Here is a 122,983-nt window from a genome sequence, read left to right on the forward strand (position 1 = left end):
ATAATGGGTATATCATTATTTTGCCACTTAAACTCTTTTTTGCCCTATTTTGCCACTTAAACTCTTCTGTATAAAACGTTTTGTGCTAAAGAAGAACCAGTGTCAGAAGTCTTTTGTCGCTGCTCAGAAAGATATAATATTCTTTGTGTTTTGTTGCTATAGTAAAGTCAGGTAAGGAGAGTTTTTAGAGAGTAGTGTTGGCTTTAAAAAAAATTCTAAGTGATTTTCAGTTTGATACTTACTGAAACAAGTATTTACTATGATGAAAATAGTCTAAAGCAAAACATTGATGGTTCCTTTTGCAAATGAAAATAAGAGGGATTTTACTTCCTTCTGTCAGTATACATAAACAAAGAGGGCTCACTTCAGCAGCACGTAGACTAAAATTGGAACGATACAAAGATTAGCATATAGAAACAAAGAGACGTTCAGGTTATAAGACTATTTCATAATGTTATTAAAACCTTATATTCACACGTTTCAGACAGGATGGGTGCTTAACTCGAAATCTTTTTAAAAAATTTTAACTCAGCGAGTTTATGACCCTTTGCAAAATTCTCGGTTTATAAATACCCACCTTCTGACTTAATGATAGATCAGCGTAGAATGCGTGGCAGGCTTCTTGTTTCGGCATGCCTGAAATAAAACTAAGAAAAAGAAGAGTGCCTGCATTTTGGTGGGCTAAATTTGTATCTTGGCTTTTGGTTCAACTGACTGCCTTGTTTTGGCCTTCGTTCTCACTTAGGCCAAAAGTAACTCCCTAGAGTGGGGTCTTCACCAGTAGTTCCCAGTTTTTTCAAATCCGAAAATTGTGTTTAAAGCCAAAAATGTTGGCTGACCTCCACGTAATAGTACTTGTACTTTTCAAGTGTTTGAGCACTGCATAATGACAACAACAAAAAACTTCAGGTGGAATCGTTACAGCAGAAACATTTAAAGAATACTAGTGCACATATGAGCAAAATATTCTTTATTCAGTCTATAGACAATTCTTGGTCTGCATATGGGTTTAATAACCCCTTAAAAAATTTTTTTACATTCATTTATTTTTGAGAGACAGAGAGAGAGAGAGAGAGAGTGAGCACAAGTGGGGGAGGGGCAGAGAGACAGAAGGAGACACAGAATCTAAAGCAGGCTCCAGGCTCTGAGCTGTCAGCACAGATCCTGACATGGGGCTCGAACCCACAAACCGTGAGATCATGACCTGAGCCGAGGTCAGACACCCAACCAACTGAGCCACCCAGGTACCTCAATAACCCCTTTTAATTGTAGGGCCCTACTTCCCATAGAATCACAATCATTCTTGGATCTACCCAATGCAAAGTGAAGCTCAGAGACTTAGATATTTTGGTCATTTGAACCCTGCTTCTAGCTTGCCCTCTCCTTCCCTAAGAGATTGGACAATATAGACTGCAGTGTCTGCTTAATTCCCGAGGATTATATAAGCAAGTAACATCTCTTGAGTTATCTGAATATTTGTCTGTTTTGTGATTCAGTAAGATTGTGGAGACCTGGCCAAATATTCCAGTAAGAAAGGGATAAAACAGAAAAATCATGGCATTGTCTTAAATTATAGTCAGGATTAAAAGATGGATCTGTACTTACCTCTTGCTTGGTTAACCTTTTCCTATTTTCCCATTGGATAAATCAAGTCATTGAAAGGGTAAGACAATAGGCCAGATTTAAGAGGAGTATCTACATTAGAGCAAAGACCAGAATGTGTTCTTTTTTAAAAAAAAATTTTTTTTACATTTATTTATTTTTGAGAGACAGAGTGAGACAAAGTGAGGGTGGGGGAGGGACAGAGAGGCAGGGAGACACAGAATCCGAAGCAGGCTCCAGGCTGTCAGCACAGAGCCCACGCGGGGCTTGAACCCACAAACCGTGAGATCATGACCTGAGCCGGAGTCAGACCCTCAACCGACTGAGCCACGCAGGCACCCCCAGAATGTGTTATTTCTATAGCCATCTTAGATATGTCCTTTGGGCCAAAGTTATATAGTCTGTCAGGAGAAGACCAAGCATAAATATTCCAATGCAAGTCTGTAACCACTGAATGGTCAGCTTTATATTAAGATGAAGGGTTCTATTCCTTCTGACTTTAGCTAAGGGATGTCACCTCATCATTCCTTTTCTGTTGCACCCTCCCAAGTAGGGAGGATAATAATGACATAAACACATCCCTCTGGCCTCCAATTAAGCATACCCAAACTCATGGATAAATCTCACTTGGATAACTTGGAAGAGTTCATAAAAATACGTTCACTGGCATGGGCCTGGCTGGCTCAATTGGAGGAGCATGTGACTCTTGATCTTGGGGTCATAGGTTCAAGCCATATATATATATATATATATATATATATATATATATATATATGAATGTATATTCATTCAATATATATATTCATTCAATATATATTGTGCATATATGTATATATTGTACTGAATATATATTGTGTATATATATTGTACTCAGTATATATATATTGTGTGTGTGTGTGTGTGTATATATATATATATATATATATAGAAGCAGAGTCACACTCTATGCAAATTAGGGTTCCTGTCAACTTCTCAAAAAAGGTTGAGTGAATGGATAAGAAAGTTAAGTGTTAAATCTGATGACATATGCACAGCTAGTGGTTTGGGATTCTTAATTAAAATTAAGCTAGTGTTCAGAGGAATTTTGCCACCCATCAGCTATTATATGCAAATAGTGGATTTTAACCATTATCCTTTTTTTTTTTTTAAACAAAAGGAGGAAGAATTCCTTTGCGTGGAAAATGACACTTTTAAGTATCAAACCCATTGCTTGGGCATATGCTATGATAACATTAGGGACTGAAATGCTAAATTCTGTCTTCAGTTTCTACTATGTGAAGCTGTTTTTACATCTGTACAAGATTTCAGAAGTGGCTTTTTACCAAGCCCAGGTGAGATGGAGCCCTTATTATCTGTTCACCTAGGACAGTTTCTCTTTCCCCATAGTTATATGTTATTGTAATTTCCCAAAGAGCTAATTCTTCACACAGCTGGAAGAGTTTTTAAGAAAAGGTTATCCATGTCCAAGATCCTCTGCTTGAGGGCAAAGAAATTATTAAAAGATTGCCACTTAAAACCTTAAAGCTTTAGAATTTAAAGGGTAAGCTTTGGTTATTTGGAAAATTCACTTATACGGGACAATTAGAATTATTATTAAGACACTCTATCTTGAAAAGGTCCATGGTAATCACAAATTATGTTGTAACTCATTACCAATTATGTGGTCAGGGTGGATAAAGTTAATGCCCTTAAAAACCTTTATATTTTATAATTTTACTCCTTTATTACTTAATTAGTGTTTTTGGCATTTTGCAATGGTAAACATTGGTATTTTAACTTTTCCTAATGAAATTATGTAAAACTATGCCATGGTATATATACGGGCCATCATTCCCTGCAGAGGCATGGCCCTGAGTGCCTTGTGGGGAAGCAGTCTAACGTAATGATTGAAAGCACAGATTCTGGGGTCATCTGCCTTGGCTCAGCCCCTGGCTCTGTCATTTATCAGGTAAGCAAATTGATTAACTTCTCTGGCCATCAGTTTCTTCATTGTAAAGTAGGGATAATAATAACAGTAACTGCTTCATAGGATTATTTTAAGGATTTAATGAATTAATTCATGAAAGTATTTGTACAATGCCTAAATACAAAGTGAATGCACATTGGCTTTTGGAGTAGCATGAGCTGTTATTATTATTGATACTATAGGATATATGCCCCCTGCTGGTCCTGAAAGCAGTGAGGGTTTTGAGTGTGTGTGGTGGTGGTTTTTGTTTTTGTTTTTGTTTGTTTTGTTTTGTTTTTTGTTTTCTGTTTTTTATGGATAGTTTTGGTTACTTTACATTAAATAAAAATTCAGGAGTCATTTTCATCAGGATAAACCACACTAAAATAATCCCTGTGTTTGTTTGTTTTTTCTCCTAGATGATTTTAATGATCTAGAATGCTCTTAATGACCTGACTGGGTATTTTCACAACTCTCAGGCTGACTGCTGTTCCGGTCGTCATAGTTCTGTGTTGTATGGTGCCCCTTTGTATTCGATAGCCTTCCTGCTTCCTTGGTTCCCTTGGAAATACTATCACGAAGGTGACTGGCTGAGTGGACTTCATCTGGTGGTATCGCTATGTGCTTTTGATAGCACGCTTACCTTCGTTCAGCAAGCCCAGTATATGCTGTTTGCAGAGATTTTCACTAGACATGAAAGCCGGCTTCAGCTTATTAAAATTAACCAAGTGGCATCACTAGTAGGATCCACCAGCATCCTCTTTGGTGGCCTCATCTCTGATAACATGGAAATTTTCTTCAATTTTCAGGCCTTCGCTGTGCTCATTGCCATTCTTGCCACTGCCAGCCTTTACACTGGCATGTACCGCATGAGTCACTTTGGACCGAAAAGAAGCCCCGAGGAAAACCTCTTCTCCGAAAGTGAACAGGATCTCCCCTGGACCTCCATCGTCTCATTGATGAGACAGCTCTTGACCCAGAAAAACTTTTGCCTTTTTCTGATAATGAGTTTCTTCCAAGTCTTCCATTTAACTTTCTTCAAAAACTTCATGATGATCTTTGCAGATAATCTCATTCCTGAGGAGGTTCTTCCTTCTTTCCTAAGGAGCATCATGTATGGGGTAGGCTTTATTTGCCCACAAGTATGTGATGATTCTTCCTTTATCTTCCTACGGGGATTAGAGGTCTAACTCTCACCTGGCTGAGGAAATTAAAAGCCTGATTATGTCAGTAGTTTGACAAAATGATGCACATAAGAGACCCAAAGAGAATATAGTCAATGATACTGCAATAATGTATGGTGGCAGATGGTAGCTACTCTGGCACTGAGCATAGTATAACATACAGACTTGTCCAATCACCTGTAACTAGTGTAACATTGTGTGTCAAACGTACTTCAATAAAAAAGAGACCCAAAGATTCAGAGCCCCAGATATTATGTTTCAGTAGAAACATAATGGAAATAAGAAGTGAAAGGGAAAAAGAAAAGTGAACCCAATGAGAGCTGAGTGACATGATAATTGAAACATCTTAGCTTTTGAATTTTGTTCTTCTGAACTTTCTCACTTAAACCTTAGCAGAGATATGGAGGGAAATAAATGGCAGTTTTGCTTTACCGGGGCAGTTAATGTTCCTGTAACCATTATAAGGAAGAAAGTTACTTGATCAAGAATTCTTGGGGCTCCTGGGTGGCTCAGTTGGTTCAGTGTCCGACTTTTGATTTTGGCTCTGGTCATAATCCCAGGATCATGGGATCAAGCCCCACGTGGAGCCCTGCGTTGGGCTCCGCGCTTTGCATGGAGTCTGCTTGCCATTCTCTCTCTCTCCCTCTGTCCCACCCACTCTCCAGCTCACACTGTCTCTCTCCCTCTCTAAAATATTTTTTTTTTTTATTTAAAAGAGAATTCTTGAAGCCAGGTTTCAAAACACTTGGCTAAAAGACTGAGTCCTAGAATTCCAAAGCATTATTAAAATTCCATGCTCATGACCATTACTGGAAAAGGTATGTCCTCCTTCAAAAAATAAACCAGCATGCTCTTTGTTTTTTTTACAGCATTTAGAGAGTTGATGAATCATATTGCTTTCTTTCACCTAAATATGTCACCCCAAAATATGACTTAATGTAGCCTATGATTCCTATTTTCATAATTAAATAAGTAAAATTCATTATTTAGAGAATAAGTCATTCTAGATAGATGAGTTTTTACTGTTTACACGTTTATCTGGCTTCAAAAATATTTAAACCATGTTAGATAGAAATAGTTCTAAAATATTTTAAGTGTTGACATGCTTCCTTATGCAGACTTTACAGAATGCAATTTGTCTTTTCCACCATTAGCTCCAGGCCTTTGTCATAGTTTGGTTACTGTATACATCATAATAATGGAAAGTCACATTGGGTGCTTACCATGTGCCATGAACTATGCCAAGCACCTTGTATACATTACCTCACCTAATCCTCACAACCCCTTTAAAGGAAAGACTCTTCTTATCCTTACAGATGAGAAAAGGGATGTTCAGAGGCATCTGCTTTTAGAGTTGTGCACGTTTAGATTCTCTCTCTAAAATGTACTGTATTTACATGGTTTACTTAGCAGAGTATACCAAATAGAGTATCATTTTTGGCTTATCAGAATAGTCCCTGATACTGGGTATGTATATTGAAATGATGCTATTCCTTCAGGACAGTCTGACGTTTGTCCAACTGTTTGCTCCTATGTTCAATAACCTAGGATGGGGAGCTGTTTGGGTTCCTATCTCTGCTTTATCAGATTCTAAAATACATAAAATATTATATATATATATATATATATATATATATATATATATATATATCTATCTATCTTCCCACTTTTAATCATGTATTTGCCTATAGTATCTCCTCAAAGTAGAAAAAAGTTTGTTAAACTCTTATGTTAAAAATAAAAAGAGTTGGGGTACCTGGGTGGCTCAGCCGGTTAAATGTCCGACTTTAGCTCAGGTCACGATCTCACGGTGCATGAGTTCGAGCCCCTCATCTGGCTCTGTGCTGCCTGACAGCTCAGAGCCTGGAGCCTGCTTCAGATTCTGTGTCTCCCTCTCTCTCTCTGTCCTTCCTCTGCTCGTGCTCTGCCTCTCTCTCTCAAAAATGAATAAATGTTAAAAAAATTTTTTTAATAAAAAAATAAAAAGAGTAGAGAGGCGCCTGGGTGGCTCAGCTGGTTAAGCGTCCCACTTTGGCTCAGGTCATGATCTCACAGCTTGTAGGTTCGAGCCCCAAGTCATGCTCTGTGCTGACAGATAGGAGCCTGGAGCCTACTTCAGATTCTGTCTACCCCCTCTCTCTCTGCCCCTCCCCAGCTTGTGCTCTGTCTTTCTGTCTCAAAAATAAATAAACATTAAAAAACAGAAAACAAACAAATAAAGAGTAGATATGGGGTGCCTGGGTGGCTCAGTTGGTTGAGCATCTTACTCTTGATTTCAGCTCAAGTCATGATTCCCAGGTCATGGGATCAAGCCCGGTGTCAGGCTCTGTGCTGAGTGGAGTCTGCTTAAGATTTGTTCTCTCACTCTGCTCCTCTTCCCATCTGATGCTCTCTCTCTCTCTCTCTCTCTCTCTCTCTCTCTCTCTCTCTCTCTCCCTATCTCTCAAAATAAAAATAGGAGCACCTGAGCGGCTCAGTCACTTGAGTGTCCAGCTCTCGATTTAAGCTAAGGTCATGATCCCAGGGTCATGGGATTGAGCCCCGCATTGGGCTCTGCACTGAAGCCTGCTTTGGATTCTTTCTCTCTCTCTCTCTCCCCCTCTCCCTCTCCCTCTCTCTCGCCCTCTGTCCCCTCCCCTCTTTCTAAAATTAAAAAAAAAAAAGTTTAAAGATTGTTTTGACTATTCTGGGTACCTTGCAAATCCATATGAATTTTATTACTTTTTTTTCTAATTTTTATTTAAATTATGGTTAGTTAACATGTAGTGTAATATTGTTTTCAGGAGTAGAATTTAGTGATTTATCACTGATATATTAATATCCAGTGTTCACACAAGTGCCCTCCTTAATATCCATCACTCATTTAGCCTACCCCCCACCCTCCTCCCTCCATCAATTCTCAGTTTGTTCTCTATCATAGTCTCTTACAGTTTCTCTTTCTTTTCTTTTTTCTCTTTTCCCCCTTCCCCTGTGTTCATTTGTTTTGTTTCTTAAATTCCACATATGAGTGAAATTATGATAGTTGTCTTCCTCTGCCTTAGTTCACTTAGCATAATACACTCTGGCTCCATCCATGTCGTTGCAAATGGCAAGATTTCATTCCGTTTAATGGCTGACTAACATTCAATTACATATATATACACACACACACACACACACACACACACACACACATACATACACACCACATCTTCTTTATCCATTCATCAGTCAATGGGCATTTAGGCTCTTTCCATAGTTTGGCTATTGTTGGTAAATGCTGCTGTAAACATTGGGGTAGATGTACCCCTCTGAATCTGTATTTTTGTATCCTTTGGGTAAATACTGAGTAGTGCAATTGCTGAGTCATAGGGTAGTTCTATCTTTAACTTTTTGAGGAATCTCCATACTGTTTTCCAGAGTGGCTGCAACGGTTTGCATTCCCACCAACAGTGTAAGAGGATTTTCTTTTCTCCACACTCTCACCAACACTTGTTGTTGCCTGAGTTGTTAATTTTAGCCATTCTGACAGGCGTGAGGTGGTATCTCATGAGGTTTTGATTTGTATTTCCCTGATGATGAGTGATGCTGAACATCTTTTCATGTGTCTGTTAGCTATCTGGATGTCTTCTTTAGAAAAGTGTCTCTTTATGTTCTGCCCATTTCCTTAACAGGGTTGTTTTTTGGGTGTTGAATTTCATAAATTCCTTATATATTTTGGATAAATTATATATTTATCAGATATGTCATTTGCAAATATCTCCTCCTGTTCCACAGGCTGCCTTTTAGCTTTTGTTTGTTTGTTTGTTTCCTTCACTGTGCAGAAGCTTTTATCTTGATGAAGTCCCAATAGTTCATTTTTGCTTTTGTTTCCCTTGCCTCTGGTGACATGTCTAGTAAGAAGTTTCTCCAGCTGAGGTCAAAGAGGTTGCTGCCTGTTTTATCCTCTAGGATTTTGATGGTTTCTTGTCTCACATTTAGGTCTTTCATCCATTTTGAATTTATTTTTGTGTGTGGTATAAGAAAGTGGTAGAGTTTCATTCTGCATGTGCTGTCCAGTTTTCCCAACACCATTTGTTGAAGAGACTGTCTTTTTTCCATTGGATATTCTTTTCTGCTTTGTGAAAGATTAGTTGATCATATAGTTGTGGGCCCTTATCTGGGTTCCATTGACCTATGTGTCTGTTTTTGTGCCAGTACCATACTTTCTTGATGACTACAGCTTTGTAATACAGCTTGGAGTCCTGAATCATGATGCCTCCAGCTTTCCTTTTCTCTTCAGGACTGCTTTGGCTATTCAGGGTCTTTTGGAGTCCATGTGAATGTTAGAATCAGCCTGTCAGTTTCTACAAAGAAGACAGATTGGATGCTGATAGAGATTGCACTGAATCTGTAGATCAGTTTGGGTAGTATTGCTATCTTAGCAATGTTAAATCTTCTGACACATAGAGTATTTTCCATCTATTTCAATCTTTTAAAATTTCTTTCAACAATGTTTTGTAGCTTTCAGAGGATGAATTTTCCCCTTCCTTGTTAAATTTATTCCTAAATATTTAGATAGATTTTTAGTGAAGACTTGAGGGGCTCTTTCAGAACAAAGTACATGAGCTTTATTAAGTGCATGGATTTAGTGGCTTTATTCTGGTGATTCCCATAAATGTTTTTTGTTTCCTTTTAGCTCATAGACATGTTCTGGGTAGAGATTGCCAGATGGTTGAATTCTGATGGAATGAAGGGCTACTGTGCTTCTGAGAAAACCATAACAACTTTTTTCTTTATTTTTTTTAACAAAAGTAATACATATTTGCTGTAAAGATTCATACACTATTGAAACATCCATGAATTTTTTGTATACTGCTTTTTAAATTTAATAAGTTATGCAAATTTCCATGTCACATATAAATCTACTTTTTTTTTTTTTTCAACGTTTATTTATTTTTTGGGACAGAGAGAGACAGAGCATGAACGGGGGAGGGGCAGAGAGAGAGAGAAACACAGAATCGGAAACAGGCTCCAGGCTCCGAGCCATCAGCCCAGAGCCTGACGCGGGGCTCGAACTCACGGACTGCAAGATCGTGACCTGGCTGAAGTCGGACGCTTAACCGACTGCGCCACCCAGGCGCCCCTAAATCTACTTTTTAAAAATAGCTGTGTTGGGGTAAATTACATCAGTGTTCTGTAATTGAACCACCAGATCACGACCTGAGCCAAAGTTGGACGCTCAACCAACTAAGCCATCCAGGTGCCCCGTGTGTTTTAACTTTTAAAAACACTGCTAAAATAGGGGCTCCTGGGTGGCTCAGTCAGTTAAGCATCTGACTCTTGATCTAAGCTCAGGTCTTGATCTCAGGGTTGTGAGTTCAAGCCCTACATTGGGCTCTGCACTGGGCGTGAAGCCTGCCTTAAAAAATAATAATAATAAAATAAAAACACTGGGGTGCCTGGCTGGCTCAGTTAGAAGAGTGTGGGACTCTTTTTTTTTTTTTTTTTCAACGTTTATTTATTTTTGGGACAGAGAGAGACAGAGCATGAACGGGGGAGGGGCAGAGAGAGAGGGAGACACAGAATCGGAAACAGGCTCCAGGCTCTGAGCCATCAGCCCAGAGCACGACGCGGGGCTCGAACTCACGGACCGCGAGATCGTGACCTGGCTGAAGTCGGACGCTTAACCGACTGCGCCACCCAGGCGCCCCAAGAAGAGTGTGGGACTCTTGATCTCCACTTAAGTTTGAGCCCCATATTGGGTGTAGAGATCACTTAAATAAAACTTAAAAAAACTTTCCAGAAAAAAAATGTTTAAAAAACACAAAAACACTGCTGAAGTGTTTTCCAGATTACATTCCCACCAGTAGTGTAAAAGTGTTCCAGTTGTTCAACATTCTTGCCAATGTTTATGATCAGTCTTTTTAGTTTTAGTCATACTAGTATGTGTGTAATAGTATTTTATTATGGTTTTGATTTACATTTTCCTAATGACTACTAATGATGTTATTAGTGCATCTTTTCATGTGCCATCCATTTGGCTTTTTGGTGAATTCAGGTGGTTCAGATCTTTTCCCTATTTAAAAAATTTTTTTCAATGTTTATTTCTGAGAGAGAGAGAGAAAGACAACTCAGGTGAGGGGCAGAGAGAGAGGGAGACAGAGCATCCAAAACAGGCTCCGCACTGACAGCAGCGAGCCCGACGCAGGGCTTCAACTCAGGAACAGTGAAATCATGGCTTGAGCTGAAGTCGGACGCTTAACTGACTGGAGCCACCCAGGCACCCCTGCCTATGTTTTAATCAAGCTGTTTGTTATCATATTACTGAATTATATGAGTTCTTTATATACTCTAGATACAAGTCTTTTGTTGGATGTATGTTCAGCAAGTATTTTCTCCTAGTCTCTCTTGGCTATAAAAGTTTAAACTATTTATTGAAGTATAGCTGACACACTGTTACATTGGTTTCAGGTGTACAACGTAGTGATTGGGCAAGTCTATTCCATATGTTATGCTCTGCTCACCGCAAGTGTGGCTTACCATCTGCCACCATACAAATGCTATCACAGTACCATTGACTATATTCTCTATGCTGCACCTTTTATACCCATGACTTCTTCATCTTGGCTATTACATTTTAAGAGAACATGGTCAAAAGATTTCCACAATCTTTTTTCTCAAACCCTCAACACTAACATGAATTTCTGTTGATCTTAACAAAAAAAAAAAAATCATTATAAAGTGGAAGCCCAAAATTGCTTCAAGTGTATTCCTAATATCCAGACAAGTGACACTCACATAAATTATTGGAATAAAAAGAAAAAAAAATGATAGCTTATTTGTTATTTTTGGCTAAGTCACTTTAACTGTTGGGTATAGTCATGAAGGATAAGCACCATGTTTTCATTTTCTCAGGCTGTCTTTTCAGAGGCCTCCTTTTGGAGGAGTTGTGTAAGTGAAAGGAGAAAAGCATGAACAAGTGCTCATTCTAACAACTGGTTTTTTTTTTAATATAAAATTTATTGTCAAATTGGTTTCCATACAACACCCAGCCATCATCCCAACAGGTGCCCTCCTCAATACCCCTCACCCACCCTCCCCTCCCTCCCACCCCCCATCAACCCTAAGTTTATTCTCAGTTTTTAAGAGTCTCTTCTGGTTTGACTCTCTCCCTCTCTCTTTTTTTTTCCCTTCCTCTCCCCCATGGTCTTCAGTTAAGTTTCTCACGATACACATAAGAGTGAAAATATATGGTATCTGTCTTTCTCTGTATGACTTATTTCACTTAGCATAACACTCTCCAGTTCCATCTACGTTGCTACAAAAGGCCGTATTTCATTCTTTCTCATTGCCAAGTAGTATTCCATTCTAATAACTGTTTTAATAGGTCTGTGACAGGGTGTCTGGGTGGCTCAGTCAGTTGAGTGTTCGACTCGATTTTGGCTCAGGTCAGATTTCAGGGCCATGGGATTGAGCCCTGAGTCAGGCTCCATGCTGAGCGTGGATCCTGCTTAAGATTCTTTCTCTCTCTCCCTCTGCCCCTCTCCCCTGCTCGTGCTCTCTCTCTCTCTAAAATAGTAATTGTAATAATTATTATATTTATTATTAATAAATAATAACTATAATTATATTTATCATCACCATTACTATTATAACAACAGCAACAACAACAGGTCTGAGATCTTCCACATCCCACTCCTATCAGAGAGGCAGGATAGTAAATGGGTTAAGTGCATAGAGTCTGCCACAGGGGAGTCTCTTGCTGGGTGAGCCTGGGCAAGTTACTCAACAGTTCTGTGTCTCAGTTTCCTCATCTGTAAAATTAGAATAAAAATAGTGCCTAACTGGGGCGCCTGGGTGGCGCAGTCAGTTAAGCGTCCGACTTCAGCCAGGTCACCATCTCACGGTCCGTGAGTTCGAGCCCCGCGTCAGGCTCTGGGCTGATGGCTCAGAGCCTGGAGCCTGTTTCTGATTCTGTGTCTCCCTCTCTCTCTGCCCCTCCCCCGTTCATGCTCTGTCTCTCTCTGTCCCAAAATAAATAAACGTTGAAAAAAAAAATTAAAAAAATATAGTGCCTAACTAATAGAATAATTATGAGGATTAAATGAATCAAAATACACAAAGTACTTAAAATGGTTCCTGGCACAAACTAAACACTCTAGAAATGTTAGCTCTTATTATTAAGACTCCATGCAGCAAATATTTATTCAGTTTTCACCGCAAGCACACACTGACCTTATCTGTTTTGATTTGGGCTTCTTTGGCACAGGTTGCCAACATTCATGCTGAGATTCACTATTCACAAACTCCTACTCAATAAACATGAATGGAGAGCCAAAATCCTCAGTTTGTGAACACTTTATTTTAATAAATGAAAAAGTGGTATCTTTCATCATTTTTATCATTTATATCATTGGCTCATATCTTTTTATATATCGGACATCATCATAATAACTAACAATTGAGTACCTTATATGTTGAGTGTGTGCTATAGAAGAGAGAGTCAGAGACAGAACGAGAGACAGTGGGAGGTAGAAACACACAGAGAGAGTGTTAGTTGGATGAAATGCTCCTTAGGTAAAGTACCTTGTCCTTGGCCACACAACTGGCACAGTGGCACAGCTGGAATTCAAACCGAGGGACATCTGATTTCAAAATCTTGCACTTTCTACTCTGCCACATATTCCTTACGTTATCATTAATTTCTTGTATTTTATGTTTATGTGTTAGAGGGTGAGAACAAGAAGCTTCATTTCAATATGTAGAAATATTGAATATTATTCAATATTGTTTATTGAAATTATCGAAATATTATCGAAATATTGAAATTATTGAATATTGTCATTATGTGGAGGAATATAATGATATTATACTGCTGGGGTGTTCTATGTACTCACTCTTACAGAACTCTAAGAAATGCCATGGATCACATCAGTCCCTGAGCCATTGTTTTTAATATCCAGAAAAGGAGTTCTTGTTCCTTGAAAGTAGAGAAGTAAGCCAAAATGTTAGGGGAAAGAACCCTTTTGTTTATTATAGCACATTTGCATTCTACTTGCATCACTCAGAATTCTCTTGTAATTGTAATGTATGTACATTTGGTTAATGAAAACTTTTCAGGGCTAAACAATGTACTTTTTAATTGAAGACAAAGAGTATCTTCTAATCTTTGTTAATGTAATATGTATATTTAGCAAAAACTTTTCACTCTAGAACAATGAACTTCTTCACTGATAGCATGAAATGCACAGAAAAAATGTAAGCCTGAGCCCTCAACATGAATCTATTAGAATTATAAAATTTGTAAGATAAGACAGGAAACAAAACCCAAAGAAATGTGGATAGAATCATAAACTTGATTTTCGTATAAAAAGTACATTTCAGGGGCGCCTGGGTGGCGCAGTCGGTTAAGCGTCCGACTTCAGCCAGGTCACGATCTCGCGGTCCGTGAGTTCGAGCCCCGCGTCAGGCTCTGGGCTGATGGCTCGGAGCCTGGAGCCTGTTTCCGATTCTGTGTCTCCCTCTCTCTCTGCCCCTCCCCCGTTCATGCTCTGTCTCTCTCTGTCCCAAAAATAAATAAACGTTGGAAAAAAAAAAAAATTTAAAAAAAAAAAAAGTACATTTCAGATAGATTACAGTAAGAATAGTGAAATGTATAGTCACTTATTCAATAAATATTTGTTTTACCTACTGTGTGCTAGGTGAATTCTGGGCTTTAACCCCAAATTTTGTTTTAATTAATTAATTAATTTAATGTTTATTTAGTTTTGAGAGAGAGACAGAGACAGAGAGTGAACAGGGGAGGGGCAGAGAGAGAAGGAGACACAGAATCTGAAGCAGGCTCCAGGCTCTGAGCTGTTAGCACAGAGCCCAAAATGGGGCTTGAACTCGTGAACTATGAGATCATGACGTGAGCTGAAGTTGGGCACTTAACCGACGGAGTCACCCAGGTGCCCCAACCCCAAATTGTAAAATCTGGATTTATAGTAGATTTTAGTTGCACCTTTCACATCACCATAAAGCAATGCTGACTGTTTCTAAGCAATGGATTCTTTCATATGGTTGGTTTTGGTAAAATTTCTTCATAACAGTGTGAAAATAAAAATGTAGGAAACCATTTCCTGGTTTGTTCATTTTAAAGGAAATAATAGCTGTTTCTTTGTTATTATGGAATATTACTATCCTTAGTCAATTTTCAACGGATATACATGGGTCACAACATTTCTAGACACAATAGACAGTATTACTTGTGTGTTTCAGCTGCTATTATAGTTCAGAAGCAAATGTGTTTTCTGCTGAGCACATTTATTTTGTCACCAGCAAGAGCAAGCATAATTAATGGTGGTCCATCTTAATACGATGTCTCTTTGTTTCCTTTTCAGTGCCTTGTACTTATCAGTCAGTCCTGGCTGAAGAAGTTTGGTTACTATAAAATTATCTTAATTTCTTTCTACCTAGAAGGAACAGCCTCCATTGTCATGTCACTTCTTGGACAGCAATACTATTACCTTTTGGCTCTTTATCTCACTATTATCATGTAAGTAAATCCAAATGCCAGTCCCAAAATTACACTAGGTCTTGCCATTTACACTTTCAAGCAGTGCAACATTTTTTATCTGAACTGTATTGAATATTCATTTCTAGGCAATCATTGTACCTTTCTGGCAAACTGAATGTTCACGGTTTCTTTTTTGGAGAGATTTCATACATTAGATTTTGTAGTAAAGTTATGTTCCTCTTTTTAACCTATTAAAGTGCATCATTTAGTAAATGTTGCTGCCAAATAAAGATTTGACCCCATGGGGCGCCTGGGTGGCTCAGTTGGTTAAGTGTCTAACTCCTGATTTTGGCTCAGGTCATGATCTCTTGGTTGTGAGATTGAGCCTGCATTGGGCTCCTCAATGGGTATGGAGCCTGCTTAGGATTCACTCTCCCTCTCCCTCTGCTCCTTCCCCGCTTGCTCTCTCTCTCTTTGCCTGTTGTTCTTTGCCTTTGTCCCCCATCTTGGAAAACAGCTCTACCATCTGTCTAGATGTCCAAGTCAGAGACTTTGTCTTTGTCTTCTCTTTCTTCTCTGTCACCTGTGTCCAATAGGCTACCAGTTATTAGTCCTGATATGTCCTGAATCCATCCCTTCTCTGCTTCCATTAGCTCAGGTCCTCATCATCTCTCACATGGAGTAGTATCTGGCCTCCCATATGGTTCCCTTGTCTCTAGTCTCCAGTCCTCCCAACACCTTCGTCCACATTGTTCCTACAGTAACATGTCATTCCTTAATGATCTTAAGTAGCTTCTTACTGCTTTTAAGATTTATATCATAAAATGATGACATATGAGGTCTTTTGTTATATAGTCTCTGTTTACTTCTTCATCCTCATATCACTCTTCTAGTTCTTTTGTACTCCACACCAAACAGGAATACTTTGTAGTATAGGCACCTCATATCTAACATGTAGCATTCTGTGTCTGGAAAGCTCTTCACCATTTCTTGCCTGGCTCTTTCCTGGTGTTTCTTTTCTTTTTTTGTTTAAATGTATTTATTTTGAGAGAGAGAGAGAGAGAGAGAGAGAGAGAGAGAGAGAGAGAATGAATGAACGAACAGGGGAGGGTCAGAGAGAGGCAGAGAGAAAATCCCAAATCCCAAGCAGGCTCTGCGATGTCAACATGGATATCAATGCGGGGCTCAGTTTCACGAACCGTGAAATCATGACCTGAGCCGAAATCAATAGTTGATCACTTAATCAACTAAGCCACCCACGTGCCCCATGATGATTTTCTTATTAACACTTTCTTTTCTCTAGCTTACTTTATATAATACATAGAATATACAAAATATGTGTTAATCAACTGTTTATGCTATCAGTAAAGCTTCTGGTCAACAGTAGGCTATTAGTAGTTAAATTTGAGGGGAGGCATAAGGTATATGTGAATTTCCCACTGCCTGGGGGTCAGCACCCCGAACCTCTGTGTTAATCAAGAGTCAACTGTACATTATTTCATTTTTCCTTCTTATAAACAAAATTTCAACTTTCATTTGATGTTTGGTTTTTTAAAAGAAAATCTGTGCCTCCTAGTTATATGTGTATTTTATACATATATTTTAAAATCGTTTCTAGGGTAATTGTGCAAGCTTCTTTCTGTTTGTTTAACCTGCCACTAGCTGACATGGTGGATGCAGATTTACTGAAGTTCAATCGGCAGTAAGTACATTTATTCAAATATCAGCCATAACAATATCACATGGAGGCAGGACCTGTAAGAGTCTGCCTTTTATAGTTCCACTACAAATCATCTATCTAAGAGATGATCATAAGAGCATCACTGGGAATTAGAGAGCAGAACATAATAGGATATTCATAATTGTTTGCCCTGGGCAACTTTTCCCTGTTTCTGAAAGGGCATCATAATTTTTTATACGGCAGGTTCACACAGCCAATGCTATGACAGGATTAGATCTCCAAAACCAAAGTGAAATCTCAGATAGCTTTATGTTCTACGTATTGCAGTACGCCTTATTACACTGGATGTTGAAGGCAAAATGACCTTTTCTCTGTGACATTGCAAGAATTAAAATTAATGATTAAAAATCTTATCTTTTTTTTTACTTGAAAAAATATAAGGGGCTGCTGATGAGAGGTTTTGTTCTTTGGTGTGGTTATAAGCTTTTTACATCAGCTATAAAATTCACTTGATTGGTAAATGTTTTCTTATCTGTGCCCTGTTTTACAGATTAGAGAGGAATACCCGTGTTATTTTAACACAGGTATATCCTTTTTTAAAATATTTATTTTGAGAGAGAGAGAGAGAGAGCGAGAGAGAGAGAGAGCATGTATGTGCATGTGTGCATATGTGCAAACGTGGGAGAGGTAGAGAAAGAGGGAGAGAGAGAATCCCAAGTAGGCTTCAGGCTCATTGCAGATCCCAATGCGGGGCTTGATCTCACAACCAAGAGATCACGACCTGAGCTGATCTCAAGAGTCTGATGCTTAACCAACTGAGCCACCCAGGTGCCCCACAGGTACATTCTTTATTAGCTCTGTAGAAACACTTAGACTACATGGCCTCTGTTTTTTGTTTTTGTTTTTTTTTTAATGAAATCTATACTGCGAAAAGCCTTGCCAGTCAAACTGCTTGATGTCTTCTTTATATAATTCCTCTTCTGTTTCAGGGTTTTGTTGCTAAGTTATGTTTGAAGGATAAGCAAGATGGTGAGCTCCTTACAGTGCAGGACCGTTCTCCTTGTGTGTCTCTAGTGTCTAGAAAAGTGACGGGCTCAAACCACTCTTTTTAATTGAGTAATTTAAGGGGTGCCTGGGTGGCTCAGTTGGTTAAGTGTCTAACTTCGGTTCAGGTCACGATCTCACGGTTTGAATTTGAGCCCCCAGTTGGGCTCTGTGCTGACAGCTCAGAGTTTGTTGCCTGGAGCCTCCTTTGGATTCTGTCTTCCTCTCTCTCTGCCCCTCCCCGACTCATGCTCTGTCTCTGTCTCTGTCTCTCTCTCAAAAATAAACATTAAAAAAATGAATGAGTAATTTAAAAAGAAGAGGGGTGCCTGGCTGGCTCACTTGGTTGGGCATCTGACTTTGGCTCAGGTCATGATCTCACAGCTTATGAGTTTGAGCCCCGCGTCAGGCTCTGTGATGACAGCTCAGAGCCTGGAGCCTGCCTCGGATTCTGTGTCTCCCTCTCTCTCTCTCCCCCTCCTCCGCTCATGCTCTTTCTCTCTGTCTAAACATTTAAAAAAAAAATTTTTTTTAAAGAAGAAACCTCAGTAAACATCTTATAACTCTCAAATTCTTTTTGAATGAAACTGGATACAAGTAAATAAAATGTCTCAAATAGAAAGGAAAAGGCACTAACATTTACCACATTCCAAGGTGTGCAAAATTATATGGCTTTTGCTCGTGCAGGTCTCACACCAGCCTTGTGTGGTAGATACTACTCACTCCATAAATATGTGTTGCTGCCTGCTAATGTGTCAGGCACTGTGGTACATACTGGAGATACGATATAGGAGGCCTTGTAACAGAGTCCCTCTGAAACATACTTTTCTCTGTTTTTTTTATTATTTTTAATTTTTTAAGTAATCTCTATACCCAACGTGGGGCTCAGACTCACAACCCTGAGGTCAAGAGTCACATGTTCCACAGACTGAGCCTGCCAGGCTCTCCTAAAACATACTCTCTTATGCATATGGCATGCTGTATGCTCCTGTCCAGTGGCTACCCTGGGGGATACCTGTGCTTCTCTGCTGGCATAAGTTGTATCCTTACCAGGAGTTAGTACTTTTTATTTCAGATCTGTTAATGTCAGCTGCAATGGTTATTTTAATGACAACATTTACAGGGCACCTGGGTGGCTCAGTTGGGCTCTGCACTGGCATGGAGCCCGGTCGGGATTCTGTCTCTCTCTCTATCCCTCCCCAACTCAAGCTGTCTCTGTCTCTCTCTAAATAAATAAACAAACTTAAAAAAAGTACTTAGGAACCGTAAGGGTGAGATGAAAGTTGTTTCTGTGAAAACTAAGTTGAATGCTTTATAAAGATCTGACAAAGGCAAGGTATAAAAAAATATTATCAGATCTGATGCAATGAGAACTATAAATGTTTTGGGGGAAATTCATAAAAGCCTAAAGCTATTGTGTACTCAGATTGCCTTATAAATAACTGTAGTTCTCTCTATAACTGACAATAGAAACTGTAGATCATGTAATATGGATACTGTCCTCGCGAGAATGATGGCATAGCACTTCCACCCGTGGGCCCATACTCAAAGGAAAAGCCCAAAGGAAAGATTGATGAACGAGTACATTTCACTTAAAACAGAATGGTTAATGTCTCTTCTAAAAAGGATTGTTTTGGGGGCACCTGGGTGGCTCAGTCAGTTGAGCACCTGACTCTTTTTTTTTTTTATTTTTTTTATTTTTTTTTATTTTTTTTAATTTATTTTTGGGACAGAGAGAGACGGAGCATGAACGGGGGAGGGGCAGAGAGAGAGGGAGACACAGAATCGGAAACAGGCTCCAGGCTCCGAGCCATCAGCCCAGAGCCCGACGCGGGGCTCGAACTCACGGACAGCGAGATCGTGACCTGGCTGAAGTCGGATGCTTAACCGACTGCGCCACCCAGGCGCCCCAAGCACCTGACTCTTGATTTTGGCTCAGGTTATGGTCCCAGGGTCATGGTATCAAACCCCACATCGGGCTCCACACTGAGTGTGGAGTCTGCTTGGGATTCTCACTCTCCCTCTGCCCCTCTCCACCACGCACACGTGCTGTCTCTCTCTAAAAAAAAAATAATAATAAAAAATAAATAAAAAGGATTGTTCTGCTCTAGCCAACTGTCCTCCGGATCATGTCAGATAAGAACTTAATACAATGAGCCAAAATAGATGTAGCCTTTACCCTTTGTGGCAGTGACAGCCTAGTGGGGGAGACAGACAGCAATTGTATTATAGTATTATATCATACAATCAGAAGTACCCTCATTTTCAGGAAACTAAGACTCTTGAGGGGTCAGCTTGCCCAAGGTAATAAAACCAGCAGATTAAAGAACTAGAAGTGAAACCCAAGTTCTTCCTGTCAAATCAGACTTCCTCCAGTTCTCTGGCCTCATCTTTCTTCCATGTCTTTTTTTCTTTCTCCTCCTCTCCATTTTCTTGCTTTTTCTTCTCTTTCTCCTCCTTGGAGAGGTTTCCACCGATAGTTGAAATATGACAAGATTTCACTGTATTCAGTCAATGCACTGGATTTTTAGGTTTATTTTATATGACATAACTTAGTTATCAAAAATGATATGGCAGGATTCTCACTTAGAGCTCATTTGAGTAATCCTTAATGAAATCTGGGCTGAGAAACTTAGGTGTGAATCCCAGTTCTACCACTTACTAGCTGTGTGACTGTGGACAAGTTAATCTACTCTCCCATCTCTAAAACAGGAGTGACAATGTCTTTCTCATAGGATTGTTGTGGAGTTTACAGGTTTGCATTTTTTTTAAGTAGGCGCCATGCCCAATGTGGGGCTTAAACTCAGGACTCTGAGCTCAAGAGTCACATGCTCTACCAACAGAGCCAGCCAGGTGCCGCTATGGTGAGATTTAAATGACTTACCACAGGGGCGCCTGGGTGTCTCAGTCAGTTAAATGTCCAACTCTTGATTCCAAATCAGGTCACGTCTCATGGTTCACAGGTTCAAACCCTGTGTCGGGCTCTGCACTGTCATGACAGTGCAGAGCCTGCTTGGGATTCTTTCTCTCTCCCTCTTTCTCTGCCCTCCCCAACTCGAGCTCTCTCTCTCTCTCTTTCAAAATAAATAAATAAACTTTAAAAATTAAGAAAAAATGACTTAACAGCACAGGGCACATATACCTCTCATTATTGAGCATGTAAGAGTCTAGCTGTGTCTCCTCTTTGATCCATTTCTTCACTGAAAGAGTTTGGTTCTTTTAAGTTTATAACCACTATGACTAAGAGGTTAATATTCTATAACTACTATGTATTTCTATTGTCTAGTTACAGTCAAGGAGGACTTAACTGACAAAAAGTTCCTTGATTTCTGTGTGATACAGACCCATGCTATCTTTGTCTGTTTCAGGTCACCCCTTTCCTCAATGGTTTTTGGCATCAGTGCTTTGTTTACCAAACCTGCTCAGTCTTTAGCTCCCATGATGATACTCTCTAAGCTAAAACAGTATGGATATGGAAACGCAGATAAAAGGTAGAGTAAAAATGCCTTTGAAATAATGTAAAGGAAATATTAAAGCAAACTCAGCCTTTTATATTGATTACTAGGCAATTATCTTGGACTTTGGATATTATTAGTTATTAATTCACAGATTTTGAGTAAGCTATAGTAGAGAGGATTAATATCAAAGGAATTTTCATAGGAGTATCTTTAAGGGTGTTCTTTAAATTATACTACAAATATCTATATAATCCACACTAAGCTACATATTGATTGCTTTTATCTAAGTCATTCATTCATTTATTATTTCATTGCACAAATGTTTCTGAGGGCCTGCCAGGCTTAAAGGTGCTGGGGTCTGGGCATCTTAGTGGCTCAGTCAGTTGAGTGTCCAACTCTTGATTTCTGCTCAGGTCATAATCCCATGGTTGTGGGATCGAGCCCTGCATTGGGCTCTGTGCTGAGCTTGGATCCTGCTTAAGATTCTCCCCTCCCCTCTCCTCTCCTCTCCATTCCTCTCCTCTCCTCTCCTCCTCTCCCCTCCCCACCCCTTGCCTGTCCCCCCCCCATAAACTACAAAAAAAAAAAAAAAACCAGGGTGCTGCAGATACAAGATGAATAAGGAGCCTCTAAGGAGCCCCACAGATTGTAAAACACTGTGATAAGGGCTCTACTGGAAGCATAAAATGGGGCACTGTGGTAATACAGATAAGAAATTCCTACTTTGTTTGGTCTGCCTGGGGCAGGGGGCACCTCAGAGAAAAGGGGGTTCCTGAGCTGAGTTTTGGATGCTAAGTTGGATTTCTCCTCCTGAACATTAAAGAACATCATTCCAGGCAGGTAAAACAGCATGGCAAATATCTGGAAGCATGAGAGCACTCTTAATAAGCTATTCATTTATTCACTCAACAAACGTCGTTGAGAGTCTACCATGTTCTAGGTTCTGTGATAGGGCAGCAAACAGCAGGGAACAAAACAACAGAAATCTCTTCCCTCCTAGAACTTAAGTTCTAAGTGGGATGCAGGTAGACAAAAAATTAAATAAAATACATATTATGTTAGTTGGCAATAAGTTCTTTGGTGAAAAATGAAAGAAGGGGAATGAGAAGAGTTGGGGAAAGCTGCATTTTTAATTAGTGTGATGGGCAAGGCCCCAGGAGGTGACATTTGAATAAATGCAGGGAGGTGGGAGGGCACCATGGCAGCTCTCTGGGGCAAGAGTGGTCCTGGCAGAAAACACAGCAAGTGCAAAAGAATGGAGAGGTACCATGCCTGGCTTTCTAGATCTCACAAGGAAGCTGGTGTGGCTGGAGCAGAGTAAGTGAGAGGAGGTCAGGTCTAGTAGGTCCTTAGAGCCCTGCTTTGTTACTTTGGTTTCACTATGACATTTCTGGTGGTGGTGAGGCAGTGGAGGATTGATTTATTTTTTATTTATTTGCTTTATTTTTTAAAGAAGTTTTAGGATCACAAGAAAATTGAACAGGAAGTACAGAGTTCCTGTATATTCTCTGCCCTCCACTAGGTACAGCCTTCCCTATATCAACAGAGTGTTACACTGGTTATAATCAACGAACCTACATAGATACATCATTATCACCCAAAGTCCATAATTTACATTAGGGTTTGCTCTTGGTGTTGTACATTCTGTGGGTTTGGATGAACATGTAATGACATGTATCCACCATTACAGTATCATAAAGAATAGATTTGCTGCCCTAAAAATCCTCTGTGCTCTACCTTTTCATCCTACTCTCTCCCCTAACCCCAACAACCTGTGATCTTTTTACTGTCTCCATGATTTGCCTTTCTCAGAATGTCAGATAGTTGGAATCATATAGTATGTAGCCTTTTCAGATAGATTAAATTTTAGTAATATGCATTTAGGTTTCCTCCATGTTTTTTCATGGCTTAGCACGGATTCCATTGTCTGGATGTACACCTCATTTATCTATTCACTTACTGAAAGACATATTGGTTGCTTCCAAGTTTTGGCAATTATGAATAGAGCTTTTATAAACACCCATATGCAGCTTTTTGTGTGCATATAAGCTTTCAATTCCTTTGGGTAAATACCAAGGAGCACAATTGCTGAATTGTGTGATAAGAGTATGTTTAGTGTTGTAAGAAACAGCCAAACTGTTTTTGAAAGAGGCTGTACCATTTTGAATTCCCATCAGCAAAGAAATAAAGAGTTCTTGTTGCTCCACATCCTTATCAGCATTTGGTATTGTCAGTGTTTTGGACTTTAGCCTTTTTAACAGGTGTGTACCTCATTTTAATTTGCAGTTTCCTAATGACTTATGATGTGGAACATGTTTTCATATCCTCATTTGCCATTTGCATGTCTTTGGTGAGGTGTCTGTTCAGGTCTTTTGCCCATTTTTTAATCAGGCTGTTCATTTTCTTATTATTGAGTTTTAGGATTTTTTTTTTTTTTACATTTATTTATTTTTGAGAGATACAGAGCACAAGTAGGGGAGGAGCAGAGAGAGAGAGAAAGAGACACAGAATCCGAAGCAGGCTCCAGGCTCCAAGCTGTCAGCACAGAGCCCGACATGGGGCTCAAACTCACGAACCGTGAGAGCATGACCTAGCTGAAGTTGGATGCTTAACCGACGGAACCACCCAGGCGCCTCTAGTTTTAGTATTTCTTTGCATATTATGGATAACAATCCTTTATCAGATATGCCTTTTGCAAATATTTCCTCTCAGTCTGTGGCCTCCCTTCTCATTCTCTTGACAATGTCTTTGGCAGAGCAGAAGTTTTTAATTTTAATGAAGTCCAATTTATCAATTACTTCTTTCATAAGTTTTGCCTTTCATGTTGTATCTGAAAAGTCATCACTATACCCAAATCACCCAGATTTTCTCCTGTGTTATCTTCTAGGAATTGTATAGTTCTGCACTTTACATTTAGGTCTATGATCTGTTGTGAGTTAATTTTTATAAAGGTGCAAGGTCTAGATTCATTTTACACAGGTAGATATCCAGTTGTTCCAGCCATTTGTTGAAAAGACTACCTTTTTCTGTATTGCATTACCTTTGCACCTTTGTCAAAGATCAGTTGATTATATTTATGTGGATCTATTTCTGGCCTCTCTGTTGCATTGCATTTATCTATTTGTTATTTTGCCAATACTATACTATCTTGATTGTTGTAGCTTTATAGGAAGTCTTAATGTCAGGTTATGTAGGCCCACTGACTTATATGGAAAGGCTATTGCCTTTCCATATAAATTTTGGAATCGGTTTGTTGATAACCACAAAATAACCGTCTGGGATTTTGATTGGCATTGAGTTAAATCTATAGATCAAGTTAGGAAAAACTGATATTTTGACAATATTGAGTCTTCTTATCCATGAACATGGAATATTTTCCCATTTCTTTAGTTAATTTTCTATTTTTCATCAGATTTTTGTAGTTTTCTTCATAGAGATCTTTTACATATTTTGTTATATTTATACTTAAATTCTTCATTTTTTATTGTTTGTTTATTTCAGAGAGAGAGAGCACGCGTGTGAGTGTGAGCAGGGGAGAGGCAGAAGGAGAGAGGGAGAGAATCTTTTTATTTTTTTAAATGTTTTTATTTATTTTTGAGACAGAAAGAGACAGAGTATGAGCAGGGGAGGGGCAGAGAGAGAGGGAGACACAGAATCCGAAGCAGGCTCCAGGCTCTGAGCTGTCAGCACAGAGTCCGATGTGGGGCTCGAACTCACAGACCGCGAGATCGTGACCTGAGCTGAAGTCGGACGCCCAACCGACTGAGCCACCCAGGAGCCCCAAGGGGGAGAGAATCTTAAGCAGGCTTCATGTCTAGTATGGAGCCCGACGTGAGGCTTGATCTCACGAACTGTGAGATTATAACCTAAGCTGAAATCAAGAGTCATGCACTTAACTGAACGACTCAGAGCCCCTAAAGTCTTTAATTTTTAGGATGCTAATGTAAATAGTGTTATGTTTTTATTTCCAATTTCCACTTGTTTATCAAGGAAACAGTTGACTTTTGGGAAAGCAATTGACTTTTGTATATTAACCTTATATCCTGCAACCTGGCTATAATTGCTTATTAGTTCTAGGAAGTTTTTGTTGTTGTTGATTCTTTTGGATTTTCTACTCTACATAGCCAAGTATTTTATTTTACTTTATTTTGAAACATTTTTTATTTTTTTATTAAAATCTTTTTAATGTTTACTTATTATTTGAGAGAGAGAGAGAGAGCGCGCCCGCACGCGCACAAGTCAGGGAGGGGATGAGAGAAGGAAACATAGAATCTGAAGCAGGCTTCAGGCTTCAAGCTGTTAGCACAGAGCCCAACGTGGGGCTCCAACTCACAAACTGTGAGATCATGACCTGAGCCAAATTTGGAGGCTTAACTGACTGAGCCCCAAAACATATTTTTTAAAGTTTATTTATTTATTTTGAGAGAGAGAGACTGTGTGCACATGTGTGCATGTGTGCAAGTGAGGGAGGGGCAGACAGAGAGAGATAAAATCCCAAGCAGACTTCGTGCTGTCAGTGCAGAGCCTGATGCGGGGCTCGATCCCATCACCGCTAGATCATGTGTGACCTGAGCCCAAATCAACAGTTGGATGCTCAACTGACAGAGCCACCCAGGGACCCCCAAGGATTTTTTTTTAATGTTTACTTATTTTTTTGAGAGAGAGAGAGAGAGAGAGAGAGAGAGAGCAAGCCAAGGAGGGTCAGAGAGAGAAGGGGAGAGAAACCCAAAGCAGGCTCCGCACTGTCAGTGCACAGCCCAAGGTGGAGCTGAAAGTCACGAACTGTGAGATCATGACCTGAACCAAAACCAAGAGTCAGATGCTTAACTGACTGAGCCACCCAGGCATCCATAGGATTTATTTTTTAAAGTTTTTCTTATAGGGGCGTCTGGGTGCCTCAGTCAGTTGAATGTCCGACTTTGGCTCAGGACATGATCTCACGGTTCATGAGTTTAAACCCCACATTGGGCTCTGTGCTGACAGCTTGGAGCCTGGAGCCTGCTTCAGATTCTGTGTCTCCTTCTCTCTCTGTCCCTCCCCCACTCATGCTCTGCCTGTCTGTCTCTGTCTCTCTCAAAAATAAATAAACATTAAAAAAAAGTATTAAAGGGGCGCCTGGGTGGCGCAGTCGGTTAAGCGTCCGACTTCAGCCAGGTCACGATCTCGCGGTCCGTGAGTTCGAGCCCCGCGTCGGGCTCTGGGCTGATGCCTCGGAGCCTGGAGCCTGTTTCCGATTCTGTGTCTCCCTCTCTCTCTCTGCCCCTCCCCCGTTCATGCTCTGTCTCTCTCCGTCCCAAAAATAAATAAAAACATTGAAAAAAAAATTAAAAAAAAAAAGTATTAAAGTTTTTCTTACACCCCCCCCATTTTATTATGAACACTTTAATTTTCAAATATACAAAAGAAGTTGAAAAAGATGTATAGGGAAGATTCATATATTCACCAGCTAGATTCACTATTTATTTGTACCTATATTTGTTTTATCACGTATATTTTTTAAAAGTTTTATTTATTTATTTTGAGAGAGAGAGAGCAAGGGAGGGGCAGAGAGAGAGGGAGAGAGAATCCCAAGCAAGGCTTTGTGCTGCCAGCACAGAGCCTAACATGGGGCTCAGTCCCCTGAACCATGAGATCCTGACCTAAGCTGAAATCAAGAGTCGGCCACTCAACCGACTGAGCCACTCAGGTGCCCCCTCACAACTTTTTATTATGAAAAATCTCAAACGCACAAAAAAGTTAAAAAAAAAAAAACATACAGAGAAAATCCATACACCCACTCCTTAGATTCAACAGTTGTTAACATTTTGTCGTATCCGCTTTATCTGTATCTATGTGCATGTGTGTGTTTTGTTCTCTATTTTAAGGTTAAGTTGCAGATAGTGGCACTTCGTACATCTTATAATTTATATATCTCTTCTAGTTTAGTATATATCTCTTAGAAATAAAAGCATTCTGACTGGAGAGGTTTGATCTGAGTAACGACCTAAACAGCATCCCTCTGGCTACTGTGTTGAAAATAGGCTGGATGGGGGAAAGGAGAAAGACATGGAAACCTGTATTCCGTAACATATGGTATGTCACGCTGATGGCAGCTGGAGGGAGGTGAGGCTGGAAAGGAAATCAGGGGCTGACTAAAGGATCTGTATGCTAGATTTAGATGTTCTTAATCTTATACATCTGGGTTTCCCAAATATGATGACTTTTTTGTCTTTTGTTGTATGATTACTCTCTGTACTATTATTTGCTAAATATTTTTTCTTTAATTATGAACATAAAAAAATCTTACATGCCTTAAACAAGTTAGACACAAAATAATTCATTTCATGGGTTTCATTCTTTGCTAACACAAAACACTTAACCATTAGAATAAAAAGAACAATTGTGTAACATCTGAAAATTGTCATATGTACTACCAGGAATACAGATGCTGTCCTTTGAGAAAGACTGCTATAGATAAAGGAAATCATTGGAAGTTTTTAAGCTGGGACAGACATAATCTGAATTTTGTTGAGAACATTCTGGCAGTTGTATAAAACAAGGATTCGAGAGGGACAAAAATGATAACTTTGTTACTTGTTGCCTATTGTGTACCAAGTGCTTTGGATACAAAAGTAAATGAAACAGGTTGCTGCCACTAAGGAGCCTACAATCTAGTCAGGGAGACATGAGGATAATTTCAGCACAGAGTGGTAGTTACTATAGTTAGAAGTATATACAAGATATAATGGTGACTAAAAGGTGTGTATGATCGACACTGCCTTGGAAACCAAGTCCAGGAAGGTAGCACAGAGGAAAAGCTGCTTCAGCTGGGTTTCAATGGAGGTGTTAATAGTGTAAACAGAGATTGGAGGTAGCGAGGGAAGAGTAATGGTACGTGCAAAGCACGGACATGTAAAATGACAGCGTATTCATTCAACAAACATTTACCAAACACTATAAATCAGGTTATATATAAGCCCTAAAGCACAAAAAGACGAAAGATGAAGCCCCCTCCCTGAATAAGCTCAACGTCGATTACAGTGAAAATCACAAGGCTACGTGTTAGGTATTATTGATTGATGTAAGTATGCTGTGTGAGTACACCTAGCTAAGCATGCAATTCAGACTGGGTAGCAAAGAAGCGATCTCTCAGATGAATTTTGACAATGTAAAAGGAGTCTGCAAGTACAGAGAGGCATGAGATCATGTGACATGGCTGGAGGAACCGCAAAGAGTTTAGAAAGGCTTGAGAAGTGTGGATTTGATCTTAAAAGGAATGGAATATTATTATTATTATTAAGCCAAGGAGTCATAATATCAGATTTGCTTTTGAAAACATCACCCTGAAGTGTACATGGTTCGAAGGGAGGTTAGCAGAATTGCAAAGAACAGTTTGAAGGCCAATGAACTGCTTTTATATGAGAAATGCTGGTGTGGGCCTGGACTAAAGCAATGTAACATGGAAGGCAAGGAAGTGATTGACATGAAAGGGATTGAGGAATTAGAATCAACAGCACTTGGTGACACTTGTTATAGAGGCATGACTCACAACTGGGTGATTGTGTGTTGAGAAATGAGTTGAGTATACACAGGAATTGAATGTGGACTGTTCTGGATGGCATTTCTTCTATAGAATTTGAAGGAACTCTCTCTTAATCTCAGCTTCTACATCTACTAAGTGAATGTTTTCCACCTGCACTGGGGAAGTTGCTTGAAATCCAGGTTAACATCAAAAATCTCAAGCAATGTTGTGGAAGAAAACCATGGTGGTTGAAAGGGAAGAGGAACAGAATCTGGGGTACAAAGAACTCAAAGTTCATTTGTTGATAGATGTAAGAGCAATGCAGGAAGAAGGGGTGCATTTAACCTGTCTCTAAATTTTCCTTGAGAATAGAGGCCCTAAAGTAATGTTCCTCAACCTTGTTGAACATTAGAATCACTTCGGGCTTGAAAAAGTTCTGATGTCCAGGCCATACCCTAGACCTGTTAAATCGGAATCTCTGGGGGTGAGGTCCAGGCATCAGTATTATTTATTTATTTATTTATTTATTTATTTATTTATTTATTTATTAAATTTAACAAAATGTTTATTTTTGAGAGACAGAGAGACAGAGTGCAAGTGGGGGAGGGACAGAGAGAGAGGGAGACACAGAATCTGAAGCAGGCTGCAGGCTCTGAGCTGTTAGCACAGAGCCCGAAATGGGGCTTGAACTCACCATCCATGAGATCGTGACCTGAGCCGAAGTGGGACACTTAACTGACTGAGCCACCCAGGTGCCCCCATCAGTATTTTTTAAAGGTCACTAGCTTATTCTATTGGGCAGCCAATGTGGAGAACCTAGAGATTTACTTCCTTGGAAACAGAGGCTCTAGAGACTAATTCTTGTCGATTTGGGCATAGATACATTGACAATCAGACACGCTGGCAAACTAGTCTCATGGTCCAGTAAGCATTTTTAGAGGTATAAACTTATTTAGGGCACTTAAAGATCATTTATCTTTGTGTGATAACGTAACATTTGGCATCTGGTGGCCTTACGCAGCTAATGCTAATCTGAAAGTGTCTGACTGAAGTCCAGAGGCCAACTGCACACTGAACAGGATATGGTTAGGTGATCAGAGAGTGCTTGGAGATTCACGTAGGATGAAATTTAGCAAATGTCTATTTGAAATAAATTTCATGCTTGTAAGGGAGTCTTCTAATACCTGACTAATATTTTACTGTCACAGTATGCAGAACTGTATGGTTCAAGGGTATTATTCTTGCCCCTGACATTTTTGAAAGATGGTCTGTGATTTCTTGATATAGTTAGAGAAATGTTGGTTCTAAGGCGCATGTTATTTCATCAAGTTTGATAGATCTATTTTCTTCTTATTGACCTATGGATATACTACTCAGTAGCCTGTAAGTATAATGATCAGTTTATTGTTAATGGAGATTCATAAATGGGGTACTTGGGCAAAAAAACCAATGTGTAATATCTCCTAATTATAGGGTATAAGGTACTTCATGTGATAATATTAGAAACTGATTCTCTTATTTTATGCATGTAGCTTCTATTAAAAGTGCAACAAAGTCCACACTTTTCACAAAAAAGTGACAATGAAATTATAGTATATTATAGAAAACAACGGCTATTCCTTCTATTTGGACAGTTAAGCATGCTTTGCATTCTTTTGTCTGCAAACATTTGTGGAGTATCTACCAGGTGTTAGCACTGAGCTGGGACCTGAGATACAGAGTTGTAAGGCATGATGCTTTCTGCCCTTGGGAACTCACATGGCATTAGTGCAGGAGGCAGACCAGAAGGTGTGGTACAACGAGATAAGTCCAAGGTTGAGATAAGCCCAGAGTGCGAGAGGAACACCAGCTGGGCACTCGGCTGCTTATTACAGGACACAGAGCACAGCACTGACTCCGTGTGGTAGCACTGTCTTACAGCCCTGGCCCAATTCTTGCTGCTTGAGAAGACATTCTGGAATGGAAAGATGCATTTCCCCAGTAGTCCAAATCTGCCAGTTTATTTGTTGAGTTACACTGTCATCTGTGGATACTCTGCCAGAAACCAAAACAAAATCCATTACTTAAAAAATAGTCTTCTAGATCACTCTGCTACATAGCCATATGTTGAAAAATTGTTTTAAATTTATGTTTATTTGTTTTTGAGAGAGAGAGAGAGAGAGAGTGCAAGTGGGGAAGGGGCAGAGACAGAGAGGGAGACACAGAACCTGAAGCAGGCTCCAGGTTGCTGACAGCACAGAACCAGACGCAGGGCTTGAACTCAGGACCACGAGATCATGACCTGAGCTGCAGTCCGATGCCTAAATGACTGAGCCACCCAGGTGCCCCTAACCAAGTATGTTTTTAAATACTGTAAGTGCAGCTTTCCCTTTGCTTCTCTTTTGTCTGAAGGCCTCATAATACTTCAAAAATTACACTTACAATAAAAGTTTAGAAAGTGGTTTTTCTCTCAATGACATAGTAAACAATACTGTCTTAAACTCCAGCAAAGGAGCAGATCGGAAAATGAATTGCTTCAGAGTGAATAAAAAGTAACCTCAAGGCTTTGTCTTTTAAACAATGAAAATATTCTTAGTGTTTAATTTTATGTAGCTAATCATTAAAATCAGTTTTAAAGCTGTTTTTGGAAAACAAGTGCTTTCTGTAGTGATTTACTACAGCAACAGCCTGGAAATTTCCAGGCAAGGACTCTCTTCTGCTTGTTTAATGAATTCTGTTTCACATTAGGACAAAATTGGTGGGTTTATTCAGTATTAAATATTAGGTTACCTAGACTAGAAATGAGCTAGTCTTATGTATTATACTTGGTGCTGGTGGATTTTGTTCTTTCAAGCTGTCAATTCAATAAGCATGCTGTTGATTCTGAAATACTTATTGTAAATTCCTTGATTAACGTCTTTTTCTAAAGTTTTATTTATTTATTCTGAGCGAGGGGAGGGGCAGAGAGAGAGGGAGAGAGACAGAATCCCAAGCAGGCCCTGCACTGTGAGTGTAGAGCCCGATGAGGGGCTTGAACTCATAAACCTTGAGATTATGACCTGAGCCAAAGTTGGACGCTTAACTGACTGAGCCACCGAGGCGCCCCTTTTTGATTAATGTTTTTACATATTCTTGACCTAGTAAGCCATTGAAGCATAGTGCCTTGAATAGGAAACACAAACAACCATTTCTCTGAAAAGTGCATATAGCTTTCTATAACGATCCCTGGAAGAGCAAGAAACAGTAGTTAGGACACTCCATGTATTCAGAGCCTCAAACTGTAAGATAGGACTTCCCCTCCCACATCACTGGGAAGATAAGATTAAAAACGTATAGGGGCACCTAGGTGGCTCAGTCGGTTGAGCATCTGACTTCGGCTCAGGTCATGGTCTCACGGCTTGTGAGGTCAAGCCCCACGACAGGCTCTGTGCTGACAGCTCGGAGCCTGGAGCCTGCTTCTGCTTCTGCTTCTGTGTCTCCCTCCCTCTCTGCTCCTCCCCTGCTCACATGCTCTCTCTCAAAAATAAATAAAGATTAAAAACAAAATTTTTTTTTAATGTATACAAAATAGGGGTGCCTGGGTGGCTCAGTCGGTTAAGTGTCCAACTTCGGCTCAGGTTGTGATCTCATGGTTTGTGGGTTTGAGCCCCACGTCACGCTCTGTGCTGACAGCTCGGAGTCTGGAACCTGCTTCGATTCTGTGTCTCCCTCTCTCTCTGCCCCTTCCCCTGCTCACTCTCCATCTCTCTCTCTCCAAAAATAAACATTAAAAATTTTTTAAATGTATATAAAATATTATAGCTGCAAAGAAGTGTGTACATATAAGCATATACATTTGTTGAGATTGCTAGAATTTGGGATAATCACTTTTTAACAATGTTCCATGCTAAGTCCATTTGCCAAGTATCATGAACATGAGCACTTGTAACATTCTAAATGAAGAGCATTTGGCCCAAAAGATTATGATTTTAGCTAAATCAGTTTCCTAATGATGTGTCCGAAATGGGGCTGTGATGGGAGATTTTGTTGAGGAAACTCTATAGACAAGTTCACAGGACCATGATAATATATAGCCTGTGTTTTACCACCACAGAATTATCAACGATTTTGATTTCTTTCCCATTGCCTGCTTCTTTTCCTCTGTATATGAGTTATAATGTTGCCATTTGCAACAATATGGGTGGAACTAGAATGTATTATGCTAAGGGACATAAGTCTGTCAGAGAAAGACAAATATCATACGATTTCATTCATATGTGGAATTTAAAACACAAAGCAGATGAACATAGGGGAAGGGAATGAAAAATAAAATAAGATAAAAACAGAGAAGGATGCAAAACATAAAAGCCTTAAATATCGTGAACAACCTGAGGGTTGCTGTACGAGAAGTGGGGGGATGGGCTAAATGGGTGATGGGTATTAAGGCACTTGTGATGAGCACTGGGTTTTATATGTAAGTGATGAATCACTGGATTCTAGTCCTGAAATAACACTACACTGTATGTTAACTAACTTGAATTTAAGTTAAAAAAAAAAAAAAGTTATGTTCCATTGCAAAGGGACCACCTGAGGACAAGATTATGTCCAAAAGAGGAGATCATCAACTTCAGGGTTTTTTTGTTTGTTTGCTTGTTTGCTTGTTTTTTGTTTCTTGTTTTTTTCCAATAAATATTATACTGCTGCTTTTTCCTAGTCTTTTTTTTTAATGTTTATTTATTTTTGAGAAAGAGAGAGGGTGGGGGCATGCATGCAAGCAGGGGGAGAAGCAGAGAGAGGGACAGAGGATCTGAAGTGGGCTCTGCACTGACAGCACTGAGCCCGAAGTGGGGCTCAAACTCATGAACTGTGAGATCATGATGTGAGCCGAAGTCAGATGCTCAACCAACTGAGCCACCCAGGTGCCCCTCTAGTTAGTCTTTATAGGTGGAAACATTAACAATAACCCCCGGTGCCTGGGGGCTCAGTCGGTTAAGCATCTGGCTCTTGGTTTCAGCTCAGGTCATGATCTCATGGTTCTTGAGTTCAAGCCCCATGTTGGGCTCTATGCTGACAGTGGAGAGCCTGCTTGGGATTCTCTATCTCTTCCTCTGTCCCTGCCCCTCCCTCTCTCTCTCAAAATAAAAAATAAACTTAAAAATAAAAACCCAGGGGCGCCTGGGTGGCGCAGTCGGTTGAGCGTCCGACTTCAGCCAGGTCATGATCTCGCGGTCCGTGAGTTCGAGCCCCGCGTCGGGCTCTGGGCTGATGGCTCAGAGCCTGGAGCCTGTTTCCGATTCTGTGTCTCCCTCTCTCTCTGCCCCTCCCCCGTTCATGCCCTGTCTCTCTCTGTCCCAAAAATAAATAAACGTTGAAAAAAAAAAATTTATAAAATAAAAAAAATAAAATAAAAACCCAAAAAACAATAGCCCCAACCTCTGGCAAAGAAGTGTAGAGATTTAGACCCTTACCATTCCACATTGGCAATGTGATCGTATTAAGGTGTTAGTGTTCTTGACATTTGTTATAGGCCATTGCCTTTCATTCAGACCTTATGAATTCATTTCCACAGAAAGTGTATGACTTTATTCTTTAAAAATGTTTTTTTCTTCTAAACTCATATTATAAATTCCATTTTCTCCTGGAGAGATTTTTAGTTCAGATTGAGATAAGAAGCCCAGCTCCAAGCTGTGGAACTTTGGGAAATTTTGTTTTTAATTTTTTAAAGTTTATTTATTTATTTTGAGAAAGAGAGTGAGCAGGGGAGGTGCAGAGAGAGAGAATTCCAAGCAAGCTCCATGCTGATAGCACGGAGCCCGATGAGGGCTTGAATTCATGAACCGTGGGATCATGACCTGAGCTGAAAGCAAGAGTTGGGTGCTTAATTGGCTGAGCCACCCAGGCACCCCGAACTTTGGGCAATTTAATTAACCTAGGTAAGCCTTAGTATTTTCAGGGTTATTGTGAAAATTTGTAGCAGTGACAAAAAAGTGTCAAACAGGACCAGGCACATATAAGCCTGCAATACATGAGATGCCATCATTATTCTTACAAGGGTCTCATCAGGCTGACCCTAGAAAGGAGAAGTTCCCTTTCTAGAGGTAGCAAAGAGGGACTCAAAATTTGAGGGACTCAAATTTTCCCATCCCTAATTCAAAAGTATCTGTACTGGCACAAAACAATATTATTGTTTAGCAGGTGTAAGCTAAGACAAGAAAATGAAGAAAAAGATACCAAACAGCAATATTTTAGAATGTTATAACCCGCAGGTGGGTACTTCTTTTGAAAGCAGAACATTATGAGAGCATAGGAGGTGCAAAAATGTTTCCATAAGAGGTGCAATTGCTGTTATTATAAAGTAACATTAAAGATATTTTTTGCCTCCACTATAATATATATACATTTTGTTGATGGTAAGGATCGGTGTTGATTTACTCTATAGGGCAAGCACCTCAAACAGTAAGTGTGCAATAAATATTTATTAAGTGAACAAAACTATAAGCAAGGCTTAGGAATTATTTTTCTACCAGAGATTCATTAAAAAATGTAAAGGTTGGAATTGACATTCTGAAAGCATAAAAGCCTGCCTGGTCAATAGATCCAATCATATCCAGGTAGAGTGAACATAATGTGAAAGAGGAAAAGAAATTCTCTAAATCCTGGGCATCTTTTCCAGATTAGAATGACATTTTAAGAGAAAGAGAAGAAATCTTAAGAAAGGAGCAGAAAGACCAGAGAGACTTTTGAAGAGCATCAAATAATTCAATCAAGTGGTAGGGAAATGACCTTTGCTCTGGCCGCTGGAAACATTAACATGGTTGCAGCTTCAGTAATAACAATGTTCTTGCCTGCAAGAACTCGGTCTTAAACCACAACATGGTAGTTCTCAGCTTGCTTTACGCATCCTGTTCATCCCCCTGCCTTTCCTTGAACTTTCAGCCTAAGGCTCTCTCTCTGCAGTATTGTTGGCGTGCTCACAATTTGCCTCTGCAGATTACCACAGGTGTTCCCCATGCCCTCACTCACTGTGAAAAAAAGAGAAAAAGACAGTTCTGTCCTGGAGAGTGAATATCTCCCAGAGGGAACCCTTGGAAGCTGGAATCCAATTTCTTGATGTTTCCGAAACTGGAATCTGTTATAACTAGAAAATGTCGGAGGATAATAGGCTCCTGCTGCTAACCAAACACTCAGATAAGACGCACAGAAGAGCCTCGGCCAAGCAGAAACCAGTCTTTTCATAAAACACTGGGCTTCTGAGCACACATTGTACTAATTCCGTGACTAGCAGCTCACCGTCATGGCTCTGTGGTTCTTTTCCCCTTTAAAGGTCTTGATTAGGCCAATTCCTTTCTTCTTTGTGTTTGAGAAATGTGTGATTGAGGCTGCTTCACACTGGAACTTGGGTTTCCATTACCTCTTTGGCATCTCGTACACATTGTCGGTCCAGTTCTCTCATCTGGTCTTGTGGTTCCAATCAGTGAACCAAGGCGGTGAGAGAAGCATCATGCTTGTGTGCACCTACGTCTTGTTCAAAAGTACCAACCATGACCTTGTCTTCCCATTCTTGAAATCTGTGCTCAGCTGTTTCAAACTTGTCCTTGTTAGTAATGGCCAATTAGAAATCACTGAATCTTTCCCGATAATGGTTAGAGGTTGCCAATTTATGGTAATTCGGACATACGTGCCAATGGGAAAGGTACATTATTCAAGTCACTTTGGCTGTAAGTGACAGAAACCGAGTGCAGGCTAGCTTACATTAAAAAAAAAAACTTGCCAGCTCCTGTAATGAAGTCAGGCAGAGGTGGATCTGGGTAGCTGAACAGGTGATGATAGGAACCTGTTTCTCTGACTTTCCTTCTGTATTGAGTCCAGTCTTTTACCACATGGCTGCAAGATAACTCCAAGCTTACTTGGGCCCAACAACCCAAGATCCTAAAGGAAACACTTAACGTTTGTCCCATTAGCCCAGCAGAAGTCCCCCAGTGGACCTTGAAAAGCTTTATGAGTCACATGCCCATCCCTGAGTCAGTAGTTGTAGCCTGAGGTTGGAGTTCTCAGACTAGGTCTGGGCATGTACTTGATCTTGGGGTTGGGAGTTGGGCAGTCAGATAGGAAAGGAAGAGCAGAGAGGATTTTTCTTAAAGGAAAGAATGCAGGGAAGATACAACACCACATGCCCCCAAATGAGTTTTTTCCATAGATAGTTTGTGTGGAGCAGAAGTGACATCATGTATCAGTGGCACCCTTGGTGCCTCTGTTACTTCCAGAGGCTATAGTAGATATGTGTTGATGGCCCAGCCTGTGACCCAAGCCTCTGTGTTTGTCTCAGAGCCCAGAAACTAGCAGCACAAGAGCAATGGGTTGGGTAGGTCATTACCAATCACTTCTTGGACCAAGCAGGACCTGAGGTGAAGGGTGGTCTTGTGGAGCACTGATCAGAAGGTGTGGCCATTCCTAACAAATGCAGTCCAGTCCAGAGCACCAAGGACATTCCCAGCTATGGCTTTTGGAGGAGGAGGTAGTGATAGTTGGAGGTTTTGCACATGATTCTAGGTGCAGGCCTTCTAGCTAATGCCTACTTACCCTTCAGATCTCAGCTCAAATACTGCCTCCCCAGGGGAGCCTCCTCTGGACTCCACTTGCCAAGAGTAGGCCAGCCCCTCTGGCTATGTGCTGCCATCTAATACCTTGTGTTTTTCCATCACAGCACTTAATGGAGTGATCTTTTAAATAATTTTTTTAATATTTATTCTTGAGAGAGAGAGAGAGAAAGAGAGAGAGAGGTGAAGCATGAGAGGGGAAGGGGCAGAGAGAGAAGGAGACACAGAATCCAAAGCAGGCTCCAGGCTCTGAGCTGTCAGCACAGAGCCCGACGCGGGGCTCGAACTCACGGACCTCGAGATCATGACCTGAGCCGAAGTCGGACACTTAGCCGACCGAGCCACCCAGGTGCCCCCTTAATGCAGTGATCCTAGTCACCATATGTAAATCACTCTTATCTGTGATTGCTTGATTAAGATCTGCCTTCTGCACCAAGAGGTGAGCTCCTTGAGGGTGGGAACTCTGTCAGTTTTGCCTGCCATTGAATACCCAGTACTTGGTCCAGTGCCAACACATTTAATAATCACACAGTGCCTTTTTTTTTTTTTTTTAAGATGAATGAATGATACCTAGTTTCTGGGAATAGCAGCTAATTTTAGTATGAAAATGTAATAAACTGCCTCTTCTTCTTCCTAAACTATCAGATATTTTTGATCTTTTCCGTTAGTTCCTCACTTGGCTGAGGGGATGAGGTGATATTTTAGATAGCCTAGGTGACCAGAAAGAAGCTGAAGCCTGGATAATCAGTCCCCAAATAATCAGGAGCCCTCTTTTAATGTATGTGATTTAAATGAAGGAAAAAAAAAAAGATCTACCAGGAGCATAATGAAGAACCACAGGGACCTGGGAGCTTAGTGTAAGTTCTTGGCAGAAAACCAGGACCTGCTACTCCTGAATATAACTATTAACTGTAGTTTCTTTTTGTAACCTCTAGTTGTGTTGAATGGAAGTAAGTTTAGTGATAAAAATGAATGCCAAATTCCCACCACTTTGTTTAAAACACGTTGGAGGGTAATTTCAAGACCGAAGCATCATGAGCGTGTACGTGTGCCTCACCTCCACCCTCTGTCTTCCCATGTACTGTGAATGATCCTTCAGGATAAGCTGTATGACTTCCCATCAGGCATTAGCATCACCCATTTACATGTCAGCCTCCTCTGGTATGGGCAACTGGAAGGTAGGGATTATTCAATTATTTGGGACAAAAATCCAGATTATTTGATAAAATTTCTATTACTTTTTGAAAGCAAAACTTTTCTGAAGCCTTTTGTTATATATCTTTGAATTAAGAAGAGATATCGCTAGAGAAGCTAATTATGTTTTAAATCTTTTTTTTTCCCTAGTACAATTTTCGATCTTCATGATGCTATGTTTAATTTGATTTGCCTGGTCCCCCTGGGCATTGCAGTAATTCACATTCTGGTTTGGAGTCCATTCTCAATGAGGAACAAGACAGACTACACAGGGGCTCTTTAAGGCCAATGCTTGGCTAGCATGGGATTCAAACAAATCTTCAGTTGTTTATTCTTACAGAGATTACATTCTACCAGAAGGCAAAACTGTATTTTATAACCCCTAATTTGTTTAGAAAACAAAACAGATGAAACAAATACAACATGTTTTAGGGCGTTTTGACTACCGTAATAAACTAATAAGAAAGTTAAATATGAGTTCAGGCCTCTCTGTTGGCTGTTTCCAAGTGGTCTTGTGGCCTGGTCGCAACTGTTCTTCTTCACCCCTGAACTGCTATGTGATTTCCTTCAGTTTCCAGAGTCCGCCTGATTGTGCATGCCACTTTCCTTCATTTTTATTTTATTATTATTTTTTTAAGTAGGCATCATGTCCAGCGTGGAGCCCAAGGTGGGGACTTTACCTCATGACCCTGAGATCAAGATCTGAGCTGAGATCAAGAGTTAGATGCTTAACTGACTGGGCCGCCCAGTCTCCCCCTACTTCCTTTTATTTTAAGCCTCATACTGATGCTTCAACAGATTATATCAGTGAAGACATCTTTTTTTTTTTTTTTTTCCTTTTCGTTAAGTAATGCTGCATCACCATCATCTGTAGATTACCCTGTGACTGATAGTGGTCACATTTGGTAGATTCCAGGGCCAATATAAGAGAACCCATATAACCCAGATTTATGTGGCTGGCTTGGTCATAGAACTTTTGGTTATGAAGGAATAGGAATTCAACTTCAGCTGTCTTAAATAAAGAGAGGTTCCTTGTAAGGATACAGTAGGGAAATTCACAGGCATCGCGGACAGGGAATAAAATAGAGTTGAATCATACAAGGACTGGAGTGAGAAAGGCAGGGCCTGAGGTAGCTTTCTCTGCCTCTGACATCTTTATTTCATGGTTCTCTCTCTCTCAAACACACATACTCTCAACTGAGCACCAGACCTTTCAGATCAGTTGCTCATCTTCATCTAACTGACTCAGACTCTGTGTGCCTATTATATTCTCTCTCTCTTTTATTTATTATTTTTAATGTTTATTTGTGACAGAGAAAGAGAGACAGAGCATGAGCAGGGAAGGGGCAGAGAGACAGGGAGACACAGGATCCGAAGCAGGCTCCAAGCCCCGAGCTGTCAGTGCACAGCCCGACACGGAGCTTGAACCCATGAACTGTGAGATCATGACCTGAGCCGAAGTTGGATGCTTAACCAACTGAGCCACCTAGGTGCCTCCCTCTCTCTCTCTTTTTAAAGTTTTATTTATTTATTTATTTATTTATTTATTTATTTATTTATTTATAAGTAATTTCTATATCCAATGTGGGGCTCAAACTCACAACACTGAGATCAAGAGTTGCATACTCTTCTGACTGAGCCAGCCTGTTAGATTCTCCTACCCAAGAAGGGTCATTGCTCAGCATGACACATTGTTTACACTGGTGAACTGAAAATACTTAACAACTGGCTCTCTGAAAAAAAAATGTATGCATATATATATGCATATATAACTTTATTATATATTTTACTGATAAAAAGGATGTATAGCATATGACTTAAAAATAATAATAATACCTACTCTTTATTGTAAATTTCATACACCTATAATGTCAGTGTGACTTGTTATTTCTTAAAAATTCCACTCATAAGGTTTTATAATTCATAGCAATAATCATGAAATCAAGACTACGAATAAATGCTTGATTAGTATTCAATTCAACAAAGAAGTCACTTATGTCATAGGCCAAGGAGTATAGTTACAATCTAAATGTTATTTTATATTTTTGTTTATAATAACCAGTAAGAAACAATAAAGACATACTTCAGAACTTTACTCAGTCATTAATGATGTGAGTAACTTCTCTGAATAACTGAATGATAATTTTCAATACTGGAAAGAATATGTCCTCAATTCCCTGTGTTTTCACAGTGTCACAGATATAGAGATGACAGTTTGGAGTTTCAGCTGCATGGTTAACATTTTCTTTATTACTTTCTTAAGTCTAGACCAGAGGTTGGCACACCTCTTTTGGCCTATGAACCAAATCCAACATGTGGTGTCTTTTTATACTGTCTGAGATCTAAGAATAATTTTTGTATTTTGAAAGACTTGTCAAACAAATAATTGTTGTGTGACAGGAACTGTATGTGACTCAGAAGACAAAAATATTATCTGGCTCTTTATAGAAAAAGTTTGCCAACCCCTGGTCTAGACAATCAACAAAACAAAACAATACTATATACTGATTTCCATGGCATAAATACATCCACTATAGCTAATTTCAGGCTGTAAATGTGATATTACTGAACACAGATTTAGGGGGAGAGATGATCAGTATCATGCCATTATAAAATTAAAAAACAAAACACATAATCGTAACACCATATGCACATATTGTATCACCATACAGATATGGCAGGTATTAATAACATTAAAAGCATAAATAACAGTAAAATGTAGCAACTAGAAAGTAATGTTTTGAGTACTTATCACTTTTGTTTTTAATATCATTTAATCATAAACTTAAGTATATTAATTTTTAACAATTTCTGTGTTTAAATTTTTTTCAGTGTGTATTTATTTTTGAGAGAGAGACAGAGTGTGAGTAGGGGAGGGGCAGAGAGAGAGGGAGACACAGAATCCGAAGCAGGCTCAGGCTCTGACCTGTCAGCACAGAGCCCAACGCGGGGCTCAAACCAAGAACTGTGAGATCATGACCTGAGCCAAAGTCGGACACTTAACTGACTGAGCCACCAAAGCACCCCCCCCCCCGCTTTTTATTTACTTTATTTTTTTAACAATTGCTGTGTTTAAAACCCAGCCTGAGAAATTCCTGAAAAGTTGATAATGGCTTTTTTTTTTTTTAATTTTTTTTTCAACGTTTTTTATTTATTTTTGGGACAGAGAGAGACAGAGCATGAACGGGGGAGGGGCAGAGAGAGAGGGAGACACAGAATCGGAAACAGGCTCCAGGCTCCGAGCCATCAGCCCAGAGCCCGACGCGGGGCTCGAACTCACGGACCGTGAGATCATGACCTGGCTGAAGTCGGACGCTTAACCGACTGCGCCACCCAGGCGCCCCGATAATGGCTTTTACCAGCCAGGATGAGCAGGCTCCAGCCTACCACGGGGTGTACATCATAATAGTACTCAATGGGTTGCCACTTGGTCTGTTGGTGGGTATGTTCAGTAAGAATTGGAAGCAGTGTAGGTAGAGTAGACCTGATTCATATTCTGAGTTCTCTGATCCAAGCCAGGGTGTTGCAGTAAGAGAATACAAAATGGTGTATTTCCTGCATTTTTTTCATTTCGCTTTTCCTGAAATCAGCAAAGTTCTTTCCAAGCCTGGAGATAAGGACAACTAGGGATGGGGATATGACTGTATTATCTTTCAGAATGGTCTATTAATCATAAATCCACACTCAATCCTGAAGGGAGAGCTAAAGGTGGTGAAGAAGTTTGAACTTGCGCAAACTTTAATGTTTATTTTTGAGAGAGAGAGAGAGACACACACACAGAGCACAAGTGGGGGAGGGACAGAGAGAGACACACACACACACACACAGAATCCAAAGCAGGTTCCAGGCTCTGAGCTGACAACACAGAGCCCAATGTGGGGCTTGAACCCATGAACCATGAGATCATGATCTGAGCTGAAGTCAAACACTCAACCGGCTGAGCCACCCAGGCACCCTAAACTTGTGCAAACTTTAATATGCAGAGTGTCCCATGAGGAAAGAGTCAGTGAACTTGAAGATATGTCAGTAGAAATTACTCAAGCTGAAACACAAAGAGAGTGAGAATCAAAAAGAATAGAGCACCCAAGAGACTTGAGACAATATATAATAGTCAAATGTACATTTTAATGGAATTCTTCCCACTCCAAAAGAGAACAGAACAGGTTAGAAAAAATATTTGAAAAGACGATAGCCAAGAATTTTCAAAAAAATAATGAAAGACATCAAACCCAGAAGTTCAAGATCCAAGTAGCTCAGAGAACCAGGAAAATACCACGATAAATATTGAAAACCCCATCAAACATACAAAACAAAAACACCTAGACACATCATATTCAAACTGATGAGAGCCAAAGATAAAGATAAACCACTGAAGGTAGCCCAAGATATAAGATACATTACATAGAGAGGAACAAAAATAAGATGAGCAGCACACTCTTCACCATAAATAATGGAAGACAGAAGGCAATGTAATGACATCTTTAAAATATGAAAGAAAAAAACTGTCAACCTAAATTTTTATACACAAGGCAAATATCTTTAAAAATTAAGTGAGGGTTGCCTGGGTGACTCAGTCAGTTAGGCTTCTGCCTCGGTTTTGGCTCAGGTCATGATCTCACGGTTCGTGGGAGCCTGCATCAGGCTCTGCGTGGACAGCATGGAGCCTGCTTGGGATTCTGTCTCTCCTCTCTGCCCCCCAAAATAAATAACTAACATTTTAAAAAGTAAGTGAAATAAAGACTTTCAGACAAACAAAAGGCTGAAAGTTTCATTACCAGCAGATGTGCATTACATGAAGTGTTCAGGAAGTTACCAGATAGAAACTTGGGTCTAAACCAAGGAATAAAGATCTCTAGAAATGGTTAAAATGGAGGTAAATACAAAAGACTTCTTTTTTCTTATTTTATAATCATTTAAAAATTTTTATTTATTTTTTTATTTTCAGAGAGAGAGAAAGAGAGTGTGAGAGAGGGGTGGAGGGAGAGAGAATCTCAAGCAGCCTCCATGCTCAACACAGAGCCTGATGTACAGCTCAATCCCACAACCCAGGGATCACAACCTGAGCCAAAATCAAGAGTTGGACACTCAACTGACTGAGCCACCCAGGTGCCCCTTATTTTTAATCACTTTATTTTTATTAAATTTTTAAAAATGTTTTATTTATTTTTGAGAGAGAGAGAGAGAGCATAAGTGGGGAGGGGCAGAGAAAGAGGGAGACACAGAATCTGAAGCAGACTCCAGGCTCTGAACTGTCAGCACAGAATCCAATGTGGGGCTCAAAGCCAAGAAGCCTGCGATCATGACCTGAGCCCAAGTCAGACCCTTAACTGACTGAGCCACCCAGGCTAAACCACTTTAAAAGGTGACTAAGGATCACTCATACATTGCTGGTGAAAATGTCAAGTGGTACAGCCACTCTATAAGACATTTGGCAGTTTCTTATAAAACTAAACATATAATTATAATGCAACATAGCAATTGCACTTTGGAGCATTTATCCCAGAGAAATGAAAACTTACATTTACACAATTCCTTCAACAGATTAATGGTTAAACAAACTGTGATACATAGAAACCATGGAATACTACTTAGCAATAAAAGTTAAACTATTGACACACACATCAACTTGGATGATTTTCCAGGGAATTATACTGAATGAAAAAACCCAATCACAGAAGGTTACATACCATATGATTCCATTTATGTAACATTTGTTGAAATGAAAACATTTTAGAAATGGAGAGCAGATTAATGGTAGCCAGAGGTTTAAGATGGGAATGGGAAGTGATAAGGATGATCATAGTTATAAAAGGGCAACACATGGGGCGCCTGGGTAGCTCAGTCAGTTAAGCATTTAACTCTTGATTTTGGCTTAGGTCATGATCTCACAGTTCGTGAGGTCAAGCCCTGTGTTGGGCTCTGTGCGGACAGTGGGGAGCCTGTTTGGGATTCTCTCTCCCTCTCTGTCTGCCTGTCCCCTGCTCATGCCCTCTCTCTCTCAAACTAAATAAACGTTTAAAAAAATAAAAAATAAATAAAAGGGCAACACAAGCAATCCTTGTGGCAATGAAATTGTTCCGTATCTTGACTATGGTGGTGGACAGACGAACGTACATGTGATAAAATTGTATGGAACTAAACACACACACACACACGTAAAACTATCTAAAAGATTAATGGAATGTTAACAGTGTCAAAATCCTCGTTGTGATATGTGCTATCTAATTTGTAAGATGTTACCTTTAGGATAAACTGGGTAAAGATTACATGGGATGATTCTGCACTATTTCTTACTACAGCATGTGAATCCACAATTATCTCAATAAAATTTTCAATAAAAGATAATTGACTATCTAAAGTAAAAATAGCAGCAGTGTATTTGGGAATTACAGTACATGCAAAAATAAAATATAGGACAACAATAATCTAAAAGATTAGAGGGAAGAATTTGTCATCTATTGTTAAAAGGTTCTTACACCATATGGAAGAAGTATATTATTATTTTAAGGTAGGATGTGATTAATTTTAGATGTATATTATAAACTTTAGACCAACCATTACATATATATATTAAAAATTTTTTTTAATGTTTATTTACTTTTGAGAGAGAGAGAGACAGAGTACGAGTAGGGGAGGGGCAGAGAGAGAGGAAGACACAGAATCTGAAGCTCCAGGCTCTGAGCTGTCAGAACAGAGCCCAAGATGGGGCTTGAACTCACAGACTGCAAGATCATGACCTGAGCTGAAGTTGGATGCTCAACGAACTGAACTATCCAGGCGCCCCATAAATATATATATATTTAAACTGAGGCATGAATAATAAGCCTATAGTGGAAATAGCATAATAAAAATTAATCATCCTAAAAGCAGGCAGAAAAAGCGGAAAGAGGGCCAAGAATGGAACAGAGAAAACAACTAGATGTTAATCAATATTACATTAAATACAAATGGTCTAAATATACCAATTAAAAAACAGAAATTATTGATTGGATTAAAAACAAAACAAGATCCAACTACATGATATGTACCAAAAAATCCGCTTCCAATATGAAGACACAGGTATGTTTAAAGACGAAGGACCAAAAATATAACACGTAAGCAGTAATCCAAGGAAAGTTGGAATGGCCATGTTAACATTTAAGTCAACTTCAAAAGAAGGAATATTACCAGGGATAAAGAGAGAGCTTACCTAGTAATAAGTGGATCAACTTACCAATAAAATGTAATAATCCTAAATATGTATGTACTTAATAATGGAGCTTCAAAATGCATGAAGCAAGGGGAGCCTGGGTGGCTCAGTTGGTTGAGCGTCCGACTTCGGCTCAGGTCATGATCTTGCAGTTTGTGATTTCAAGCCCCACATTGGGCTCTGTGCTGACAGCTGGGAGCCTGGAGCCTGCTTCATATTCTGTGTCTCCCTCTCTCTCTGCCCCTCCCCTGTTTGTGCTCTGTCTCTGTCTCTCAAAAATGAATAAATGTAAAAAAAAAAAAAAATTTAATGCATGAAGCAAAAAACTAATAGAAGTGAATGGAGAAATAAACAAATCCATAATTTTATAATTTTTTAAATAATACTTTTTAAGTAAACTCTACCCCCAATATGGGGCTCAAATTCACAACTCTAAAAACAAGAGTTGCATGTTCTACCAATTGAGCCAGCCAGGTGCCCCCCAAAATCCACAATTTTAGGTGGGAATTCACTTCTTAGTAATCAATAGGGCATTTAGAAGGAAAATCATTAAAGATATAGAAGTAAACAATACCATCAAGAAACTTGACCTAGTTGCCATTTATAGAACAGCTTGCCCAACAACAGCAGAATACACGTTCTTTTCAAGTGCAAATGAAATATTTAGCAAGTTAGAACATCTGGGCAGTAAAAGAAATAACGGGGTGCCTGGGTGGCTCAGTTGGTTAAGTGTCTGACTTCGGCTCAGGTCATGATCTCACGGCTGTGAGTTCGAGCCCCTCGTCAGTCTCTGTGCTGACAGCTCAGAGCCTGGAGCCTGCTTCAGATTCTGTGTCTCCGTCTTTCTCTGCCCCTCCCCCATTCGCACTCTGTCTCTCTCTCTCAAAAATAAATAAACATTAAAAAAAATTAAAAAAGAAATAACAACACATATGAAAGAAGTCATATAAAGTATGTCTTCTGATTATAATGATATATTCAATTAGAAACCAATAACCTACCTGGGAAATCCCCCCCCAAATCTGGAAGTTAAAAACACACTTTTAAATAACTCATGGATTAAAGAAAAAGTCAGCAAGGAAACTGGAACATATTTTGAATTGAACAAAAATGAAAACATGATACAGTATATCAAAATTTGTGGAATGCAATGAGAGCAGTGCCTAGAAGGAAGTCTGTGGCATTAAATGAATATGTATATATATTATACATATGTGCCTATATATTATATATAAATAAAAGAAGGGTCTGAATTAATAATCTATGTTTCCACCTTAGGAAACAAACAAACAAAAAAGAGCAAATTAAACCCAAATCAGGCAGGAGGAAATAATAAACATCAGAAATCAATAAAATTGAAAACAGATGCCTGTTTGGTTATCACCAAAAAGATTAGAGATAAAAAATGCTGGTGAAGATGTGGAGAAAAGGGATCCCTGTGGACTCTTGATGGCAATGTAAACTGGTGCAACCACTGTGGAAAAGAGCATGGAGGTTCCTCAAAAATCTGAAGATAGAACAACCATATGATTCAGCAATTCTACTTCTGGGACTACATCTGAAGGAAAAGAAAACACTATGTTGAGATATCTGTACCTCCATATGCACTGCAGTATTCTTTACAATAGCCAAGACAGGGAAAACAATCTAAATGTCCATAGACAGATGAATAGATAAAGTTTTGGTATATATATATGCAATGGAATTTAGCCATAAAAAGAAGGAAATCTTACCATTTGTGACAACACAGATGGATCTTGAGGGCATTATGCTAAGTGAACTAAAACAGGGAAAGAGAAATACTATAGGCTCTCACTTATATGTGGAATCTAACAAACAAAAAACCAACGACCAAAAAAACAACAAAAAAACCCCAGAAACTCACAGAAAAACAAAACAAAACAAAAGAAAATTCACAGAAAAAGAGAAGATTTGTGGTTTCCAGAGGCAGGGGTGGGAAAGGAGGAATTGGAGGAAGGTGATCAAAAGGCACAACCTTCTAGTTATAAGATAAATAAGTACTCAGGATGTAATGTACAACATGATGATTGTAGTTAACACTGCTGTAGGGTATATTTGAAAGCTGTTAAGAGTAAATCCTAAGAGTTCTTACACAAGGAAAAACACATTTTCTTTCTTTTTTTTCTTTTTGTAACTATATGAGGTGATGGATGTTAACTAATTGTGATGATCATTTCATAATATATGTAAGTCAAGACGTTATGCTGTATACCTTAAACTTACACAATGCTGTATGTTGGTTATATCTCAGTAAAACTGAAAGAAAAAGAGGGATGCCTGGGTGGCTCAGTGCATTAAGCGTCCAACTCTTGATTTTGGCTCAGGTCATGATCTCACAGATCATGGGATCGAGTCCTTCCTGGGGCTCTGCGCTGATAGGGTGGAACCTGCTTGGGATTCTCTCTCTCCCTATCACTCTGCCCCTCCCTCACTTGTGTTGTGCACGTGTGCTCTCTCTCTCTCTCTCTCTCTCTCTCTCTCCCAAAATAAACTTAAAACTAAAAGAAAGAGGTATCTGCACTCCCATGATCGTTGCAGTATTAGTCACAATATCCAAGTATGGAAACAACCTAAGTGTTCGTTGATGGATGAATGGATAAAGATGTGATATAGATACAGAGATTATTCAGCCATAAAAAAGAAGGAAGTCTCATCATTTGCACCAACATGGATGAACCTGGAGGACATTATGCTACGTGAAGTAAGCCAGAACAGAAAGACAAATACTGGTATGGTTTCACTTATAAATGGAAGCTTAAAACATTGAACCAGAGAACAATGGTTGCCATGGCATGAGGGTGTGGAAGTAGAGAGATGTTGGTCCAAAGGCACAATATTTCAGTTATAATAAATTCTGGGAATCTAATGTAAAAAATGGTGACTATAGTTAATAACACTATATTATACACTTGAAATTTGCTAAGAGTAGCTCTTAAGTGTTCTCACCACATATGCACACAAAGGTACCTATGTGAGGTGATGGATGTGTTAATGAACTTAATTATTATAATTATTTCATAATTTATATGTATGTTAAATCATCCAATTGTACACCTTTAAAAAATCATGTTGTACAATCTACATATACACAATTTTTACTTGTCAATGATACCTCATCAAGTCTGGGAAAAAAAAATTAACTCCTGATCTTTGAAAGACATTGTTAATAAATGAAAAGGTAAGCCACAGTCTGGGAGAAAATATTTGCAAAATCCATATTTCATAAAAGACTTGCATGTAGAGTATTTTAAAAAGACTCTCAACCAATTAAAAGATAAGAAACAACCCAATAAAAAAGGGGCAAATGTTTGAACAGACATTCCACCAAAGAAGAGCTACAGATGGAAAGTAAGTACATGAAAAGATCTTTAACACTATTGGTTATCAGGAAAAGGCAAATTAAAACCACAGTGAAGGAGTGTCTGGGTGGCTCAGTCAATTAAGTGAACAACTCTTGATTTCCGACCAGGTCATGATCTCACAGTTCATGAGATCAAGCCCTGTATCAGATTCTGTGCTGATAGCGTGGAGCTTGGGAGCTTGGGATTCTCTCTCTCTCCTTCTCTCTCTCTGCCCCTCCTCTGCTCATGCTCTCTCTCTCTCTCAAAATAAATAAATAAACATTAAAAGAAAAATAAAACCACAGTGAAATACCACTACATAACTACTGGACTGGCTAAAATAAAAACTGACAATACCATGTGCTGACAAGATTGTGGAGCACCTAGAACTCTCATACAGTCCTGGAAGAATTAAAATGGCACAGCTGCTTTAGAAATCAGTTTTGACAGCTTATTAAAAAAGTTAAATAGACATAGAATCTGACATAGAATCCAGAAATCCCATTGCTAGCTATTTGCTCAAGAGAACCAAAAACTGTGTTCACAAAAAACATGTACACAGTTGTTTATGGCAGTTTAGTCATGATCACATACATAAAAAAAACTGGAAGTGACTCAAATGTCCTTCAGCTGTTTAACAGGGAAACAGATTGTGGTACAATCATATCATGGAATGACATATGTCAGTAAGAAGACAGATTTACTGATACATCAGCATGAATGAATGCCAAGTGCACAATGCTGAATGGAAGAGAAGCCAGACTCAAAGATTACCTAACTGTATGATTCCATTTAAATAATATTCTGGAAAGGGTAAAACTTTCAGGGGAGCAAACACATTAGTGGTTGGCAGAATCTAAGATGGGGAGAGAGGTTGACTACAAGGGACACAGGGAATTTTTTTAAGGAATGGAAATATTCTGTATTTTGATTGTGGGTATTGGTCGCAACCCTTGTATGCATTTGTCAAAACTCAAACTGTATACTATACAGGGTGAATTACTGGACTTAAAAAATATTTATAGAACACAGAAATTGTCTTCATTTTATTTCTGGAAGATTGTTTTGAAGTGATTACACAAGTGACATTTGACTTGCTATTCAGAAAGTCAAATGGTTATCTCAACACTTTTAGGGTATCTCAACACTTTAAAAATAATTACCTCATTAACAATGTCATGACTATTGAATACTGTTTTATTAACACTTTTTATTAAAGTACATATTGCTTCTGGGGCACCTGGGTGGCTCAGTGGCTGAAGCACCCGACTTTGGCTCAGGTCATGATCTCACAGTTTGTGAGTTCGAGCCCTGTGTCAGGCTCTCTGATGTCAGCCCAGAGCCTGTTTCAGATGCTCTGCCTCCCTCCTTCTCTGCCCAACCCCCACTAGCTTTCTTGCTCTCTCAAAAAAACAAATACACATTAAAAAAAAAAAGAACATAGTGCTTCTGCTAAGGACCTCTTCCCCACCTTCTTCCTGTGAATCATGTTAAAGCTTTCTGATTTACAGCAAGATTCTGAATCAGTACACCTCGAATGACCCAGGAACCTGCAGTGTAACTAACACCACCCGGGATTCTGATGCTCCTGGGCTGAGGATGGCTAAAACACTAGGAGGCAGTAGAGCATTGTGTGAAGAATGTGGGTTCTGAAATTAGACCGCCTGCTTTAAAATCCTGCCTCAACCACTCACTGGCTGTGCAATAGAAGCTTTATATGCCTTGGTTTCTTCCTCTGTAAAAAAAAAAAAAAAAGAAAAGAAAAAAAGAAAGAAAAGAAATAACAACAGTATCAACCTTCTTAGATTATATTGAGGATTAAAAGAGATGACACGGGAATGTAGGTGGCTTAGTTGGTTAAGCATCTGACTTGGGCTCAGTCACGATCTCACGGTCCACGAGTTCCACCCGTGTTGGGCTCTGTGCTGACAGCTCAGCTGGAGCTTGCTTCCAATCTGTGTCGCCCTCTCTCTCACTGCCCCTTCCCCGCTTGCACTCTCTCTCTCAAAAAATAAACTTAAAAAAAGAAAAAAAGAGATGACACATGGGGATGCCTGGGTGGCTCAGTCAGTTAAGCGTCCCACCCTTGATTCTGGCTCAGGTCCTTTCGTCATGATCTCACAGTGGTGAGATAGAGCCTCCCCCCACCTCCCACTGCAGGGCTCTGCGCTGAGCTAGAGTCCTGCCACCAGTCCTGCCACTCTCGTGCATTAAGCATAGAGCCTGCTTATGATTCATTCTCTCCCTCTCCTTCTGCCCCTCCGCAAGTTGGGTGTACATGCATACGTGCTCTCTAAAAAAAAAGAAAACAATTTAAAAAAAATAAAGAGATGACACACGTTAAGTTACCTACCACAATGTCTGGCATCTATTGTGAGCCATTGTTGTTTTCAGTGGCCTGGGTGGTACTCTTGCAATGCTCTTTTTCATAAAGAGTGAGGCTGTGGCCCAGATCTAGAATTTCATGCGGTAGAAATATGTTCATTTTCGTTCCTACTTTTCCTAATGAGTGCCTCCTCCCAGGGGACTGGGCAAGCCTCACACTAAGTGGGAGAGTGACTGATATTGGGAGGAGAAAATGTAAGGATTTTGGTTTCAGATCATAAGAAGCTGACAATTTGTCAAGCACACAACTGTCAAGACGAAAGATGGCTCTACTTACAAACTTTGTCACAGGTATGTACGACTTGCTGTAAATTATTTCCTATTTTGTGGAGTGCTATGGGACTGAATTTGTGAGATTTCTTGTTAAAGTGTGTGGGAAAACAAAATTATACCACTTCTCTTGTGTACTATGTAAGTATAGGTATGTTCATATTATCACTTGGGGAAATATCCACAGAACCCATAATTCATGAAAGAAAGTAAGCAGGTGAAGGAACAGATCCCGTAACTGGAAGAGTCTCTAATCCAGGTGCATATGCACAGGTGGTCTTTATTAATTACCATTTTTACAACAAAATAATGAAACTTATGTGATTTTACGAGGTCACATTGAAAATGTCGGAGATGTAACTAGAATTTGAGTTTCCTGTCTCTTGGTGTGAGTGTTCACCCTGTTTTTGATGATAAAGATGAGAGTTGGATAAATGGAAATGGGGTTCAGGGATGAGGAATGTGGGGTGGGGCAAGAAAGACCTTGAAAGAGAACCACAGCATGCCTCAACAATCTGGGATGTTCTCATCCCTATCAATTGCACTTTTCAGGCAAGTGAGGTCTGTCTGATATTTGTTGGGTGAAGCACATCCAACCATGTGGTGAGCATGGAATGAGGGATGTGGCCATTTAGAATGATGTTAATGGACGATGTCATGGAGCCTGGATAAAATGGATGCACCCATCACCATCCACACAGAGAGACATGTGCAGCATTGAGCAAAGTGAAGGATACTGTCTCCTGGGCTGATGATGGAGATCCACTACCAAATCAGCCTGCCTTTCCATTTCCCAAGGCTGACACAACTCCTCCCCACCTCTACCCCCAATGAGCTGTTTTTTTCTGTAGATATGTTATGATCTTCCTTCAGTCAATCTGCAATCAAGTCTTGGCTTCGGGACCTGACCGAACTCACAACCCTGAGATCAAGACCTGAGCTGAGATCGAGTCAGATGCTTAACTGACTGAGCCACCCAGGCACCACAACAGACCTGCCTTTTTATTTTTTTTTTAATATTTTTTAATGTTTATTCATTTTTGAGAGACAGAGACAGAGCACACGTGGGGGAGGGGCAGAGAAAGAGGGAGACAGAATCCGGAGCAGGCTCCAGGCTCTGAGCTATCAGCACAGAACCTGACACGGGGCTTGAACTCACGAATCGCGAGGTCATGACCTGAGCTGAAGTTGGACGCTTAACCAACTGAGCCACCCAGCAGCCCCAGACCTGCCTTTTTAAAAGGTGACTTTATGGGGCACCTGGGTGGCTCAGTCTGTTGAACGTCCAACTTCGGCTGAGGTCATGATCTCATAGTTTGTGGGTTTGGAACCCATGTTGGGCTCTGTGCGGACAGCTCAGAACCTGGAGCCTGCTTTGGATTCTGTATCTCCTTCTCTCTCTGCCTCTCCTTCACTCGTACTCTGTCTCTATGTCTCAAAAATAAAGAAACGTTAAAAAAAAAGGTGACTTTACATTTCTTTTTTCTAATCCATTATACATACACAGCAATTTTATTTCTGTATTTCCAGAATTTATTTCAGGGCAATATTAATGATCAGCTGCATGGGGGGAGGGGGGGGCTGGGTGGCTAGGTCATTAAGCATTTGACTTTAGCTCAGGTCATGATCTCAAAGTTTGTAAGTTCGAGTCCCACATCGGGTAAGCATGAGCCCCTCTTGGGGTGAGTACAGCCCTGCTTTGAGTAAAACACGAGCCCAGGGTGAGCCGTGCTTCTCTCTTCCTCTCTCTCTCTCTTTCTGCCCTTCGTGGGATTCTCTCTCTCTGCCCCTCACTCACTTGCACCCTCTCTCTCTCAAAAAAAAAAAAAAAAATCAACTGTATGTACTGCCTATCATGTCAAAATGATCTGACTTAATTTTTTCCCTAAAACATCTTTGGGGGTGCCTGGCTGGCTCAGTTGGTAGAGTATGTAACTCTTGTTGATCTCTGGGTCATGAGTTCGAGCCCCATATGTGACACAGAGTTTGCTTAAAATTAAAAATTCTTTAAACTATAATATATGTCAAAAATATAATGTATTCCTGATACTTGTGTCCAAATATAAATTCTAAATGAGGAAAAGAGCTAATAAATATTAAATGTTCTCAAATATGATTTGACATGTATCATGTATACATATTCCTATGTATATGTTGCTGTTTATAGTATGACAATGGAGAAATTCCCATTCATTTATCAACCAGGACGTTGGAGACTCTAAAAATTAATCCATTGTTCTATCAAAGTCTACAGGGATAACTTAAGGCTTTTTTACATAAAGCCTCATTCCATTGAATCATTATGATGAGCATTGTAGATGTGGTGAAAATTATCTATAAATATGTCTCCTTATGAAAATAAAAACAGTGCATGTATAACCTAAGGCAATTTGTTTAAAATTATGTCTGTCTAAAAACAGCACATTTGGCTCCAATATCATTTATAGTTTTGGTTATAAAATGGACTTTTCCTGGAGGGAGAATAGCCTGTTCTATATTCACAAACTACACTTTAGTGAGGTCCTTGAGCAAAGCTGGCTTCTCCCACCCCACCCGCCAGAACTGGTGTGGGAGGCTGGAGGAAGAGGGTGGAATCTGAGCTCTGTTAGTGGAAGGAAAAGCTAATGGCCTTTAATGCCTGTCCCTGCCATATCTAAAACTTTACTTGAAAGACTTGAGGACAGAAAGCTAATGAACTTGAAATAAGCTTTCTACTGTGGAATAGCTTAATAGCTGTTTGCAGTATTGACTCTCGATTTTAGGAAACTGTATGGAACAAAGGATGTTTGTTGGTAAGGGGAAACTATGAACTGAAGGAAAACAGCTGTGGGGGTTTCAAAATGCTGAGGTTTTGGATATTTAATAGTCAAATGCCTTTCTTCTGGGTTTAATGATTTGTAGGCACAACACGTTTAAGGAAGATCCTAGGTTAAGTTGTAAAGCAAACTCACATTAGTTGTGGCCATTAAAAAAAAATCAATCACTGTTTTTACCAGAGAAGGGAGATAGTTTTGTCTGATTTTCAGGTTGCTTGACTGCTCAAGTATCCTCTTTCATAAACGTATTCTTCCTCATTCTCAGACCAGTATGTGGTTGTGCAAAAATAAAATAGTCATCGTCTTTCATGCCAGCAGAGATGTGGTTCTGTGCTATGTTATACAAACTCTTTAAGATCACTTATGTTTATGTATGCACATATATATTTTGTCTACTATGAAATATTTAGATTTTGTTTTAAAGCTTTCTCATTGTACCGTGCAATTTTTTCATGTATTTCATATAAACCATAAGTTTGAGTGTTTTATAGTTTCAAAACAAGTATATGAAAACACAGTGGCATGAAGTGACATGGCACACTGGGTGGAGAGGAAGTGGCCATTCATAAGACCAAACCCACATACATGCAGGAGACAGCAATTATGAGGCCAAGGATAGGGATGTTTTGAAAATATACTTAAAACGAGATCAAAGATCTTTGGACCTTTGAAAATATCCCAGAAAGTGAATGAAAAACAACAGCCTTCTCTCTTTTTTCAGAGCTCTGACTCAGACCTCCTACTAGAAGGACACTGCAGAGTTGAAATATGTATTTTTAAATAATACACATATTCCTCTAAGTGAGTTAAACTATTATGTGCAGATTTTCTCGAAGGGTCCTAAAAGCAGTCATGTAGATGTACAACATAATTACATAGGTGGCCACCGCGAGTCTTCACATCCCAGAAGGCTCCAAGAGCACCCCTACTTCTTTTCTCACAACTACTAGGCGCATCTATAATCTAGAGGAACTTGGGCAACTCGGAAGCTCTCAAGCTTAGCAAGGAGATGTCAAAACGAGGGCCATGATGCCACACTTCCTCATACTTCAGCTTTCCCTGAACACTCCATTCCCCACACCCCAGTCAAGTCAGATCCCTCTGTTCTAAGTTCTAACAATATCCAATTCTTTTCTAGCACTCAGCCTTTTGTAATTATATATTTTTGATTATTTGGGCAGGTCTGCCTCCCTACTAGACAGACAGACAGCAAGCTGTATGAGGGTGAGGCACTGTGTTTCTATTCCACTTAGTTTCGAGCCTAGCGTGTGGCATGTATTCGATAAATGTTAATTGACCACATAAAAGTGCTATTTGTCTTTCTGCTGTTATTCCTGACATCAACTGAGACAGGTATGAGATTGCCATGGTGTGGGGTAGAGGGAAGCCGCAGGGTTCAGAAGATTGTAAGCAGGTGAAATGCCATGGTTGGTGTGGAGTTCTATATCAGAGAGGGAAAGGCTTTCCTACTAAGACAGTCATCCTTCACAAGTAAATGACTTCTATGTGCTGCCTGATTTTGTAATTTTAGGTTTGAATGTTTTTTAGATTTGTGTTCTCTTTCCTCTTCTCATCTTTCCTCCCTTAGTCCCAAGTCTCAGGAAGGAGCCTGGGAATAAACACATAATGAGGAGGAGCTCTCATCAAGGGCTCTAAGGGAATGTTTTATGGAGAGTAGCTTTGCAGAGATCACGGTTATGTTAGGACCGAACATCCTTATTATGATAATCTTGGTTGAGACTTTAAGATCATCTGATTCTCGTAGGTGTATTATGAAGTAGGCAGTTCAGAATCATGGCCCTTAGTTTATGGATAAGGAAAAGGGGTCATCAGAAGAGGTTGAATTATCCATGTTATAATGAAAAGAAGAGCAAATTAACATTTCTGGAGAGCTTCGTGCATCTTGAGGCACCTGTATATTTAGAATAGTCCTTTATATTTAGAATATATAATCTTTTATATTTAGAATATATACTTTAATCATTACTACATCCCCATGAGATAGGTAACCATTATTATTATTCCCATTTCACAGATGAGGAAAGTGAGACCTACAGCAATCAAGTTATTTGCCTCAAACTGCATTACCAAGAAGCATAGAGCCAGGCTTCAAACCCAGCTGGTCTGTCTCAAACCAGTATGCTGATGAGTTAGCACTGGGAGATCTCCAAGAGTACATTGTGTTATTTGTACTTGCCTCTATAGGTAACTCCTGGTTTAATATTGCTACTTTATGTTGCCAATTTTTTTCTAACCTGTTTGCAGTTTCACCTGAATTTAGAATTTATCAAGCAGAGATCACAGTGATCACTGTGTATGACTGAAATTATATCAACCAAGTTCAGATAAAAAATGCCCTGTTTACTAATGAAAAAAAATGTCAGGGTGCCTGGGTGGCTCAGTCGGTTGAGCGTCTGACTCTTGATTTTGGCTCAGGTTGTGATCCCAGGGCTGTGGAATGGAGCCCTTAGTGGGGCTCTGTGCTGTGTGTGGATCTTGCTTAGGATTCCCTCCCTCTCTCTCTCCCTCTCTCCCCCTCTCCCCTACTCACACTCTCATTCTCTCTCTAAAAAAATAAATAAAAATAAATTGTTGGATACATTTACTAATTTTATTTTTTGGAGGTGCTCATTGCTTAATTACCACAGGGAACATCTATACTGGGGGAAACTTGTACCATTCTCTGACACGCTACAAAATATTAAGTATAAAAAAGTCCACAAAAACTTGTGATTTTTGAGTGCTTTTTACACTACTTAATCTCTTCAAGGAGAGGACAATGACCAACAGTGACTGGCACATTTTGTGCCTCTACAGATCCAAGTCTCTCTTTTTCTTTTTTTTTTAAAGCTTTTTTTTTTTTTTTTTACGTTTGTTTATTTTGAGAGAGAGAGAGAGGGAGAAAGGTACAGTAGGCAAGGTGCAGAGAGAGAGAATCCTAAGCAGGCTCTGCACTGTCAGCAAAGAGCCTGATGCAGGGCTCCAACTCATAACCCATGAGATCATGACCTGAGCTGAAATCAGGGACCAGATGCTTAACCAACTGAGCTACCCAGGCGCCTGCAAGGCTCTCCATGGGTTCCCTTTACATTAGATTTTGTCACTGAAAAGAGAACATGGATATGTTGTAATTTGTAGCTGATAAGAACAATTACACCAAAAGGTACCCTTGGTTAGAGTTCTAGAGAAGAAAGTGATCCAGACAAGATTTGGGGCCTATGCACAGCACTATGACCCAAGTTCAGTACCTGAGCTCCTGGTCAGGAGGGCAGTGAGCAGAGGTCAATACAGAGGGTGTTATTTCTGTGTTTTTGGAATATTACTGACTGCATTTAAAAGCCACGTTAGAAGGGATATTGGCTGGTTTTCAGCATCTTGTGTTATTTGTGCCTCTGCCCCTCTCCATTATGGATAACTGAGGTTTTTAATTGAGGTTTTAATATACAGTAGTGACATTCTAGTAGATGAAGGAAGGGGGCAGTCCCCGAGGGCAATCTGAACTTCTGCTTAGTATATTTACTCTTGCTGTTTTCCTTCCTCCTCATTTGTAATTCAGGAGGCTCTCTGAGAAGAGAGAGACAACGAAGAGGCTTCTTAGATGGATCGAAGGATCACAAGCTGGGATACCAGGTTCTATGAAAAGGTCTGCTATTGAATTTGCTCTACCTTTAGGCAAATCATTTGATCATGTTGTGCTTTGGTTTCTTCCTGTGTTTGCTAAGTGTAAATAACATGTATTTGACTATTTTGTGATTATTATAGACTATTTTAAATGTGTGGGTGATTTATTTTTCCAGGCCAGCTGCTCAGGTATAAAATGAAAATCTGCTCCTTTGAGATGCTAGGCTTCCTGGCTGTCAACTGACCCCCAAATCCTTCAGAGTTCAGTAGGCATCTAGTTCCTTCTTGTTCATCTGACACATTTTGCAGTCTCTGTGCTGTGGCTCCTCAGGTTTACTCTATAGTTGGGGGGCATACCTTTTGTCTTTTTTGTTTTCAGAAATGAAATGTGTCACTTTATATATTCCTACTGCTTTCACCCTCCTCCCCACTCCACCTCTAAAAAGATGAAGGCTGCTTTATCTGACACTGATTGCATGAGACAGGAGGGACAGGTGACATGGTAAACAAACTGAGTTTACCTGGACTGGCTAATATGGTTCCCTTTTGATGACTTGGGCCAGGACCACTACAAGTTTGAACTAGATTTAATAAGGTTCAGGTTCTTTGCCTTTTAGCAGGAAGCAGGTAACATACTGAAAAGAGAGAACACAAAGTACCTCCCCTTTCCCCTTTGTGTTTGTTATAGCCTACCTCACATTAGGCAACAAGATGCCCCTGTTCCCAAAAAGTCCCAAGCCAGGATTCTTAGAAGCTAATAAATAAGTTTGTGGGTAAAGTACGATTTTGTTCTTCATCAGTGGATCACCATACCACTGCTTCATAAATGGTAATCTCTGAAGTGCAATACTGGAGTTGACGGTAAGGCTTACTTCTTTTGAACTCAAATAAAATGTATTTACATTATTTCTAGTGCAGTTAAATTAAAAGCAGTTTCCAAACAAACCTGGAAAAGGTGTTGAAGCTAGAGAACCCATGAAATATATTACTCCTTAGTTGTAGCTTGGTGGTAGCAGCAGGAAGAACTTCAGACACAGGAACACGGTGTAACCCTTCGGTTCTGAAACGTTGCTAGGTCTCCTCGTGCTAGAAATGATCAAAGAAACATCCGGGTAAATATTGCTCCCGGAGCTTAGTTCGCTTTAAGAGTGCTGGGTCCAACTTCCATCTGTTAGTTCAAGGAAACAAGCAGCAAGGGCCTCGGATTTGGGGGTCTTCGTTCTTGGGCAGGGTCATCAATACATCAACGTAATACTTGCAGGTACCTGAGCTGCAGTGGCTTCCAACAAAGGCAGAGCTTTCACTGATATCTCTTAGAAACATATAGCCAGCAACTTGCCAGGCTTGGGGAACAGGACTGGGAAGAGCCAAGGGCTTGGTGATATCCTTTCTCCCTAGATTCCAGACCGCTTTGTAGCTCCTGCGGAGCAGGGTGGAGGCCCTTGGGGTGGGGGTCTGGCTCTTCGGCTCTAAATGTAAATAAGAAGCCACGCAGCTGAGCCAGTGACAGTTAAGAACTGGTAGCGTCCGTCTCAGGCAAGGTGTTGGTCTGACAGTCTGGACGTACGAACGGCAGGAGACTCCCTCTCCTCACCCTCGGGTCAATCTGCACAACCAGGTTAAGTCCTGCCGGGGTCGGGGTGGGGGGGTTGGGGGAAGGGAATGAGGCGCCCAGAGGCAACGACTAAGGCGAGGAGAGACCAGAAGTCCTAAGGACACCACCTTGGAGGGACCGGGAGGCTTCAGTAACTGCCTTCGGAAGTATCGCCCTTGCCGTATAAAATGAAAATCATCTCCGCCATTACGCGAAGCCGCGGCCCAGACAGGAGGCGGGGACGCGCGCCTGGCGAATGCGCGCTCCCTTTGTCCCGCCTCCCGGCCGGCGGCTCAATCCGTGCGGGAGCGCGCTTCGGCCGCTCCTAAGTGCTCCGGGTGGAAACTGGCGCCGGCGGCGGTTGCGTTCCGCGGGCGGAAAGGAAGGGGGAGGTGGGAAGGCTGTGCGCCGCCCGCTCCTCCCCACCCCCCGCCTCGGCCCTGAAGGGGCTGGATGGGCAAGTTGGGCGCGATGGCTCGAGTCCGGGCGGCGGCGGCGGCGGCCGGAGGCGGCGGCGCCTCCTCCTCCTCGCCCCGGCGCCGGCGGTGATCCGAACGAGCGGCCGCGGCCCCCGATGAGACTGTTCGCGGGCTGGCTGTGCCTGAGCCTGGCGTCCGTGTGGCTGGCGCGGAGGATGTGGACGCTGCGGAGCCCGCTCACCCGCTCCCTGTACGTGAACATGACGAGCGGCCCCGGCGGGCCGGCGGCGGCCGCGGGCGGCAGGAAGGAGAACCACCAGGTACGCGGCCGGGGTCGGGCCCGGGCCCGGCGGGGGCGGGGGCGTGGCGGCCCGGCCTTCCCGCGCTCGGCCCGGCTATTGTGCGGGGCTTCGCGGCGAGAGGGCCTCCCCGGGCCCTCGCCCCGCCGCCTCGGCCCCTCGGAAAGTTTCCCCGACGTCGTCCCCGCCGGGCGCTGGCTCCGCGACCCTCGAGCGTTCGGCCCGGGCCCCGCGGCGCCTTTTGTTCCCGGCCGCGGGCGGACAACGGCCTCCCGTTCCTTCCCGGGCCCGGGTGTGGGCGCCCCGGCGCCCCGCATTGTTCCCGGGTGCCAGGCGGTGATTGCAGGCGCCGGGCGGCACGACGCAGGAACTTTGGGGCGAGCGCGTGGCCACGGGCATCCATCTGGCACCGGGGCCTGCGATGTAAACGACCAGACCATACCCATCGCCCTCGACCGCCTTCATCACCCCCGGGGAATCAAAGCGAAAAGCAGGTCCTTCTTTTTGTCTGGTTGAATCTCTGAACGTACAAAGGGCCATAAAGAAATTTAACCGTGCATTGTGAGCCATTTAACCCTCTGGGCTTACTCGGGTGACATTTTCCCTCAGCAGTTAAATGTGTTTGACAGGTCCTCACACTCCCATCCTGCTGAACCTTCCTCTCCTACCAAAGAGAGATCTCCTTTTAACTTCGATGTTGGTAGTCGACCAGAAAGATGTGGTAAGAAGGAAGATGATGCAAGCTTTTCCTGGAAGGGTTTTTAAAACAGAATTAGGGAGGAGTGAATTCTTTTCAGAGTTGTGGATCGTGAACGACGCGATGTGACCGGTTAGGCAGTCTTTTCATTAGCTTAGTTTCGTGCCACTTACAGAAGTATGTGCAGGTCAACTGTGGAATTAAGAGTGATATTTCATTTTTGACCATAATATAGTTTGTGGTTAACCTTGCATTCATTGAAAAGAGGCTTTTAAACTCTGTCGGAGTGTTGGCTTATAATTGCTAGCATTTATAGTGCATTTTGCCTTTCGAGAGAGCAGTAAGTGGTTATTCCCCATCTTATGACTTATCGTTTTCATAGATTTCTCATTTTCCTATGTTACATTTCTTATTATGCCAGGCGTTCAGAGAGTTTACATTCGGGTTGATTTCGTGTGTTTTAATGAAAGTAAAGAATTATCTAAGGACATAAAGCAATTCATTAAGGAAAGTAGCTTATAGTTTTTATTTAGTAATTACTGATTGTGGCCCATTTTCTATTTTTAAAGGAAGTCCTAAATTCCCATAAAATTTTTTTGTGATCCCAGAGCTATTTTGATTTGTTAGGTAGTCATGCCTATGATATTGTTAGAGTACATAAAGTCAGTAGGTGATCTTCAGTTGTGAAACCACATTCTTTGCTATAAATTACTTACGTTAATCGTTCTTAGAGAAACAATTCTAAAGTACTGCAGTGATAATGTACAGTTACCAAATGTCACATATCCATGTGGAATATGGATAGTGCCATAAAACAATGAATTAGAAATGTCATTTTCAACAATTGGTAGAAGTAACGTTCCGTTTAGGACAAAAAGGAAGCTTATTTCCACTGATGTGGAATTATGGTGGAGTCTCTTAGCTGTAGGTGTTTATGACACTTGTGATTACCTCTACTATAACATTTGATTTATTATGTATATGTTTTGTATGTAATATATTTATATAATGCTTATAAAAGAATTGGTTATATTTAAAAAACTGAAAAACTGTTTACATAATTTGATTTTCGTGGAGTCTGGGTAGACTATAGCTGGAGACGTAGCCTCATAATAAGTACTTCCTAACAGGAGATACTTTCTAATTGTGTGCCTTTTAAAAACTGAATCAGTTACTAATACTGGTTTCCGATACCCCATTTACTTTGTTACACTTCTGAGATACTGAGTTATATGTGTACATGTGTGTGTTTTAACCAGTTGGACCAACAATTTGGCCACTAATTTCTCCAAAGTGAAGACTAATCTGGTACTTTCTGAATATTTAGGGGCAGATTGACTCTTCCTTAGAGTGATCAATCCAGTGATGCATTGACATATGAAAATATTGCCTGTGAATAAAGATTAAAATGAACAAAAGAAATGTGTGTATAGAGACCACGGTGAGATAAAGTGAAAGAGGAGACTCCTCTCTGCAGAGTGCCTGCGCTCATTTGTTATCTTCTTTATAATCCAGGATCCTAGGTTTGCCTTATGAACTTTCTTACTTGTAAAGTAACTTGACTCTAACATTCTTGCCCCCTTCACATTTATAGTTTTATACAGGGTTTTCTGGTGTTCATTTGGGGGTGTGGGTTCCATACCAAGCCACATCTGATTCTTTTGGGGTTGCATGAAAGTGGGGTTATGGATTTTTTAAAAAATTTTTTAGTTAATGTTTTTTATTTATTTTTGAGAGAGAGACAGAGTGTGAGCGGGGGAAGGGCAGAGAGAGAGGGAGACACAGAATCTGAAGCAGGCTCCAGGCTCTGAGCCATCAGCCCAGAGCCTGACGCGGGGCTCGAACTCACAAACCTTGAGATCATGACCTGAGCTGAAGTCAATGCTTAACCGACTGAGCCACCCAGGTGCCCCAGTGGATTTAATTGAACCGTACTTAGCACAAGTTTTCTTTATGATGATTTTATTAAGAAATTATGGTGGAGGATTCTCTGGTTAAAAGAGAAATCTTGGGAAATGTTTATCATTAAAAATTGCTATTTAGTTATGATAGCCTGGAGATGAGTTGCAAGGCTCCTTTGCCCTAAAGTAGTTCTAAAACTATAGTAGTAGCACCATTTTAATAACTTGGTTTGGTGTGCTAGCTTCAAAGCTGGGATTATTTTTCACTTTAAGCAAGGGAGAAGCAAGGAAGGGCTTCTCTCAGAGCTGGGATGTGGCTTGCAGGCCAAATTGGGCTCACTGACTTGTTTGTTACAGCCTGTAAAGTAAGAATAGTTTTGCGTTTTTATTTTTATTTTATTTTTTTCAACGTTTATTTATTTTTGGGACAGAGAGACAGAGCATGAACGGGGGAGGGCAGAGAGAGAGGGAGACACAGAATTGGAAACAGGCTCCAGGCTCTGAGCCATCAGCCCAGAGCCTGACGCGGGGCTCGAACTCACGGACCGCGAGATCGTGACCTGGCCGAAGTCGGACGCTTAACCGACTGCGCCACCCAGGCGCCCCTAGTTTTGCGTTTTTAAATGGCTGCAAAAGCATGTAATATTTTATAATATGCGAAAATTTCTTATGTGAAATTCAAATTTCAATATCCACAAATAAGGTCTTGTTGGAACAGAGCCACCACATTCGTTTACTTACTGCCCATAGGGGCCTCCACACTACAGCAGCAGTGGTTGGTACTGTGTGACCCACGAGCTGAACTATTTACTCTGTAGCCCCTTACAGAAAAAAAGAGTCTTCTCCAGAGAAAGTTTCCAGCTGCCTTCATCAGCAGCACATTTCTTGGTCACAGGTTGCATGGTGGATAGTTTGCCTCATTGGGAAGAAGTAGAGCCAGGCAGTGGGAAACTAGATATGTCACTTTTTTTTTTTTTTTTAATTTTTTTTTTCAACGTTTATTTATTTTTGGGACAGAGAGAGACAGAGCATGAACGGGGGAGGGGCAGAGAGAGAGGGAGACACAGAATCGGAAACAGGCTCCAGGCTCCGAGCTGTCAGCCCAGAGCCTGACGCGGGGCTCGAACTCGCGGACCGCGACATCGTGACCTGGCTGAAGTCGGACGCTTAACCGACTGCGCCACCCAGGCGCCCCAGATATGTCACTTTTCAACATTGGCAGGCTTGGAACTTAAAAAGAAGACAGCAACAACAAAATCTTTGCATCTAGTGTTTTTGTCTCATTGTACCTAGTACTTCAAGTTAATGCATCAATTATGGAGCTGTTGAAACTTGAAAGGACTCTTAGGCTTCACTAACTAGGTTCTTGATAATAATAGTCATTCAGTAGTTTCTGAACTGATGGAGTGCCAAAAGAATTGTTATGGAACTCCCTGGAACCAAGCCAGGACGGTTTCTGCAGGTGATGTACTGTAAGGATTCTTAAGAGCACAGGTAACCTTCAATATCTGGAATTAGCAAGGTATAACTTAAAACTGCAAGGTTGTGTTATATCTGACTTATTTTTTCACCTTCTGTAAGCTCTGAACTGTGTTGCAAGGGGTGATGGGGTGTAAGACGGAATTGAAACAACTGGGGTTTTTTTCCAAATGAAAAAATACTTGGACATCACAGCCATAGGTCACAGGTTGTGCTAATGGGCAGATTCGGTGTCCTGTCCCCTCACTCCCCATTTACCTTGCAGGGGCTGATCAAAGTCAGGCACAAGTTAACAATGCTCAAGGGCAGTCACCAGCTAGCCAGATGGACACTGATGGATTTGTATCCTCTTCTGAGCTGCCTTCCAGAATCTGGAGGCCTCTGCAGCTGAATACCAAAGAGATTCTGAAAGGAGTTTCTTTCCTTCCTTACAATTGTGTTGAAACCCTATCCAAATGTTTGCCTCTGGGTGCCTGGGTGGCTCAGTCATTTAAGTTTTGGACTTTGGCTCAGGTGGTGATCTCGCCGTCTGTGGGTTTGAGCCCTGTGTCCGGCTCTGTGCTGAAGGCTCAGAGCCTGGAGCCGGCTTTGGATTTTGTGTCTCCCTCTCTCTATGCTGGCCCTGCCGCCTGCTCATGCTGTCTCTCTCTCAAAATAAAGAGACATTGAAAAAACAACAAGTGTTTGCCTCAGTTTCACAGAATATCAGGATCTCTCTCTGCTGCTGAATACACTAGAAGCATTTATGTTCGTTCCCCTTTGAAGGTGCTTGAGGGCACCCTGGTAATTGCCAGTAAAAGACCATTGCTTAGACCTTCTAAAGCATTGTTAAAATCTTAGGATTATAAAATTCTAACAGTGAGTGCATATTTTAAATGAAAATTGCCAATTATTTATTTATTAAATCAAAGCTGAAACAACTTAATCTAATCCATATGAATTGTTTCCCTCCATGGACTTGGGTGCCTTGTCACTGTACACATTGAAATCTCATATAAAGAGGTTGTTGGTTTAGGCTTGTGTCATCTGTGGAAGAAAAATGAATGGTTTGAATGTTGACTCTTATGCTGTGCTTCAATGCAAGGAAGTGTCAATGATTGAATGTCTGGACTGATAGGATTCATTGCAGAACTTAGAATGTGATTTTTGAGTCCTTAGCTGCCAGGTCCAGGTCGTCAGGCTTAGTCTGACCACCCCCTGTAGTAGAAAAGATTCTGTGTTCATGGACCCCATCAGTGGAGCCTTTCCAGTTGTTTTTAGTGGTGCTAAATGCCTCAGGTCTTTGGTTACTCATTCCTTTTGAGAATGGCTGGGTGCCCAGACCTACCGTGTGGTTTTTAGGCATTCTCTTGAACTTCATTTCTCTAACTGGCTTTTGTGGTCCTTGGACAGGAAGGGGAAGGAAATCAAGTTACTGTGTTTCTATTGTCTGCCAGACACTATAATGATTCTCTCTAATCCTCATAACAACTCCCAGAGGTAGGTGGCGCACCCCCTTTTTTAATAGACAGTTGAACCTAAGAGCGATGACACTTGCTCAGGAGATACTTGGTAGGTGGCAGAGTTGGGTTTTGATCTCTGCTCTGTCTGGTTTCAAGGCCCAGGCTTTTCCCACCTTTTCATGATGCCACTCCTAGGACGCCTTGTGTTGTATGAGGGTCTGTGAAGTAGGCTGTCTCCTTAGTAGGAAACTGCCCCCACTTTAGCAGAGCTGTGTGGAGACATTGAATCTATGTAGCTGTATGCAAAAACACCAGTTGCAGTTTTGTAGTGTGTGAGTGAGACAACGTTGGGATAAGTGTCCCAAGTTCTGGCTTTCATCCAGTTTGTGAATGCTTTGGTCAAGTTTAATGTTGGGAAAAAAATCGTACCTATGGTGTCTTTTTTCCAACACCCGCTATTTCTTTGACACTGGCTGGGTGTCCTACAATTCATTTCTGTTCTGACACAACCCGGAGTTAACATCTGTCCAGAGGTTTAAGGACTCCATCCTGCAAGACTGCCCTCCCTTCGGGTGCCAGCTGCAAGTTGGAGGTACATAGAGAACCCCCCCCATGTTTCTGCCCAATTTGTGTACAAATTCTGGGGTTCCCACAACCCTCCCTCAGGTTAGATAATTTGCTAGAATGACTCCATTTAGGAAGACATTTTACTTGTTTACTGGTTTATTATAAAGGATACGATTCAGGGAAAGCCAAATGGAAGAGATGAATAGGGCAAGGTATGGCAGGTGGAAGGTGGCACAGAGCTTCCATGCCCTCTCCAGGTGTTCAGCAACCTGGAAGTCCCTAGAGCCATGTTGTTTAGGGGCTTTTTGAGGGTTTCATTACCTAGGCATGGTTGATTAAATCACTGACCTTTGGTGATAGAACTCAATCTCTTAACTCCTCTCCTTTGTCTAGAGGTTGGAGGTGGGGCTGAAAGTTCAAACCCCCCTCCCCCATCACTATATTAGCATACGAAAGATACTCTTTATTTTTTTTTAATTTTTTTAATGTTTATTTATTTTTGAGACGGAGGGAGACAGACCATGAGTGGGGGAGGGGCAGAGAGAGAGAGAGAGGGAGACACAGAATCTGAAACAACTCCAGGCTCTGAGCTGTCAGCACAGAGCCCAATGCGGGGCTCGAACCCATGAACTGTGAGATCATGACCTGAGCCGAAGTCGGATGCTTAACCGACTGAGCCACCCAGGCGCCCCCAAAAGATACTCTTTAACACTTAAGGGATGCCCCAAGAGTCTTAGGGGCTCTGTGCCCGTATCTAGGGGATAAAGCACCAGTAGCGAAGGGGGTGAGGGAGAGAGAATCTTAAGCACGACACAGGGCTCACATAGGGTTTAATCTCATGACCCTAAGATTGTGACCTGAGCCAAAATCAAGAGTAGGACGCCTAACTGACTGAGCCACCCAGGTGCCCCCTAAAATAACCTTTTTTTTTTTTTTAAAGTTTATTTTGAGAGAGAAAGAGAGCACAAGTGGGGAAGGGGCAGAGAGAGGGAGAGACAGAATTGCAGGAGGCTCTGTGCTATCAGTGCAGAATGTGATGCCAGGGTTGAACTCCCGAACCATGAGATCATGACCTGAGCTAAGATGAAGTGTGGAACACTTAACCGACTGAGCCACCCAGGCGCCCAACCCCTAAAATAACTTTCTTTTTTCAAATGTTTATATTTGAGAGACAGACAGAGACGGTGTGCGAGCAGGGGAGGGGCAAAGAATCAGACGGAGACAGAATCTGAAGCAGGCTCCAGGCTCCCAGCTGTTAGCACAGAGCCTGACATGGGGCTTGAACTCAAGCTGTGAGATCATGACCTGAGCTGAAGTCCGATGCTTAACTGACTAAGCCACCTGGGTGCCCCCCTAAAATAACTTTCTAACTCCAGTTCTATTACCTACTGTGCTCAAGTCCTCTGTATTTTGGAAGAAAAGATAATTATATAACACGTTTGACTATTGAACTAAAAAATAAATTCTGATAAGCTTTTAACTCTATCCCTCTGTTTGATAAGCAAATATAATCTCATCAGAAAATTATATTTCTGCTTTGAAGGAATGATTGATCCACCAAGATTATATAAAGATTAGGAGATGTTCATGGGACCTGACCTAATACCTTATATTTTGATTAGCGAATATTGTCACATATGCATTCACAACTCATGTCTACGTCATTTGGCTATTTTTCTGATCTTTAGTATAGCTACAGTCTTGTTGCAAGTAATTTACTGTATTTTTAGAAGTTCTGTATTTACTGTATTTTACAGTATTTACTGTAGTGTTTAGAAGTTCTGGTTAATTACCACATCCTACCTTGGACTTGGCATTAGTAGATGACTGCATGGTATAACTGGTTTGATTAGAATTCGTTATTTGAAAGATTTCCTTACCCTCTTAGATTGGAGAAAGTTCAAGTGAGCTTTGAAGGAAGATGCTAAAATGACGTTTTTCCCGGCACTGGTCTCCAGCTGAGGAGGCCAGCCCACAGTGGGCTTGGCACACAGTCCTTCCAATGCGAACGTTTAATGAGCGTGATGCTTTGTTCTTGCCTGCGCACCTTGGTCTCTGTAGTCTTTGAGGAGCACACATTCCAAGAACTCCCCTGCTTGAAAGTGCATGGGAGCCTGCAGATAGGCCACCCAGTGCTGTGAGCTCATTACAGCTTTTCATTTAAGCTGGGTTGTCTGGAGAGAGGAACTCCAGTGGGGTGGCAGGGGCTCCTGCATTGATTTTTCTATCAGCATCTCATCTTAAGGGCAAGGGGACTGCTTATTTAAGGCTTGAAGTTCTTGGCCAAGATCGTAATCCCATTATTTGACTCCCTTGGTTTCTGATTTTTTTTCTCTCCTCTGAAATGTAAGTCCATCTTTAGTTTTTCCCTAGACCACTGTTAAGCTGGGATAATTAGGAAACACTAATGAAATTTTCTGGGTAGGCCCATGTAGGGGTTCTCAAGCAGTGGTGATTTTGTCCCCCAGGGGACATTTGGCAATGTCTGGGACATTTTGGGTGGTCCTGATGGGAGGGGAGTGGGGAGCGCTCCTGGCAGCTGATGGGTAGAGGCTTGGGATGCTGCTAAACATCTTCTAATACATCAGACACATCTCATAACAAATTATGATTATCTGGCCCCAAATGTCAGTAACGCTGAGGTTGAGAAACCCTGTAATTTAGTTGCTATCTAGATCAGATTATCTTTTCTCTAAACACACCCCCGTCCAGTTTAGTTGGACAGAATGGTCCTGCTTTCTTTTCTGAAAATAAATCTCAGACACACTGGGTAGACCGAGGAGAAACTTCTTTGAAAGAAACCTTTATAAAACAACATGCACCTAGAATAGGAACCTCAGTCAGCTGGAAGTGCTCAGAAACCCCAGGCTTCCCATTTGTCCAGAAGTTGTGGGGTGGTAAATGAAATGTGAATGTACTTGGCCAAGGGCCTGATACAAAGTAGGTGTTTCAGTCAGTGTCATCCTTCCTTGCTTGCTTGTGGTGTTGCAGTTTTGTGGTGAGTGGGTAGGTTTAACCACTGTTTGCAGAAGTGAGTTTAAGCAAGACCTTTCAGGGATGCCTGGCTGGCTCAGTCAGTGGAGCATATGACTCTTGATCTCGGGATCATGAGTTCGAGCCCCACGTTGGATATAGAGTTTACTATAAATAAGTAAATAAGTAAGTAAGTAAGTAAATAAATAAATAAATAAATAAAGTATGATAATAAAATAACTTAAAAAAGAAAAGTAAGACCTTTCAAAAACCTTGGAGTTTCAGAAATTGACAGAAACCCAGTGACAGCTATCTCTGTGGTTTTCCTTATATTCATTCCCTCCAAGATTTTACTAGAAACTCCAAATTCTATGTTAGGCTGCCTGTGATTTTATTTCTTTTTATTTTTTAAACATTAATTTTTTTTTTTTTTTTGAGAGAGAGAGCGAGCGAGCATGGGAGGGGCAGAGGGGATAGAAAGAGAGAATCCTAAACAGGCTCCGTGCTCAACACTCACCATGGAGCCTGATGCGGGGATCGATCCCAAGACCCTGGAATCATGACCTGAACCAAAATCAAGAGTTGGCAACTCAACTAACTGAGCCACCCAGATGCCCCAAGGCTGCCTGTGATTTTAACAGTAGTTCATTTGACAAACATTTATTGTTCACTGTATCCGTATTAGGCACTGAAGTCCGTCATTGTCCCTCACTTTATGAAATCTCTTTCTGGGAAGATATACACTGAACATACAATTATGTACAGTTATTAGTTCAATGTTCATAAATGTTACCAAGGAGACATATGAGATGTAGGAGAGAGGTATTCGGATGGGGGGAATCCAGCCTAGTCTGCAAAATCAAGGCAAACATACTTGAAGAAATATTTTAGTATTAGATTGAATTGACCAGGTAAAGAGAGAGTGGGTTGGGGTGATGGAAATGTAGGGGATGGAGCAAACACCATGTGAGATATCCAGAGGAAAGGAGCCTTCCAGAAAAAGAGAGGGGTGCAGTGTTATGACATAGTGAATGGCCAGGTGTTATGGGTGGGCAGGCAGTGTCACGAGGTGACTGTGGATACAGACTGGACAAATCGTGTAGGGCCTGGTAAGCCATATTGAACATTTTGGATATTAGCTTCAGACTTCTGTGTAGCAGGGTCGTGATGTGATCAGATTTGCATTTAAAATTTTCAGTTTTTAGAGAGGTTTTTTGGCCACTTAAATTTTCAAACCACTTTTAATTAAAGTGCTATCCACATTTAGATATGTAAATATATGTTAAAAATAACCTTTATTGAGATATGTATAGTTCACATACCATAAAATTCATCCTTTTAAGGTGTATAGTTCAATGTTTTTTAGTACAATATATTTACACAGTTGTGCAACCACCATCACTTTCTAGTTTTAGAATGTTTTCATCACTCCAGAAAGAAACTGCGTATCCATTGGTAGACACTCCCCACTGCCCCCTGCCCCCAAACCCTTGGCAACTGGTCTACTTTCTGTCTCTGAACCTGCCTATTCTGGACACTTTATGTAAGTGAACATACCATTTGTGGCCACTTGTTACTGGCTTCTTTCCCTTAGCATAATGTTTTCAGAGTTCATCCATGTTGTCACCTGAATCAGGACTTCACTGCTTTTTATGGTTGAATAATCCATATTCTGTTGTATAGATCAGTCATATCTTGTTTATCCATCAGTTGATGGACGTTTGGGTTTGTTTCCACTTTTTGATGATTCTGAATAATGCTGTGGAGTTGGCATTTGTATCATGCAAATGGTCAGGAGGAGCATGGGTTTCAACTTTTATATTTATTTATTTTTAATTAATTTATTTTGAGAGAGAGAGAGAGAGAGAGAGTGCCCGTGAGCTGGGGAAGGGCAGAGAGAGAGGGAGAGAACCCTAAGTAGGCTTGCACTGAAATCTAGAGTCAGACACTCAACCCCCAGGCACCCCCCAGGCACCCCCAACCTTTATCTTAAGAATTTTTTCTTTAATATTTATTTATTTTTAAGAGATACACACACACACACACACACACACACACACACAGTGTGAGCAGGGGAGGGGCAGAGAGAGAGGGAGACACAGAATCGGAAGCAGGCTCCAGGCTCTGAGCTGTCAGCACAGAACCTGATGCAGGGCTTGAATTCATGAACTGCGAGATCATGACCTGAGCTAAAGTCAGACGACTGAGCCACCCAGGCTTTCCACCCCCCTCTTATACAAATTTTTTTAATGTTCCAACCTTTGTCTTTAAAGAGAAGGGCTTTACTCCTTCTCATTCCATAGGACATTCTGTTCAGTAAGCAGTTTCTTTTCTGAAGCACTTGTATAACTGTAAAGGTTCAACCACATGTGTCAGTGAATTGAGAGAAATGCTGTTAAGAACTGGAGTTTTCCTCTTGGCACTTGAAAGCAATATTTGCAGTTAATGATGCCAAGTCTTACTTCGTTCTAGAAGTCAGACTCCATTGTTGTTCTAGTTGTCCATTTACAAGTGGATGCCAAGGAATTCTTAGCTCCTCTGTTTCACTTGAATGACTTCTTGTCTGCACTAATAGAATGTACCTGATTGCCTATTACTAAGGTGATGGCTTTCATCTTGATTAGTCATTTCAGAAAATAAAAAATAAATAAAAGTCAGAGTAGCCTCAGTATCACAGAGTTCAGAATGTGTACCAGGAGGTTGTGAGTATAATAAAAAATGGTTTATGACCTCTACTGGGACATAACTTCAGGCACAATGAATATTAAGAATTAATGATTAAGCAAGAACATTTTCAGACCAAGGAAGAAAGTATAGGCAGTAAATATAAGAAGCTTATCATGTAGAGTGGAAAAAGTAAAAATAATTATCAAGTCCAAGCAGTTTTGGTAACAGTGTTTAAATGGTAAATGAACACAGGGGCTCCTGGGTGGCTCAGTCATTGAGCATCTGACTCTTGATTGTGACTTGGGTCATGATCTCACCGTTAGGTTCGTGAGATGGAGCCCTGCGCTGGGCTTTGTGCTGACAGAGCAGGAGCCTGCTTGGGATTCTCTCTTTCCCTCTTTCTCTGCCCCTCCACTGCTTGGGCAGAGGCGCGTGCTCTCTCTTTCTCAAGATAAATAAATAAACCTCAAAAAAAAAAAAAAAAGGTAAATTAACAAATCAGTCAACAGATGGGAAATTTGGTATCTAGTTTGGATATAGGGTTTGTAAAAAAAAGATTAGTTAATCTTTAAGTTTTTAATGTGCCTATTTGCTTGCTTGTATTGGATTATAACTGGTTCCTTTCAATGTTAGTTTCAGGAATGTTACCCAAGATTTGTTTTAACATTTAGCAAGCTTAGGATGACTGTAAAATTGGCCCACCAATTGTGTAAGCAGTTACAGGATGCCTGTTGATAAATGGTCATATTTGTCAGGGGGAAGCAAATTACTTTTTTTTTTTTAATTGTTTTAAATGTTTATTTATTTGTGAGAGAGAGACAGTGTGAGTGGGGGAGAAGCAGAGAGAGGGGGAGACACAGAATCCAAAGCAGGCTTGAGGCTCTGAGCTGTCAGCACAGAGCCTGACGCAGGACTCACACTCACGAACTGTGAGATCGTGACCTGAGCCAAAGTCGGACGCTTACCGACTGAGCCACCCAGGCGCCCCAGAAGCAAATTACTTTTGACGAAGGCTCTCTTCATTGGGAAAGATTGATTGTTTTTTTAGCAGATAATGGATTAATAATAACTGGTCAACCCTACAGTTTCATCATTGTAATTAATGGGCTTACTCTTATTTATCAGGCCATGTTAGAGGAATCTCGTTGCTATTATTATAGGATTCTTCTGTGTGTCTGGTACTACATTGAGGATTTGCCTGCATTACCTTATTTAATCCTCTCAATACCCTACTAGGATAGATAGATACCAGTGACATCTCTAGTCTACAGGTGAATGAACAGAGGCCCAGAGATTAAGTGACTTGTCCAAGCTTACACACGAATGGCAGAGCCAGGACTTGATCATGGAGCAGACTCTAAAGCTGACATACCCTATGATTGACTTCCCTCCCTTCCCTGGTACACTAACTCTAAACGGAAAACATTTATTATAGAAGGTTAAATTTCATCCACAGTTGAAGCTCCTGAATTTTGTTCTGAAAAGTACGTTCAGGTTAGAGCCTGTTCCCAGAAGTCTCGTTCTCAGCATGTTATATTACCTTGTCTTCTCATCGATTACGATGTGACCTTAAGTAACTTCTTGATCTTTCTCAAGCACATATCGCCCCCGGTCTGTGAGAATGTTCTATGACCTGGTAAAGCGCACCTCAATAATTCTAAAGGCCTCTATATAGCCTACAAGAAGAAAGGCAGCTTTATCTGGTCACTGGAGTAGTAATTTCTGCTGCTTTACTCTGCCATTGATTTGTTTGCTGGTTTTGAATTAAACCATTGCGTTATGTGACTGTTTCCTTATCTAAAAACAAGGTTAATAATGCTACTTACTGCCTTCTGATGTTGATTTTCAGTGAAGGAGAGGCCAACTGTGCCTTCCTAGATCTCAGGGTCCTGGGGATATAGTGACTGAAATATTGGGCAGGGGGTCAGAATACAAGGACTGTGGCCTGGCTCTGTCACCTACTAAACTGCATGACTCAGAAACCTCTTCCCCCCTGCGCCCCCTACATTATGAGAATTAGATGAGAAATTATGTATGTGGAAGTATTTTACACTTTATAGGTCATCTGAGTGTAGGAGATGATGATTATCCTCCCAGTGCCATGCGATTATAACATTTAGAAATACTGGATTTGATTTAGTCTTCTGGCTTCTGTTTTTGGACTTCTTAGATGACACTTAAGTTGTGTGTTTTCACTTGTTCTTCTTTTTTTTTAGTGGTACGTGTGCAACAGAGAGAAATTATGCGAATCACTCCAGGCTGTCTTTGTTCAGAGCTATCTTGATCAAGGAACACAGATCTTCTTAAACAACAGTATTGAGAAATCTGGCTGGCTATTTATCCAATTATATCACTCTTTTGTGTCATCTGTTTTTAGCCTGTTTATGTCTAGAACATCTATCAATGGGTAAGTGAGTCTTGTGTATTTTTTCTTTCTCCTTAGGTTTAAAAAAAGAAAATGAAAGAAAAGCTATTTTGTTAAAGGTATTGATCACCTCAGCTACAATACTTGTGCGAGTCAGAATCCTTGGCAGTGGGTGGGTCCAGTGTCTTAGCCTTCTGCAGTTCTGCCTTTTATATTCATCATAACTTGAGGCATCTGGGTGGCTCCGTTGGTTAAGCGTCTGACTTCGGCTGAGGTCATGATCTAATTGTTCGTGGTTTCAAGCCCCGCATCGGACTCTGTGCTGACAGCTCAGAACCTGGAGCCTGCTTCGGATTCTGTGTCTCCTCTCTCTGCCCCACCCCACTCATGTTCTGTCTCTGTCTCTCTCTCAAAAATAAATAAACATAAAAAAACTTAAGAAAGTAAATTCACCATAACTTGATAAATAGCCTCATTAGTCTGTATTTCTACGGTGGGAGTTACTTGGAGCAGTGCTTCCCAGCTTCGATGTGCACAAGAAACAACCCGGAGATCTGGTGAAAATGCAGATTGTGAATCAGTAGGTCAGGGACCTAGGATTCTGCATTTTTAAAAAAAATTTTTTTAACATTTATTTATTTTTGAGACAGAGAGAGTCAGAGCACGAATGGGGGAGGGTCAGAGAGAGAGGGAGACACAGAATCCAAAACAGGCTCCAGGCTCTGAGCTGTCAGCACAGAGCCCGATGCGGGGCTTGAACTCACAAGGAGTGAGATCATGACCTGAGCCGAAGTCGGACGCTTAACCGACTGAGCCACCCAGGTGCCCCGAGGATTCTGCATTTTTAATAAGCCCCCAAGTGATGCCCATGATGCTGCTAGTCCCCTACTGTAGAGAGTAGCAAGAACTAAGCCCTTAACATGTGGTGAAGAGTAAAATCTTTGCTTTAGCACACTTCCCAGGAACAAGGTTTTGTTTTGTTTTTGAGAGGGGGGATTTAATCAACCCAGCAATGTGTGATGGCTTATTTCGAGTGAAGGCCCAACATCTGTTCTTAACATAATGTCTAGGCGCACCAGAATTTTGTAAACTTGCTGTGGAATGCCCATCTCTAGTGTGGTTCTCTCATATAAATCCATGGAGAAAGCTTTAGGAGTACAGATTTTTTTCAGTCTTTTCTTGGCCAAATTTTCAAAAATCCCCAAGGCCCAAGAATCTAGAATGCCAAGGAGAAAATCAGTAGAGTTTAGTGTTTACAAAGCCTTATTGGACTGCTTAAAGCCACTGGTTGGGCCCACTTTGTTTTCCCCCCTTGAGGTTTCGAGCCAGCTTCTCCTGACTGTCTGGATCCCTGGTCTCTCATCTGGTCCTTAAATATGTTTTTAGGCACCATGAGCCATTTCTCAAGATTTCTTTCTTGATTTTCTTCATTGTTTATATGAAATTGCCTTAGGTTTGCTTTAGCAGGCAGTTGTTATTTTTGTCTTGGTAGTTGAGTTTATACAACTTGGTCTGACGTTTTGTTTCTAAAATTGACTACACTGAATTTCTGTTCTATACCATTTTATTTATTTTGGAAAGCAGGCAAGTCATTGTAGCAGTGATTCTTATCCTTTATGAGGTCCTTTACCTTTTGAAAATGATGAAAGGTAGGAATCTTCTCTTCAAATAGTATTTTCATTCAACATTTCACATACAGTTTTGGGAGATTTCAAATTCTGAACCACCTCCCCCCTTCATCCCCCACCCCTACCCCCAACCTCTGCCCCATGGGACCCTGGTTAAAATTCCTTGATTTGGAATTTCCGGTTTGGTTAAAGAGAGGCAATGCAATTAATAAATTCCTTTGGATTCCCTTATCTGCAGCTCTTCTGTTGTTTGTTTGGTTTTGTTTAACTCTCACCTCCCAGTCTCTCAAAACATGTCCTGTGTCTTATTCTCACCAGAAAGCTTAATTTTGAGCCTGCTGGTACTTTCCATCCATGGTAGATTATTACCATGAATTGCTGTGTCTTAAATAACTATAGGCATCCCTCATTGCACTTCACAGATAATTGCCTTTTTTTTTTTAATTGGAACTTTGTGGTAACCCTGTGTCATGCACGTCTATCAGTGCCATTTTTTCCAGTAGCATTTGCTCACTTTGTAGCTGTGTGTCATATTTTGGTAATTCTCCCAGTATTCATACTTTTTCATTACTGTATTCTGGTGATCTCTGATTAGTGGTTACGACTCGCTGAAAACTCAGTTGATGGTTAGCTGTTTTTTCACAATAAAGTATATTTTAACTAAGGTATGTACATTGTTTTTTTTTTATTTTTTTATTTTTTTATTTTTTTTTAAATTTTTTTTTTTCAACGTTTATTTATTTTTGGGACAGAGAGAGACAGAGCATGAACGGGGGAGGGGCAGAGAGAGAGGGAAACACAGAATCGGAAGCAGGCTCCAGGCTCTGAGCCATCAGCCCAGAGCCTGACGCGGGGCTCGAACTCGCGGAGCGCGAGATCGTGACCTGGCTAAAGTCGGACGCTTAACCGACTGCGCCACCCAGGCGCCCCTGTACATTGTTTTTTAAGATATAATGCTGTTGCATACTTTATAGGCCATGGCGTAGTGTAAACAACTTTTACATGCACTGGGAAACCAAAAAAATTCATTTGGCCTGCTTGTGATACTTGCTTTATCGTGGTGGTCTGGAACTGGACCTGTGGTATCTCTGAGGCACCCTGCACTGTGATGCCTTGTTGGACTAAGAAGATACTTACCAGACCTCCTTTATGTTAGAAAGGGAAAGGCTAAATAAAGAGAGACCTGATAGCTGTTTTCAGAGTCTGTATTATAAGGAAGATACCTGTAACTCCTTACACACTTTACACACACCTCCTCTACAGATTCTAAATCTGGAGAGAACTTAGGTTGTGGCCAGAGAACCTAGGATGGTTAATAAACACAAACCCCCCACCGCCCATGGACATCACTACCTTTAGAAATTAAAGACAAATTAGAGAGCCATACCTGATGTTTGCTGGAAACCTTGTATTTTTTTTTTCAACGTTTACTTATTTTTGGGACAGAGAGAGACAGAGCATGAACGGGGGAGGGGCAGAGAGAGAGGGAGACACAGAATCGGAAACAGGCTCCAGGCTCTGAGCCATCAGCCCAGAGCCTGACGCGGGGCTCGAACTCACGGACCGCGAGATCGTGACCTGGCTGAAGTCGGACGCTTAACCGACTGCGCCACCCAGGCGCCCCTGGAAACCTTGTATTGAGCGAGGTCAGTGTCTTGGTATTTTAAGTGGGATAATTCTTTATCGTGTGGGACTGACCCACTTCTATCTGGAAGTCTAGCGTTTCTGGCCTGATTCACTAACCAGCAGCACTCCCAGGTCATGGGGATGACCCCAGACTCTCCCACCTACTCGCAGTGCTCCCTAGAGGGTGGAGTTGGTCCTGGTTGAGAAACACTGGGCTTGGTGATTTTTTTAAAAATTTTTATTTACTTTTATTTTTTACACTTTTAATCTTTTTTGGAGCCTCTGTTGCTCATGATCTTTGGGGATAGACAGTGCTTCCGTCTCTGATGCCTTTAAATGTAGACAAGTCAGATGACCTCTAGCTCTAGAGTTTCATGATTATAATGTCAGGAGTCCTTACATCCCAAGAAGGTGGCTAGGGGAAGCGTGATATTTTATAACCAGGAAAGTTTGAGCCAAAAAACTGTTTTGCAACTTACTTTTGATCCTATGGCAAGTCAACACCAACACTGCATCCCCCACACCGTGCTGCCTGTACCCTCTTCCTCCTCTGACGGTGGCTCCTGTGTGAAGTTTTGTAAAGCTCTTTCAGTAAGTTCAGTCTCTTTTCTCATATTTGCTTTCTGTAGCCTATTTTTCCACCAGAAGATTAAAAAATAATGGTCTTGGAGGAGATAACACTTTCTCAGTAAGCAGTTTGAGGGATAGCATCATGTTTAGCAATCTGATGTCTATGCTCCCCCCTTCCCTAGTTTTTTAGCATTCTGTGGGGCAGAAAGTTTACTGTAAAGACATTATTAGATCTGCTTAAACTCTCCTAAGGCCTTAATGGGAAAAGTGGAGAGAGAGGGAGCCTGTTATATGAACTCTGCAATTTTAATTCTTTCCTAAAACTGGTCTTACCAGGAACACCAGGTTGCACACATCTTTCCAGTCACTGTGTGACATACTGTACCATATGCTTATTTCCAGAAAGTAGCGGTACAAACCAGATTTCCCTGCCATTTCCCAGACTGGTGCTTTTGATTAAAAAAAAAAATTTTTTTAATGTTTATTTATTTTTGAGAGAGAAAGCGCAGGTGGGGGAGGGCCAGACAGAGAGGAGGACAGGGGATCTGAAGTGGGCTCTGTGCTGACATCAGAGAGCCCACTATGGGGTTTGAATTCACGAACCATGAAATCATGACCTGAGCTGAAGTCGGACGCTTAACCAACTGAGCCACCCAGGTGCCCCCAGAGCGGTGCCTTTCAAACTGTGTTCCAGGGTCTGAAGGAAGTGCCCCAGGAGCTGCTGAGGGGGAAGGCCCAGAAGTGGCCGCTTCTCCCAGGCTTTCCGCCTTCTTTCTGCAGCAACTCGCTATTTGTGGTTCTGCGCTATCTCTGAGCTCCGCTTCATTTCAGGAAAGGGACCTGGAGAATCCCTGCCCTGGAGAGAGTAGGATTTGAGAGCTAGAAAACCGAGGCTGAGCAGGGAGTGCATTCTGTTCCCCACCGTGATGCTTCCTTGAGACTTGGTTTGAGCCACAGCCTCTGTCTGCTCAGAGTTCTCTCTGATCTCCATTTAACTCCTCTCAAGCTTTTTTTTAAAAGGCGTTACTGTGGTTTTGAATGTTTTTCAGGATCTTTAGAAATAATAAGACCCAGATGATCATGTAATATATAAACTGATGGAAGTATGAATCTACTTTTTTGGTCTAAATTAACTGATATCGCAGGGACCATTTTTTTCTCTAGTGTCTCTTAAAAATCTATGATATTGAAGTTATTTTTTTTCTCACGCAATAACAGCTTTTTTTTCCTATTTGATTTTTCTGCTTAGTATTATTGGCTAGTGCTGTAATCGGATTCTGTTGGGCTGTCATCTTTTTTAACTGATAAATACGTTTTCTGTTACTCTATCTCCATCTCTCCTTCCTAGTTTGACATAAATTCTTCACATTAACCTTTTAATCTCTTACTCATTCTTCTTCCCTTCCCTTCCTGTCTCATCCTGTTTCCTTTCTACCTTTTACTCCTCTCCTTTGCTGACTCTTTATGGGGTGTTATCTGTAAACTCAGCCCCAAATGATATCTGGAGGTATTTTCTTATTTTACTAACTTTGCTTTTAATCCTGTAAATCATATAAAAAGTAATATATAATTTAACCATATAATCACATAAGATAAATATTTTGTAAGTTCAGGAGGCTATTGGTGCTGAGTTACTGCAGTCACTCTGAATGTATGTGGGGGTGCTTAATTTGCATAGACTCTTCTATTTTTGTCTTTTTTTTCTTCCAGGTTGCTAGGAAGAGGCTCAATGTTTGTGTTTTCACCAGATCAGTTTCAGAGACTGCTAAAAATTAATCCAGACTGGAAAACCCATAGACTTCTTGATTTAGGTGCTGGAGATGGAGAAGTCACAAAAATCATGAGCCCTCATTTTGAAGAGATTTATGCCACTGAGCTGTCTGAAACTATGATATGGCAGCTTCAGAAGAAGAAATACAGGTATAATTTTTAGACATGGTTTGGGGTATATTTCTTGGTTTCGGATGTATTTCTTCTTGAGAGTATATTACTTAAAGGATGTGAATCAGAAACAATTTTCCATGATTAGAATTTTTTAAAAACTTTCCATATTACAGTTAAGTAGAAATTTAGAGAGAAATCATCTTTCCTCATCAGTATGTTTCTGGACTAGAGGAGTTGGCACTGTGGAAGAAGGGTAGGTGAGGAATAACTTGGAAAAGAGGAATCAGATGTAGAGACTTTTTCGAGGCACCTGGGTGGGCTCGGTTGGTTGAGCCACTGTCTCTTGATTTCAGCTCAGGTCATGGTCTCACAGTGGTGAGATTAGGCCTCACATCAGGCTCTGTGCTGGGTGTGGAGCCTGCCTGAGTTCATCTCTCTCCCTCTCGCTCTGCCCCTCCCCCTCTTACTTGCTTAAAAAAAAAAAAAAAAAAAAAAAGGTGTAGACACTTTTCCTGTTTGGAATCTGGCTTTTGTTTGTTTGTTTGTTTTGTTTGAGAGACAGAGTGTGAGCAGCGGAGAAACAGGGAGAGAAAATCCTAAGCAGGCTCCATGCCCAGTGAGTAGCCAGGCTCGATCTGACAGTGGTGAGATCATGACCTGAGCTGAAATCAGGAATCGGGAGACTACTGACTGAACCACCCAGGCACCCCTGGAATCTGGCATTCTTCTTCTTTTTTTTAATGTTTGTTTATTTTTGAGAGAGAGACAGAGCATGAGCGGGGGAGGGGCAGAGAGAGAGGGAGACACAGAATCCGGAGCAGGTTTCAGGCTCTGAGCTGTCAGCACAGAGCCTGACGCAGGGCTCGAACCCACAAACTGTGAGATCATGACCTGAGCCGAAGTCGGTCACTTAACTGACTGATCCACCCAGGCGCCCCTGGAATCTGACATTCTTAAAGTTTATTTTTTGGTTTTTTTTGGTTTTTTTTTTTTTTTTTTTTCAATTAAAAAAATTATTGTGGTCAACTATATAACACAGAATTAACCCTTTTAATCATTTTTAAGAGGACAGTTAGTGATATTAAATACATCTACATTGTGTAACCATCACCACTATCCATCTCTAGAATCTTTCTGTTGTCCCCACTGAAGCTCTGTAATTAAACACTAATTTTCCACTCCTCCCCCCCTACCACCCTGGCCCCTGGCAACCATCATCCTACTTCATGTCTCTAGGAATTTGACCCTTCTAGGAACATGAAATAGGAGGAATTATGCATTAATTGTCTTCTCGTGAATGGCTTATTTCACTAAACCTAATGTCTTCAGGGTTTATCCTTGTGGCATGTATCAAAATCACCTTCCTTTAGAAGGCTGAATAATATTCCATTGTATGGATGTACCACACTTGGCTCATTCATTCGTCAGTGGACACTTGGGTTGCCTTCATCTTTTAGCTATTGTGAATACTATTGTGAACGCGAGTGTACAAATAACTGTTTGAGTTGTTGCTTTTGCTTCTGGGTATATACTCAGAAATGGAATTGCTGGATTATAATGTAGGACCCTGTTTAATTTTTTTAGGAATTGTCATACCATTGTCCACAGCAGCTACCCGTTTTACATCCTGGCAGCAGTATACAAGGGCTACAGTTTCTCTGCATCTTCGCGAGTACTTGTTATTTGCTTATTTTTTTGTAATAGCCATCCTAATGAGTATGAACTGTCAAATCTTGGTTTTAAGACCATCTTCTGCTCGAGAGACTTAGAAAGAGAGCTGTTTTTTTGTTTTTTTTTTTTTAATTTTTTTTTTTCAACGTTTATTTATTTTTGGGACAGAGAGAGACAGAGCATGAACGGGGGAGGGGCAGAGAGAGAGGGAGTCACAGAGTCGGAAACAGGCTCCAGGCTCTGAGCCATCAGCCCAGAGCCCGACGCGGGGCTCGAACTCACGGACCGCGAGATCGTGACCTGGCTGAAGTCGGACGCTTAACCGACTGTGCCACCCAGGCGCCCCAAGAGAGCTGTTTTTTATTCAGTATGGATTCTATTGAATAGGAGAAGAAGGTGCTGGGTACAGAATGGGCCTGCCTCCTTCTCTGATATTTTGGAAGCCAGGCTTAGCCTTAGAAAGAAGGAAAAAGGAATTATGAACTCACTTTTGTATCCACCTAAGTTTCTGCTTCTACAGACAGCATTAGAGTAGCTCTTGGAGCACGACTTGATTGAACATTGGCAAAACATGGAAATTTTAAGCGTGGAGAAGAGAAGACCAAGTAGGAAGGGGGTGGAAGGGAAGATTACGATCAAATGTAAAGGGGTTTTATATGGAAAGAGAGGAGTAAGTGTAGTTTCTGGTATAATCATGCACAGCTAGGTCTCAGAAGTTGAGGTAGAGTTAAGGGACACTCACCTTCCTAACAGCTCAAGTATTCAAGTCCTTGCCCCACTCAGTGTTTAAATAGCTATTAGGGATGCTATCATAGGAGACTTCTGTCTGTGTGAGGTTCAACTGTGTGATTTGTAAGATCCCCTTTAGCACTAGCAGTCTGTCTCAGATTAGATCCTGGAGGGCCTGTGTAGTGATAACTGAATTCTTCTCTTTTCTCTTTTCTTTTTTCTCTCCTCTTTTCTCCTCTTTTCTCCTTTTTTCTCCTTTTTTCTCTTCTCCCTTCCCTTCTCTCTTCTCTCTTCTCTCTTCTCTCTTCTCTCTTCACTTCTCTCCTTTTCCTCCTTTCTGAGAGAATCTTAAGCAGGCTCCATGCCTAGCACAGAGCCCAACGTGGGACTTGATCCCACAAACTAGGAGATGATGACCTTCACCGAAACCAAGAGTCAGACACTCAACCGACTGAGCCACCCAGGCGCCCCATGAATTAATTTCTAATTAAAGAAATACTTCAGTATTTTTGGGTGGTTCAGTTGGTTAAGCGTCTGACTCTTGGTTTCAGTGCTGGTCATGATCTCCTGGTTTGTGGGATGGAGCCCCACTTTGAGCTCTGTGATGACAGTGCAGAGCCTGCTTGGGATTCTCTCCCTCCCTTTCTCTCTGCCTCTCTCTCTCTCTCTCAAAAGAAATAAACTTAAAAGAAATTAACTCATCATTTGAAAACTTCATGCCAAAGTCCTAATCTGTCACTCTCCTCCCATGTAAAAAAAATCTGTTCAAAAGTAGATATGGGGAGGAAGGTGTTTGAAATGTTTTCATTCCCCTCCTACTCACCCCTGCTCCTTCCCTTGCTTGCTTGCCATTGAAGCCCTTCTTAAGACTAAATGCCTAAATGGAATTATCAGTGAAATTTAGATATCTGAATTAATAATTCATTGTATCTAGAGTTTACATGCTGTGTAACCTACTAGTAAACTTACTACCCTATGAAAAATACTTAATTTTTTTCCCCTAATACGTAGCACATATGCCAAAATCTGCAATTTGACCTAAATAGGGAATTCATACTGGTTGATATCTCTCCACAATATTATTAGTATTAAATAAGAACATACTCACAAAAATGGTGTTTTTCAGCACAGTGTGAGATGTTTTTTTAATATGAAATTTATTGTCAAATTGGTTTCCATACAACACCCAGTGCTCATCCCAACGGGTGCCCTCCTCAATGCCCATCACCCACTTTCCCCTCCCTCCCACCCCCCATCAACCCTCAGTTTATTCTCAGTTTTTGAGAGTCTCTTATGGTTGGGCTCCTTCACTCTCTGTAACTTTTTTTCCCCTTCCCCTCCCCCATGGTCTTCTTTTAAGTTTCTCAGGATCCACATAAGAGTGAAAACATATGGTATCTGTCTCTCTCTGTATGACTCATTTCACTTAGCATAACACTCTCCAGTTCATCCACGTTCCTACAAAAGGCCATATTTCATTCTTTCTCATTGCCATGTAGTCTTCCATTGTGTATATAAACCACAATTTCTTTATCCACTCATCAGTTGATGAACATTTAGGCTCTTTCCATAATTTGGCTATTGTTGAAAGTGCTGCCATGAACATTGGGGTACAAGTACCCCTGTGTATCAGCACTCCTGTATCCCTTGGGTAAATTCCTAGCAGTGCTATTGCTGGGTCATAGGGTAGCTAGTTTTTTTGAGGAACCTCCACACTGTTTTCCAGAGTGGCTGCACCAGTTTGCATTCCCACCAACAGTGCAGAGGGTTCCTGTTTCTCCATATCCTCTCCAGCATCTACAGTCTCCTGATTTGTTCATTTTAGCCATTCTGATGGCACAATCTGAGATTTTAATGAGGAAGTAATATCTTAGGTTGGGGTTTGTCCAACCTGCTGGCAGGGCAGACTTTTAGCTTAATACCTCGTTTTCTTGGCTTGGGAGCTAACTATTTTTTGTTTCTCTTCAATATCTGAGTTCATGAAAAACACACAGAAAATGGTTGAGTTCTTTTTCTGTGTTGCCAAGGTATCCTTATTTATGCCAAAAAATCCAGTTGTAAAATTTAAGGATCTGGCTTTGATTTCTAAAACAAAACAGCAATTTTTTTATACTGTTGGTGTTTTGCTTTTTATTTAGGATTTACCAACATGCCGATTGCTTTGTCACTTCTGTAAGGAAATATGTTTTAAATCCTCCCGGAAGATAAACTATTACTTAACTTGTTTTCTTGAAAATAATAGTTCCAGGGTTAGAAATACTGTTTTGGAAAAGCCACAGGCACAGGAAAGGATTATATAGTTAATTTTTGATTAGGTGTACTAATGAACAATTCCACAATTCAGGGGACAGTAAATTTTTTAAAAAAGATTCTGTGGCAGGAAAAAATTTTGGCAGCATGTTTTCCTTCCTCGGTCTGCTTCACCAAAAGTTAGTGGTAAAATTAGTTGGTCTGAATGGTAGTTAATGGTAGAGGAAATAAGGGTGTGGGAAGATGCTGTGCTGTAAAGGGTGTGGGTTTAGAATTAAATCTGCATAGACCTTTCACACATGCGTAATCAAAAAGGAATCTTATCATCGGGGCACCTGGGTGGCTCAGTCGGTTAAGTGTCTGACTTCGGCTCAGAGCCTGGAGCCTGTTTCAGATTCTGTGTCTCCCTGTCTCTCTGACCCTCCCCTGTTAATGCTCTGTCTCTCTCTGTCTCAAAAATAAATAAACGTTTAAAAAAAAATTTTTTAAAAAACCAAAAAGGAATCGTATGTACATGTTAACACCAGAGAACAGAGATTCTCAATGTAAGTTTGAAAGCTACTTGACTTGAATCCATTATCTGTAGGTTTGGGATCTTTCTTGAAAAGAAATTATTATAGTTTAAGAATTCTATTTCTCTGGGTGCCTGGGTGGCTCAGTTGGTTAAGTATCTGACTTCAGCACAGGTCGTGATCTCATGATTCATGAGTTCAAGCCCCGTGTCAGGGTCTGTGTTGGCAGCTCGGAACCTAGAGCCTGCTTCAAGTACTGTCTGTCTGTCTGTCTCTCTCTCTCTGTGCCCTTCCCCTGTTCGTACTCTGTCTGTCTCTCCCTCTCTTAAAAATAAACATAAAATTAAAAAAATTTCTATTTCTCATGCTAACATCCTTTATTTTCTTAAAAAAAATTTTTAATGTTTTTTTTTGAGAAGGTGGGGAGAGATTGAGAGAGACACGGAGCACAAGTAGGGGAGGGGCAGAGAGAGAGGGAGACCAGGTGCCCCTTTATTTTCTTTTTTTAATGAAAAGATGTTGGAGACTGAAGTGCAGACTGCTCTTCACTCACAACCCACCACCCGGAAAGCATCGATTCACGGACCAGTTGTCAGGCTCTTTCTCCCCTTAGCTGGGGAGAGCGGGTTCCTTGGCCTGAATAGCCCATTAGGCGTTTCCAAGTTGCAATTTTTACTCTGCCAGTGACTTACAGTATGATTTGGACAAGTGACTTCTTCCACTGTTCTCATAAGTGGAGGAAATCTTAACCACGGGTCTCAATTCCTGGGCTAATACACAGTTCGATTGGGGCCAGTACATTTGTCTTCATCGGTGGAACTGAGTTTACAAGTGAAAAGTCACCATACAAAGATGAGGAAGGGCTTCTAAATGTGTAGCTGTAACTGTCCCTTATTAAAGCCATAATTTTTTATTGGAGCATGTTTTTCTTTCAAAATCTGCAAGTAATTCAGAGATGGATTTGGTGAGATTATTCTATATTAAAACATGTTGATAAAAGTTTGGCTTCTGCTTCCTTATAGATGAGCCTAAGACTTTTTTTGTTGTTTTGTTTTTTTAAATCAAGTGTATCATTTGGTTTTTTTGTTTGTTTTTTACAATTTATGAATTTAAATAGGCTGTTTGACTGAGGTATTAATATCTAAAATAGTCCTTTTCAATTGTTCATTTTGGTTTTTAAAATGAGAATTGATAGTATTTTAAAAAATTTTTTTAATGTTTATTTATTTTTGAGAGAGAGAGAGAGACAGACAGAGTGCAAGCTGGGGAGGGGCAAAGAGGGAGACACAGAATCTGTAGCAGGTTCCAGGCTCTGAGCTGTCAGCCCAGAGCCCGATGCAGGGCTTGAAACCACAAACCGTGAGATCATGACGTGAGCCGAAGCCCGGCGCTCAACTGACTGAACCACCCAGGCGCCCTGGAATTGATAGGATTTTTATCCCCAAAGTAGGACCTTTATAGTTTGAATGAACTAAATCCAGTTTCTAAAATAATCATTGCACAATAAAGTGATTTTGGAGCCCTAATGCCCTACTTATTTCAAGCAACAAAGGATTCTGACTAGTCCCTTGAAGTTGGTTAGAGCATTGTTTTGGAGGAGGGTTTAGTTATTACAAAAAACCTAGACTGAAAACAAGATGCAGCTGAGTGGTTTGTGCTCCTTTATTCTATTTGAAAATGCTCTCAACTATCACTATGCTAATGAGTTTTTTAAAACAGCCCTCATTATACTTCCAGAATTTTCTAAGTTAACTCTACTGTATCTACTCAGCATTATCAAAGACTTGTTTACCAAAGATCCTTTTTCCTGCTCCCTTTTCTTCCCTGCCTCTATCATAACATGCCCCATCTGCCACATTCTGATTGTCACAACCAAGCAGGAGTGAGTAATTTACAGAATTGCCTTAATGGTGTGGCTGACAAAGACTCTTGATAAGAGAACTCTTCCTGTGGATAAAACATTGTAAAGGACTTAGAAATGTTCTGAGAGAGGGATGGTAGGAGAGAGAGGGAGAGGGCTAAGAGTAGTGTGTTAACTGTGCTCTTCATTGACGCTTTTAATAGGATGCCCCATGCTTCGTCGTTTCTATATAGTTATTCAGATAGGAAATTCTAGAGTATGAATAGTACCTGTCTCCTGGAAACAGAGATGTGTGCTCAAAGGCCATAGGTTGTAAGTGGAAATTACCTTTTTAAGAAGATACCCAGCCATAAGAATACCCCTAGCCATTCTTAAAAATAGAGGGGACTCCAGGAATATAAACCATGAATATGTGATGTATTTTATGATTACATTACAATGAAGTAAAAAGTAGGATTTTTTTTGGTTCATTTTATGTTCAGGAATTTGATGCCCTAGTTGTATAACCATTTTTAGCGCCTTGTAACTCATTCTTATTAAACATATGTTTTGTTCTTATAAAGGAGGTATATGTTTTTAGATTTGGAAATGGGTGAAATGCTAAATTTAAAGAAATAGAGTTGCTGCTTTTCTTTGCCTGGCCATCTTATTATTGCAAATATAAATTATAAATGAAAGATCTTGCATTTACTTTGATTGAGAAGACAAAGTTAGAGCCTGTGAGGCATCCCAATTATTTTCAAAGATGTCTTTAAGGGCGTTTATATCAATCAAGTTCTTTCTGATGTTTTTAGAGTGCTTGGTATAAATGAATGGCAGAATACAGGGTTCCAGTATGATGTCATCAGCTGCTTGAATTTGCTGGACCGCTGTGATCAGCCCCTGACTTTGTTAAAAGATATCAGAAGCGTCTTGGAGCCCACTAGAGGCAGGGTTATCCTTGCCCTGGTTTTACCCTTTCATCCTTATGTGGAAAACGGTAAGTGTGGTCAAGTCATTTCCTACCCAACATAGATGTCTTTTGGTATTTGTGATTCTGTATTCTTAGAATAGCCTGGAATTTAAAGGAATATGGTTAACCCATGCACAACATCACCTTGGTTAATGTTCATATTAATGTGGATTTTGTAGAACCTGGTGTCCCCTTTGCAGTGGTAATAGTGAGTACCCAGCTGGGTCTGCTTGCGTGGACCTAAAATGTGAAAACCTAAAATGTGGCCATATTTTCTGTTCTGAAATGGAGCCTCAGCCATTTGTTTATCAGCTTAGAACCTGAGCCAAGAAATAAGTGATGCCTTTTAATGTACCTGGATATACTTGTCGAGTGCCACAGCTGTTTGGTGTTTTACATCTCTTGTTCCAGACTCGAAAAATGGTAAATGCCGTTACCTGTTTTACCCTCGTGAAGACCATTTGTGTTCCAGCATGTGTCATTTCTTTGTATGACGTTGGGTTTTTGGTTGCAGAGTCTTGCTCTTCCACAATCCCGAGTGAAGAATGTATTGAAAGAAATGGTTTGATTTCGTATTACTTCATATTTACTGTGATCTGGTAGTAGCCACATTAACTCATGGTTTTAGCTCACGTGGTTTGCATTTCAGGTCTTGTTGGAAGTTATGATTTTAAGCCTCTCCTTTGCATTTTCATTAGTTAATAATGTGCAGTAATACAAAAACTATTTATTAAGTAATACATGGTAATATTTGAAAATCTTTAGTTTTTCCATTTTACTGCTTGGTTCAGCCTTGGGTTCAAAAACTCTAAGAGCCTGCAGACATTTTTAAGACCTGCATTAATATTTCATAAGCTTCATAGTTCTCAAATGTCCGTGAAAATCTGTCTTAAGGAATAATATTCATGTTTGCTTATAACCATGGATTTGACTTGCTCCTTTATTTCTTCTTGTCCTTATTTTTAGCCCCCTCAGGTCTTAGTCCCTTCAGATTAAATGCTTGTTTTAACATTTACCAAATGATTTTAGATGTTTGTTGATGATGGGGAAAATGCAGAATTCTTTAGACATAGGAGGGTGGGAAGGAGTGCAGATAGACCAGATCAAGCAATTCCTGTTGGTGAATCACCTGGTCGTGGTAAAGAAAAAATTGCTTTCAGTGTGAGTGCCCATATAGCGTGTATGCATGTGTAAGTGTGTGTGTGTGTGTGTGTGTGTGTGTGTGTGTGTGTGTGTGTACGTGCAGTACAGTGAGGATCCTAGGAAATGTCCTTGGTAATTCAGCAACCTGACTTGTCAGTGCTGTTCCCTGTGTAATTAAGCCTTAGCTCCATCTCTGCATTGCAATCACTAGTCATCAGATTATAAGGCCCTGGTTTCCTGTGTCCTGTTGGGCAACCACATGATAGAATTTTAGTGCTATTTCCTGGCATAGCAGGAGGTGGAAGAGCAGGGGAAGAAACATTAATCTAACCATGAATTTTATTTCCTTGTGTTTCTCACACTAAAAATTGAGAGGAAATCCAACTGCACAAGAGAACAGTCCCCAGTAAGGCCTGAAAACAAGCTCCTTGGTTGTGGACTTGCAGTTGCCTACTAAGTCCCAGGAATCTGGCACATGACGTGTAGCAAACCTGAGTACAAGAAGCTTTTTTGCTGTGGGTGGCCTTTATTGACCTATCCATTTTGCATATTGCTCCACGGCACTCCGTTATTGCTTCCTTTCTTTAAATCGCTAATTAGATCCTGATGATTTCCATGTGACACAATGTGAGGACTGTGAGCTGCAAAGTGACCTTGTTGTGTGTGTGAGTTCGTGAATACTGGGCTGTTTTAAGGAAATAGGAGTGTGCTTTGCATACTTGGCCCAATTTATATTTCAACAAAAAGCAATTGTAGATGAAATTATTTTTTGCACTTTTTTGATTTGTCTTTAAGTCCTGTCACTGCAATTTTGTTTCTTAGGTTAATTTGGAAAAAATGTAAAATGCATCTTTCTAATTTCAATTTCCATTTATTTGGTTTCCTGACCCAGTTTTGGTTATGGGGTCATTAAATCTATGTGAGAATTGTTCTAAGCATCAAATAAGGGAAGAGTAGATAAAAAGACAATTATATTGCAAAAATGAAAATTTAGTGGCATGCTTAATTTTTTAAAAAGTATAATTTTGTAAAAAAATAAGTCATGGTAAAAAGAGTTCAAGCAGCTAGCAAGAGGGTATAAAATGAAAATTTTCTCATCTGTTCCAGTTCCACAATCTTGCTCAGGTCTCTCGAATATTCTTTTAAAGATCATCTATGTAAATATAACTGCACATGAAAAAAATGATAATATTATTAAACCCCACTGTAAATACTTTTGTTGCCTTTTTCCACTTAAGTGTATCTAGGAAATTGTTCCTTATCAGCACATATGTACCTGCATCATGGTCTGGATATAAGCAATGGTATGTTGGAGTCAGTTTTACTGGCTCATGAGAGCAGATTGTTACATTGTGAATTTAGTGAACTGGTTTTTAAACATGGCTGTTATTGAAAGTGACCACTGAGTGGTCAATGGGAGCACTAAGGTCTTGGAAATTGGCAAATACTATGATAGCCTCTCCTTTCTCCAAGCTGGCTGGTAAACATTTACCAGCACATCACTGGGTGTAGAACTTTCCTTGAGGAGGCCCCTGTTGTACTTTTAGGGACCAGCAGTTTGCTTTATAAATAATAGTGAAATGAACACTCATAGGCAGGTCTTTTCATATGTGTAAGTATGTATCAGAATGCTTTCTGCTTTAAGAAACAGAAGGAGCAACCCAAATTGCTTTTAAAAAATAAGAGTTTATTTTAGAAAAGCAGTTCCATGGTTGCATGGTTGCGTTAATTCTGTGATACAGCTGCTCTGTTGAAATTGAGAGGTTGCTTTCTTCATCTTCAGTGTGGTGATAGTCCCCTCAGAATTGCAAAGTGGCAGGGGCGCATGGGTGGCTCAGTCGATTAAGCATCAGACTTCGGCTCAGGTCATGATCTCATGGTCCGTGAGTTCGAGCCCTGCGTCGGGCTCTGTGCTGACAGCTCAGAGCCTGGAACCTGCTTTGGATTCTGTGTCTCCCTCTCTCTCTGCCCCTCCCCTGCTCATGCTCTCTCTCTCTCTCGCTCGCTCGCTCTCTCTCTCTCTCTCTGTCTCAAAAATAAATAAACATTAAAAAAGAATTGCAAAGTGGCAGATACAGTGCCAAGTGTCCTGTGTAGGCATGACAAAGTCTTGAAAAGAGAGGATCCCCACACATCTTTTTTTTTTTTAAAGTGAGGGAAACCTTCCCCAGAAATCTTCCCATCACTTTAGGGCCCGTGGGCAAGGATGGGGCACATGTTCCTGCTCAGCCAGCAACTGGTCAGGGGCATAGAACAGTCACGATGCACTCTCTGGGTCTGGAAGGGAGTCGTCTGCCCTCAGCCTATTTACATTGTTGGGTAAGCTTGCAAAGAAGGTGGAAGGGAATTGGTGTTGACTGCTCTTATGCCACAAAATATCTTCATTCATTTAGAAAGTGTTTACTGAGTGCCTAGATGCTGGAGATACAGTACGTAGAAAGCATGTAAATATCCTTGCGCTCATGGAGCTTACCTTCTAGTGAGGAAGACAGGAAGCAAATGGCATGCTGTTGGTGATAATGTTAGGGAGAAAATAATAAAAGCAAGAACGGGGCATCTGGAATTGGGGGTTGGGTTTGGGTGCTATAATTTTAAAGAGGATACTCAGGAAAAGGCCTTACTGAGAGAGTGACATAGAAAAAAAAAATGAAGGAAGTCAGGTGTAAGATTTTCTGTACAGTCCATTTCTAGGAGTGAAACTGCTTGTGAAAGAGTTGTCCTGATAGCTAGCCTGCAATCCTAACCCATTTATTGAATAGTCATCTTTTCCCCAGTGCTTTGAAACTCGACCTTTATAATAGACTGAAGTCCCCTATGGATTTGGTTCTATTAAGATGTATCCTTCCGTGTATGCCAGTACCCAACTATTTTAATTACTGTAGCTTATCATATATTTTTAAAAAATGTTTATTTATTTATTTTGAGAGAGAGCGCACATGTATGAGCAAGCATGAGCGGGGGACAGGCAGAGAGAGAGAGAATCCCAAACGGGCTCCACACTTACAGCTAGGAGCCTGACAAGGGGCTCAATTCCACGAACCGAAAGATCATGACCTGAGCAGAAATCAAGAGTTGGATGCTTAACTGACTGAGCCACCCAGGGGGGCCAAGCTTACCCTACACTTTAATGTCACAGCATTAGCCCCCTTTCATTAGTTCCTTTGCAGATTTTTCTTGGCTTATTTATTTAACAGATCAACTTCAGCACTAGTTGGTCTAGTTTAAATTTTATAGATTGATTTAGGGAATATTGAGTCTTCCTAGCTAGTAGTAGGATGTGTCTCTCATTTGAAAAAAATTTTTTTAATGTTTATTTACTTTTGAGACAGAGACAGAGACAGAATCTGGGTTGGGGAGGGGCAGAGAGAGAAGAAGATACAGAATCCGAAGCCGGCTCCAGGCTCTGAGCTGTCAGCACAGAGCCTGACGCAGGGCTTGAACTTATGGACCACGAGATCATGACCTGAGCCCAAGTCGGATGCCCAACCAACTGAGCCACCCAGGCACCCTGAATTCTTTAATTTCCTTAGTAACAGAAGTTTTTCTTCATAAACGTCCTGCACAGTTTTTGTTAGATTTATTCTAATGGTGTGTTTGTGTGTGTGATATTGTTAAATAGAAATTTTCCTTCTATCATTATTGTAACTCTTAAATTTTTTCCCAGCTTTTTGGGAAATTGACAAAAATTGGATGTTTTTAAGGTGTACAGCATGATAATTTAATATACCTGTATGTTGTGAAGTTATTACTACAAATTAATTAATACATCCATCACCTCACATAGTCTTTTTGTGTGTCATAACACTTAAATGATCAATTCTTTCAGCAAACTTAAGGTGTACAGTGTAGTATTATTAACTATAGTTACCATGCTATACATTAGATCCCCAGAGCTTACTCATAACTGGAAGTTGGTGACCGTTGACCAATATCTCCCCATTTTCCCCACCCTCCAGCCCCAGGCAACCATTGTTCTAGTCTCTGGTTCTTCAAGTTTGACTTGTTTAGATTCCACATATAAGTGAGATCAGAGATCATGCAGTATTTGTTTTTCTGTGTCTGGCTTATTTCACTTACCATAATGCCCTCCAGTTTCATCCATGTTTTTGCAAAGGGCTCTTCCATCATATTTTAGAATGAATGGTAGGTGTACATAACATAAGCAATTGAATTTTTGTGTATGTACTAATTTTTTAATCGGTTTAGATTGTTGAATTATTTTAGTGTTTCCAGTAGCTTCTCTACTGATTCTCTTGCGTTTCCTTGATGCATCTACAAATGATTTTGCTACTTCCTTTTCATTTTTAGCCCCCCCCCCCCCCCCCTCAGTGAATTGGTAGTTAATTCCAGAAAATGTTTTTTTAAATGGTGGGCGTTTTTGTCTTGTTTTTGACTTTAATGAGAATATTTCTGCTTTACATGTGATGCTGTCTTTTGGCTTGAGATTGCTGTTGATTGACTTGAAATATATATTCTTTTAAATCTCGTTTTATTAAGAGCTTAAAAGTCAGGAATTGCTGTTGAATTTTGTTACTGTATATTCATCATCTGTGGAGATAGTCATTCTGTTTTTTCTTCTTTGACTTGTTAAATTAATAGTACTTGTATAATACATATCCACCCTTGCATTTCTGGGCTTAGATGGGATGGTCTTGTAATGCATCACTGGGTTGTACCTACAAAAATTTTAAATAAAAATATTATATCTATCTGATATTTTATTTATTTGGAAAATGTTATCTTTGTCATGTTTTGGTATCAGTGTTCTGCTGACTTTGTAAAAAGTTATTGGGAAGTTTTTTCTTCTGTGCTCTGGCACAGTTTAAATTGCATGTGGCTCTCTGTTTTTGCAAAGTTTGGTAGAATTCTCCTGTGAAAGCAGTTAGGCCTGTGCCTTTGGAGAAGTAGCCTTTGGCAACTTTCTCACTTTCTTTTAGGGTCATTTTTCTGGTTAAATTTGACATTTTTAGTCTTACAACTCCCAAAAGTCTAAATAGAAATCAGCAAGACTGATAGGACTGTTCCACAGAAAAAGCCTGGGCTTTGAGGACTGGCCCTGTTTGAAACACGGGCCTCTCATTAAGGTTAGTGTTTCATCTGTGAGAGCGGGGCTAACACTTATGTTGGGGTTTGTTGTGAGTATTAAATAATCTCGTTTATGGGATAGGGCCCCACCGCATCTGTGTCAATGTTGATATTTTATACATGTTATACTTCTTTCAACCCATTCTCTTCTGTTACTTCATTTTTGTCTGTGGCTTTATTAATCCTATTTGTTCAACAGGCCTTTAGTGTGCAGTGTTCATCAGTGTCCTTCAGACCTACTTGAGATCTCTCCCTTTTAAAATAATAATCACAGTTTGATACACTGTAATATTTATTCATTTAACTGCACCCAGGCTTGAACTCACAACTCTGAGATCGAGAGTCTCATGCTCTTCAACTAAGCCAGCCAGGCGCCCCTGATGTCCTCATTGTAACTTTGTCTCAAAGTGTGCATTCTTCATCGCCTCATGTGATTTGACTCCACAGAGACTTAACTATATGCCTGTTAGCCAGCGCCTCCAGTTCACCCAGGTTTTATGTAGTAGAGAAAAAGAAATTACTTATTCTGAAAATCCTGCTGACATCTTTTGGTATGTAGTTTAAGTGCTCTTGTCTAGAGGGTAGTGTGTAGACACTAGAAGCACGTCTTTGTTGTTTCCCTCTTGTTGGGATTTCTTTCAGTATTATTCTTCTTTTACTGCCATGGGAAACTCAAAGCTGAACAGAAAGCTGTAGCTTAATTTTTTCCAGTGAAAAGCCTGGATGCTCAGCTAGTAGGAAAATTAATATTGCCAGGGATTCAACAAACACTGCTTATGGAGAGGGGTGAGGATCGATGGCCAGGGAGTGAAGTGTGCTTCATATATCAGTTGACGGGCTGAAAAAATATTTTTCTATAGAAACAGCGTTCAGTTGTTTTCACATAAAGGTGTTGGAGAGCCTAGTTTTTACCAGGCAACGAACACTAGGCAGTGGAAATACAAAGATAATGTAAAACTTGCTTCTGGTCCTAAGATACTTGAAGAATCATACAGAAGATAAATGTAAGCAGACAATGGCAGGATAATCTGATAAGAAATGTGACAGAGTACTCTGGGTTTAGAGAAGGAAAGACCCATTAAGAGCTAGGGGAGGTTATGGTAGGTTTCATGTAGGAGGTGACATTTCAGCTGTGTTTGTATCTGGGAAGTATTTTACCAGGCAGAGAGAACAGCACATGCAAAAGCAGGAGAGTGTGAGCAAGGTGGGATTAGGGAAGGACAAGGTCAGTGTGATCCAAGGGTAGCATGAAAGAAAGGCCTTTGACTGTATAATAGTGTAGCACCGGGACGCCTGGGTGGCTCAGTCAGTTAAGCGTCCGACTTTGGCTCAGGTCACGATCTCACTGTCTGTGGGTTCGAGCCCCGTGTCGGGCTCTGTGCTGACTGCTCAGAGCCTGGAGCCTGTTTCAGATTCTGTGTCTCCCTCTCTCTGACCCTCCCCCGTTCATGCTCTGTTTCTCTCCGTCTCAAAAATAAATAAATGTTAAAAAAAAAAATTTAAAAACAGTGTAGCACCTAACAGCTGTTGTTGGTTAGATGGGTGAATAAAAGGATGATATTAATATATACATCATTCACTGTGATGTATGACCTGAGGGAATGTAACTACTTTTCCAAAGGAGAACGTATTCTGAATTTGAGCTTCAACAACAATCTTGGAGACACAGCCCTTGCTTGTGTTGGGTAAGGCTCCTTCTAAATCAAATACTGATGTAGCTCAGGGATTTTGTCTTCTCATTAAGTTACACAAAGAACAGCAGATTTTCAGCCCTGGGAGTACCAAAATGTAAGGACTCCCAGAAAGGAAAAGTAAATTCTCTAATCCACCTCTTTCTATTCACCTAGATAATGCTTACCTTTTTTTGCCATGTAGCTTAGAAATTCATTTATTTCATCCAGGTCAGTGGTCTCAAAGTGGGGCTATACACCCAGGAGAACACAAGACTGTTTATTTTGGGTTATAGAAAGAAAATATTAACATATCTATTAATATGACTTTTATGCCATTTTAATTTCTACTTTTGTGTATAAGTTACACATACATGTACACACTATACCCAACACACAAGTATACAACATAGGCATTCACACGTACGTATACAAACACACAAAAAGAGTTTATGTGTTCCTGCTCGCTTTCCATTTTTTCCTGGCACATGTGATTACATATGTTGGAGACCACTGATTGAAGCCATCATTGCAAAACATTTTCAAAGGGTTCTTAAAGTATTTCATTTATTTATTTTTAATTTATTCTTGAGAGAGAGCGTGCACGTGTGTGAGCAGGGGAGGGGCAGAGAGAGAGGGTGAAAGAGAATCCCAAGTAGGCTCTGTATTGTCACCATGGAGCCCAATGCTGGGCTCGAATTCACAAACCGTGAGATCATGATCTGAGCCAAAATCAAGAATCGGACGCTTAACCAACTGAAGTACCCAAGTGCTTTTAAGATATTTTAAAATTCTGTCTGGGTTTTAAAAATAGAATACACTTCACTTAATACCACTTTAAAAGAAACACTTTAATGAAATAAAAACAGATCGTAATGCATTTTTAATAACAAATGTACACATGTGGGTACTTAAAATAGATTTCTACAGTGAGGTAGCTTTCAAAGAACCATCCATAGCATGTTTTCTCAGTGAGATGGTAATGATTCCATAAACATCTTTGCTGTACCCAACCCGTTATCGAATCTTTCCCTCCTAAATCAGTTAAAAATCAGTATTGCCTTGCCCACTGCTTCCCTGGTGCTGTTACTTGGCACAACACTGACACCTAGGGTTGGTTGTGGCTTATTTGTTCTGAGGTTCTGAGGTTTTCTGTCTAACCTTCTGCGTTGGATCTTCTGTATTTTAGCTCATCTTCTTACTCTGTTCTCTACCAGAAGAAATAATACTTGCTCCAAGGTACTTTTCAAGATGGCTTTTCTTTCTTTTTTTTTTTTTTAAGATGGTTTCTCTAATTACGATTTTGACATCTCGCTTCCATCTTCTTCCCTCCCTCCCAGCTTAGTCTTAATTGGCCCATCACTATCACACTCACAAAGACAGTTCTTGCACTCAGGACAGAGGGATGTAGTGTAACCTCTAATCTTTAGGGTAACGGTCATCACGCATCTCGTATGTTGAATGAAACAAATACAGGATATGTGTTATGAAAATGGAAGTTTTTAAAATGTTAGACTTGGGGCGCCTGGGTGGCTCAGTCGGTTAAGCGTCCGACTTCAGCTCAGGTCACGATCTCGCGGTCTGTGGGTTCAAGCCCCGTGTCAGGCTCTGTGCTGACAGCTCAGAGCCTGGAACCTGCTTCCAATTCTGTGTCTCCCTCTCTCTCTGCCCCTCCCCCTTTCATGCTCTGTCTCTCTCTGTCTCAAAAATAAATAAACATTAAAAAAAAATTAAAAAAAAACTGTTAGACTACTCAGAATTCTCCTGGCAAATTAGGAAAGTATTTTTCAGTTGTATTTTGTAGGGTTTTAGTTTTGGTAATTACTGTGAGTGATAATTTTCTTGTACTGTGGCATTCTTCCTTCTAGGTAATTATCTTTTCCATTTACCTGTCCTTGTTTTTGTAAAGCCCTGTGTGTCCATTAACACTGCCACGGCTTCTGGATTCGGATTTTCAGTGACTTCATTGACAATTAAAACATTTCTGTGGCTTTTCATGTTAGAAAGTGCTCTTCTTTATTCATAAGTGTTGCCTTTCTCCTGCAATAGTAAATAATAAGCCATAATTAAGATTATATAACCAATGATGCCCCACTGCAAGCAACACAAACTACTATGCCCTCTTGCATTCTGTGTCCCAAGTACCCTCCAGTAATCTTAAAGGTCCAGTTACTAGTGTCCCTGTATTTAGAGTAAGATTTGGGAACTGAAAATCAAATTTCTTTTCTTTCTTTTTTTTTAAGCATTTTTCATTCTTTATTATATTTTGTTAAGTGTATTAAGATTCCATTCATTGCATTTTTATTGTCAATGTTGTTGTTGAAGTAACAGGGTTATTTGGCCTGTAGTGTTTTCCAGTCTGGGCTACACTGATGTTCTTCTGTGCTCTATTGAAAATTAATTTTCTTGTTCACATGCTTTTGTGAGAGCCCTGGCTTACAGTACTCACTTCTAGACTTGTCTTCAGGACACTTATCTTTCCCTGTTTGCAGAAAAAGATGCTCCAGCCTCAGCAAGAAAAGAGTGAACAGGCATTTATAATTATTCAGAGTGGTGTCTTGGGTAATTAGACCATCTCTTTTTTATTTTATTTTATTTTATTGTATTGTATTGTATTGTATTTATTTATTTATTTATTTATTTATTTCATTTTTGTTTAATGTTTATTTATTGTTGAGAGAGAGAGAGAGAGAGAGAGAGACAGAGTAGGAGTTGGGGAGGGGCAGAGAGAGACAGAGGCACAGAATCTGAAGCAGGCTCCAGGCTCCGAGCTCTCAACACAGAGCCCAATGCGGAGCTTGAACTCATGAACCGTGAGATTGTGACCTCAGCTGAAGTCAGATGCTTAACTGACTGAGCCCCCCCAGGTGCCCCTAATGAGACCATTTCTTGATGTATTTGTATACACTGAGGTATGAAATGACTACCTGGACTATATTCTCTCCTGGATGAAAATTCTTTTTAAAAGTTTGGATAAAAAAAAAAAACAAACACCTGGTATCAGGCTCTTAATTTGCCCTCTTGGCTCCTGTTTAGGAGGAAAAATCCTTAGTAGTGTATACGTTCATTATTTTGTCTACATTTTAATTGAAATCTGAGCAGCCTGACTGTGCATTGTGGAAACTGAGTATGTGCTCTGCTAGCACTCAAACAGCATCTTGTTTGAAAAACCTGTTATATAGGACTTTAAAGGGACCCTGTTGGATGTGTTATAGATAACATAAATGCTTGTTCTTGCCACTCCAATCCTTCAGACTGAAGAAATACTTAATTTTTACTTTCATTAGCTCATCTTTAAAAAAATTTTTTTTAATGTTTATTTATTTTTGAGACAGAGGCAGAGCATGAGCGGGGAGGGGCGGAGAGAGAGGGAGACACAGAATTCCAGGCAGGCTCCAGGCTCTGAGCTGTCAGCACAGAGCCTGACGCGGGGCTTGAAGTCGTCAACCGCGAGATCGTGACCTGAGCCGAAGTCGGACACTTACCGACTGAGCCACCCAGGCGCCCCTAGCTCATCTTTTCTAATGTGAACTTATTTCTGCCTTACTAGTAGTGTTTTCTGTGTAATTTGACCCAAGTTCCAAGTGTTTGGAACTTATTGCCCACTACTGCATGCAAGATACTGTACAAAGGGTCTCAGAATCCACAAAAGCATCCTTGTCTGAATCGAAAACACTGCCTGTATCCACTGTGTTTCTGAAAGATTCCATGTTACTAAGATGCCAGCCTGGTCTGTATTTAATACTGTGGCAAATGTCCTTTGTTATGTATTTATCAAAACATGTTCTCTATAAACATGCATCATATGTGAAAATCCCTTTCAGACTCCTACTTTATAGGAAAACATGATTATTGACAGCTCGTTGACAGCTTAGCTCTTTTAGCCAAACAGATATATATGCTTTATATCTGCATTACGTCTTTGTGATATTTTACACTTAATAGATTGTTGTCTTGTTTCCATGCGTCTCTTATTATATAGTTCTTGAGCAATTTCCTGAAAAATATGCCAAGCACTCTTCTTCTATAAACACAAATGAGAAAAAAAAATGCCTGTCTCTCTTAGGACTAGAAGTGATTATTATTGTACATCCTCTGAACTTTTTCTTCCGTTATTGCCTCCAGTCTGAGGATATAACCCTCCCCCCCCAGCACGTCTATACTTCCCATTAACTTTTGTATTCTGAGTATGTGAGGTAGGGTTTGTGGTTGAGAATAATCTAATTTAAATCCTAGTTTACCACTTGAGATTATCCTCGAGTTTCTCAGTAATAAGAAGTGGTATCTAGGGTGGGGGGCACATGGCTGGCTCAATTGGTTAAGTGATTGACTTCAGCTCAGGTTGTGATCTCGCTGTCCGTGAATTCGAGCCCCACGTCAGGCTCTATGCTGACAGCTCAGAGCCTGGAGCCTGCTTTGGATTCTGTGTCTCCCTCACATTCTGCCCCTCCTCTGCTCATGCTGTGTCTCTCCCTCTCTCTCAAAGATAAACAAACATTAAAAAAAGAAATTAAAAAAAGAAAGAAGTGGTATCTGGGGTGCCTGGGTGGCTCAGTCGGTTAAACGTCCAACTTCGGCTCAGGTCATTATCTCACACTTGGTGAGTTCAAGCCCCATATCAGTGCAAAGTCTTCTTTGGATCCTCTCTCCCTCTCTCTGTCCCCTCTCAAAAATAAATAAAAATATTTTAAAAAAAGAAAAGAAATGGTATCTGTGGTTGAAAGTTACCGTGATGTTCTCTGTATTTAATTATTGTGGGTTTGAAATAGTTACAACCAACCACCATTTTAAAGGTATTTGACAAGCATTGGTCTGTACCTTTTGTGAGTCTTCTGTTTCTTTGTTTCTTAGAGAGTTGGATTTTGACTGTCAAGAGGAAAAGGAAAGTCTTATCAGACACTTTATGCACTCAAAACAGTTGCGGCAGATATCTCATACCATATTAAGATTAAACTAACTTAATATTTAAATGATATACAGTAAGAGTTAACTTCTACAAAGCATTTCTGAGATGCTTTTATTATACTAATAACTCAGACTGATGTTGATTATAGGATTTGTAGTAATCCTAATATAACACATATGTACCCCCTCTTATATGACTAGCCAGCCTCCTCAAAACCTTCAGGCCTTTTAAAAGTATTTTAAGGCAGCTTCTTTGTTAACCCCTTTTTGCTCTTAAAGGCTATTCTTGGGCTTTTTTAAGATAACTGTAATGCTCCTTAGCAGAAAGAGAGCATATAAGATAGTTATAAAGAAGGATCTCTTATTCCCATATTACTGGTTGTAAAGAGGAAACATTGTAAGTTGTGTACTCCAGTTAATAATAACTTCAGTGATGAAAATTTACACTTCTATAGACTACTCCTGCAGGTGGTGTTTCCTGCAGATATACAGGAGGATGTTAATTAATTAGGTAAGCTAATTCTGAGCCTCACGTGTGGAGAGGTGAAAATTATTTCCTTATGATAATATTCAAGGCTACAGGGACATCTAGAGCAAGGAAATTTGACTTACTTTGGAGAGGACCACGAAGATCCCGAGAACAACAGTCATGTAGATAGAGAGCAGTGATAGAACAGCTATCAGGAGATTGTGGAGCCCCTTCATTTCTTTGTTAATTACAAAAACAAAGAACTACAGTCACTATTGAAACTATTGCAAACACATATATAAAGTACAACTGGAGCTACAAGTGTTAGAGGTAAGACATGAACTTGCTCTGACTGTTCATGTAAAAATTTATTCAGGGTCTCTTAATTCAAAAGATACTCAGGTATATTTAATTAAAACCAGTTCATCAGTTCTTTAAATGTGTTATACCAAAACTGTTTCTCATTTTGAAAACTAAAAAAAAATTTAAATTCAATTAATTACTTGTCATAATGCTCAGAATATAGCATTTTATATAACCCATTATGTGAAGTTAGGTAAACATTTCAGGACAGTTCAAGAGCATTTAACATTTCTTTTGGTAGAAATGATGTACGAGTGTCACCAACAGTCTGTTCATGGAGTTAAGATATTTTGCTATGCATTTGTTAATGCTGACGTTTATAACCTTGAACTGTTTAGTATACATAACGGAATAGCATAGTCTGCGAAAGGACCTGATAAGGCCATACACTGAGGATCTTAGGGCTTACTACCTCCTTAAAAGACACATTGTTGTATGTGCCCCTTCTTTCTAATAAAGTTTGGAAGTAGAATTATTGAATTCATTTTCACAATCTGATTTTCTCTCTCCTTGCAAGTATCTCATGCTCTAGGTAGAGAGAGAGTAATCTGCCATGTCTTCAATTACCTGATTATTTGAAGCACAAAATACAATTAGATTTGTAACTTATCTGAATAACCTGCACTTTTTAACTAAATATGCCATAGATGCTCATCCTGTGAACTCGGTTTGTATAACATACATTTTTGTTGTGAAACTAACAAATTAAGCATATCTGTAAAATTTCAAAAAAATGTTTCAAGGGCTAAATTAGGAGCTTGGTAGAAAAGGCAGGAAATTGCCAGGTCTCTCTTAGCAATATTTTCATTTCTTAGCAATACTTTCATTTCTTCCTAGAGAAGAATCTCTTTTCACATGAGCTTGCAGTTTTGAGACCCTCTGTCTCTTTACAAACTGTTTTTAGTTTTGGCTACCATTTTTAATAGAAGACTAATGCAGTGAGATATACTGCACACACACAAATCTCCAAAGTTGCGTATTTGTTTTAATATCTGTAGCTGACATTTATTGAGTACTTGCTATAAGCCAAGCAACACTGAAAGTGCTTTGTGTTTATTAACTCATTTATAATTTATCTTATAGGTGAGAATAAACTGAGGTTAAATGACAATGGAGATAACCAAAAGCCCATTAGAACACCACTAATTAAAAGCAGGGATTATAATACAGGATGATCTCAGGGTGTCCCTAAAGTCCTATTTTGAAACCATAAGGCTTGTTGATTTTGAGTTAGTATTTTAGTGATCTCAGTGATCATACCAGAGTCCTTTTTAAGGGAAGAGATCAAAAAAGGTCAAGGATTTATTTCCCTTCTCCGGGTGAAACTTTTTTCCTGAAATTTCTTAATATCTTAATTTGTAAGATGTAGCTAGGTTCAGTATCCTCACTTGAAAAAGGAAATGGTCATAGGTTTTTAGCAAATCTCAAGAAGACAGAGTCACACTGATCCCTTTCTGTTCTTCTGTCCTACAGAACGGGTAAGGTCGGAGGTCTCCCCATGGCTCTCCTCAAATTTGTGTTTATTCTCCATATTGCATATTTTTCCCCGGTCCAATTTATTGGTCACTTATGCTTTGTTCTAGATGGCGCAGCGCCAGCCCAGTTCCTGAACAAGCTGTTTGCTAATCACCCCGAGTTTCCCTTTGGTAGATCACGCCCTTCACTGGTTAGTGTACTGAGTTAGCACATTTATCTCTTACTCTCCACATATAAGCAATTTCATGCATTTAAAGAGCCAAGCAAAGCCTCAGCTGACTGACCTCTCACCACCAGCATGGTCCCTTCTCCGGTCCGCTTGGCTCCTGGTTCCTTTGAAAAGGGAAGGACTATTCCACAGATGTAGATGGCACTGTCGTTGAGAGTCACCCTGTTCACAGTGAGGGAAACCTGATTTTGTGTCAGGGCTTCCTTCACTGTGAACTTGCCCGCATCGCTGGTGCATCCATCCAAGCAGAGGTTCTCCGGCTGGTGAGCTCCATAGCGAAACCACAGGCTTCTTGGTTGCTCTGCGGGGCACGCCACATGGGAGTAGGAACACTGAATGGTTATGGCTTCTTGGGTATGGTCCACTTCGAGGTACTGTGGTTGAGAGACCGAGACTATACAGGCACGAGCAGCACCTGTGGGCAGAAGCAGATGAGCCACGTTTAGTGAGCTTCTCGCTTCCCTTTGCCTGTGCTTTTTTATTTAACTGACATTTTGGGGCTAGGGAACCCCAAACAGATTCCTTTCTTTCCCTGCTCTCAGCACAAGTAAGACTGTATTAATAAAACCCTGGTGGTCCTCACTTTTCCTGACTCCCCACATTTCCTGACCTTCACCTGCTGGTTTGCTGTGACATCTGATTACTTGAGGACAGAGAGGTGCCAGTGAAATCAGCGTTGCGGGCTGAGGTGGCTGCAGATCCAGAGTCAAAAAAATTGGGGTCCCGTGTTTACTCCTAGTGTGATTACAAGCTTTCCTTTGATCTCTCAGAGCCTGTTTCCTTATCTGTACCCCTGGCCTCACAGTGTTGTAGTCACTGTGGTGATGGGTATCAAAGCCCCTCAATGCAGGTGTCGCTGCTGATGACTGGGCACAGGACACAGGAGCACAAGGGATTTTTTTTTTTTTTTTTTTTTTTTTTTTGCCTTGTGGGGGTTGGCATTGCTATGAATTCATGGCAGTTCACAATTGTTCCTTTGTAAAGCCTGGTTGTCCCTACAGAAAACATAAAAGACAATGGTGCACACCTGCCGAAATACATCCCTGGCTTAGCCTACAGGGTATTCGGTTACTGAGCGGAGGCCTAATGAGCTAGCCTGGCCACAGCTAAGCAGACATGATTTCTTCCTGGCACTGATGCCCTGCTTTGTAGTCCCCGGTAGCTTCTATCTTGTTCAGTGAACAGTGTCATAATAAAGAGCACAGACTTGATTTTGGATCCTAGCTCTGTGATGTGTAGCAGAGTGAGGACGGTATATGCAGCTCGTGGAGTTAGTATGAAGTCTAAGTGAGACCATTGATGCATAAGGAATGTTTCCTTGGCTAAGCCTTAACAAGTACTTAATGAAAGGAGGCTATTTCTGCTGCCAGTGTTCTCACCACTTCAGTTCCCATGGCGTTAGATGCCCATTTTAGAGATAACTGTGGGCGTTTCAGCAGGTGTCAGCAGGGCTAGGACCAGACACACACCCAGTCTACTGCTCTCTGCCATGCGCTTTGGCGAAGTTACGCTGGCTGGGTCCCCACCTTGGCCTTCTGATCTCGGGCCCGTGAGGTGGAAAACCACTCTGGTGTTTATAAATGGGAAGATCTGCCTGAACCCCTTTTGGGGTGAGGGAGGGCCTACATAAAACAGTATTGGTTGAAACAAATTGGAATTCATGCAGGTTTTTAGCCTGACTTTAACCAGGTCTTTAACCTAACTGGTTATGTGTTCCAGATGATCTTATTTGTCTGAGTTTGTCGTTTCCTGCTGTAAATGAAATAGAAAAGTAATCCAAGTGGTCTGATGCTTGAATTTCAGACAGGCTTTTTGTTTTGTTTTGTTTTGTTTTGCTTTGTTTTTTAACTTAACAATTTTCCCATACCCTTAATCCAGAAGAGGAATTAAAATTTGAATCTTGGCATTTGTGATGCAAATATATTCTCACCATGTTTTAATTTCAGTATATGTACACTTTAAGATGAGCTGGGAGCGTAGGCCAAATGAGAGGGGGAGGTCACCTGGAGAAGCAGCAGGCTTCTCACTGATCTTCAGCTAAGGGGTTGGATTCACTCCTATGTCTGGTAAATGAGCCTCACGTCTCCTATTCAGAGGCGCCCCCTAGAAGTACAAACACTTCGCAAGGTATAATCATCAATATGTACTGGGGATTTGACTTGGAGCTGGACCCACCATGATGTAACAGTTTGAAGTCCTTTCAGGTAGCATTTTAAAAGGGAAGCTGACTTTTAAACATTTTGGAGCACTAAGGCCCCAGGGAAAAAGAAATATTTGCAACTTTGGAGTTGTGTATCTCCAATGATTTCCGACTTCTACACCGTTAGTCTGAGAGCCAAGAGCGGTCAGCAGTTTCCTCTGTGAGCGCCTGACTGGTGAGGAAACTGCCGTCCCTCCCCTGCACCAGTTAAGCAACATCTTTGCAAAAGAGAGAAGTTTGGATAACGGGTCACAGCAAGCCTGGTCCTACGAAGCTCTCTTTAAGAATTCTCATGTTCCATAGGATTCTGTCTGTCTCTCTCTGTCTCTCTCTCAACTCAGGACCCGCTGAAAAGGTTGAAAGTTTATCTTCTTGGTGGAGGGAATAAAAAAATATCACTTCACTGTGATTCAAGCTGGAAAATAAATAGAAAACTGATTTTCGACACTAATTATGGAGAATTTCAAGCTTAGGCAGAAGTAGCAGGCTAGCACACACCCCTGCTGTTCTTTGTCCCAAAGTTGTCCGTCTCTCCCCTGACCTGGTCCTTTGCTCCTACGTGATTTTAGGTAAATCTTAGTTATCCTCTCTTCACATCTGTCAGAGGATATCTTTAAAAGATAAGGATTCTTGTTTAAAATAACACTAATGAAGGGGAGCCTGGGTGGCTCAGTTGGTTACACGTCTGACTTCGGCTCAGGTCATGATCTCATGGTTTGTGGGTTCGAGCCCCGCGTCAGGCTCTGTGCTGAAGGCTCGGGGCCTGGAGCCTGCTTCGGATTCTGTGTCTTCTTCTCTCTCTGCCCCTCCCCCACTCACTCTGTCTCTCAAAAAATGAATAAATGTTAAAAAAATTTCTTTCAAAAAAACACTAATGAAAATAGTTTAGGAAAACCATATATATGGATTAGGGGAAAAAATCAGAATATTACTGAAATCCCCCATAGTCCTTTTGCCCAAAATAACCACTGTTAACATTTTGATCTATTTATTTACAGATGAGAAAAAAATTAAGAGCTTTGCCACCTTCCCTGTCCTATGACCCAGACTTTGTGAGCAACTGAGATTATTAGCTTTGTCACAACTCTGGTAAGATAGGTTATTAAAGCCACTTTCTCTTTCCTAGACAAAAACCAGTATAGGCAGAATTTTAAAAATAGATATAAGATGGTTATGCTGTATGGAAGGAGCCATGACAGCTTTTTTTTTTTTTTTAAATGACAAGTATTTTTTTAATTTGCACCAGGTTGGCTTTTCAGAAACATTGTTCTTTGAAAATATTCTCAGCACATATTGTTTAGTGCCTCTCATGTGCAGTGCGAGTTTGCCTGTATGGAAACTACATTGTTGATGACCACATGCAATTAAAAAAATTATTTTAATGTTTATTTTTTAATATTTTTTAATGTTTATTAATTTTGAGAAAGTGAGAGAGAGAGAGAGAGCACATGCAAGCTGGGGAGGGGCAGAGAGAGAGGGAGACACAGAATCTAAAGCAGGCTTCCAGGCTCCGAGCTGTCAGCACAGAGCCCCCAGCAGGGCTCAAACCCAGAAACCATGAGATCATGACCTGAGCCAAAGTTGGACACCTAATTGACTAGCCACCCAGGCGCCCCGCAGCACATTTGATTTTAAGAACATTTTCAGTCTTTTGTTTTTTGAGGTGCTCTTCCCTAAGGCAGCAAAGGGAATTTTCGAGGTTAATCTGAAACTTTTTCTCAGCTGTTCTTTTATTAACCTGTTTCTCTTGGGGGAAAAAGACCATCTCCATAGTGTTAGACATTTAAAAATTAATCCGTAGGGGTTTAAACTATAAATGCATTAGGTGAGAAGTAGCGATTGATTAAATAAAATGGAGGAGGAAAGAAAAGACCTTACCAAAATAAAAGAGAATCAGATTGATTTCCAGGCCGAGGATGGTCTTGCCTCTCTTCACAGTCTCCATTTCGTTGTGTGTGAGCGTGTGGTGGTGGGGAGTGTGTGTTTGAAGAGTTGGCTTTTTTTTTTTCTCTCTCTTTAGAAAGGAAGAACTAAAGAGAGGAACTCTTACTAAGGAACCACAATTGGGAACTTTTTGAAATTGTGTAAAAACTGTTTGTAACCCAGTTTCACCATTGAAAGTTGAGATTTTAGCCTAGAGCACATTTCTGAATGTTTATGTGATAAATTTTTTCTTAGATTTTACAAATCCTCATAGGTGTTAGGTGTTTTGAGTGGGGTTTTGGTTTACATGTAGTGTGTATTCCCAGGAAAGAGCGTTGACAGGTAATTCGTGCTTTAAATTTCAGAGTAGTTCAGTCACTGGCCCTGGGGCACCTGCTGTGTGCTCAGTGCTAGGCCAGTAACTGCTGGCAAGCTGGAAGAAGCAGAGGAAGTGTCTTCATACAGAGACAAGCGAAAAATTAGTGAACAATGAGAACTATGTTGTGTGACGGGAACTAGTTGCACCTTAGTTTTGTGTAACTAACCCCTCTGTGCTGTGTTGTTGGAATAAAACGTGGGCCCTGTGTTCGGCTCCCTCTTCCCCCACCTCCTGCCCCGTGGAGGCGTCATCGGTCAGGTTTTCCCTTGGAAGCAGCAGAAACTGACTCTGGCTGATGTAAGTGAAAGGGAATTTATTGAAAGGATTCGGCGGGGGGCTCACATAGTCACTGGGAAGACTGGAGAGTTGTGTGGGGTCTACAGCCAAGCAATAGACACCATGGCATGGACCACACTCTGCTGTTCACGCCACTTGATGCTGCCCTAGCTGCTGGGTCTCATGGCCACTGCTCTCCTCCCCCACCGCCGCCCCCCGCCCCCCCCCCCCCCCCCCGAGAAAGAGCCTGAGTCCCGCTTTCCTCGGTCACTAGCTCTTCATTTCATGTCTCAGGTGAGTGTGTCTGAGCTTAGGTCATGTGCCAGTGCCTTAGCTGTAGGGAACAGTGGGGAAAGCTGCTTCCCCAGGCTTTGCCTCCTGTAAGACTCTAGGAAGAGGGTCCAGGTGCTGGGCCACCAAGAAGAGTGAAAAATCTTTCCACTCTAGTATTTGTACTCTAGGCACCTATTGGTCTTATATTTTCTCACAGAAAGTTATTCTCTATCTGAATTTAGTAATACTTTTAATATGTGTGCATTTTTAAGACCTCACAATACCTTAAAGCACCCCAGAAATTACGTATACCGTTACCTGTGTGGGTCTGTGTGTCTGTAGTCACTGCTTAGTGTGTGAACTTGAAGACCTAAGACCTTACCCAGCCCCCTCCCTCGCCCCCATTCAGGCATCTTAAATGACTGTACAGACTTCAGCCACTATTCCCAGAAATGCTAGGTTGACTCCCCTTTCTAGTGTTCTACATCTCTCTGGTCTTGGAGCTTAACTTTTATAAAATTGTTATGAAAAGTTAAGAGAGTGGATCAACTTCCTTAAAAAACACACTGATGATCTTTGTAAATTAAACGCCTTCGTTGGTCTGTTTGCAGCCTGATAAACCTTTCTGGTCAATGCATTTCATACATATATTAGATCAGGAGTGCATTTTCTTGCATTTATCCCAACCCTTCCTTTACATTTTATGGGTAACTCTCTGCTTCCATATTCCAGTACTTAAGGAGCAGTTTTCCAAGACCCATTAACTATTACAACCCAGTTGGTCTAACGGAGGCTAATACCTAAATCTGTCAGGGAAGGTAAATGTATGCGCTCTCGATCGAGATAAACCCGGAATTACATTTCTGCTCTCACCCTCAGTAACCTGGTTCCAAACTTCATCTTTTTGTCCTCATGCCTCAGGAGGAATCCTTCATCGAAGCACCAATTGTTTGGCACATGCCAAGTCCTTGGCCAATACCGTTCTTCCTCCCTTCTCTCTTTAAATAACTTGTTTGTTCAAGAATTTAACTTAATGTTTCTATTTGTTTTAGTAGGTGGCAAGTGGGAGAAGCCATCAGAAATTTTAGAAATCAAGGGACAGAACTGGGAAGAACAAGTGAATAGTCTGCCTGAAGTTTTCAGAAAAGCTGGTTTTGTTATTGAAGCTTTCACCAGACTACCGTACCTGTGCGAAGGCGACATGTACAACGACTACTACGTTCTGGATGATGCTGTCTTTGTTCTCAAACCAGTATAAACACGCGGAGGCCCAAGTCTTCAGAGCCCAACCCAAGAATGTGCACTTCAGAAGAGGGTCTGCGTTGGCGATTCTGTAAAGGGAGGACCTCTGGGGACTGCCATTCTAAATATCATGTAGGAATTTAAAGAGCCAAAATACTAATTATTTCTTTGTAGTGTGTAAAAGGAATGTTTTTAAAAAACAAAAACCCAACTCTTTGAGGATTTTTATCAACTCTTTACTCAGTAATACAGGCCACACTCCAATTATGGAAGATATTTTTTATACTTAATTGCAGTAGGGACTCATTCTCAGTCAAAGCAATAGTCATGACTTCACATGGAACCAATAAATATGGATTGTTTTTAATAAAATGAAGACTGGCAATAAAGCTGTCCATTCGATTGCAAATATTTGGTTTTAAGGTATAGCCACTGATACTCTTTCATGTTTAGAAATTCTTTCTGTCATTATTCAAAAAATGTTTTTAATCATGCTAATAAACTTTTTTGGAGATGACTCTGGCATTCTGTTTGAATGAATGTAACGCTCCCCTGGGATCTTCTGTTGTTTTGGCTTCGGGGGTGCCCAAACAGTAGCATTGTGTGCAAGGTGTGGTTGACTTGCCATAAAGAAAGGCTTCTGACTGGGACTGGGTGGGACTGGGTGGGGGCCTGCGAGGATTATTGCAAATTGTGGTGAACCCTGAGGCAGTCTAACCCTCAAACAACCTCATTCAGGTCACACACTTCAGGGATCACCCCCCACGCCCATGTCCTGTTGCTTTGGCAAATGCAAAACACTGGCTTCTGTCTCTGTGATAACTTCCACCCTATACTCAGAATTGTGTTTTCCTAGACAATCTCAGGCTCTCAGAATTGAAACATTCACTCGTCTGCTGACAAAATGCAGTCTGCCTAAAAATGTTTTAATTCAACTTCTCACTCCACACATGTATACCTCTTTCCCAGAATCTGGTTCTTCCTAAAATCCTTTCCTGACTTTATTTGCCAAGAATATGGATTGATGAAGAAAGACCATGTCAGACTCATACATTCTAGAATCCGTGAGTGCCTCCAACCATATACCCACAAATGTTGCAATAGAGGAACTCATTAGCAAGATCAATAACCATTGTGCACATTCCAAAGAGAGCAGAGCACTTAACCCGGAATCTAAAATCTCAGTAGTAACAGAGACGTGGATTTGAGATTGTGGTTATTAACAATATGTTATTCTCATGACTTTGTTCCCTTTTTTGTCAGCCAGGTGTTTCATTAAATATTCTCATTTATATGCTCATAGAAGTCATCAAGTCAACACATTTACTGCAACACCTGGGTATAAAGGAGAATTAAAGCCTTGGGAAGAATTACTTTATTATTCATTAAGAACAGCATTCCCACATCCTCACACCAGTATCTGTCACTGTTATCGTGTTGTCATAAGAAGAGTTGGGTTATGTGACTTATGCAAAATTTTTATTGGTTCATTCTAGTGCTTTTTTCTGTGGAATTCAAATAAGTGAAGTGCAAATACTTAGCACCCTAGATTATAAAAATAGAGGAAATGAGTGAACTTAATGTAGTTATTACATAGTTGAGTTTTGTTTCTTTAGAAATTGTCATAATCTTGCCGTTTAGACTGTCAAGCAAGAGAGCAAGAGTGATGGATATTCAAAGAGGCAGGTTGCTGCAAAGTTTTATAATTTGGAAATCAAGAATTAATTTGATAGTATATTTAAAAAAAAAAACAACCCTCTCTTTATCCAAAAGAAAGCAGGGCAAGCACATTCATTTATGCATTGCACGGATACAAATCGTTTCTCAAAATCTGAGGTTCTCTGAAGACCAGCATATTAAAAGTTCCGTTTTATGATGAAAATTTAAATAAGCAAATCCAATCACATTTGTGAACCTGATCTTGAAAGTCTTGCTGGCGTGTGACCACTCCACTAGGTGGCAGTATTGCTTACTGAGTATCCATGGCTTTCCTCCCCGCCCCCCACCCCCCACCCATGGAATCCTGTTTTTTCCCCAAAGTGCAATAAAGCTGCCTTCTTTTCTGCACCATTCCTTGTGTAAGTGCTTCGTATCAAGTTTAAGATTGTGCTAGAGAAATTAAGAAGAGACGTATTTGTGGTCAAAGCAAGTTAACCTATTGACCTGGAAGGTCATGGGGAAAGTTAAGGCAAGCTGCACCTGTGATTCCCAGCTCCTTGTAGCTGCAGTGTAAACCCCTTGAGTGTTCAGGCTGCTGATTACAGAGGAGGGAAGGAGAGAAGATACAATACCCTCAGCCATTGCTCCCTTGTGCAGAGTAGTTAACGATGATAGTATATTTTACCCTTCTGTATGTCTTCCCGGTTTTTAGAGAGTTGACCTTCAACAGAAAAGAAGCTGGGCTGGGAAATAAAGTGAAACTTAGTTGGTTCACGTCCTCTTGCTGATTAAAGCTTTGTTTTCACTTAGATCTGAACACAGTGTTTAAGTGGATTCATACTGAAGTTATTTGCATCAGTTGCTTCCCACTACTTGGTTACTGATAGACATGTTTCGTGATCCTTTTTTCTAACAACTTCAGCACATACTCAACGTGGACCTCCAGTGACTGAAGGTGATCTACCACATTTGTGCGGTTAGCTGAGTACCATCCAAATAAGCTTCTAGCCGGCACATCCATGTTCCGGTTGGAAAACGGAGCACTGAGTCAGGGCCGGTCTGGTCTGACTCGTACAGCCTGGGCACCCACTGAGCACGTACTGGGGCTTCCAGTTGACTGAAACCAGATGCTCACAAACTTACAACCAACTTATCAAAGATACGCCATCATGAACTGGCAGAAGTTCATACTGTAACCACGCTAAGAAACATTTGTAATCTAAGTGGAAATACACACCCAGAATCATTAAGGAAATATTGCTGCAATATAAAATTCGACAGCCTGCCTTTTTGCAGTTAGTGGATGATGAGACAATAGTTAGGCAACAGGGAACAGCACAATAAAAATTAAAATTTTATATCTACTGTAGCTATGTATAGGCATTCATATTTCACTGCTTCCTTTATCGATTCTAATATACGTGTTGTCTTTGTCTTCTATGTATGAATTAATTTGAAGTTTTTCAAGTTGTCACTTTAAAAAAACTTATTAAAATTTTTTTTTAACATTTATTTATTTTTGGGAGGCAGAGACAGAACATGAGTGGGGAAGGGACAGAGAGAGGGAGACAGAATCCAAAGCAGGCTCCAGAATGTGAGCTGTCAGCACAGAGCCCGATGCTGGGCTTGAACCCACAAACTGCAAGATCACAACTTGAGCCAAAGTCGGACACTTAACTGACTGAGCCACCCAGGCACTCCTAAAAAATTTATTTTTAAATAAATTTTCTATATTGGTATAATGTTGGATTTAGAGAAATTTTGCAGAGATAGTACAAAGAGTTCCTGTACACCTTTAACCTAATTTCCCTAATGTTAACTTTTTTTTTATGTTTATTTACTTTTTTTAAAATTTTTTTTAACGTTTATTTATTTTTGAGACAGAGAGAGAGAGAGAGAGCATGAACAGGGGAGGGTCAAAGAGAGAGGGAGACACAGAATCCGAAATAGGCTCCAGGCTCTGAACTGTCAGCACAGAGCCCGACACAGGGCTCGAACTCACGGACTGCGAGATCATGACCTGAGCCGAAGTCAGCCACTTAACTGACTGAGCCACCCAGGAGCCCCAATGTTTATTTACTTTTGAGAGAGAGAGACAGAGACAGAGACAGAGTAGGAGCGGGGGAAGGGCAGAGAGAGAGGGAGACACAGAATCGAAGCAGGTTCCAGGCTCCGAGCTGTCAGCACAGAGCCCAACGTGGGGCTCAAACCTACAAACTGAGATCATGACCTGAGCTGAAGTCGGACACGTAACCAACTGAGCCATCCAGGCACCCACCTAATGTTAACATTTTATGTAGCTATGGCATGTTTGCCAACACTAAGAAATTAGCATTGGCATATTAACTAAACTACAGAGCATTGGGATTTTGCCCATTTTCCCACTAATGAACCTTTTCTGTTTTAGGAGCCAGTTCAGAATACCGTATCCCATTTAGTTGCTTACTTTAAAAATTATTAGTGTTCCCTGACAACAGTACCATTATTTCTCTTCCAATTTTTTTTAAAGTTTATTTATTTGAGGGGGGAGGACAGAGAGAGAAGAGAGAGAGAACCCTAAGCAGGCTCTGTGCTGATGGCTGTCTCACAGCACAGAGCCTTCTGACAGCCGTCAGCACAGAGCCCAATGAGGGGCTCAATCCCACGAATTGTGAGATCATGACCTGAGCCTAAACCAAAAGTTGGACACTTAACCAACTGAGCCACCCAGGCGCCCCTCTCTTCCAATTTTTTAAGATGTAGTAAAATACACATAACATTTACCTCCTTAACCATCTTTAGGTGTATAGTGGTATTTAGTACATTCATGCAGTGCAACCATCACCACCGTCTGTCTTTAGAACTCTTCATTTCATAAAACTGAAACTCTGTACCCATTACTTCCCATTTCCCCTTCCTCTAGCCCCTGACAACCACCATTTTGCTTTCTATGAATTTGACTATTCTAGGTTCCTCATGTAAGTGGAATTATACAGTATTTGTCCTGGCAGAGAGAGAGGGAGACACAGAATTCAAAGCAGGCTCCAGGCTCTGAGCTGTCAGCACAAAGCAGGATGAGGGGTTTGAACCCACGAACCGTGAGATCATGACCTGAACCGAAGTGGGATGCTCAACTGACTGAGCCACCCAGGCGCCCCTGTTTTTCTTGATAGTAGCCATCCTAATGGATGTGAGGTGTTATCTCCTGGTTTTGATTTGGATTCCCTAATGATTTGTTTTTATAGCACAACTGGTATGGCATTGGGTTTCATTTACTAGTAATTGGTGCTTTGTGGCTTGCTATTTATATTGATATCACTGAATTGGAATCCGTGCTGATACCAAAGTACTTCTTTTTAGCTAGGAAATTGTATACTTTTGGAGAATTAGGAGAGTATTATTACATAACTAGAACTTAAGATTTCCCTCTGGATTTTAGAGTCAATATGCTGTATTCTCATGAATTAAATAGTGCATTGTTGTTACAAGGCCATTTAAGAATCATTTTCAATATTGTATACGTAAAAATGAAAAGATTCCCCCCCCCCGCAAATAAATGACCATGTAAAATTGGAATGTCTTATACACCTGCACTTCTTAAGTCCTAGAAAATAATTAAGAACAGATACAATACCCAGATGCTGTTTTCTTATATCCTGTTTAGGAGTCAATGCAGAATATGTATTTTTTTAATGTTTATGTACTTTTGAGAGAGAGAGAGAGAGAGAGAGAGAGAGAGAGAGAGAGAGAGAGAGAGAGAGAGAGAGCAGGGGAGGGGCAGAGAGAGAGGGAGACACAGAATCCAAAGTAGGCTCCAGGCTCTGAGCTGTCAGCACAGACGTGGGGCTCGAACTCACAAACCACGAGATCATGACCTGAGCTAAAGTCAGACACTTACTTAACTACTGAGCCACCCAGGTGCCCCCAGAATGTTGGTTTTAAATGTCCTTGAACCCTCAAAAATTGTCAAATGGTACTAGAGTTGAGGTAGTTGAGAATATACTGCAATCTTTTTTATACTCAGCAGAACAAAACAGTTTTTCCTACACTTGATTTTGCCACCTTTTTCCTTTTTTTTCTTTTTCTTTTTTAACTGTCAGCTGTACACCCAACATGAAGCTTGAACTCACAACCCCAAGATCAAGAGCCACATGCTCTACAGACTGAGCCGGCCAGGCACCCCTGCCACCTTGTTTTTATTATTTATAAGGTGGCTGTGACTGATCATAAAGCCTTTGCTGCTTTTTGTATTATAAGTGACATGTTTGTTACCAAAAAAATAAATCTACAGAAGGCGAAATGAAGAAAACACAAATAAACTACCAATCTACAAACCTGAGAGAACAGTATTAACATTTTGGTATGTGCTCTCCTGGACTTTTTTTCTATGGCGTGTATACCCACACATATACACGTTTATAAGCTTTTAACGTTAGAAAATGTAAAAATGAAATGTAAAAATGTAAAAATTTTATCCTTGCAGGATGAGTTATGTGAAACTCACAGATACCTATTTTCTAAATCAAAAGTTGACAAAGGATGGAAGAGATTTCCCACCATTTAAGGCTTGAGAGTAAGCTTCTTGGTTAAAGGACTAAACCAAGGGATAAAAGGATTTTTTTGACAACGCTGAACACTAGTATTATATCGATATCAACCAGAGAGCAACAGAACAGTACAGGTGGCCATTTCTGAAGAGAAGGTCTAATTTTGCTCTGACAAAATAATGTCAGCATTAGGCATTTTAGCTATTTAAAAATGTTCATGTATTGAGATGTGTTTCATTAAAGTTGAACGATTGCCAGAAAATCTCTAGAGTTCACAATTATATTTTCACTAGAAAAGATGTAAAACAGTTCTGCAGAATCCCACCATGCAAACCCAAGACTTCAGTGTACTTCCTCCCAGTTTTAATAAAAGTGCATGCACATGGTACTTAATATTTGGCTTTTTTTAATTATAAAATCATTTCCTTGAATTACTATTACATGGTCTTTGTTAATGCCCATTTAAAAATGTTTTTAACATTTACTTTTTTTGAGAGACAGAGCGCGCGAGCAGGGAAAGGGGCAGAGAGAGGGAGACACAGAATCCGAAGCAGGCTCCAGACGCTGAGCTGTCAGCACAGAGCCCTACACAGAGCTGGAACCCACAAACCGTGCGATCATGACCTGAGCCGAAGTCAGGTGCTTAACCGACTGAGCCACCCGGGTGCCCCATGGGATTAAAAAAAATTTTTTTTAATGTTTATTTACTTTTGAAAGAGTGAGAGAGACAGAGTGTGTGTGAGCAGGGGAGGGGCAAAGAGAGAGGGAGACACCAAATCCGAGCCTGCTCCAGGCTCTGAGCCATCCACACAAGTCCCCACATGGGGCTTGAACCCACTAACCAGGAGATCATGCCCTGAGCCAAAGTCAGATGCGTAACTGACTGAGCCACCCAGGCGCCCCCAAAAACATAAGGACTTTTAAGAGAACCACATTACAATGCTCACAACTAAAAAACGTAGCCTTTACGTATCCAGTGATCACGTTGCTCCGACAGTCTTATAATTTGTTAACGGTCTGTTTGCATCTGGATCCGAATAAAGTCCCTACGTTGCAATTGGTGGCTCTATCTTTAACTTTTCAACCTCCCTCCCTGGCTGCAATCTCAGAGAGGGGCGGGGCAGAGTGCATTTCGCCCGTCCTCAGGCGGCACACCGAAGTCTGGAGAGAAAGCCCCAGGCGCCGGCTGTGACCCCGCGGCTGCGGCGTTTCCACTCTCCCCTGCGAGAGTGGAGGTCGAGCCCGGCAGATTGGCGCCGCCCCCACCGCTCGCCCCCGCCCCTGGTGAGCCCTGTGGCCACGCCCCTCGCCCCTCACGCGCGAGTCACAGCGGTGGAGCCGGCACCGCAGGTGAGGCGCGCTTGGCGGGCCGGGGCGCAGGGGTCGTTCGCGGGCCGGGGGCGCGCCACGGGGCCTCCCCAGGGAAGGGGCAGAAAAGGTGCAAGGGGCTGGGGTGGGTTGCAGCCGTGGGGGCCGCGAGAAAGGAGAGCGAGCCAAGGGCAGACACAGAGCCTTTAAGGGCTCTTGATGGGGTGTGTGTGTGTGTCTGTGTGTGTAAACTTCCAGGAAAGGGATTCAAACCCACTTAATAATAGCAATAAGAACAGCAATGATGGAAACGTTTGTAATAATGACAGCAGCTGCAAAAATAATAGCACTAATAATAATAGCCCTTATTCACTGAGTGTTTATATGTGCCAGTGCTGGCTCAGTTCTTTACCTATTTTCTATACAAGGCTATTCTTTTTTTTTTTTTAATTTTACTTTTTTTAAATTGACATCCAAATTAGTATATAGTGCAACAATGATTTCAGGAGTAGATTCCTTAGTGCCCCTTACCCATTTAGCCCATCCCCCCTCCCACAACCCCTCCAGCAACCCTCAGTTTGTTCTCCATACTTATGAGTCTCTTCTGTTTTGTACTTCTCCCTGTTTTTATATTATTTTTGTTTCCCTTCCCTTATGTTCATCTGTTTTGTCTCTTAAAGTCGTCATATGAGTGAAGTCATATGATATTTGTCTTTCTCTGACTAATTTCACTTAGCATAATACCCTCCAGTTCCATCCACGTAGTTGCAAATGGCAAGATTTCATTCTTTTGGATTGCTGAGTAATACTCCATTGTGTGTGTGTGTATATATATACATCTTCTTTATCCATTCATCCATTGATGGACATTTGGGCTCTTTCCATACTTTGGGTATTGTTGATAGTGCTGCTATAAACATTGGGGTGCATGTGTCTCTTCGAAACAGCACATTTGTATCCTATACAAGGCAATTCTTTACGTATTTTCCATATTTTACCTCTTGGCTGTTGTGAGCAAGAAATGGGAAAATGCACCCAAAGCAAATAGCACCTACACCGACACTGCTTGGTATCAATTGATGAACTTTGCAAATGCTAACACAGCCTTCCTGAGGGAGGTACTGCTTTGAATCAATTGATGAACTTTGCAAATGCTAACAACAGCCTTCCTGAGGGAGGTACTTTCGCCATCCCCATTGTATAGAGGAGGAAATGCAAGCCCGGAGAGGTTAAGGATTTTGTTCAAGAGCACAAATTGGGTGGTTCAAAATTAAAGTGGAGCTCCTATCCTTGAGATGGCACTGGCCACCTGGAGTTTTAGGTTCCAGGTGCTGAGCAGAGAGGCTGGGGGGCAGAGCTGGTCAGTGCTTGGGATCTGGGCTCTGGGTTTGGGCACCCACCCTTGCACTCAGTAGCTGTGTGACCTTGGGCCGGTGGTTTGACTTCTTATAACCAGTTTCCTTCTCTGAGAAGCAGAGATAATGGTAATATTTGCCTCAAAGGTTCTGCAAGGATTCAGTGAGACCGGGTATTTAGAGCTACGCGTACTTAGTTCTCTCTCATTCGGTAGTTGCTGGGATTATGACTAGCCAGGCAGCCCCGCATTGGGACTCCCTCTCTGTTATCTGCTTATTGTGTGACCTCGTGTTTCCATGAACTCATTTGTGAAACCCAGGAAAGTAAACCTTCGGTGCGATGGAGAGAGTAAGTGGAGGGGAGGGTCTGGCGTGATGCTGGCACATGGTAGGTGCTCAGTGAGACTTTTCTTCCTCTCCTTTTATCTCAGAATCCCAAACCTTCCATTTTGTCCCCCTGAGACTAAAAGAGGAAGGGGAAGGTCTGTCCAGAGTCTTCCCCTCAAAGGCAGAGCTGGGGCAAGAGCTCAGGCCTCCATGCCTCTAGTCCAGAAAGTAAGCACTCTTTTGACTTGTGTGCCTGCTGTGAGCCTGGCCATTCTAACACCAAATCCAGTTCAATCAGCCTGTTATTCTACAAGCCAGACAAGTCCGCCCACTTTGCATTAATAGCAATGAAAATTGTACCGTGATTTTTTTTTTCCCGCTGGAAAATCTCCAAGTTAGTATCTGTATGGCCCATATATATGCACCCATGATGCAGACCTTACATCGGGCTGCTTTGCAGACAGTAAAACTCCATATAATTGTGAATTGTTGGTTTGTGTTTGGGATGGGATGTGCCAAAATTGGGGGAAATTCCCAGCATTTCAGCAAGTTTCATAGAGGATGAAATGTTTCTCATCTGTAGGGTGACCAGCTTATCCTGCTTTGCCTGCTACTTATCCTGTTTTTTTTTATTATTTATCTTTTTTGGGGTGGGGGGGAGTGCAAGCGGGGGAGGAGCAGAGAGAAGGGGACAGAGGATCCCAAGGAGGCTCTGTGCTAACAGGCTGATCCCAGAAAGCACGATCTGGGGCTTGAACTCAGAACCACAGGATCATGACCTGAGCCAAAGTTGGATGTTCAACCGACTGAGCCACCCAGGCACCCCACAACTTTTCCTGTTTTAAAGCTGAACTGTGTGTCCCAGGAAACCCCTCAGTCCAGGGAAACTAGGATGGTTGGTCTCCCTGTTCATCTAAGTTCTCCCTCGTGGTTTCTCGGGAAACTGTGTTCCTTTCTGGTTTGTGGTTATTGTTGCTGTTTTCATAGGTTCCACCAAGGCGGCCCTAGCCTGCCTGATTTCCACCAGTCTGCAGGTGGCTGGGCAGTGGTGGGTCGGGGTGGGGGTGGGTGGGGAAGGGGAGGGGCCCTTGGAGAAAGCAATCAACTCCCAAATCATTATTGCTCTGCACACTCCATTCAATCCTTTTGGCCAGCCTCCTGAAAGAGAATGGCCCAAAGAGCTTTTAATTAAAACCAAATCCCCTACTGGTGATGCTCTGGGGTTTCCTTGGAACGAAGACATTATGTGCAGCAGAAAGCAGGGCATCTGTTTCAGTAATCATATACCTCTCCGTAGAGTTAATAGGGAGATGCTGGCAATAAGCACAAGAAGGCTCATTGTCTGGGAAACTGGAGAATTGTGAATGAGGCCAATGCCCCAGGGCAGCTGACCAAAAGGGAAGGGAGAAAAAAGGGCCAAAGTTTCCCCAAAGCCCAAAAGACCCAAACCCAGTAAGAGTTATTATGAGAGTTGAATGTACCAGCCTTGGGGGTGGGATTGGTGGGGCAGAACAGGTCTACAAAGTGCTTTGCGATCCTCTTTCCTCTAAACCTGTTGGCAGTTTGCACCTTCTGGTGTTTGTAGGTTTCAAAAGTTTCAGTTTGTTTTTGCCCTGGGCGGTAAAATGAGCATAATTGTTTGCAGAGCTGGTTGTGGAAGTGCCCTTGGGGGTTAAAGAATCTGTTTGCTCAAGAAAGCTAGATAATACCAGGGAAATCTGTATGAAAGAATGCTGGGGGGCCTATAAAATAATCTTAAGAAACCGTGGGTGTGTATTATGGGGGTTCCCTTCAAGTTCCTGTTAGTACCCCCAAGAAGATGGTGTCCTGTAATTGGGGTGTGGGTTGCCTGAGAGTGAGATGAAGCAAAACACAGCTCCCAGTTTTTATCTGATGTGACCTATAAGTTTTGAGTGGTCCTCCCTCCTCCTTCCACTTGACCTGAAAGACCCGCCTGTTTTCCTTGTGGTGCCCACCCTATCAGCCCATCCTATCAGCTTCCTTCCCCTTTCCCCCTCATCTGTCCACCCTCTTTTTTTTTTTTTTAATTAATTATTTATTTATTTAAGAGAGACAGAGAGCTCCAGAGGGATGGGAAGAGTGAGAATCCCAAGCAGGCTCCACATGGATCAGAGTAGAGCCTGATGTGGGGCTGGAACTCACAAACCATGCCCTGAGCTGAAACCAAGAGTCAGAGGCTTAAGTGACTGAGCCACCCAGGCGCCCTGCTCTCCACCTTCTTTCACTAAAATCACACAGTCTCCTCTGTTGCTTTCTCTTTTAAAAATCATTTACACGGGGGGCGCCTGGGTGGCTCAGTCAGTTGAGCGTCCAACTTCGGCTCAGGTCGTGATCTCACAGTCTGTGAGTTCGAGCCCTGCGTTGGGCTCTGCCGACAGCTCAGAGCCTGGAGCCTGTTTCGGATTCTGTGTCTCCCTCTCTCTGACCCTCCCCCGTTCATGCTCTGTCTCTCTTGGTCTCAAAAAAGTAAATAAAGGTTAAAAAAAAATTTAAAAAAATCATTTACATGGAAAATTTCAAACACCTACAAAAGGAGACATAAGAATTTAACGAACCTCATGTACTTATCACTCAGCTTCAGTTGGCAACCCATAACCACCTCCCACCTACTTCCTCCCCTATTATTTTCAAGCCATCTCCAACACCACATTTCTTCTGTAAATATGTAAGTGTGTAGCTCTGAAAGCGGGCTTGGCAGACTTTTCAGCATAGGACAGAGAATAAATATTTTCGGCTTTGTAGATCGCACAGTCTCTGTGGCAGTGTGCAAGCGGCCGTAGACAATACAGAAATGAACGGACATGACCCTGTTCCAATAAAACTTTACTTATGGACGCTAGCATTTCAATTTCACACATGAAATTGTCGTGGGTCAAGAAATATTGCTTTTTTTTTTTTATTTTTGTTTTACATTTTATTTATTTATTTATTTATTTTTTTAATTTTTTTTTTCAACGTTTATTTATTTTTGGGACAGAGAGAGACAGAGCATGAATGGGCGAGGGGCAGAGAGAGAGGGAGACACAGAATCGGAAACAGGCTCCAGGCTCTGAGCCATCAGCCCAGAGCCCGACGCGGGGCTGGAACCCACAGACCGCGAGATCGTGACCTGGCTGAAGTCGGACGCTTAACCGACTGCGCCACCCAGGCGCCCCTACATTTTATTTATTTTTCGAGAGAGAGAGAGAGAGAGCGCGCGCGCGCGCGCGCGCGCGCGCACAAGTGGGGGAGGGGCAGAGAGAGAGGGAGACACAGAATCCGAAGGAGGCTCCAGGCTCCGAGCTGTCAGCACAGAACCTGATGTGGGGCTCGAACCCACAAACCATGAGATCATGACCTGAGCCGAAGTCAATTGCTTAGTTGACTGAGCCACCCAGGTGCCCCTCTTTTGTTTTTTTTAAACACTATTTAAAGATACAAACACCAGGGGCGCCTGGGTGGCTCAGTAGGTGAAGTGTCCAACTTCAGCTTGGGTCATGATCTCACAGTTTGTGAGTTTGAGGCCCACATAGGGGCTCTCTGCTGTCCGCATAGAGCCTGCTTCACATCCTCTGTCCACCCCCCCTCTACCTCTCCCCCTCTTGCTCTCTCTCTGTGTCTCAAAAATAAATATTTAAAAAATATATATAAAAGCCACTTTTAGCTTGTGAGCCACGCAAAACCAGGCAGCTTGTTTGAATTGGGGTGTGGTTTGGTGACCCCTTGTTGGAGAGGATCATTTGAGAGATGACATGACTGTCGGTGGACCTGTGAGCTGGTGCCAGGTAATCGGAGGCCCCGCATCCCCTGCCCGCTCCTTGGA

At 41.0% G+C, this 122,983-nt stretch overlaps 3 protein-coding genes and 1 long non-coding RNA gene across 7 annotated transcripts; 2 read left to right on the top strand and 2 right to left on the bottom strand.

The window, feature by feature from the left end:
- Positions 1-2,772: 2,772 nt before the first annotated feature.
- LOC115504496 (transmembrane protein 180-like) lies at positions 2,773-38,906 on the top strand. Its single transcript, XM_032591640.1, is given in 6 exon segments — positions 2,773-2,933; positions 3,967-4,689; positions 15,075-15,229; positions 16,809-16,892; positions 21,284-21,406; positions 38,774-38,906. Coding segments are annotated over 6 exon segments (1,368 nt in total). The 5' UTR covers positions 2,773-2,783.
- On the bottom strand, positions 29,665-60,070 carry LOC115504500. Its single transcript, XR_003965707.1, has 3 exons — positions 59,989-60,070; positions 59,213-59,352; positions 29,665-30,908 (listed from the first exon to the last, which is right to left on the bottom strand). It is a non-coding gene; the product is annotated as an uncharacterized LOC115504500 (long non-coding RNA).
- On the top strand, positions 58,196-110,502 carry METTL9 (methyltransferase like 9). 3 transcript variants are annotated; one of them, XM_030301511.1, is made up of 5 exons: positions 58,196-58,288; positions 74,521-74,711; positions 80,204-80,413; positions 88,195-88,379; positions 109,796-110,502. In XM_030301511.1, the coding sequence occupies exons 1-5, from the start codon at positions 58,244-58,246 to the stop codon at positions 109,999-110,001; spliced, it is 837 nt and encodes a 278-aa protein (XP_030157371.1). In that variant the 5' UTR covers positions 58,196-58,243; the 3' UTR covers positions 110,002-110,502. The 3 variants fall into 3 exon arrangements, with proteins under 3 accessions (XP_030157371.1, XP_030157370.1, XP_030157369.1); XM_030301510.1 differs by lacking the exon at positions 58,196-58,288 and adding an exon at positions 60,218-60,599 and having other exon boundaries at positions 109,799-110,502; XM_030301509.1 differs by lacking the exon at positions 58,196-58,288 and adding an exon at positions 60,220-60,599.
- On the bottom strand, positions 97,957-107,891 carry IGSF6 (immunoglobulin superfamily member 6). 2 transcript variants are annotated; one of them, XM_030301512.1, is made up of 5 exons: positions 107,771-107,886; positions 103,748-104,107; positions 101,768-101,862; positions 101,069-101,116; positions 97,957-98,290 (listed from the first exon to the last, which is right to left on the bottom strand). In XM_030301512.1, exons 1-5 carry the CDS (start codon positions 107,835-107,837, stop codon positions 98,267-98,269), a joined length of 594 nt encoding a protein of 197 aa, XP_030157372.1. In that variant the 5' UTR covers positions 107,838-107,886; the 3' UTR covers positions 97,957-98,266. The 2 variants fall into 2 exon arrangements, with proteins under 2 accessions (XP_030157372.1, XP_030157373.1); XM_030301513.1 differs by lacking the exon at positions 97,957-98,290 and adding an exon at positions 99,710-100,274 and having other exon boundaries at positions 107,771-107,891.
- Positions 110,503-122,983: the final 12,481 nt, after the last annotated feature.

The sequence above is a fragment of the Lynx canadensis genome, chromosome E3, assembly GCF_007474595.2.
Source record: "Lynx canadensis isolate LIC74 chromosome E3, mLynCan4.pri.v2, whole genome shotgun sequence".
Classification (NCBI taxonomy): Eukaryota; Metazoa; Chordata; class Mammalia; order Carnivora; family Felidae; genus Lynx; species Lynx canadensis.

What these genes read in the sequence shown, in the direction of transcription:
- IGSF6 (XM_030301513.1), bottom strand. Translation starts at nt 107,837, where the DNA reads ATGGAGACTGTGAAGAGAGGCAAGACCATCCTCGGCCTGGAAATCAAT. An exon ending in TCTGATTCTCTTTTATTTTG is followed by an intron (nt 104,108 to 107,770) that starts GTAAGGTCTTTT and finishes TTCTGCCCACAG; the next exon opens with GTGCTGCTCGTGCCTGTATA. An exon ending in GACCATGCTGGTGGTGAGAG is followed by an intron (nt 101,863 to 103,747) that starts GTCAGTCAGCTG and finishes TAATTAACAAAG; the next exon opens with AAATGAAGGGGCTCCACAAT.
- METTL9 (XM_030301509.1), top strand. Translation starts at nt 60,435, where the DNA reads ATGAGACTGTTCGCGGGCTGGCTGTGCCTGAGCCTGGCGTCCGTGTGG. An exon ending in GCAGGAAGGAGAACCACCAG is followed by an intron (nt 60,600 to 74,520) that starts GTACGCGGCCGG and finishes CTTTTTTTTTAG; the next exon opens with TGGTACGTGTGCAACAGAGA. An exon ending in TCATCCTTATGTGGAAAACG is followed by an intron (nt 88,380 to 109,795) that starts GTAAGTGTGGTC and finishes TATTTGTTTTAG; the next exon opens with TAGGTGGCAAGTGGGAGAAG.